Below are 137,822 nucleotides of genomic sequence, written 5' to 3'. Positions count from 1 at the left end.
GTAATTTTTTTTCCTTTTGTAAAGATGAGGTCTCACTCTATTGCCCAGGCTGATCTTGAACTCCTGGGCTCAAGTGACCCTTCTGCCTTGGCCTCCCAAAGTGCTGGAATTACAGGCGTAAACCACCACACCTGGCAAGTTGTTGTATTTTTGAGCCTCCAGACCACTTAGTCTTGAACTAATTAATATAAAAGACAAGTGCTGGGCATATTAAAGATAGAAAAGATACAGTCCTTACCCCCAAGGGATGATAAGCATATTTCAAGTAAGGGAAACCAACTCATATGTGTAGAGACTTCCAATTAAATGTACTGCCTGCTGATATGGCCGCCATGGAAGAACACAGGCCTACCTGAGGGCTTCAGGGAAAACTTCCTTGCAGAGACAGCAGCTTAGCTGGAGTGTGAAGGTTGAAGAGAGGTTGATCAGGTGAGAAAATGGAAAAGGGTATATTATGGGTTAAATTGTGTCCCCCTCCCACAAAAGCCATGTTGAGGTCCTAAATCCCAGTACCTCAAAATGTGACCTTATTTAGAAATAGGATCATTGAAAACTGTGGTGGCTCATGCCTGTAATCCCAGCACTTTGGGAGGCTGAGGCAGGAAGATCACTTGAGCCCAGGGTTTGAGATCAGCTTCAGCAACATAGTGAGACTCCGTCTCCACAAAAAATAAACAAAATTAGCGGGGTGTGGTGGCACACATCTGTGGTCTCAGCTTCTTGGGAGGCTGAGGTGGGAGGATTGCTTGAACCCGGGATGTTGAGGCTGCAGGGAGCTTCAACAGGGCTATAATCCAATACGACTAGTGTCTTTTTTGTTTTTATTTTGGGCTGGAGTGCAGTGGTGTAATCACAGCTCAATGCACAAGTGATCTCCGGGGCACAAGTGATCCTTCTGCCTGTCTCCCGAGTAGTTGAGACTAGAGGTGCACTACTAAAGCCTGGCTAATTTTTGTATTTTTGTGGAGAACAGGGCCTTACTATGCTTCCCAGGCTGGTCTTGAACTCTTGGCCTCGGTCCTCTTGCCTCGGCCTCCCAAAGTGCTAGGATTACATATGTGAGCCACCATGCCTGGCTGGGTGTCTTTTTAAGAAGAAGGAAATTTAGACACAGAGACAGACACGCAGGGATAATGACATGTGAAAACACAGAGAGACACAGACTCAGGGACGATGGCCACATGAAGATGACCACATGAGTTTGGAGCTGTGCTATACAAGGAATGCCTGGGCCTACCAGGAACTGAAAGAGGCAAAGAAGGATCCTCCCCTGGAAGCTCTGAAAGGGACATGATCCTGCCAACCCCTTCATTTCAGACTTCCAGCTTCCAGGACTGTGAGAGGATAAATTTCTGCTGTTTTAAGTCCTGCACTTTGTTACTTCAACCCTAGGAAATGAATACAGGGTGTATCAGGCATCAGCAGAGGCAGAGCTGTGAGAAACAAATAACATGGTGAATTCAAAGAGATTAGAGGCAACTCCATATTTACAGCCATAATGTGCAAGGCAAGGCATGTCCTGCAATGAATCCAGAGAGTGGAAAAAACCCACTCACCGCATGTATGATATGTAACTTTAAAAAGTAGGAATGAGGCTGGGCGCAGTGGCTCACGCCTGTAATCCCAGCACTTTGGGAGGCCAAGGTGGGTGGATCACGAGGTAAAGAGATCAAGACCATCCTGGTCAACATGGTGAAACCCCGTCTCTACTAAAAATACAAAAAATTAGCTGGGCGTGGTGGCACGTGCCTGTAGTCCCAGCTACTCAGGAGGCTGAGGCAGGAGAATTGCCTGAACCCAGGAGGCGGAGGTTGCAGTGAGCCGAGATTCCGCCATTGCACTCCAGCCTGGGTAACAAGAGCGAAACTCCGTCTCAAAAAAAAAAAAAAAAAAAAAAAAAGTAGGAATGAAAAATGCAAAGAAGAATGATCACCAAAATAACACGGTTCTCTCATGGTGATAAAATTTTAGGCAATGTTTGTATTCTTTTTATTCTTTATTAGTTTTTTAAATGATCATGTCTTTTGTTGTTGTTTTCTTTGAGACAGATCTCATTCGGTCACACAGGCTGGAGTGCTGTGGGAGGATCTCCGCTCCCTGCAGCCTTGACCTCCTGTGACTCAAGCTGTCCTCCCACCTCAGTCTCCCCAGTAGCTAGGACAACAGGCACATGCCATCATGTCCGGCTATATTTTAAATTTCTTGTAGAGATGAGATCTCACTGTGTTGCCCAGGCTGGCCTCAAGCAATCCTCCTGCCTCAGCCTCCCAAAGTGCTGGGATTATAAGCATGAGCCACCATACCCAGCCGATCATATACTTTTAATATAATCAGAAAATAATCTATTTCATTCAGAAAAACAAAGGCAGATGGTTGCCAGCAGTCAGGACCGTAGATTAGGGAAGCAGGACTAGAAGCAGAGAGACCAGCTAAGAAACTATTGTAGGCCAGGTGCTGTGGTTCACGCCTGTAATTCCAGCACTTTGGGAGGCTGAGGCAGGCAGATTGCTTGAGGTCAGGAGTTCAAGACCAGCCTGGCCAACATGGCGAAATCCCGTCTCTACTGAAAATACAAAAATTACCTGGGCACTCCAGTTTGAGCAACCCTGTCTCCACTAAAAATACAAAAATTAGCTCGGCATTCCAGCCTGGGCAACAAGCCAAGACACTGTCAAAAAAAGAAGAAAGAAAAGAAAGAAGGAAAGAAAGAAAGAAAAAGGAAGGAAGGAAGGAAGGAACTATTGCAATGTTTCAGATCTGTGAGGAGGGCCTGAGCTCAGAAAACAGAAGTAGCAATGAACAAGGAGATATTTAGAAGGTAGAATTAAAGAGAAATGGTGATTAGCCAGAAGTGCTGGGGTTAGTGATAGAGAGGGAGGAGTCCAGAATGGTTCTCAGATCTCTAGGTGGGGTGACTTGGTAGATGACAGCCCCTTCATGGGGTTAGGAGAAGAAGAGGAGACAGGTTTTCAAGGGAAGATGGTGAAATACCTGCAGAGGTGTCCAAGTAGAAACGTCCTTAGCTGGTAACTCTACATGGTGGGCTGTCCACTGTAGGCTTCCTCTGGTAAATTCTCCTGCCCCTATTCATCTCTGTGATTCTGATATTGGTTTGCCGTGTTCATAGGACTCTACTTTCCCTAGCTACTGCTGATTGGTCAAGGATGGATGCTTCAGCCAAAGTTGGGCTTTGTTTGTTTTTTGAGACAGAATCTCATTCTGTCATTCAGTCTGGAGTGCAGTGCTGCAATCTCGGATCACTGCAACCTCCGCCTCCCAGGTTCAAGTGATTCTCCTGCCTCAGCCTCCTGAGTAGCTGGGACTACAGGTGCTCGCCACCACACCAGCCAATTTTCGTATTTTTTGTAGAGATGGGATTTTGTCATGTTGCCTAGGCTGGTCTCAAACTCCTGATCTCAAGTGATCCGCCCACCTCGGCCTTTCAAAATGCCAGGATCACAGGCATGAGCCACCCCTCCCGACCCTTGTTTTCAAATTTAAAGAACAGTAGAGAAAACAGGACTGGTATCATAAACCTGGGAGTCACCCCCCGAGACAGAATCTACCAAGGGTGAAGGAGAGAGCAGCAGCAGAACTCACAACCAAAATGAAAAGAATGTCAGAGAAACTGGAGGAAACCAGGAGAGAGAAGAGAATATGGCCCCAGTTAGAGTGGAGGAAGCTGGAGCTTGGAGGCGAAGCCAAGCATGTTGATCCTAGACTCAGGTTCGGGCCTTTGCTCTTTGCATGGCACCATTGCCCATGGGTTTTTATTGTACTGCGTCTTTTTTCTTTAATGGACTTCTAGGGAGAGAGTCTGTATAGACAGCTTGTTTTCATTTCCCAGTTTCCCCCTCCAAGCCTATGCCTGCTTTTGAACTGAAGCCTGCCCCTACTCTGCCCTCCCGATGTTGCTGTTCTGTGGATTCATGCATCTGTCTAGGATTTGATATTTTAGGCCTGTGTGCCTGATTAACACCAAGAGCAACAAGGTCCTTAAAAATGCACTGGACAGAAACAAATTGATTATCGAAGCAGAGTGACGGTGGACACAGGACTGGAGGTTGCTGAAGCCGCTAGAGCCACATGGGAGAGCATTCAGAGCCACATGCCCATGACATTGTCTCAGATCCATAGGTTTCATTACATTTGTCATTTCCCCACATCTTATTCTCAATGTCATAAGTCATGAAGATGAGTCATTAAGCTGGTTTACTCAATTTATCTTGTGAACATGCTGATAAAAAGACTGTTATTGAATCCCCATGATTTAGAGGGTTGTAGGAGTTTCAGGAGATCCAATAAAACCCTTTAATTAAACTCAGCAATGGTCATGAGAACTAGTAATTAGTTTAAATTGCCTGGTAATTGCATGATTGGTATGAAAAATGACTCTGTGTTAGAATCTATCTTAGGATGAAGGAGGAGGTATACACATTTATGCATTTCTTCATATTTGTTGTGCATCTATTACGTATCAGGAATTATGTGAGCAACAGATTCAAGACAGATGAGACTCTGGAGCTTGTATTCTTGTGGGCTATTTTTACTTCATACCCCACTGAGGATTTTCTAACAATTAAAAAATGCCGGCCGGGCGCGGTGGCTCACTCCTGTAATCCCAGCACTTTGGGAGGCCGAGGCGGGTGGATCACGAGGTCAACAGATCGAGACCATCCTAGTCAACATGGTGAAACTCCGTCTCTACTAAAAATACAAAAAATTAGCTGGGCATGGTAGCGCGTGCCTGTAATTCCAGCTATTCAGGAGGCTGAGACAGGAGAATTGCCTAAACCCAGGAGGCGGAGATTGCGGTGAGCTGAGATTGCGCCATTGCACTCCAGCCTGGGTAACAAGAGCGAAACTCTGTCTCAAAAAAAAAAAAAAAATGCCTTCCCCTCCTTACCCTGTTAGTAGAAGGGCAAGCACACCCACCAGGATCCAGGCCAAACTGGCAGAAGAGAATAATATAATTTCCACATGTAAATTCTCCCTACAGTCCTGCAAAGTAGGTTAACATGGTAGAAATGGACAGACCTGGGTTCAGAGGCGGTCTCTGCTGCTTTCTGATGCTTGTTCATCTCTTAGGGCCACAATTTCCTCCTGTTAAACCCCGGAGATGACAACACACATAGTATGTGACATATAAATCCTTGGCACGTGGCACCACAGCCATTCCTATTGCCATTAGCTCGTTTTTGAAGATGAGAAACTTGACACAGTGAGGGAAAGTGGCTTGCCTAAGATCACACGGCTGGTAACTGGCAGAGCAGGAACTTGCATTCAAATCTTCCGACTCCGTGCCGTGTCCTCTTTCTGATTTGGCACCACTGTCTGGTATGAGGCTGGGAAGTAATTATCCATGTGTCCAGGGATCTATGCTTCCGGAGGGGTGCGGGCCTGGTGACTTAGGAAAGACCGCATGGGCGTAGTGGTCGGGGCGTGGGAGGAAGATGAGGAGTCTCGGTAGGCTAGAACCCAATTGATGGCCAGGGAAACAGATTCAGCCTCGGCCGCTGCCTGTTCACCTGCGGCCAAACACTGACCCCTGCCGGCCGCCCGAGGGAAGGCGGCGCCCGGCCCAGCTCCGGGAGTGCTGCGGGGCGCCCGCGGCTGGAACCGGCGGGTGGACGCTCATTGCGCAGACGGGAGCTGGGGGGGATCTGGGGGGCACAGAGCGCCCCTCTCCTGGAACCTCGAGACCTGGGTGGCCGAGCGTCGTATCGCCCCCCTCGCTTACTCGGCTTTTGACAAGAAAAGGGACCGAGCTGAGGATTTTCCTTCCCCTGGGCCCCCACCCCGAGCATCTCCGGGTCTCTCCTCGCCGCGCAGCACAACCCCCAAACGTGTTTGGGGGGCTCGGGGCCTGCCCTTGCTGCCCTGTCTAGGGTCCCGGCCACCTGGAGCAGAAGGGGGGCGTGTCTAGGGCTGGATTCAAGCCTCCTGTTGGGCAGATGGACTAACTCTAGACCGAAGGCCACTTGCTGGGGCTGAGGAGACGCTCTGGCAGTGACACCAAATACAGCTGCTTCTTGCCTCTCCTGACTTCTCCCACCCAGACGGGTCCGGAGGGGTTGTCCCTGCAGAAGGAGCTCACTAAGGACTCTTTACCCCTTCCCTCCTTGTTCAGAACTGCTTTAAAGAGAGAGAGGGAGGGAGGCAGGGAGAGAGAGAGAGAGAAACGCAGTATTCTCAGTTTTTTGGCCCCTATGTGGCTTAGCACCCTCCATTGCTCTCTGCAGAATGAAGTCAGCTAAGCATTTCTGACAACCGAAGTAAACAGAACATTTCTTCATATGACCATGTGCATTTCTTAATATAAGATAAACTTGGAGGAGCAGCCTGCTGGAGACCTTGTTTGCAATTGGACAGCCAGAGAACAAACAAGCCGGAAATATGACATATGGCCCTTATAGTAACACAAAGTTGGTAAAGCAAAAGAGAATGAGCCCAATAGCACTGGAGGGGGGTGGGGGGGGGGGAGAGAGAGAGAGAGAGAGAGAGAGAGAGAGAGAGAGAGAGAGTGTGTGTGTGTGTGTGTGTAATGTGGGGAGTTCTCTAGCAACTCATGCAGGCTCAGCATTTTATTCTTTGAGATAAAAACAAGGCAGACAGGCTTGTTTGCAATTCAAATATACTGATTTGGGGGTAAGATTTTTTAAAAATTTCAATAATATTTAGAAAGTTACAACATGCTTTTGAGAGAAAGGATTGATGTCATGTGCTTTATCTTATTCTCCCAAATCAAGAATCTCCATTTGCAGTGGAAGGGATCTGACTCTTAAGTTTCCTGTGAAAAGAGAGGGAGGGAGGGAGGAAGGAAGGAAAAAGGGTAGGGAGGGTGAGTTGGCTGAGCTGCCCACCACTCAGAGTGAGAAGCCTGTAGCCAGTTGCCTGCAGAGTGAAGGTAGTTGAGCCTGACAGGAGTAGGCAATGCTCACAGTTACAATGCATAAAGAACTTTCTAGTGCATTCTTGGGCCATCTGACCCTTTGAGGTGGGCCTTGATGTTAGTGCTATTCTCATTTTCAGATTAGAAAGAGGGAACTTGAGGTTGGGCTCAGTGACTCACACCTATAATCCCAACACTTTGGGAGGCCGAGGCAGGTGGATAACCTGAGACCAGGAGTTCAAGATCAACCTGGTCAACACTGCAAAACCCCGTCTTTAAAAAAAACACAAAAATTAGCAGAGCATGGTGACACACACCTGTGACCCCAGCTACTTGGGAGATTGAGCATAAGAATCACTTGAACACGGGAGGTGGAGGTTGCAGTAAGCTGAGATAACACCACTGCACTCCAGTTTGGGTGACAGAGGAAGACTCTGATGAAGGGAGAAAGGAAGGAAAGAGGGAGGGAGGGAGAGAAGGAGGGAGGGAGGGAGGGAGAGAAGGAGGGAGGGAGGGGAGAACTTGAAACTCTGAAAGGCAAAGAGATTAGCTTGATAGAAAGACGGGATCAGAATGCTGGTTTTTGACCCTTTCTAGACTAGTATATTATTATTTATGCCTTCTTTTTCCTTTTTAAATTTTTGACAGATGGGGTCTCAATTTGTCACCAGGCTGCAGACAGCCTGTCACCAAGGCTGGAGTGCAGTGGCACAAACATAGTTCACTGCAGCCTTGAATCCCCGTGCTCAAGCAATGCTCCCACCTCGGCCTCTCAAAGCGCTGGGATTACAGACGTGAGCCACCGTGCCTGGTCTACACCTTCTTACTAAAATGGGACCTGTGAGCCCAGCGGGGAGATGGCTTTGCTCTCAATTCTGACAAGGGAGAGAACCATCCTTGTCACTGCATTTTAACAAGGACACGAACACACTGTCTCCTCCTCATCAAGTAAGTCTCGAATCACCTGTCCCCTCAGAGAGGGCTTCCCTGACCTCTTAGTATTGTCTCCACCCCAAGCGATACTTTTCCACCTTTATAGCATCACCATCTGAAATTGTCTTGTTGTATTTCTGTGTGGACATGTTGATTGCCTGTGTCCCTGTGACAGTGCAAGTTCTCTAACAGTCGCGGCCTCGTCTTCTTGCTTCTGTGTCCCTAGAACATCCTAGGACATACCAAGCACTCCATGAAAATGTTTGTATGAATGAACAAACTAGAGCAGTGGCTCTCAAAATCTGGTCCACAGCCTTCTGGGGATCTCTAGACTCTTCCTGGGGGGTTGTGGGGTCGAATGCTGAGAAATAATTTGTCTTTTTCACTGCATTGACATTGACGTCATTTGCAATGACAGCCCAAGAGCAATGGTGGGTAACGCTGCTCCAGCACAAACTGTACCGGTAGGCATTGCATTCCTCACCACCATGCAATGACAGTAAACTAGATAAAACCAAAGCCAGTTTCACTGAGCATGTCCTTGATGAAGCAATATAAGTGATTGATTCCATTTAATTTAAATTTACTTTTTTGAGCCATAGTCTCTCGCTGTCACCTAGGCTATGAGATAGTGCTGTCATAGCTCACTGCAGCCTTCAACTCCTGGGCTCCATCGATCCTACACCCCAGCCTCCCCAATAGCTGGGGCTACAGGAGTGTGACACCATGCTCAGCTAATTAAAAAGACATTTCCAACCTGGGCAACATGGCAAAATCCATCTCTACAAAAAATACAAAATTTAGCTGGGTGCAGTGGTGCGCATCTGTAGTCCCAGCTACTCAGGAGGCCGAGGTGGGAGGATTGCTTGAACCTGGGAGGCAGAGGTAGCAGTGAGCCATGATCACGCCACTGCGCTCCAGCCTGGGTGACAGAGTGAGATCTTCTCTCAAAAATAAGTTAATAATTTTTAGAGAGACAGGGTCTCAACTTGCCCAGGCTGGTCTTGAACTCCTGGACTCAAGGCATCTTCCCACTTGACCTCCCAAAGTGCTGGGATTACAGATGTGAGCCGCCATGCCCAGCTCACTAATATCATTGAATTTCAAGCTGGAATACATGAAATAAGGACACATAAAGTACTTCTGCAGCTACCAAAGGACGGAGTTGTCTTGAGGAGAAGCGCTGGGTAATTGTTTCAGTTGTGAGTTGAACTAGCTGCTTTTTTTCAGGGAACACCATTTTTACTTGAAAGAATGAGTGACAGAAAAAAACCTCTGCTAGTTCAGACTTGGGTATTTGGCAAACAGTTTTTGGAAAAACGAACAAAGTGAGCCTTCCATTTCAAAGAGAACAACTGTCAGTATTAACTGCCAACTATAAAATTCAAGTTTTGGAATTTTGGAAAATTTGTATCTTTCACTAAGAGCTTGGCAGGTTATTCAAAACCTAAATGTTGCTCTGACAGGCTTGGTGGTATGATTATTAAATGTGATATTTTGATACTGTAAAATGGTATCAATGTTTAGAGAGGCAGTGAAATAAATATTTTCCAAATAACCAATGAATATGCAATGTTAAAAATTTTTGCATGCAAGAAAGATCCAATCAAAGTATATGATACAGGCTGGATGCAGTGGCTCACACGTGTAATCCCAGCACTTGGGGAGGCCTAGGTGAGCAGATCACTTGAGACCAGGAGTTCAAGACCAGCCTAGGCAACATGGCAAAAACCCAGCTCTACTAAAAATACAAAAAATTAGCTGGGCACGGTGGTGCATCCCTGTAATCCCATCAGGGGCTGAGTGGGGAAGATCTTGAGCCTGGAAGGTTGAGGCCACACTAAGCCCTGATTGTGCCACTGCACTCCAGCCTGGGCAACAGAGTAAGACCCTATCTAAAAAAAAAAAAAAAATACATGAGAAACCAATTGAAAAGTTCGCTGATACGGTTTTAAGTTCCACACCGCAATTCATCTTTAAGAAACTACACTTGTCCAGTTTTAGTGTGTTATCTAAGAAAAATATATATATTTTTATTTGAAAAGGCGATTAAGATAGTCTTCTTTTTTCAACTATATATCTGTGTGAAGACAGACTTTTTTCATATATTTCAACCAAAACAACATATCTCAACACACTGAATGTCAGTAGAAGCAGATACGAAACTGCAACTATCTTCTACTCAGCCAGACATTAAACAGATTGCAAAAATGCAAAACAATGTCACTCTTCTCGCTAATTCTTTTGTTTTGGAAAATACAATTATTTTTCAACTGTTACCTACATTAACATATACAGCATATGGTTTATTAATGCTATTTTAAATGAATTAATACATATTTTAAAAATTTCTCAGTTTTACTTTCTAACATGGTAAATGTCAATGGATATTGAACATAAGCACATAAAAACAAAAACAAATACATAAACAAAAGCTTTCTGGGGCCCTCGGTAACTGTTAAGAGTATAACGGGGTTTGGAGACCAAAATGTGGAGAACCATGGAGCGAGACACGAAGAAAATACCAACTTTTTTCTCTCCTTTTTTATTGACCTATAATTCCTATACTGTAAAATTCACCATTTAAAAATGTATGACTCAGTGTTTTTTAGCAGATTCACAATGTTGTTCAACAATCACTACTATCCAATTCCAGGACCTGTGCCTGTTTGCAGTCATTTTCCATGACTCCCTGCTTCCAGCCCCTGACAACCACAAATCTCCATGAATTTGCCTAAGTGAACATTTAATAAAAGTGGAATCATGGCCGGATGCGGTGGCTCACGCCTCTAATCCCAGCACTTTGGAAGGCCGAGGTGGGCGGATCACAAGGTCAAGAGATCGAGACCATCCTGGCCAACATGGTGAAATTCTGTCTCTACTAAAAAATACAAAAATTAGCTGGGCATGGTGGCTCGTGCCTATAGTTCCAGCTACTTGGGAGGCTGAGGCAGGAGAATCACTTGAACCCAGGAGGCAGAGGTTGCAGTGAGCCAAGATTGTGCCACTACATTCCAACCTGGTGATAAAGCAAGATTCTGTCTCAAAAAAAAAAAAAAAAGGAATCATATATGGCCTTATGGCCGGGCACGATGGCTCACGCCTGTAATCCCAATACTTTAGGAGGCTGAGGCGGGCGGATCACCTGAGGTAGGGAGTTCGAGACCAGCCTGACCAACATGGAGAAACGCCATCTCTACTAAAACACAAAAATTAGCCAGGCATGGTGGCCCATGCTTGTAATCCCAGCTACTCGGGAGACTGAGGCAGGAGAATCATTTGAACCCGGGAGGCAGCAGTTGCAGTGAGCTGAGGTCACACCATTGCACTCCAGCCTGGGAAACAAGAGTGAAACTCTGTCTCAAAGAAAAAAAAAGGGGCCAGGCATGGTGGCTCATGCCTGTAATCCCAGCACTTTGGGAGGCTGAGGCGGGCGGATCACAAGGTCAGGAGATCAAGACCATCCTGACCAATATGGTGAAACCCCGTCTTAATAATAATAATTTTAAAAAATGGCCTTTTGTGACTGGCTTCTTTCACTTAGCATAATGTTTATAAGATTCATCCATGCTGTAGCTGGTATCAGTACTTGATTTCTTTTTATGGTGGAATAATATTCCACTGCATGGACAGACCACATTTTGTTTATCCACTCATCAATTGATAAACACCTGACACGGTTTGCTCTATGTCTCCACCCAAACCTCACCTTGAATTGTAATAATCCCCATAAGTCAAGGGAGGGACCAGGTAGAGGTAAACGGATCATGGGGGTGGCTTCCCCATGCTGTTCTAGTGATACTGAATGAGTCTCAGGAGATCTGATGGTTTTATAAGCATCTGGCATTTCCCCTGCTTGCACTCACTCCCGTCCTGCCGCCCTGTGAAGAAGGTGCCTGTTTCTCTTTTGCCTTCTGCCATGATTATAAGTTTCCTGAGGCCTCCCGAGCAATGTGGAACTGTGAGTCAATTAAAACTCTTTCCTTTATAAATTATCCAGTCTCAGGCAGTTCTTTATAGCAGTGTGACAATGGATGATGCATTCCCACTTTTTGGCCATTATAAATAATGCTGCTATAAACATTCACGTAACTTTTTTTTTTTTTTTTTGAGACAGAGTCTCATTTTGTCACTCAGGCTGGAGTGCAGTGACACAATCTCAGTTCACGGCAACCTCCGCCTCCCAGGTTCAAGTGATTCTCCCATCTCAGCCACCTGACTAGCTGAGATTACAGGTGTGTGCCACTATGCCAGTTAATTTTTATATTTTTAGTAGGAATGGGGTTTCACCATGTTGGCCAGGCTGGTCTCAAACTCCTGATCTCATGTGATCCACCCACCTCAGCCTCCCAAAGTGTTGGGATTACAGGTGTGAGCTACTGCGCCCAGCTACACCTTTTTTTTTTTTTTTTGAGACAGAATCTTGCTGTATTGCCCAGGCTGGAGTGCAATGGCATGATCATAGCTCACTGCATGATCTAGAAAGGATCTTGTATGCAGAAGATAGAAGAGCTGTTTTTCTGTTGTTGTTGAGACAGGGTCTTGCTTTGTCATCCAGCCTAAAGTGCAGTGGCATGATCATAGCTCACTGCAGCCTCCACCTCCTGGGCTCAAGCAAGTCCTACGCTCAACCAGTCCTCCAACCTCAGCCTCCCCAGTAGCTGGGATTATAAGCATGCACCACCACACTCAGCTAATTTTTTATATTTTGTAGAGATAGGATCTCACTATGTTGCTCAGGCTGGCCTCAAATTCCTGGGTTCAAGGGATCCCTCCCACCTTGGCTTCCCTAAGTACTGGGTTTATAGGTGTGAGTCACTGCTCCTGGTCTCATGTACAAGTATGTATAATGTTCTCAATTCTCTCGGGTATATACCTAGCAGTGGAATTGCTAGGTCTTATGGTAACTCTATGCTGAACTCTAGGACCTGCCAAACCATTTTTCACAGAGGCTGCACCTTCTTTATATTCCTACTAGTAATTTATGAGTGTTCAAATTTGTCTACATCGTTGGTAACACTTGTTACTGTCTTTTTTATTATAGCCATGCTAGTGGGTTTGAAACTTTTGATTTTCCCTAATGAGTAATGATGGATGCTGAGTATCTTTTTTTTTTCTTTTTCTTTTTGGAGATGGAGTTTCACTTTTGTTGCCCAGGCTGGAGTGCAGTGGGGCAATCTTGCTTCACTACAACCTCCGCCTCCCAGGTTCAAGCACTTCTCCTGCCTCAGCCTCCTGAGTAGCTGGGATTACAGGTGCATGCCACCATGCCTAGTTTTTTTTTGTACTCTTAGTAGAGACAGGGGTTCACCATATTGGCAAGGCTGGTTTTGAACTCCTGACCTCAGGTGATCCACCTGCTTCGGCCTCCCAAAGTGCTGACATTACAGGCATGAGCCACCGCACCCAGCCAATGCTGAGTATCTTTTCATGTGCTTTTTGGCGTTTGTAAATATTCTTTGGAGAAATGCTTATTCCAGTCATTTGCCCAAAATTAAGTTGGGTTGTCTTTTTATTATTAAATTATAAGAGCTCTTATAGGCTGGACGAGTTGGTTCACTCTACTCCCGACACTTTGGGTGGCAGAGGCAGGAGGATCGCTTAAGCCCAGGAGTTCAAGACTAGCCTGGGCAACATAGTGAAATCTTGTCTATACAATAAAAATATAAAAAGTTATCCAGGCATGGTGGTGCACACCTACAGTTCCAGCTACTCGGGAGACTGAGGTGGGAGGATTGCTTGAACCCAGGAGGTGGAGGCTGCAGTGAGCTATGATCATGCCACTGCACTTTAGGCTGGATGACAGAGCAAGACCCTGTCTCAACAACAACAGAAAAACAGCTCTTCTATCTTCTGCATACAAGATCCTTTCCAGATCTATGATTTGCAAATATTTTCTCCCATTCCGCGGTTTATCTTTTGATAGGGCCTTGACCCTCAAATTTTTAATTTTGATGAAGTCTAATTTATGTATTTTTCTTCAGCTGATTGTGCTTTTGGTGTTGTATGTAAAGAAAAAACCATTGCTTAATCCAAGGTCACAGAGGTTTACACCTGTTTTTTTCTAAGAGTTTTATAGTTTTCGTTCTTATCTTTACGTCTTTGATTCATTTTGAGTTAATTTTTCCAGATGATAAAAGGTAGGAGTCCAAATTCATTCTTTTGCATGTGGACATCCAGGTGTCCCAGCGCTATTTGTGGGGAAAAAAAGTTATTTCTTCATTTATTTGTCTTGATACCTTGACCACAAACATACAGGTTTATTTCTGGACTCTATTCTGTTCCATTGATGTACATGTCGATCCTTATGCCAGTACCACATTTTTCTCATTACCATAGCTTTTGAAATTGGAAAGTGTAAGTTCTCCAACTTTTTTTTGTTTTTGAGACAAAGTCTTGCTCTGTTGCCCTGGCTGGAGTGCAGTGGCACTATCTTAGCTCACTGCAGCTTCAACCTCCCTGGGCTCAGGTGATCCTCTCACCTCAGCCTCCTGAGTGGCTAGGACCACAGGTGAGCACCACCCACCTGGCTAATTTTTGTATTTTTTGTAGAGACAGGGTTTTACCATGTTATCTAGGCTGGTCTTGAATTCCTGAGCTCAAGCAATCAGCATGCCTTGGCCTCCTAAAATGTTGGGAATACAGGCATAAGCCACCGCACTGGGCCAAGTTCTCCAACTTTATTCTTTTTCAAGATTGTTGTGGCTAGATAATATCAGCTTTAACATGAACCCTTTCTTTTTCATTCCAGGTGATGAGTACATGGCTGTTTGTTATATCATTCTCTTCACTTTTCAGTACTAACAACGTACTAATAGAAAAGATGACAGCTAGGTGTATAGCAATTAAATGACTTAAGTGAGCTAATAAATGTAAAACACAGAAAACTATCTGTCCCTCTCCATACTGTTAGTTGCTGTTGTTGTTATTCTTTTTTTTTTTAATATATATTCCAAGAGTTCTTTATTATTGTCTCTAACATTAGTCTGAAGAACATATAAGTATTAAAAACTAACTGGATTGATTAATGTTTATAGGATTTTTATTTTATTTATTTATTTATTTTTAATTTTTTAATTTTTTTTATTTTTTACCTTTTTTTTTTTAAATTGCATTTTAGGTTTTGGGGTACATGTGAAAAACATGCAAAGTTGTTGCATAGGTGCATTCATGGCAGTGTGATTTGCTGCCTCCCTCCCCCTCACCCATATCTGGCATTTCTCCCCATGCTATCCCTCCCCAACTCCCCCCCCGCTGTCCCCCCCACTCCCCCGCAACAGACCCCCGTGTATAGTGCTCCCCTCCCTGTGTCCATGTGTTCTCCTTGTTCAACACCCTCCTATGAGTGAGAACATGTGGTGTTTGGTTTTATGTTCTTGTGTCAGTTTGCTGAGAATGATGGTTTCCAGGTTCATCAATGTCCCTACAAAGGACGCGAACTCCTCATTTTTAATGGCTGCATAATATTCCATGGTGTATATGTGCCACATTTTTCCTGTCCAGTCTATCATTGATGGGCATTTGGGTTGGTTCCAGGTCTTTGCTATTGTAAACTGTGCTGCAATGAACATTCGTGTGCATGTGTCCTTATAGTAGAACGATTTATAATCCTTTGGATATATGCCCAGTAATGGGATTGCTGGGTCAAATGGAATTTCTATTTCTAGGTCCTTGAGGAATCGCCACACTGTTTTCCACAGTGGTTGAACTAATTTACACTCCCACCAACAGTGTAAAAGTGTTCCTATTTCTCCACATCCTCTCCAGCATCTATTTTCTCCAGATTTTTTAATGATCGCCATTCTAACTGGCGTGAGATGGTATCTCAATGTAGTTTTGATTTGCATTTCTCTAATGACCAGTGATGATGAGCATTTTTTCATATGTTTGTTGGCCTCTTGTATGTCTTCTTTTGTAAAGTATCTGTTCATATCCTTCGCCCATTTTTGAATGGGCTTGTTTGTTTTTTTCTTGTAAATCTTTTTTAGCTCGTTGTAAATTCTGGATATCAGCCCTTTGTCAGATGGGTAGGCTGCAAAAATTTTTTCCCATTCTGTTGGTTGCCGATTGACTCTATTGACTGTTTCTTTTGCCGTGTTGTTGTTATTCTTTTAAGTGAAAATTTTTAAAAGTATCTTTCGCAGCTAGACTATCCAGGTTCAAATACTGGTCCTGTCACTTCCTGGTGGTGTGATCTTGGGCCAGTTATCAAACCTTGCCAAGTTCTAATCTGTAGAATGTGGATAATAACCTTAGTCTCAGAGAATTGTTGTGGGGATTAAATGAGATAAAGACACAATTAAATCAGATAATGGAGATCATAGGAGATGCTCAAACCCAGTAGGTGCTAAACTATTATTTGCCTTCCTACAAGTCTGCAGGGAGCGATCAACTTAGTGAAAAGCCTAGAAATCATTCCACAGGAAGGACATGAAAGAAATAGAGCATGAAGCTGTTTTTAAATATCCAAAAGCCAGATGTGGAAGATCTTTTCTGTGTATTCCAGAGAGTGCCAGGGCTCCTGAATTTCAGGAAGCTGTTCCAGCCCATCCTCTCCAGCCCCTGTTCCTCTGGGAGCGCCCTTAATGCTCCATGGTCATCGTGCCAGCGCTTGCCAATTAGTAATTATAATTACTTAGGTCTCAGACACTCCCACCGCCTGGTCCCATTCCATAAATATTTACAAAGCGCTTACTGTCTACCAGACACTATGTGTGTTCGACCCTGGGGTTCATGGATGAGTGAGACGCTGCCTGCATCCTCCAAGTCACAGTCCAGCAGAACGCCAATTGGTCAAAGTTTGAAGGAGCCACATTTCTGCTCCATATGGCCGCTTGCAGTCTCCTCCTACTTCCGTAAAAGGCTTTAGTTTCAGAACCAAGGCAGCAGCTACTTCTCCACAGTAAATTACCAGACCCAAAGAGAAAGTTTCAGGACAGGCAGTCCAAGCGCTTCTTGGCAGAGGTCCTGGGCCTGGAAACACGCGGCTTTCTGAGCGAGGAGCACCCTCTAGTGTCTGTCCAAGGTAAAAGCTTTCAAAGATCCCTATTTATTGTGAAGAATTTCTTTTCCTTAGTTGAGTGCTGCATTTGGCTAAGCTGCTCAGGTCTCCGCTGTAAGACAACAACATTGACAGTTTAAAAAATAATAAATAACATAGTTGCCAACATCTTTTGAGCACTTACTATGTGCCAGTACTATGTGTTAATTCTCTTATATGGCTTACCCAGGAGGCAGGAACTATTATGATGATGATGTCCCACGTATAGACAGAGGCAGGTCATCTTAAGTGGTCAGACTCCATAACCATGCTCTTAATTTTTTGGTTTACTGTTAAAGAGAAGCAACCACCATGGGCAATATCAAGATAGTTCTAGTCAAATTTCTCCTGGTTATTTGGGAGAATTGTAATTTAGCTAAATCCAGCAGATTTATGTCAAAATATCAAGTATGGAATGATGATGAGCCTTTCTCATGTTCATACTGAAGGGAATAGCAAGAAAAAATCTAGACTAGGTTTTTCAAACTGTGTGTTGTAACTCATTGATGAGTTGGGTAAACAATTTAGTGGATATTTACTAGCACTTTAGAAATTGAAATAGCCAGGTGAGGTGGCTCATACCTGCAATCCAAGGACTTTGGGAGGAGGCCAAGGTGGGGAGATTGCTTGAACTCAGAAGTTCAACACCAGCCTGGGCAACATGGTGAAACCCCATCTCTACAAATAAATAAATAAAAATTAGCCGGGCATGGTGGCATATGCCTGTAGTCCCAGCTACTTGGAAGGCAGAGGTGGAAGGACTGCTTGAGCCCAGGAAGTCGAGGCTTCAGTAAGCCATGTTTGCACGACTGCACTGCAGCCTGGGTGACAGAGAAAGATCCTGTCTCAAAAAAAGAGAGAAAAGAAGGAATGAATGAAGGAAGGAAGGTAGGAAGGAAGGAAGGAAAGAAAGGGAGGAGGCAGGGAGGGAGGGAAACACAGTCGTGCCATTTAACAAGAGGGAAATGTTCTGAGAAATGCACTGCTAGGCAACTTCATCATTGCGTTAACATCAGAGTATACTTACACATACCTAGATGGTATAACCCACTACACACCTAAGTTATACGGTGTAGCCTATTGCTCCTAGGTTACAAACTCACACAGCATGTTGTGTACTGTATACTGAATGCTGTAGGCAACTGTAACACAGTGGTATGTGTTTGTGTATCTAAATAGAAATGGTAAAGTAAAAATATGGTATTATAATCTTTTTTTTTTTTTTTGAGATGAAGTTTTGCTCTTGTTGCCCAGGCTGGAGTGCAATGGCAGGGTCTTGGCTCCCTGCAACCTCTGCCTCCCAGGTTCAAGTGATTCTCCTGCCTCAGCCTCCCGAGTAGCTGGGATTACAGGCACATGCCACCCCCTCCAACCCACTAATTTTTGTATTTTTAGTAGAAATGGGGTTTCTCCATATTGGCCAGACTGGTCTCAAACTCCTGACCTCAGGTGAGTGCCACCTACAGGCATGAGCCACTGAGCTCAGCCTGGTATTATCAACTTATAGGATGACTGCCATAAATGTGGTTCATTGCTGACCCAAACGCTGTTGTGTATTACATGACAGATAACAAATCAGGACTATTCCAGCATGCATAACGAAGCAGTACATATTCCCCCGCCCCACCCACCCCTCTCTCTCTCTCCACACACACATGACACATGATACATATTTAAGTCACTTATATCTTCTATCCAGAAACTTTCACAGTTCCACCTACTCCTATCCTGAGGTTACTGATTGCCTTAGGCAGCCCGAGCTGCCATAGCAAAAGTACCCTAGACTGGGCAACTTAAACAACAAACACTTACTCAGAGTTTGAGAGGCTGAAAAGCACGAGATTAAGGCACTGGCAGATTTGGTGTCTGGCGAGGGCCTGCTTCCGGGGTCGTAGTGGTCATCTTCTCAGTATCCTTACATGGCAGATGGGTGAGGGAGCTCTCCGGAGTCTCCTTTATAAAGGGCTCTAATCCCATTCACGCACGCTGGTGACCTAATTACCTCTCAAAGCTCTCACCTCCAAATACCATAACATTGGAGATTCGACTTCAGCATATAAATTTTGGAGACAGATAAACATTCAGCCCACAGCATTGATGAAGCACTACATCAGTTGCATCTTCTCTTTCAGCCAGGGCAAGAGCCAGCCTTCCTGGCCAGCACAGTGCTGTGGATGTGTGGATGCCTTGCTGATTGGATTGGGGGCATCCTGTCCTGTCACTCTCCTCTGCCCCAGCACACAGCAGCTCCCCAGTTGCCCCACTGATCCACCATCGTTTCTCCATAATTCTATATGTGCTAGTTCTCCACACATGTGAGCCTTTACTTATCCTTTAATATCCATGTGACCAGGTGAACTTATCATGATGAATGTAAAATATTCATAAAATGCTGCAAAAAGTGAGCATGTGTGATTATGTGCTTTTGTCTGTGGTGAGGGTCCATAGCTTAGGGAAGATTCTCAAAGCAGTTTGTGAACCCCCAAATATGAGAATTAACCACTACATTTGTCTGGAAGCCCCACAGGGCCAGGATCTATCTCTCTTATTCATCTGTTATTTCTCTGTCCCGTGTTTCTAGCTGACAAATACATAGTAGATACTCGAACACAGCTAGTCCCTAAACACTTCTGCCTACTTCTGCCGTCATCACCTTTACTCAAGCCACTATTCGTCCACCTTGACTACAACAGCAGCTTCCTAAATGGTCTCTGTTTCTGCCTTTACCTCATAGAAGCCATTATTCACACAGCAATTAGATCTTTAAAATCAGATCAGGCCACCCTCTTGCTTAAAACCTTTCAGTGACCTCCCATTACACTTGGAATAAAATCCAGACTTCTCACTCTGGTGTCCCAGGCCCTGCATCATCTGGCTTCTACCTGGCTCTCCAATCCCATCCTACCTGCTCTCCTCTTTTCCTCTGTTCCGGCAGCATCTAGCCTGCTTCCTATTCCTCCAATGTCCCGAGCTCTTTCTTCCCTGGCTTGGTAAAAGTTTATTGGGAAAATCTCCTTCCAGAGACTAGATCACTTTCAAACCAATTAAATATACACTTAAGTAGGTGAAGCCTGTAAATTTTCAATATAAAGCTAGATACATCTAGGTGGGGCACGGTGGCCCACGTCTGTAATCCCAGCACTTTTGGAGGCCAAGACAGGTGGATTACTTCCAGTCAGAAGTTCAAAACCAGCCTGGCCAACATGGTGAAGCCCCATCTCTACTAAAAATACAAAAAAATTTATGGTGGTGTTCGCCTGTAATCCCAGTTACTTGGGAGGCTGAGGCAGGAGAATCGCTTGAACCCAGGAGGCAGAAGTTGCAGTGAGCCGAGATCGCATCACTGCACTCTAGCCTGGGCAACAAGAGCTAGACTATGTGTCAAATAATAATAATAATAACAATAAAGCTAGATACATCTAAAAGTTTGAATTATAGGGCCGTTTCAGCACTTCATTTGAAATGTTAAGTACATGGTTGGATTTTAGCCATGTATTTTATTTTATTTTATTTTATTTATATTTTCTTGAGACAGAGTCTCACTCTGCTGCCCAGGCTAGAGTGCAGTGGCTCAATGCAACCTCCACTGCCTAGGTTCAAGTGATTCTTGTGCCTCAGCTTCCGGAGTAGCTGGGACTACGGTGTGCACCACTGTGCCCGGCTCATTTTTGTATTTTTAGTAGAGACGGGGTTTTACCATGTTGCCCAGACTGGTCTAGAACTCATGGCCTCAAACAGTCCACCCGCCTCAGCCTCCCAAAGTGCTAGGATTACAGGTGTGAGCCACCGCACCTGGCCCAGCCATATATTTTAAAGGGATCACTGTGGGGCTTCCACTTCTGCACACGAAGGATTAACTGTTGTAGAGATGGCTTCCCCCACCACGCACACACACAACTAGTAAACTGAATAAAATTTATGCAACAGCTGTTTTTGCACATTGGACAGCAGGTAATGCAAGACTAATATCTCTGAGAAAAGCAAAATAAGTCCAGCCTCACCAGAGCCCCAGCTGACTGCCCGGAGACAGTGAAGAGAGTGCTACATGGAGCACCCAAACAGAGCCCAAGGGTCTCACTGAGTTTAGGAGACAGGGTTTAGACTCACAACAATGTGAAGGCAGCTAGAATTTGTGGGAGAGAGTGCTGGAGAAGCAAGAGCTGCATGGAGAGAGAGAGAAAGAGAAAAAGCAACAAAGCCTCATAGACCATCAGAGATTTCCTCCAGTCTTTGGGGACTGATCTACACAGGTTGAGGGGTGAAATTCCAGAAGGTTGGAGAAAGGAAAACCAGAAAGCAGAGCGAACAAGTGCTGGAGTCCACACAGGGCTGGGCATAGTTTGTGTTTCCATCAACCAGAGCAAAGAGACCTCATAACACACAGGTGTTGGGTTGAGTCTTCAGAAGGATACTTATTCTAACAAAGCTTAATAGCAAGATTTAAAAGAAGAAAACAAATCACAAGTGACTTAATTATATGCCAGAACGAAGTCCAGCACTCTGTGTGTGTGTGTGTGTGTGTGTGTGTGTGCGTGCGCGTGTGTGTTTTGTTTTGTTTCATTTTAAGACAGAGTCTCACTCTGTCACCCAGGCTGGAGTACAGTGGCATGATCTCGGCTCACTGCAACCTCTGCTTCCCGAGTAGCTGGGACCACAGACATGCGCCACCATGCCCAGCTAATTTTTTTATTTTTCTCCAGCACTCTTTAAAAGAATACAACAGTATCTTGCACCCAACAACCCAAAATACACAATATTCAGCATCCTATAAAAAATTGCCAGGTAGTCAAATAAATAGGAAAAAATTACCCATAACCAGCAGATGAATGAAGCAATAGAAACAGACCCCCAAATTGAGATGTCATAAAATTAGTAGGCAAGGACCTTAAATAGCCATTATAAATCTCATAAAGTATGCCCAAATATATAAAGGAACACATAAATATGATGAAGAGAGAAAAGAAATATATTTTTAAAAGACCCAAAATGGAACTTCAGGAGATGAAAAGTATATGATATAAAAATGAAAGATGCACTAGACGGAATGAACAGCATATTACACACTGCAGAAGCACTGCATTAGAAAAGACTGGTGAACTTGAAAACACAGCAATGAAAACTATTGAAAATAAAACACAAAAAATCCACAAAACTAGCAGAACACCAATGACTTATAAGATCAAGACACATCATGATAAAATTATTAAAAATCTTGGCTGGGCGCATGGCTCATGCCTGTAATCCCAGCACTTTGGCAGGCCAAGGTAGGTGGATCACTTGAGAACAGGAATTTGAGACCAGCCTGGCCAACAGCAAAACCTTGTCTCTACTAAAAATACAAAAATTAGTCGGGCATGGTGGTACATGCCTGTGGTCCCAGCTACTTAGGAGGCTGAAGCAGGAGAATCGCTTGAACCCGGGAGGCAAAGGTTGCAGTGAAGTGAGATTGCACCACTGCACTCCAGTCTGGGCAACAGAGTGAGACTCTATCTAAAAAAAAAGTAAGTAAAAATAAATAAAATAAGCCAGGTGTGGTGGCTCATGCCTGTAATCCCAGCTCTTTGGGAGGCCGAGGCACGCCGATTACTTCAGGTCAGGAGTTTGAGACCAGCCTGGCGAACATGGCAAAACCCCATCTCCATTAAAAATATAAAATTAGGCTGGGTGCAGTGGCTCAGGCCTGTAATCCCAGCACTTTGAGAGGCCAGCTTGGGCGGATCACCTGAGGTTATGAGTTTGAGACCAGCCTGGCCAACATAGTGAAATCCCTTCTCTACTAAAAACACAAAAATTACCCAGGCATGGTGGCACATGCCTGTAATCCCAGCTACTCAGGAGGCTGAGGCTGGAGAACTGCTTGAACCCAGTAGGCAGAGATTGCAGTGAACTGAGATTACATCATTGCACTCCAGCCTGGGCGACAAGAGCAAAACTCTGTTTAAAAAAAACCCAAAAAACAAAAATTTGCCAGGCATAGCGGCACATACCTGCAGTCGTAGCTACTCAGGAGGCTGAGACAGGAAAATTGCTTGAATTCAGGAGATGGAGGTTGCAGTGAGCCGAGATCACACCACTGCACTCCAGCCTGGGCAACAGAGTGAGACTCCATCTCAAAAAAATAAAAATGAAAAATAAACATAAAGAAAATCTTAGCGTATCTAGAGAAAAATGAACACATTACCTAGAAGAGCAAAGAAGACAAATACAGTGGACTTCTTGTCATAAACTATGCATACCAGAACAAAATGGAATAATGTCTTTAAAGTACTAAATTAAAAACTATTAACTTAAAATTATTTCTATCTTTAAACTATGAACATGAGAGACATATTAACAACCTGTATCTCATAATGTCATGAACTGAGAAGGGTACAACATCACTTCTGTGGTTTTCATGCCAAAAGGTATGCTTACATTTGGTTATGAGGGACGTCAAACTCAAATGGAGACAAAATTGACCAGTGTGATAAAGTATTTGATTCCATTTTTGATGTTCAGCTACTCAGTTTTCAAGCCCCCCCACACACTCCTCCTTTCCCTTTTACCCAATACCTGGGCAAGCCAATAATAAAAGCAGAAGCTGGCCATGGTGGCTCAGCCTATAATCCCGGCACTTTGGGAGACCCAGATGAATGGATCACCTGAGGCCAGGAGTTTGAGGCCAGTCTGGTCAACATGGTGAAACCCTATCTTTACTAAAAATATAAAATTAGCTGGGCATGGTGGCGCATGCCTGTAATCCCAGCTACTTGGGAGGCTGAGGCACGAGAATTGCTTGAACTTGGGAGGCGGAGGTTGCAGTGAACCGAGATTACACCACTGCACTTCAGCCTGGGCAACAGAGTGAGACTCTGTCTCCAAAATAATAATACTAATGATAATAATACTAATGATAATAATAATAATGCCAGGGTACTCTCCTCCCTTGCACCAGTAAGGAAATTCAAACCACAAAACCCTGGCCTGTGCATCAGAACACTCACTCCAGCTTTACTCCCTAACAATAAAACCTCAGGCCACTTGCCTCTCTTTGTTCTCAAGGAGAGTTCTTTTCATTTTTAGGCCTGCTTAAGAGCCTACCCTGTTCTGCACAGAAAACTTCATTATATGATTAATAAGCTTTTCCTATACCCCGTGTGTGTGTGTGTGTGTGTGTGTGTGTGTGTGTGTGTGTGTGTCTCATCATCAGTCTTGACATCTAAACCAAATCTGGGGTAGAGATTTGACCCCTTCCCCTGTAGGGCAATCAGAAGACAACTGGCACAGAGAACGGCATGCCATAGATGATAGTCACCCACCATCAGGGGTCTCTCTCCTCTTGCTTTGGCTGGCTATTGATTCTGCTGCCTACTGGCAAGCTTACACTTTGAGCTGTGCTGATTTGTTCCACATTTGCTGAGTACTGCTAAATCTCTGTTATAGATGTAACTGACCTAAATTGAAAGTTTCTATAATAGGCATTTTGAGACAGAAGTATGGAATTGAGGATGTCCTTAAAGTGGCCCTAAAATGTGAGCCCTGTCTGGACCTATCTGTGCATCTCAGATTGAATCGTATGTCTTGATTCTGGCATAAACCGTGGCTGATCCTAGACTCAAGGGCAAGACACTTATTATTTTGTGACTATTGGTTGTGTGTTCCAACCAGGCATTAGCCTATGTTCTATAGGGTATACAGGAAAAAGGCTGATACCCTGTGCAGTACAGTGGTTGCTGTATTGGTGGTTGCTCCTGTGAGGAAGAGCAGTCACCAGTATTAAAGATAAAAACACTCATAGCACTCCATGGCATGAACCCTTATAAAAACTAGGCCAGAATGCTTTATCGTATTTCTCTTAAAGGGTCAGCGCCTGCCAGACAACTATAAAACAGACCCAGAAAGAAGCTGGGTTTGATTAAATGCTTCAGCTTATCAACATATCAAGGGATTCATTCAAATCCAACTCAAGGCTGGATGCCGTGGTTCATGCCTATAATCCTAATGCTTTGGGAGGCTGACATGGGAGAACTGCTTGAGCCTAGGAGTTCAAGATCAGCCTGGGAAACATAGTAAGACCTCGTCTATACAAAATATTTAAAAATTAGCCAGGTATGGTGGCATGTACCTGCAGTCCCAGCTACTTGGGGGCTGAGGTAGAAAGATTGCTTGAGGTCAAGGCTGCAGGGAGCCATGATTGTGCCACTGCACTCCAGCCTGGGTGACAGAGTGAGATGCTGTCTTTTAAAAAATCCAGGGGTTGACCGGGTGCGGTGGCTCAAGCCTGTAATCCCAGCACTTTGGGAGGCCGAGGCGGGCGGATCGAGAGGTCAAGAGATCGAGACCATCCTGGCCAACATGGTGAAACCCGTCTCTACTAAAAATACAAAAATTAACTGGGCGTGGTGGCGTGCGCCTATAGTCCCAGCTACTGGGGAGGCTGAGGAAGAATTACTTGAACCTGGGAGGCAGAGGTTGCAGTGAGCCGAGATTGTGCCACTGCACTCCAGCTTGGCACCTGGCGACAGAGTGAGACTCTGTCTCAAAAAAAAAAAAAAAAAAAAATCTAGGGGTTGGGTGCAATAGCTCACTCCTGCACCTGTAATCCCAGCACTTGGGAGGCCAAGGTGGGCAGATTACTTGAGGTCAGCAGTTCAAGACCAGCCTGGCCAACATGGCAAAACCCCATCTCTACCAAAAATACAAAAATTAGCCAGATGTGGTGGTGCGTCCCTGTAGTCCCAGCTGTACTTGGGAAGCTGAGGCACGAAAATCACTTGAACTCAGGAGGCAGAAGTTGGAATGAGCCAAGATCACGCCTCTGCACTCCAGCCTGGGCAACAGAGTAAGACACTGTCTCAAAAAAATAAAAATAAAAATAAAAATAAAAAATCCACCAGCCTGGGCAGCATGGCAAAACTCCATCTGTACAAAAAATACAAAAACCAGCTGGGTGTGATGTTGGATGCCTATAGTCCCAGACACTCTGGAGGCTGAGATAGAAGGCTCTCTTGAGCTGATGAGGTTGAAGCTGCAGGACACCAACATCATACCATTGTACTCCAACCTGGGAGACAGAGCAAGACCCTGTTTAAAAAAAAAAAATCCAACTTAAGTCCAGGGTCCCTAAATCAAATCAAATAACAATTGCCATGAAAGCGGCCCCTAACCCTGAGGGTACTGATTTGGGACTCTCCAGAAGAATAAACATAAATGTGAGCAAGGAAGAGAGGATCCTTGAAGTACATCCTGTAACTTCCTCCAGCCACACACACATACACACACACACACACACACACTCACACACACTCCTTTTATTCAGGAAGAGGAAGCAAAAACCCTAACAGAGGTTCATGATTTAACCCAATTGCAAATCTAAAATTTACTCTAAAAACCACAATAAAAAGTTCTTTAAAGGGAGAGGGAGGGTCTCGTTGGCTTTTGCACCTGGACAACATAAGTTCTGAATTAACTTTAGGCCAGGCGCAGTGGCTCATGCCTATAATCCCAACAGTTTGGGAAGCCAAGGTGGGTGGATCACCTGAGGTCAGGAGTTTGAGACCAGCCTGGCCAACAGGTTGGAACCCCATTTCTACTAAAAAAAAAAAAAAAAAAAAAAAAAAAAAAAAAATTAGCTGGGCATGGTGGCTCACATCTGTAATCCCAGCTTCTCAGGAAGCTGAGGCAGGGGAATCACTTGAACCCAGGAGACAGACGTTGCAGTGAGCCAAGATTGTGTCACTGCAGTGTAGCCTAGACAATAGAGTGAGACTCCATTTAAAAAAAAAAAGAAAGAAAGAAAAAAGAATTACTGATTTGCCTTGGAGAATTGGTTGGTGTATTATGCCATTTTCATGCTGCTGATAAAGACATACCTGAGACTAGAAAGAAAAAGAAGTTTAACGGATTTACAGTTCCATATGGCTGGGGAGGCCTCACAATCATGGCAGAAGGCAAAAAGGAGCAAGTCACATCTTACATGGATGGCAGCAGGCAAGAGAAAGAGAGCTTCTGCAGGGAGACTCCCATTTTTAAAACCATCAGATCTTGTGAGACTTATTCACTATCATGAGAATAGCATGGAAAAGACCCACCCCCATGATTCAATTACCTCTCACCGGGTTCCTCCCATGACATGTGGGAGTTGTGGGAGTTACAATTCAAGATGAGATCTGAGTGGGGACACAGTCAAACCATATCAGCTGGCATGGGGGGAAAACTGATATATTTAGTGTTGGAAGTGTTGTGAGTAAAAAACAGACCAGCTTCTATATTATTAAAATTACTGCCTCCCTCCAATCAGTAACTGGCAAATACCTTGCTATCATATTTGGGCTAATTTGTTCTGTTAAGTTCCCATTTCAGTCAGTTTGTCTTTACCACTGCATGGACACAATATACTTTTATCCCAGAACACAACCTTTGCAAGCAAAACCTTAACTGCATCCAACTATCTCCAGAAACACAGGTATGATGTTAGATTGATGACATCCTTTTCAGAGGAAATTAATTTTTTAAAAGGACAGGGTCTTACTGTGTTGCCCCAGATGGAGCGCAGTGGCTATTCACAAGCACAGTCATAGCACACTGCAGCCTCAAACCCCTGAACTCAAACCATCCTCCCCCTCAGCCTCCTGAAGCAAGATGTTAGATGGTGTGAGAAGATCAATAAATGAATGATTGATAATTTTTGTCAATGGATGTGTTTTGTGTAGCTGGGTACAATCCTAAATGTACATACCTAACAATAGAGCTTCAAAAATTCTTGATGCACCAAAAATGATAGTATTGAAAGGAGAAATCCACAAATTATAGTTGGATATTTCAACATCCTCACTTGGTAACTGAAGTAAAAAGAAGTAAAAAGAAAATCAGTAAGTATATAGAAGATTTTGAACAACATCAAATACTTTGACCTTATTGAGCTTTACAGATATTCCACTCAGCAACAGCGGAGTACACATTCTTTTCAACTGCACATGGAACATTCACCAAGATAGACCATGATCTGAGCCATAAATTAATTCTCAATAAACTGAAAAGGATCGAAATTACACAGAGTGTGTTCCCTGACCAGAACAGAAGTAAACTGAAAATCAATAATGACAATAGCCAAAACTTCTGGAAATGAAACAATACAATCTTAAATACCCATAGATCAAATAAGAAAGCACGAATAAAATTAGAAAATATTTTGAACTAACAGAAATTGAACAATACCACGTCTCAATGTGTGAATGCAGTTAAGGAAGTGCCTACAGGGACATTATAGCATTAAATACTTACATTAGAAGAGAAGAAAGGTCTAGTAGTGATACTTTAAGCTTGCACCTTAAGAATTTAGAAAAAAATAAAAGAGAAAATTAAACCCAAAGTAAGCAGAGGAAGGAAATAATAGATGAGTGAAAATCACTGAAATATAAAATGTATAAACAATAGAGAAAATGAAACCAGCCAGTTTTAAAGACAGCCAGTTTTTAAAAGGCAGAGTGATCAAGGAAAAAAGAGAAAACACAAAGTACCATTATCAGGAATGGATGAACATCACTACAGATCATAGAGACATTAAAAGGATACTAAGGGAATATTAGAAATCATAGCAACAATAGCCAAAACTTCTGAATAGCAAGTATATTCAACACCATGGAATACATTCACAAATTTATTTTAATTTATTTTATTTTATTTTTGAGATGGAGTTTAGCTCTCGTTGCCCAGGCTGGAGTGCAATGGCATGATCTCAGCTCACCACAACCTCCGCCTCCTGGGTTCAAGTAATTCTCCTGCCTCAGCCTCCCAAGTACCTGGGATTATAGGCATGTGCCAGCATGCCAGGCTAATTTTGTACTTTTAGTAGAGACGGGGTTTCTTCATGTTGGTCAGGCTGGTCTTGAACTCCCAACCTCAGGTGATCCGCCTGCCTTGGCCTCCCAAAGTGCTGGGATTACAGGTGTGAGCCACTGGGCCCAGCCAACAAATTTATTGGAAGATACAAACTACTAAAGCTTTCCCAAGAAGAAATACAATCTGAATAGTCTTACATATGTAAAGAAATTGAATTTGTATCAAAACTCTTCCCACAACTGGGCATGGAGGCTGATGCCTGTAATCCAGTGGTTTTTTAAATGAACTGGGAGTTGTGGCATATGCCTGTAGTCCAGCTACTTGGGAGGCTGAGGTGGGAGGATCACTTGAGCGCAGAAGTTTAAGGTGAGCTATAATTGTGCCACTGTACTCCAGCCCAGGCCACAGAGAGACCCTATCTTTAAAAAAAAAAAAAGGCCAAAGAACAAAAAACTACAGTGAAACATCACCTCACACCCATTAGGATAGCCACTATCAAAAAACAAAACAAAACAAAAACAAAACAAAAATTAATAGATGCTGACAAGGATGTGGAGAAATTTGAACCCTGTGCACTGTTGGTGGGACTGTAAAATGGTGCAGCCATTATGGAAAACAGTATGGAGGTTTCTCAAAAAAATTAAAAATAGGGCCGGGCACGGTGGCTCATGCCTGTAGTCCCAGCACTTTGGGAGGCAGAGGCGGGTGGATGACAAGGTCAAGAGATCAAGACCATCTTGGCCAACATGGTGAAACCCCGTCTCTATTAAAAATACAAAAAATAGCTGGGTGTGGTGGCAGGTGCCTGTAGTCCTAGCTACTCAGGAGGCTGAGGCAAGAAAATTGCTTGAACCCAGGAGGTGAAGGTTGCAGTGAGCTGAGATCACGCCATTGCACTCCAGCCTGGTGACAGAGTGAGACCCCGTATCAAAAAAAAAAAAATTAAAAATAGGTTTACTGGCTAGGTGTGATGGCTCACACCTGTAATTCCAGCTTTTTGGGAGGCCGAGGCAGGTGGATCACCTGAGGTCGGGAGTTGGAGACGAGCCTGGCCAACATGGAAAAACCCCATCTCTAGTAAAAAAAAAAATACAAAAAATTAGCTGAGCATGGTGGTGGATGCCTGTAATCCCAGCTACTCAGGAGGCTGAGACAGGGGAATCACTTGAACCCAGGAGGCAGAGGTTGCGGTGAGCCGAGATGGCACCATTGCACTCCCACCAGGGCATCAAGAGCAAAACTCTGTCTCAAAAAAGAAAAAAAAATAGGATTATCATATGACCCAACAATACTACTTTTTTTTGAGATGGAGTTTTGCTCTTGTTGCCCAGGTTAGAGTGCAATGGTGCAATCTCAGCTCACTGCAACCTCCGTCTCCCAAGTTCAAGCAATTCTCCTACCTCAGCCTTCTGAGTAGCTGGGATTACAGGCACCCACCACCACACTTGGCTAATTTTGTATTTTTAGTAGAGATGGGGTTTCACCATGTTGGCCGGGCTGGTCTCGAACTCTTAACCTCAGGTGATCCACCTCAGCCTCCCAAAATGCTAGGATTACAGGCGTGAGCTACTATGCCTGGTCAATACTACTTCTTAATATACACCCAAAGGAACTAAAAGCAAGAGAGAACTTGAGGAGATACTTGCACATCCATATTCATTGCAGCACTGTTCACAACAGCTAAGAGGTGGAAGCAAGCCAAATGACCATCAGTGGATGAATGGATAAGCCAAATGTGGTATATAAATATAATGGAATATTATTTAGTCTTAAAAAATAAAGAAATCCTGTCACATGCTACAATGTGGATGAAACTTGAAAACATGCAAAGTGAAACAAATCAGTCAGAAAAAGACAAATACAGTATGATTCCACTTACATGGGGTATCTAAAGAGTCAAACTCATAGAAACAAAGTAAAATGATAATTGCCTGGTGCTGGGGGATGGAGGCCAGTTTTTACTCAGTGGATATTGAGCCCCCATTCTGAAAGCTGAAAACATTCTAGAGATCTGTGGCACCACAGTGTGAAGGTGCTTAACGTACTGAACTGTACACTTAAAAAAGGTTAAGATGGTAAAATTTATTATATTTTTTACCATAATTTTTTAAATGTACAAAAAACCCCAAAAAGCAAACAAGCAAAAAACCTCATTGCAAGATTACCATAAACCCACCAGAATGAAAAGATAGACAGTGGCAGCTGTTAGTGAGGATATGCAACGACTGGGTCCTCTCTGTTATTTATTCTTATTTTTTTGTAAAGCTTACTTCTCTATGGATCTCACACATTACTAGTGGGAGTGTAAACTGGGCACTCACTTTGGAAAACTGTCATTATTTAGCAAACATAAGCATATTCCTACTTTGTTATTCAGCATTTCCACTCCTGGGTTTCCAAGTGCAGGCATCCATCAAAAGACACAGATGTAATGTTCATAACAGCTTTTTTATAATAGCTCCAAACTGAAAACAACCCTAAAGTCCGCCAAGAGCCAAACGCGTTAAATACATCGTAATATAGTCATACCATTACTATGACACAATAATAAAATGAATGAACTACTGCCATATACAACACCATGGATGAGTTCCACACAAGTAATATTGAGCAGATGAGGCCAAACAAAAAAATACATACTCATGTTTATATGAAGTTGAAGGATTAGACAAAACTAATCTATGGTGACAGAAAGCAGAATAATTGTTAGGAGGTATGGAGAGACTGACCAGAGGGCTACTGATTGGAAGGAGTTACAAGGGGGCCTTCTGGTAAGCTGGAAACATCTTTATCTAGGTGGTGGTTACACAGACGGGTATCTATGCAAAAATATACTGAGCCAGAGGTTTAATGTTAGTTTCTTTACTGCATGTGTACTATATGCCAATAAAAAGTGAAGAAAAAGTAGAAAAATAGGCCCAAATAGAAAAATTTTGGAAGCAAAATTTAGTTTTGTCATATTTCTATATTCATGTTTAAGTGGATATATAATAAAATTCCCATTTGGATGTATTTTCCTCTTAATAGTTCAAGCTCAACAGAACCTGCAAATGGGAGGAAGCTGCAGAAGTCAGGCATAAGAAGACAAGTCATGGCTGGGAGCCGTGGCTCACGCCTGTAATCCCAGCATTTTAGACGGCCAAGGCAGGTGGATCACCTGAGATCAGGAGTTAGAGACTATCCTGGCCAACATGGTGAAACCTCATCTGTACTAAAAATACAAAAATTAGATGGGTGTGGTGGCACACACCTGTGGTCCCAGCTACTCTGGAGGCTGAGGCAGGAGAGTTGCTTAATCTCAGGAGGCAGAGGGTGCAGTGAGCCAAGATTGCGCCATTGCACTCCAGCCTGGGCAACAGAGCGAGACTCTACCTCAAAAAAAAAAAAAAGACATCCATCCTAAATGTGGTACACCTAATAACAGCTTCAAAAATATGTGAAGCACCAAAAATAATAGAATAGAAAGGAGAACTAGACAAATCCACAATTATAGTTAGATATTTCAACACTTCTCCCGTGGTAAAATAACTTGTAAAATCACACTGCCCATTTTACAGAGGAAAAAAACTGAGACCTAAAAAGGAGAAGGAGTGGGGGTTGAAGTCCCACAAGTCAGTGGTAGAGCCAGGCTTAGGACACAGATCTCAGGCACGCCTCTACCTGCTCCCTGGACAACCACCTGCAGGAAGTGACTGGATTGTGTGGGGGGAGGGGGGCGGGGGAGGGGGTGTCCCCAGTCCCCTGCAGGCTGAGGAGGGTCAGGGTTGAGGTCAGGCAGGGGGGCCACTCCTTAGAGACCAGCCAGCCAGGAGTGCCACTGTTTGTCACAGTTTCACTGATTGTAGGGAGATTGGAACCTCTATTTGGGTGGCAGAAATAAAGAGAAGAGCCTGCAGTTCCGGGATAACACGCTAATGACCCAAAGGGCCAAAACGCAAAGGCGTCCTGAGGGCTAGGACGGAAAGTGAAACTTTCAAGCTCCTTCTCTGACCTTGGCCAAGGTCGTTCCCTCTGGGTTCACAGAATAGGGAGGAACCCCTGTAAGGCCCAGCGAACAGAAGAAAGGAGGCAGGTAGAGGGACAGCCTTCAGCCTAGTGCAGCCATTCCGGTGGGACAACCCCTGGAAGGAGCCGCCAGGTCTCCGAGGACGGCAGGAAGTCGCGGGGCTGCTGCTGGGCCGGAGGTGGGCGGGGGTCCAGCGCTCTCATTCTCGGGATTCGGAGCCCTACACGTGGATCAGTCGCCTCCCGCCCAGGGTGTGAGCGCCCCCTCCCCTTCTCAGCCTCCTTCGGCCTCGCCCCTCCCTCTCACATTTCCAACTCCCAAGGATAACTTGTCGCTCGCTTCAGACGCCCATGGCTTCTTTCAGTCCCTGGGACTGGGCTTTCTCCTCTGTTTCTTTTGTCTATTTCTGCATTTGATGTCTTCTCTGGGTGCGCCCTTGGATCTGCTGCTCTCTTGCCTGTTATTCTCTCTCTCTCTCTCTGCTCTCTTTCTCTCTCTCCTCTTTCTCGATCTCTTCTCTCTCTCTCCCCTCTCTCTGGCCATCTGGGCGCTGCTCCTCCGCGCCTCTAGCCTTTCCGCCGCGCGCCAGGCCCATCCCCGCACCAGCCTCGCTGGGATCCGACGGCGCCGCGGGTGGGGGCAGGTGAGTCGGTCGAGCCCCGCCCGGGCAGACGCGGAGGCAGGAAGCGCTCGCGCCAATCCCTCTCCCGGACCCTGCCCTCGCCCCCCCACTCACCGGCGCCAGGGGGACTCAGGACGCGTGAGCCCCTTCGCGCCCCCAGCGCCGTCGGCGTCGCTGCCCCAGACACAGACACTGCCCCGAGAGGCCTCACAGAGGCGGAGGCTGGGGGCGGCGACCTGGAGCCGCCTCATCCCTTGCCTTGGGCGCCGTCACTTCAGTCCCCAGAAGCCCTGGGCTCCTGCAGTCTACGAAAATGCGGAGGACGGCGTGGTTCCGAGAGGTAGGTGAGGCGGGCGCAGCCCTTCCTCTCGCAGCTGAGGGCCCCCTCTAAGCCAGGCAGTCCCGTGGCCCGAGCTTTCGGGACCGACCGGCCGTGGCAGGCGCGGGTTACTCCGGGCCACCGGCTTAACCTTGATCTCCAGACCGATGCAGCTTCCCAGGTGGGGCCTCCCTGTCCGCTCGCACCCGACCCTACCTCTCCAAGAGAAGGTGTGTGTATGGGGGAAGGGGGTCACCTCCTCTCATTCTACCGGAAACCCTGGCTCCCCAGAGTCGGGTGCGCAGTGCCCCGCCCAGCCTGAGGCCCTCCTGGGCCGCCTGCTCACAACCCCGGATTCCAGGCGGTTGCGGTGAGAGAGGCGAGGACCAGCTGCCGTGAGCGGCCTTGGGGGTGGGGAATCGCTTGGGAAGGAAGAAAGGCCACTTTTCCTGATGGAAATTAGAAATTGGCCTGGAACTCTTGGTCTAGACGGAAGCCCCCAGGTCCCCAAGGTGCAGAATCAGCTCTCCTGCGCGCTCTCTCTAGCTGCCTCCTGGCGTGGAGGGGGCAGAATACTTGGGGGAGTCTCTTGCTTTGGCCTTTGGGGGCCGCATAGGTTTTCTTCACTTCTGGACTGCGAACAGCCTCCTGCCTGGGAGAGCGTGTATCTGAATCTAAGGAATGCCAGGCGCCGCCATCTTATTTGAAACTCACATTCACAAAAACGCGGCATGTGCATTTTTGTGGAGGGGCCTGTTGTTTCTGGGAGTGGGCAGAGGGCATCCAAAGGATTTCAAACTGTATGGACTGACTCATGGGTCAATACAAAAATTATTCGCCTTTGAAAAGGCATGTAGAGAGAAGCAAGCATAAAGGGGTGTGCATCGTGCATCGTGGGTATTGTGGAGTCTGGAAGGAATTAGTAACCCTCAGGAATCGACTAGGAATCTTATATGACAGCAACTGCGCCTCTCGGAGTAGTTAAGCACCGTTTAAAGATTGAGGATTTATACAGACATGCGAAAGAGACATGAAATTATGTGCTCCCAATTGTGTTCAATAGTAAAGGTAGCAGAAGGGAAATTCGTATTTTCACCTATACGCCTCCCCATCCCAAAGTAGAACATTGCATGGTATATTTCACGTATTCCACATACCAGATGCAGAATGTGCAACTGACTGCCCAGCACTGTGCTTTCCAGTACAAATGGAAGCACAAAGATGCCTTAATGCAGAGGACTTGAGTGAAAGTTCTCTTTTGTCAGTGCGCTTCCCTAACCCTTTGAGGAAGCAAGTCCCGGGCCTTTCCTAATATGATCTTCCCTCCAAATCCCCTTTTGGAGCTGCAGCTCATCTCTTTTCCTAAAGTCTGGTGCACTTGGCTCCAAGTCTAGAGAGGCCTCCCCATTTCCCTAGTCCAGAAGGGATGAAGCCTCCTCCACCCCCAAACATATAGCCCTTGGCTCCATGTGAGAATTGCTCACCTTCTGCCATGTTTTAGAACACCACCTTACACAGGCATACACATACACACTGCCCCAGAAGAAATGCAAGGAAAGGCTTTGCTAGCCCAAGCAAGGTGTTGTGGGAGACCCCAGAGACCCTTAGAAGGAGCCTCACTCTCTCACGCTGCAACTTGAAAGACCCAGGACATTCCTCCCACCCCCACAACACACGGGGTTCTCACCACCTCAGAAGGCACTGAGTCCGTGACGACAGGAGGATCTGTTGGGTTGGGAACTTCACATCCCACTCACGATGCCTCCAACTTCCTTTTTGCTGGTGGGATTAAAAGTCAAGCTTAAAGTGCTGTTGGGCTAGAGAGTTCGCCTGTTTTAGTCTGTTGGTTCTTCTTCCTTATTTTCTTCTCCCTCATCTCCCTTTTACTCCCAGGTTTTGCCCTTTTTTTCTCTCTGTCTCTCCAAATCTCCAAACAAGAAATCTGTGACTCTTCTGGGCTTGGAGGGTAGGAATGAGGAGGGAAAGGAAAGAATATTTGACCCACCCAGGCAGCACCCGGAACTGTAATTCACAGCAAGCCATCCTGGTAGACCCTGTCCTCACAGGCTTAGAGGATATTTGATTCCACAATCCCCTACCAGTACCCCAAGATCCAATGATACCTCCTTCCTCAAGAGGGACTAAGAATTTGGGACTTCTGCAGTTTTCAAAAATAGAAGAAGACAAAAGTGCCATCATTGGCCAGGCGCGGTGGCTCACACCTGTAATCCTGGCCCTTTGGGAGGCCAAAGCAGGCGGATCACAAGGTCAGGAGTTCTAGACCAGCCTGGCCAACATGGTGAAACCCTGCCTGTACTAAAAATACAAAAATTAACCAGGCATGGTGGCGGGCACCTGTAATCCCAGCTACTCAGGAGACTGAGGCAGGAGAATCACTTGAATCCAGGAGGCAGAGGTTGCAGTGAGCCGAGACCATGCCATTGCACTCCAACCTGGGTGACAGAGCAAGACTCCATTTAAAAAAAAAAAAAGCCATCATTATTCCAGTGGCCAGATGTGGAGGGAGTCTGCAGTTTGGCAGAGGCCTGGGCTCAGGAAAAGGAGTCCTGAGGGCTGGGGGGTTGGGACAAGGCCTAGAGGGGACTTGGTTCTGACTTTGCCTGCCAGTGGGGAACCCTGGGCTCTTCAACAAGTAAAGGCAAGATCAAAGGACTGGAGGTCCGAGTCCTTCTCTTGCCTGACTGTCCCAAGGGCTCCAGAAACTACTCTGGCCAAAAATCAGGAATAGTTGAAAGAAAGAAAAAAGTACTGAAAACACCCAGATTGATAATCTGCTTAGACAGCAAAACTCATCCTTAAAACAGTAAAGAAAATGTATCTCCTTGATTGTCTTGCAGCTTTCCATTTCAGTTTGGCAATGTGTAGATGGGATCAGCTTGAGTTTCAGAACTTGGGGGTCCAGCACTCAAGGTCTAGAGGGCTGGATCTGGGGCCTCTCACCCCCTTTCCTCACATACCCCCTCTTGCTTCCTTCCCCTGCCAGGGCTTCTCAGAAAGTGACATCCGACTTTCTTGTAGAACTGTGAAATCCCACAATTTCAGAGGATTTCAAATTCCTTGAACCTCAGGTTGAGAACTATTTGGATTAATCAGAGAAGTTTGTATCTGGAAAATGTTGAGACCAAGTGTGGGTCTTTACTTCTGTTTTCTTTAGCTGATCTCGGTGCTTATCAGGTCAACCTTCACCTTTAAAAACACCCTGGTGGCAGTGTTTCTTTCGCACCACTGTAAAGCAAAGGGCAAAAGCGACTCACGGCTTTTAGTTGGGCCCGAAATTCAATGCCTCCTTTCTCAAGAAGATGCCAAAGTGGCCACCCTCAGCTCACTTTCTGTTCTTACTTCCTCCTGCCCTTTCCCCAGCTGCAGTTATAGGAATAGTGGCATTTAACTTGCAGAGATCATTAAGGCCAAAGCCCCCACTCCTACCCCAGCGCCCCTCTTAGGGCCGTCTGAGTCGCTTCCTCCACAGCCCTCCTCTTTTGAAGTACTCCTTAGTACCCTTAAAGGCCGAATTTTGGTTGGAGTGAAGGTGGGGCTTAGTCCAAAATAACTTAGATTTTAAGTAACAGTAATGATTTTTTAAAAGATAACCATGAACTCTCAAGTCTCGACCACCCAGAAAAGTTCCCCCTTAAATTGTTGCCGGCGCTGGGTGCAGACACGCAAAGACTGGCCAGAATGCCGGAAACTTAAGGAGAGAGAAGTCAGTGCCCAAACGCCTCACGCTTTAAAACAATAAAAGAGGAGAGAGTCTAGATTTTTTCTCGTTGAAACCTCCTCTTACCTCTTCCTCAGTCTGTTCACTCCTTGGTCCAGGGACCCGAGCTCCTGGGTTTCGAGGTGAACCAAAGGGAACGTGGCTCCCTGGGGCAACTTTCTCGCTTCCGTACTCCTCCTGGGGGCTGAGTGTCTTGCTATTCCCGCTGCGGCTCCTGGGGGACAGCTCCGTGGAACCAGGTCTCGCGGGGGGTGGAGTGGTCGCCGCGGAAATCGTGACCGGGGTTGGAGACCGCTGAGTCCCTCCGCTGCGGACCTGCCTGGGACTGCGTGGAATGGACCCAAGTCCTCCGTCTGGGATTTCCTAGTACTCGAGGGCGCGCACTCCGCAGTGCTCCGCTGGAGATCTGCACCTGTGTCCCGGGGCAGGGCGCAGAGTGAAGATCTCCGTGCAAGCTGCTGACCGGCTCGGCGACTACTCCCTGCTGTGAGCAGGAGAGTAGAAAGTTTGCCCGACAGGGAGGTGGCCTAGCAGGAGCGGTGGAGTCGGCGTTCCGAGGAGAGTCAGCGGCACCTCGGGATTCCGCGCGCCTTCAACTCCCTCCCGCTGACAGCCCAGCAGCCGGCTTGCGCCGCAGGGAGGAAACCTGGAAGCCTGGGGAGGGCCTAGCTTAGAGTCCCAGCAATCCGGAGGAGGGGCCCAGAGCAGAGGATTAGGAACAAGGCTTTTAATCCAGCCTTGGCGTCCGAAAGCGGCACTTAAGGGGTGAAGGGAGGCCGCAATTACACAGGTGCGCCCTCCGTTGCCTCACCGTTAAGGGCCTGTAGACTCAACCTCCGCCGTCGGATAAGGTTACCCCACCATAGGGAGGCTATGTCCAGCCGCTAGCGCAAGGAGTGGCTCTAAACGCTGACCCAGCGCCTCGTCCCAAGCGGGATCTTGGCGCGAGAATAGACGGAGCCTGGGGCGGGACGCCATGCCGGGCTCCCTTGCCCTTACCGAGTGACCATCTTCTTCCCGATTTCCTGCTCAGAGAGGGAGTGGGTCCTAGTCTGTGGATCTCAGCGCTCCCGACTACCTCACTGCTCCTAACGAACAGTTCATTTGCTCCTTCCTGGCCCCCTGCGCCAGCGCCGCTCACCCCCTTTTCCATCCCCGGGTTTCCTCTCCCCGGATGCCACCTTCCTTCCCACAGTTAGCAAATGATCTAGCGAAACCCCGCCAGGTCCCTAGCAGAGGGGCACCTCCATCCCCCCAACCAACCAATTAATCAGAGCATTAAGGAGCCCGAGGAGTTGTAATTGGGCGGTTTGGGACGAGGGGGCGCTGAGGAGGTCATTAACCTCCGCGTAAAGATAGGGAACGGAGACGCGCCTGGCCGCCTCTGCCGCCCCTCTGGGCTCTTCTTAGCACGCGGGTTTTGGCCACTCCACCTGCCTGCTGAGCTCCAGTTCCGCCTCCTGTCGAGCTATTTCATGTCTCTCCTTGTCATTCTCTGTCTTTTCTCTGGCAGCCGTCCAGGGCCCCTTTCTTTGAGCCTACTTCTGTCTACCTGTCCAGCTGCCTCTTACACACTTTTTGTGGCCCAGCGGCCAAGAGAACTCAAAGGTCATGGCTGTTGGCCCCTGCTGAAGGTCTCTGGGCTCCGCGGTCTCAGACACAGTTCCTCAGGCCTGGCTGGAACGGTGGGAGCTGGAGATTTGCAAATGCTCTTCCCCTAGAGGAGGGCATTTGCAAAAGGGAAGTGATGGGTCGCGCCTGTAATCCCAGCAATTTGGGAGGCCGAAGCAGACGGATCACTTAAGGTCAGGAGTTCGAGACCAGCCTGACCAACATAGAGAAACCCCGTCTCTTTTAAAAAAATAAAAATAAAAAAAGAGAAACTTTCAATTTTCTTTCAGTATGAGATAGCTTAGGACAAGGTGGCAAATGGCAGAAGTTCCAACCCCAGTGGATGAAAGCTCCATATCATTTTGATTAGAGACAAAGAGACCTTGCATACTCCTTGTCTGCACAGGCAAGTACAGAAGATGTAGTGACTGAGTGTTAAGGCCTGCCTGGTCTCAGTCCAAGAGTTCCCAGCACTTGTGAGCTGGTGCCTGGTGTTCCAGGAAGTCCAGATGACGGTATCCATTCAACCTTGTGGAACAAGAACTTGTTTGTCCTTTTGTCTTGTCAGATACCCAAGTCTATTTCAATGCCTTCCTCTGCATTACATTTTTCGTTGGTTGTATAAGAATGGTAGATGACAGCTTCTTAACACTTTTGGGGGGGTCACTCCCTGATATGATCGTTTAAATTTTGATGAATGATATTGATTCCCCTCTGCCCAGGAAAAAAAAAATGCACTTATGTAGTACTCACCAAATCCCACAATTTCAGAGAGTTTCAGACTCTTCAGACCCTGAGTTAGGAACTACAGTTTGGATTGATCAAAGGAACTGGTGTCTGGGAAATGCCAGAGCCAAATATAGCCAGTTTATATAGCTCTTCACCTTTTCTCTTGGCTCACATCTCCATTTTGCCAGGCCAACCTTCACCTTTAAAAACACTCCCATGGCAGTGTCCTCTCCCCACCATTACCTATAGGGTCTGGGCTCCCAGAGGAGTCAGTCTTTCCTTCCCAGCAACTGGGAGCCTGAGAACATGGGAAGAGCTTTGCTGGAGAAAGCAGATCTTGGACTGGCCAGTGATGGGACCAGCAATGGAAGGAAGTCAGGCTTGAGCAGCTCCCCAAGGACTAAAAACCATACCAGATCTCCTGGAAGGGAAGACTATCTGGAAACAGCCTCCTAACTGAAGCTGACTGTGAGCCAAGTGAACGGGGACTGGGCAATAGAATGCTCCTTTGTGTCTTTTATTGACTCACTTATTCCATTTTCTCAGGCACCCCAGCTCTTCTTGGGGCTGATTTAGCCAAGGTTAGAGGCTGTGGAATACCAAATGCTGAACTAAAAGGGGAAGGATTTGCTCCCTAATATTTTAGTAATCTTGTTTGTAAGAACAGCATGTGACCCCTGACTATCCTGGGGGACCTCCTAATTATGCCCAGCCTCATGGGTTGTGGCTTGTTTAGATGCAGAGAGTAAAGAAGGACCTAGCTCTTCTTCTCTAGCCTATTAAGTTTTCTGGCCATCTCCCTACCTGCGTGAATTGACCAAGCTAGATTTCCCAGGAGAAAAATCAGGCTTTCTTGGAGTCTGGGAAGTAAACAAACTTTCTTTTTCTAGGACTGTTAAGAAAAATTAGGAGAACTGGAAATTATCTGGCTAATTGTACCCTGCCTCTCTGCGTATATTTACACTCCAGACCCAAGCCCTCCTGGCTGCTCCTCGATTGTCTACACATTTCAAACAAATGCGACTTGGCACAGGAAAGACTCTGCCTCGTTTCTAGTTGCCTCTGTCTGCACTGCACAACCACCACCTACCTGCCCAGCAGTTCCAGGCTGTGACAAGGAGCCAATGGTTGGCTAATAGTATTCAGACCCCTGCCTGAAAATAAAAAGGAAAAAAAAAATAAACACTTTTCTTCTTGGGACAGCTTAAACTGGATAGTCCTGGCTGTGAAAACCTGACCTAAATGCTTTTAATCAGAGCAGAAGAAATATATGCTCATTTGCTCCCTACTTTACTAATTAAAGAAAGCTAATTGGTGTTCTCAGAAACTTCCGACTGAGGGTCAGGAGCCTCTAGTCATGTTTGCCTGCCCCACCCCTCCTTGCACTGGGGCATTCGCACTGTGGAGTTGGCCTTTTTCTGATAGGCAATTGGAAGGGGGTGCTTCCGACCTTCTGGCTCCGCCCCTGCACTAGGACTTTGGCCCTGAAAAGGCAGTGCTGCTATTGGCCAGAAGTTCTTGCCCAGCAGCCTTGTCCCCCTTCTTGTGTCCCTGGACTTGTTTCTAGGAGCCGTGACCTCTTGCTGGCTGCCACATCAGCACTGCCAACTGGTGGGGTGCAGCCCTGCTGAAGCCCCGAGCTCAGCCCAGTGCTGGGCACACAGTAGGCGCTCAGGAAATGGTTGCTGAATGTGAAATGAAAGTCCCAGCAGGCAAAAGCGTGTGACTTCTTTTAGTGGGGTGGTGGTCCTCTGGGGAGAGTGCACGGAGAACTTCAAGGCCTCCTCCTGGCTGCCCAGGAAATGGGTAAGACCTGGTTTTCCTCAAGCGTTTCTCAGATGTTCTGTTTAATTCCAGCTTTCTGGCCCCCTATTTCTTGTCTAACCATTTTTTAAGGCAGGACCATGCTCACTGCAGCAAAGGGAAAGGACTCCTTGAAAAGTCAAAGAAATACAAGCCACCACCTCCCAGACCTTTCCCCTGTGAGATCCAGATACTTCAGGCTACAGGGAGTTTGAACCTGAAATGAGCCAGATAATTGCCCCAGTTCTCTGTACCTTATTGAAAAGGTAGTTACAGGCCAAGTGGTCCAAGGGGCCTCACTTCTATAGACATTGCTCCTGGTCAAAAGAATACATTATACGTATACGGCTGAGACACACACCCTGTGTCCTAGGCTGGTTCTCTGAGAACAAAGCAGGTTTCCTCTTTACCACTCACCCCCACCCCCCATTCCTGCTTTCCTTCTCTTTTCTCTTCTTCCTTCATCTTGTTATTAATAGTTAATATTTCCTAAATGCTGCCTGTGCACCAGTATTGTGCTAAATGCTAGACACATTTTACAGCATAGTACGTTCGTTCATCCTTACATCGCTTTAAGAGTTAAGACAACAGATTTTGCAGATGCAGAAACTAAGAGTTACTTTTCAAACATGAAACCCGTGTGTGTGTGTGTGTATGTGTGTGTGTGTTGTGTGTGTGTCAGAGAGAGAGACTGGCAGACCTGAGTGCTCAAGTGTTATAAAGATAGAAATAAAGAAAATTGAGAATGAGGAGATCTTAGTTTTGAAAGATGGAATGCTTTAATAGAACACAGATAGTTTCTCCTGCCCTAAAGTGAACAAAGAAGTGAGGCAATTAACTGGCTAATTCCGAGACCCAAATGCTTTCCCTTGAAATGGGCGGATAATGAGGCTGACAGTATGTTCGCAGTTGAATTCGCCTGATGTTGCTCCATTTTTTCCCCTAACTTTAGCAAATCCATTGGGCAATCACAGTGAGATGCACAGACGTCGCCCCGGACGTGCACATATCCACACACACTCTCACACACAGGAATGCTGACACACACAGACCCGACTTTATTCTGCCTCTAGAGTCTTTTATGACTCAGCCTCCGGAATGAAAATAGGGGTTGGAGTGAAACAATGTGTCCGAGGGCGCAGCTGCTCCAGATGTGCACTGGGTAATTAGGCATCCTCAAGAGCTCGAGCCCGGCTGGGAAATGCACCTCTCTTGGGACTGCAGACCCCAGCAGGCGCCCCTGTCTTGGTCTGCCCCATCGTAGGTGCCTGTCCTTTGCTGCCTGGTCCCAGCAGCCCATCCCCCTTCTTCTTCTCTTCTTCCCCCTCAGGTGATTCTCTGGCACCTCTGTTTTAGGAATAACTTTGAAGAGATGCCTCTCAGAGGGCTCTGCAGTATAAAATGGCATCTCTGCCATGGGGGAAGAGAAAGAGGGACCCTGGTTTCTCCTATCCTGCTCTTTCTAGGCCCCTGATGACTCTGAGGGGCTGGTTCCAGAACAAGGCCTCTCTTTTCTTGCCCCACAAGAATGTAACAAAGAGGCCCTATTTGGGCCAAGAAGGAGAGTGGCCTGACTGGCAGCCCTAACCCCCCTCGTCTGGGGGCTGTGGAGCAGTCCTGTGGCCGGTGGCTTCTCTTAGTTGTTGGTTTAGCCTCCTCTCTCACAAACTGTTCACACTTCACAACTTCCCTGTCCAGTAGGTCTTCATCTGGGCCCCTGGGGCCTAAGGCACTTGGCCAGGGTCTCACAGCTAGGGAGATCATAAGTGAGGAGTTGGCATTTCTTGGAAGAGACGGGGCTGGATTTGTCCTCGGAATCCTGGCCCAGCTGCCCCTATATCCACCTCCAGTTTTCTTACGCACCTCCCCAAATTTGAAATCCAAGAAACGCCAAACTTCCAACATAGAAAACATCAAAAACCTGTCTTTCTGGAGATGTATTTTGCTTATAAGAAAGACGTGTTTTGAGGGATGGAGTGTTATGGTAATTTGGGATAAAGAACATTCTGCTTAGAATAAAGGGCTCCTTCTCCAGCCCTGCTTCACCACTTTTAATAGCTACTCTGATCTTGGACTAATCACTTTAATCCTTCGGACCTCAGTGTCTTCTTTTGCAGGCTGGGGGAGGGGGTTTAAGATGCTGGCGCTGTCCTCTAGCCGGCTGCTGGGGAGATCAAAGGAGATTCGGGCTGTGGAAGGCTCCCTAGCGTCGGAGACGGGGTTAGGAGGTAAGGGCCAGGGGGTGGGGGCGGATGGGGACTTGATTAGCTGTGGATTTCTATCCCAGCGCACTCATTTAACCGTGTTTCTCTTGCTTGGCAGAGGGCGCCAAAGGCGACGTACGGGCGGCCAGCTCCAGGCCGAGCCCAGAGCGCCTGCAGGAACCTGCCCCTTCACCCGGCGCGGGACGCAGAGCTGCGCCAGAATCTTGTTCAGCGCGGACTCGACGCCAGGGCGCCGCCTAGAGGTCGGTCTCTGTCTGGGCCTCACCCGCCGGGAGACCACAGAGCTGCTTCCCCAGCCGCCCGCCGCCAGAAATTGGAAAAAAAAAAAAAAAAAAAAGAAAAAATCCAGCTGGGATCTAGGAACTCGGCTTCTGGAACCTCTAACTTCTCCGAGACTGCCTCCTCCCTCCCCGACACATAATGAACCCCGTGAAGGGAGACGGGCCAAGAAGTCCCAGAAATATTTATTCTTGTGACTCACAAAATCGAAGAGGGTCTCAATTCTGGTTTCTTTAAGGATCTTGTGTTTTGCGTCTGTGTCTACGCTGCCTCCTCTTACCATCCAAATTGTCCAGCCCCGCGCCCCACTCCAATTGCGCTAGAACTCTGCTTTATCTTCAATGAAGAAAGAGAGCAGGGAGAAGCCTCTAAACCCTCCAGCTTAGCCATCAATTTTCTGAATAATTTGGAGATCAACATGCTTTTGGAAAAGTGTTTGGAAAACGTTTGGGAGTGAAAAGAAACGTTGCCTAAATGGTCTTTACTCACTGAGTTACCATCATCTCGGCTAGTTAGTGTATGAGCAGCACCAGCACCCCATCCATGGATGCCTGTGCTGAGCCTCTGAAAGTTGACTTCTTTGGGGTGCCCTCGGAAGGACACAGCTGGCATCTAGGGGAACGGCTTTGGGGTGTCCTTTGGCACCATGCGGAGAGTTTTATTTTTTTAACTGGAATCCATGGCCTGGCTTCTTGGGATGGGGTAGGGGAAAGCCACAAAGCCCCTGAAATGTATGCAAAACATATGGGTGTGCAGGTGCACCATCCTAAGGCTATGGCCTCCTCAGTTTTTCCAAAGACTCTAAGACTATAAAAGGTTTCCTTCTCCTTTCCTCATCCAGGGAGCCACAGAGACCCAGGCCATCAATAGTCTAGGAGCCAGCACACTGGCTCCCACCAGGTGCCTGGGAAGCGATGGGTAATAACACTCTTGAATGGTCTGGAAACGCTGGCGCCTCAGTCCTGCCCTCCTCCCGGAGGGAGGTCCTGATAGAAGGAGTGATAGCCAGTAGCTGGCATCTCAGTATCTTGAATAAAAATATAGCATGATAAAGAGCAAATGAGGGAGGCTGGAGGGCCTCCCCATGCAAATCCTGGAATATGAATATTGGCCAGAAATAAGATAATTCCAGCTGTTAAAGAGCTCCCCACTTCCTCCTTCTTGGTGCTAGGAAGGGGCCAGAGAGCACTCCTCACAAAACCATCACCCACCTCTGGAAAGCTGGGGCAGAGCGGGACTGCCTCCAGCAGAGTCAGCCTTTCAGAAAATTCAAGAACAGCACTGCCTAGTATTTTCCCTGCCAGTTTCATTTTTTTAAATCAAATTTTAAAAATCTCCGGCAGCACTTTGGTGCCTTTTCTTGGGGTGGGGGTGTGGAGTTGGCTGGGTTGGGGTTGCACCTGTGTGTATCTACAGGAAGGGGTGTGCCTTCAGTGCACTAAACCCCCTCCTGGGCCCACAGCTGGACCTCACTCATGTACCTGAACACCCTGCCTGAGCCTGAGCTAATCTTAGCCGTCAATTGTGTCTCAGACCTGAACGCCTGGTGTTTTGGGGATGAATAACTGTGAGGCAGGATGGAGAGCCTTTTACTCTCCCACCCAGAAGGGCACCTAACCAGGCCCCTGGAGCAGACAAAAGGAGCAGGAAGTCGATTATTTCGCTCTCAGTTTTCTGAAGCCCAAGATGAAAAGGGATTTTCCTTCGTTTTGGTTCACAGAGACCTAGTAGAGAATTTGGATTCCACGAAGTTTTGAAAAAAGTAAACGATCCAGAGCAGACAAGAATTATGGAAACTTGAGGCCTGGATAGCAGTGGTTTTGTTTGATTTTGAGGCTTTAAAGGAGATGGGGAGACGGTGGTGGAACTTCGACACGCAGCACTAAGCAGTGTGGCTGTCGCTTCCACTCCGAGGAAGACTGGTCCCTAGGGTTGATTTCTCCTCTGGGAGCCCCCAGCCCACTCAACCCCCTTCAGGCCTTGGGAGTCACCCCGAATCTTATCTTCTGTCCCCTTCTAGCAAGTACCTGGTAATAAACGGGCAGGGCTGGGCAAAGGTCTGGCCGCTAGAGACAGAAAAGTAAAGAGAAAAGAAAAATTTAAAATACAAAACAAAAAACCCCTTGGGCTGGGTGCGGTGGCTCATGCCTGTAATCCCATCACTTTGGGAGGCCGAGGCAGGCGGATCACGAGGTCAGGAGTTCAAGACCAGCCCGGCCAACATAGTAAAATCCCATTTCTACTAAAAATACAAAAATTAGCCGGGCATGGTGGCGGGTGCCTGTAGTCCCAGCTACTCGGGAGGCTGAGGCAGGAGAATCGCTTGAACCCGGGAGGTGGAGGTTGGAGCGAGCCGAGATTGCGCCACTGCACTTCAGCCTGGCGACAGAAAAGCGGTACTCTGTCTGAAAAACAAAACAAAAACAAAAAACCCGCTTTCAGCGGAAAGATGCAAAAAATGGAGGCCACCGGGAGTGGTTGGGAGAGCCCGGGCTTTTGCGAGGAAGCTCCAGGGCGCCCAGCTCTGCTTTGGCGAGGAGCGGAGAGCCTCATCCCGAGCCTGGCGGGCCGAGCCGATCGTAGGTTGTGCGCGGGGCTCTGTGGATTTTACGTGTAGGCGGCGGTTTCCAGTCTCTGCCTGGCGCGGGCTGGGTCAGCGCGGACTCTTCCGAGAGAAGAGCGCGCCTGGCGGCCGGTTCCGCGGAGGCCAAGGCCCGGGGGCCGGGGCTGCTTCTCTCCACGCGGACAAAGTGTGCGGGCAAAGAAAGGGGCCGAGGCGGATGCTTCTGCCGCTCGTAAATTTGTTTCCCCTTCCTTTTAATCCGCCCCGGACGTCTTTCTTTTCAGGACAGGAGGGGATGTAAACCGTTTGAAGTTCATCAACACGGTGAAGTTTTATTGTATTTCCGGTCCCCAAGATTTATACCCGGGAGGGGGAGCGGGCGGCCAGGCCGACTCCCTTGCTACCTCGGACTTCTCTGCGGGACACGTGGCCACTCGGACCCTCGCTTAGGGGCGAGGGCGGGAGGGAGCCGGGACTGGGCCGCGGCCGCTGGCTCCGCACCTTCCGACGGCCCCACGGCCGGCACCGCCGCAGCCCAGGTAAGTCCCAGCCACGGTGCTGGGATGGGTGCGGGGGTGAGCGTGAGCACCTGTGAGCAGGCGGGTGTCTGGAGAGGCAGGGGTGAGGAGCGGGCACGTTAGGGGGCGAAGGACCCAGACCAAAGGTCAGGAAGGAGGAAGCAAATTGGTTCTCTGCAACCCAGTCCCAGTCCTTAGCTTCCTGCGCTGCGCGGGTTCGAAATGGATTGTCTTACCTGGGGCAGCTCGGCCTCTGCAGAGGCAGGGCCCTGGGACATTTTGGGCAGGATGCCTTCACAGCAACGATTCAGATCAACCGGCTTTCCCCTCCAAATCCCATTCTCTTCTGTTTGTTCCCTAGAATTCCCGATGCTTTCTGACACTCTGCTTTTACGCCTTTCTCTCTGTCACTTTCTGTCTCAGCACTTTCTCAGCACTCTTTTGCCCCACTCTCCGGTCTGCGCCCCAGTCTCAAAGCTGGAGGGTGATGTAGGACTTGAAGATCTGGCCTCTCAGACTAGAGGCTGGGTGATCTGGAATGCAGGGGCTGGCCGGTTGCTGAGTGTAGATGCACCTTCATATCGATTTGAAGTTGAGAATTCTTTTTATCTGTGGAGACCCCCAGCTGGGCTGAGAGGCAGAGACCGGTGCAGGTATATCAAAGAGGCCCTGCCCACGCCTGTGCCTGTGACTAAGGTCTTCTTCTCTGACCAGGGCTCCTGGAAGGGAGCAAAAGTCTCTGGAATCTGAGCTGTCAGGACCGGCTCCAAAATGGTTTTGCTAGAGTCCTGGGTTCAGTTCTTCCGATGTGTTGTTTAGTAGCAACTGGTTTCTTCCGTTGGGGAAGAGGTGGAGAAAAATTAAGTTAAGCCAATTTTTGGCTCACACAAAAAAAATAAATAAATAAAATGGCAACAGGGTCTGCCCCCAGTGAGCACTTGACCTAGAGCTTGAACTGGAACTGCTGAGTGAATTAGGTAGTTTCATGTTGTTGGGCCTAGGTTTCTGAACACAACAACATCAAACCACCCGATTCACGGCAGTTACTGCTCCTCGCTTAGCTGGAGGAGTCGGGGGAGGGGAGCAGAATCAGGATCAACCTTGCAAAATGGGAAAGAGGTTTGAGGTCCTTCAACCAGGAGCAGCAACAATGTTCCCCAGAGAAGAGATCTTGGAAGTGTCTTCCCACTTCTGAATGGGGCGTGTGTGTGTAGGTGTATGTAGTGTTAGGAGGGAAAGGGGGATGAGGAGCAATCAACTCTCCCAAGCACCTTCCTGGCCCTTGTTGAGCTGTTCAGCCCAACCCAAGGATGGCAGTCAGAGCTCCAAGCTTCCAGTCTTAGGGTCTCCCAGCTCTCACCTACATCCAGAACTTTCCAGAGAAAGTCTCCCCAGCTTCACAAATACTTGATTTCAACAGAAACACAGGGGGTTCTTGAGGTTTTTGTAACTCTTTAGGGGCTGGTGCTTCACTTCAGCAGGAAGCTTCAGGTCCTTGAAGAGGGCTCAGTAGTTCTCACTCTGAAAGGCACACATCGGGATCTCTTGCGGTCTCAGCCCAAAGCTCTCAGGGTCCTGTTGAAGGCCCCCTAATGGGACCGACCTACAGAAGTAGGTCAGAAAAGTCCTTCCTTTCCTGATCCCTCAGTTGACTCTTTCCTCCCCACACACCACAGTGACCAAAGCCTTCCCACTGGCCTTAGGCTGGTCTAGGGGTACACATAGGTCCTGAGTGCCACCCCCTCAGAGAGGGACCTGACTTGCAAGCCAATGGGGAGCCCAGGTTGTTGGACAATTCAACCCCGACTTATGTAGTGACAAGTGATGGAGCCAGGGGTTGGGCAGGGCGAGACTGTGATACCCTCTCTGACCCCAGTCCTCTTAAGGCTGCTGGCTCTGTGCCCAGGAAAGGAATAACTAGAAGTGCTGGTGGAAGAAGGAGGACGTTCCAAAGCATAAGCTAACTTTTGTTCCCAAATATTCCCCCACCCCCTGCCTGCTTGAGGCAGAGGAAATGTACAAAGGGGCCGGGGAAAGAGGCCCGACCGGATGGGGCTTCGGCGCCAGGCTGCCTTGGAGGGCCAGGGGGTCTCTGAACAAGGGGCCTCTGCTAGAGCAGTGGGATGTTAGGGATACCCACCCCTAGCCTAGGGGAAATGCAGCCTTCAACCCACTGTCCTGATAAGCAAAGGCCAACAACTCTGTCCCTTGACAGTTTCTCATCCTCTGGTCTGGGTGGAGATGGCCTGGTGTGTCCCAGCGGCCTTATCTCACTTCTCCCTGGGCCTCTCACAAACCTGCCCGGTCACTTGGAGCCCGCTTGTCTTCGATCCCTGGCATTCCTTAGCCACCCCCTCTCAGCAAAAGTGCTGTAAAAAGAAAAAAGGGGGATGTTAGAGAGAAAGGAGGAAATAAAGTCTTTGGAAAGCAGAGTTTTACAGCCACAGGTTTTATGGAAGCAATTTCGTAATAACCTTCTACCTGCTCGCCTTCTTTCCGCCTGCCTGCCGCCCACCCCGTTTGGCCTCCTGGATGCCCCCTCCCAAGGAGTCAGCCACCCCCACCGCCTTGGATATCCTTGATGGCTGAGAATTGGTAAGGAGCTTCCTGAGGTCGGCTTGGGCCACTGACCTCTCAGTCCTTCCTTTCACCTCTAACATCCTGGGAGGGAGGTTTGGCAGAAGATTTCGTTACTTCACAATTAAGATCCCCACTTGAGGGGTGCGGAAGCACCGAGGTTTGAACCCGCGTGTGCAGATTCGTTGTGATGCCTGTTTGGGAAGCCGTTTTGCATAAATGGTAAGGATTCTGGGATCTTCTGTCTTTTCCCACTGGAGTAAGTGTCCTCATGCCTCACTCTGTCCCAGAGTGGGTCTGGACTCTGATCTCGAGTCAGAAGAAAAACCTCTGGTGCTTGGGGACATAGCTTTGGGGACTTATTTAATTTTGTTGTACACAGCAGTGCTTTTGTTTGACCTCCACAGTCACTTTCACACTCAGCTCATCTCTGTCCACCTCTGCTTCATACTTCTGTGAGACACATGTGCTCATAAGTAACTGTGCCTCCACCCCCGCGCCCATCGCGATCATGAAATAAGCATCACACAATGCACACCGTCCCTGTGGTTTTGGGTAATAAACACAGTAAAGGATTTTAAGAAGTCACAAAATTTCTTAACCTCTTCTGGCCCAATTTGAGGCATTTCTTTTACCTTCCAGAGAAACATTTTGGAAAGAAGTTGTAGAATCAATCTAGTGTTAAGCCATGTGCATTTGAGGATACACTGTACATTTTGCTTGAATATCAAGTCAAGGGACAGATTTTCAAATGAGCCATCTGAATTAGGTAATATTTTATAGCCATAATTCAAGTACATAAATACCCAAGCTTTTGCCTTTTCCATAGGTGTGTGATGGTTATAAAAATGTACACACAAGCTTTTCGGTAACTGATCTTCTTATATGAGCAAAATTGTAAACCTCCATCACTCACAGGGGTTATGCATGCATCCACATGTGCACGATTAGATCTTACATCCACAAATGCCAAAGCACATCAAGTTTCATAGTAGGCACATTTATTTATTACATAGTCTATTCACAGTATAGAGCACAGTGCCTTTGCACACTGGGTTCCCCATACGGAAATATTGATTTGAAATATACATACAGGATACACACATCTATTTACATACAACATGCCTAAATTTCAGCTAAGCTTATTATTAAAAACAAATTATTTTTCCCCATTCTCACTTACTGTTTTTCTTTCTTCACCCATTTCCTTCCCTTCCTCCAGATTTTCTCTCTCTTCTAAAAGTCCAGGACTCGTCTAAAAGTCACCCCCACAGCATGGGCACTCACCGGCTGGCCGGCCTCTGCTCTTCAAACCTCGGCCTCATTGTTGCCTGCTCTGGGCCCCAGTGTGGTCAGGGGCTGCCGCTTTTCCCCGCTTGTCCTTCTCCAAGCTACCAGCTACTGGCCCCAGTTGTGTTCAAGCGAGACTCCAGTGCAGGGAATGGCAAAAGGCTGCAAGAGAAGGCAGGGTGTTTCTTCTTTCTGTTTAGGATTGGGGGTGGGGTGTGGAGCAGTTTCACTCTCTCAGGACAAACTGACCCCCACTGAAGCAACCCCTCTGTTGCTTCAACCCCTCTGTTAAGTGTCTTTGGAAGCTGGAGTCCAGGGGCCACAATCCTGCCTGCTATCCTCCTTGATAGTGGGTGCCATTGTCTGGGGAGAAAACAAGATTTTTTGGGTGGGGGGGGCTACAGGCTCTCAGCTGACCCTTTAATCATTTGCCTGAGCTGGAGTTGAACTCCAGTTTGGGGCAGTAATGCTTTCTAGAAAGCTTGACTAGAGTGAGACTCCTTGCTTGGCACATCCACCTGGAGGGCAAAGAGCTTGGATGCAGACTACAGGCGTTAGGGGCCAGTTCATTCTCTTTCCTCTGGAGTCACTGCTCCCTGAGAAGACCAGGACCTCCAAAACCTGTCATTTTAAAATTGTCTCCACTCTCCAGCTTCTTCGTGAGCAAAGGCTAAGTTCTGGTCTCAGAAAGAGGCCTGAGTCCCCTCCTTACCGAGCACTCAGGAGCCACCAGGGAATAGAGGCAACTCCTCAGGCAGACAGCAACCCACAAACCTGAATCTTGTCTGCCGGGAGAATTCACCCTAGTAGAGCACAAGCCATCAGCCCAAATGTTCTTCTTCCTCTAACTTCTTCCCTTAACTGAGTGGCCCTCTTGACTCCTCTCTTGTTGCATAGAGGCAGCTGCAAAGTCAGGGCAGGCGAAGGAAGGGGAACCAGGAAGATGGCAGTCAGAGCCCAGTGCCTGCTTTGCTTGGGTCTTAAGGACAGCACAGCGCTGTGACTTTTCCATAAATAAAAAAGCCCCAGTCCATAGTACACATGTCCTTTTAGGCCCTAATTTATATACTACAGAAATCATATACTCAGCCCGCCATGCTTCATAACGTCGTTATTTATGGCGGGGGAAGGAATCTTTTTTTCCTGAAGAGTATATTTACGACAGGTAAAGCCGACAGCAGACTTCACAGGGCTGGCAAATTGAGAACAGGTGCTTTGCCTTAACTGTGATTCATTCGCTCAGCGCCCAGCTCTTTCGCTGTTGAGTCCAGGGAGCTCCCTCGACTTTCCCAAGCGTCCAACCGCTACTTGGAAGAATTTGCATCGGATTTTTGTTTCCCCACTTGGGTCCTATGGAAAAAGCAGATCTTCATGCTGTTTGGTTCCGGATCTGCCAGGCTGTCACCCTCGGAGAGTGAGGGTGGGAAAGGAGGGGGCCGGCTGGGCGCTGACATTGATCTTTAAAAAATCATTTTGAAATCGCCATAATGTGAAGAAATATGGCGCTTCACCCTCGTATTTCACATGTAATGACACGAGATGGCTTCATTTGGAAAGAAAAGCGAGTGGGAGTGTGTGTCTGTGTGGGAGGTGATCCGAAGCCTTCCACAAGGCAGAGGGGTAGGTGGCCAAAAAGATACAACCCCAAGTTAGAGTGGCCCCACTTTTGCTAAAAGGACCGCACTGAGGGCAGTCTGCCTTATTAGGACGCAGAATCAGAGAGTTGTGGAGAAATCCACCCCAATCTGCATCTGAGCCCAAACCGAGGAGAACTGGGTCTGCCCAAGGGTCGCACCTCCCCAAGTGCCAGGAGAGGCGACTGCACCTAGGGCTGAAGGTGAGGGGCAAAGGCTGGGAGAGGAGCCAGGAAGCCAGTCGGTGGGCCGGGAAGAGTACCCATGCAGGACCACAGAGTAGATATATTTTAAAAAGGCTACTTGGTAGCTCCAATGAGGGGGTCTGCGGGGAGTAAGGCAGTGAGGGGAAGAGACTGACCCTGGGCTTGCTATTTACACTGGCCTCTATATCGGTGTTTGGAAATCTCCAGAGCAGGAGCCCCGAGTGAGAGGAGCAAGACAGGAGGGCTGAAAACTCAGCCCAGGCTCCTTCCTCTCTGGACAGAAGGGGAGATGACATGGGACCCCTTCACTTGTTGGCTGGGGATCTTTTCCCAGGCCTCTGCTCTGGTGACACCTCAGGGAAGTGCCCTTAACCCTTTCTCTTGTTCAGCTCCCTCATCTGGGCAATTTTAGGGGCCTGGATGATTATTGAGTGGAGAAAAGGAGAAATGGCTGTCCCCCCCCACCTCAAATCCAGCCTTCTGGCCAGAGTCAGAGAAAAGCCCAATAAATGTAAAGGCGCTCTGTTTCCTCGTATTAAACTCTTTCCTAGGCTCTCGTTTCCAGGGCCTGATGGATCCCTTTAACCTCAGGCAGGTTCTAATTTCAGGACAAATAGTGGATTCTTGGACACAGCCATTTTATTCCCCTCCGCCCTCCTCCCTCGGCTACTGAGGGGTCCAGGGAGGTTCCCAGTCTTGTAAATCTCTATAAAGAGTGCACCGAAAGCCCCCTCCAAAGCGGACAACGTCCTAAAATCCCCAACTTCTCCCCTCATCCTTTTACTTCATCTCCTGTGGATTGCTGCTGCTGTTGTTATTTAATAAACATCTTCTGTCAAGGGGACAGAAAAGAGGAAATGAGGGCCTTCGGGGTGGAGGTGGAGGTGTGTGTAGGGGGGGACAGGACCACCTCCTCTTTCAGTATCCTCTCGGGCCTTTCTGGCTGCTCCCTGGGCTGGGCTCTCTCCCTTCCTCCGCCCTTGCTCTCCCTCCCTCCCCTACCCGCCTAGGGAGAGGGCTCTACAGCCTGCGTCCCTCCCGAGGCAGCCCGCCGCTTCCCTCCGCCTCTCCTCCGCCCCCGCCGCCCCACGTCGAGAACTGCCCCCCTTCCTGCAGCGGGAATCGGGGCGGGGGGGGCGGGGACCGGGCGGCCGGCAGCTCCGGCTGAGGTTACGTGGCCGCCGGAGCCCTGACGTGATAGCACATTGCATCAGCATAAAACAATCCATCCTCGATATGGAATGCGGTGCGGACGGATGACAGCGAGAGCGCAGCCCCCTCGCCCGATTGATTTATGTCGGAGCTGACGCTTTATCAGGCAGTCGGAAAAACTTTGACCAATCATTTTGCAAGGAGCGCTGAGCCGGGCTGCTCCACTGTACTTTGTTGGCTGAGAAGTTGAGCAGGGGGTGGGGGTGGGAGGGTGGGGGGCTGGGGGGGTCGCGTCCGAAAGCCCTCACACCGGTCCGGGTGCCACCTCTCCCTGCTTGGGCGCCGCCGCGCGAGCGCTTCCCTTCCCCCTGTGAGCGCCCGGATAATGTCTGAGAATGTCCATTTCTGGGACGCTTAGCAGCTATTATGTCGACTCGATCATAAGTCACGAGAGTGAGGACGCGCCTCCAGCCAAGTTTCCTTCTGGCCAGTACGCGAGCCCGCGGCAGCCGGGCCACGCGGAGCACCTGGAGTTCCCCTCGTGCAGCTTCCAGCCCAAAGCTCCAGTGTTCGGCGCCTCCTGGGCGCCGCTGAGCCCGCACGCGTCCGGGAGCCTGCCGTCCGTCTACCACCCCTACATCCAGCCCCAGGGCGTCCCGCCAGCCGAGAGCAGGTACCTCCGCACCTGGCTGGAGCCGGCGCCGCGCGGGGAAGCGGCCCCGGGGCAGGGCCAGGCGGCGGTGAAGGCGGAGCCGCTGCTGGGCGCGCCTGGGGAGCTGCTCAAACAGGGCACGCCCGAGTACAGTTTGGAAACTTCGGCGGGCAGGGAGGCAGTGCTGTCTAATCAAAGACCCGGCTACGGGGACAATAAAATTTGCGAAGGAAGCGAGGACAAAGAGAGGCCGGATCAAAGTAAGTTATAAAAAGTGAGGAAATACCCAGGCCGAAGGCCAGGAGGGGGGCGGGGAGGGGAAAGGCAATAAACTGCGGACAATGTGAAGGGAAGCTGCGGCGGTGGTCGGAGAACGGGCCGGGAGGAGGGGAGAGTAGGGAAAGACGGAGGGAAGGGGAAAGCTGCGTGCTCTAGAAGGGGAGACTGAGGCCGCCAGAGGAGCATCGCCCCTACTTCTCCAAGTCCTGAGGGGAACAGGGGCTGGGGATCGACTTGCAGCTCTCTTGGCCCCCTTTCCCCCACTCTCCCGGAGGCCCGAAAGAAAGCCCGGCCAGAGACTGGCGACGGCCGGGAGAGGAGCTGGTGGGGCCCGGGGCCGGCGGCCAGCGAGGCCGGGAGCGGGCGATGCCAAGGGCCAGAGCGCACCGGGCTGCCCGGGACCGTGCGGCTGGCAGAGCTCCCCGCGCCACGCGCAGACCGTAAAAGCCGGGCAAGGGGAAGGGGGAGGAGGCTCATTAGGATTTTATTTGCGATGCAACAGCTTGGCGAAGGATTGTTCCTAGCAGATCTCGCGCTGTAGCCGCGCAGAGTCCGCAGCCTGCGCCGGGAGGGGCGGGGGAAGCCCAGGACGCGGTGACTGAGCCCCCTCCCCGATGCGCCGGCCCCTCCCCGGGAGCCTTCCCTGCGGTGGCCCCTCTCCTCCTCGGCGTCCTCATCGGGGCTGCAGCTTCCGTCTCTGCGGTCCCCTCGCTGCTCTCCGCGGGGCTCCGTAGCCCCAGCCCGGGCTGTCAGCCTCTCCAGGAGTCGGGAATCGCTTCTGAATATCGGGGCATCCCGAAGGGACCCCGGGGATAGGAGGGGTGGGGGGAAGAGAGGGTTGCGGAGAGGCGGAGAACTTTACCCTTTGTGGGTAGTTTCCCATCACCTCCCACTCCTCAAAAGCACCCCAGTCGGAAAGCCAAGTCTGGCTGATTTCCAGGAGGTGCTACTAGGTGAGAAGACAGGGTACTCCTATTATTTATTTTTAAAGTTGAGAAGGGCACATCGGTGAGGGAACTCTCAGCCCCAAACAGTGACTGGCAGGCAGGCTGGAGGATCACGTCCTCGTCCCTCACTCTTTTTGAGAAGTAGGGGTTTTTTAGTCTCTCCTTGTCCTGCTAAATTGCCCATTGACCGAGTGGCTCCAGGGCCCTTTAGAGCATCCTTGCCTGCTGGAGAGTAAGGAGCTGCCCCATTCCCTGCAGGGTCCTGTCACTTCCAACCTGCCAGGTGGAATCCTAAGAGCTGGCATTTGGGGAACACATTCTTCCCCAACCCTCCCCACACTCCCAAACAGACACTCCCCCACCCCAAACCCCCAATCTCTTCCTGAAAAGCCCATTATTGCAAGGCAGCCATTTGGCTAGGATCAATTATTAACAGTTTTTCCCTCTTTCATATTTAATGCAGCTGCAGGTCCCATCCCGGGCAATAACATTAAGGAAATAGTGCTGCAAATTGGTAAGACACAGTTACTTAGCGTAGGAGGAACCAAATTTTTTATATAAAAAAATCCACTGTTTTTCATCTGGGGACAAGGAAGCTAGTAGCTGGTGGCTGCTATTTTTAATTGGCGTAGCTTTAGTTGGCAACTTTTTTGAGTTCCAGAGTGGGAGGAGAGAGGGTAAGAAGAGAGGCCTGTATATATTTTTGTTTCCTCTCTTCTACTCAGTTACCATCTTCTCCCCTTTACCCTCTCCCCCACATAGGACCAGTTAAGGCTAGGTCTGCTTCCTGTTACCTCCACATCACCCCTGGCTCCCTACCTTGTGACTGGAGCAATTTTTCTCCCCAATTTCCCTGAACTTGTGTTAACCAAACTGTGAGCTGAGGAGGAGCTGAAAAGGAGAGAGACTATTGCAACCATAAGTTATCTGTGAGCCCCCGGCGCTCCCCTGTCCAAAGGCTGGAGTTGATAAATGGTTGCAATTGCATTGCGTGTGAATTGGAGTGTGCTGGCTGTTTGTGGCTCTAAGTGCAGACCCATATTTGTGGTGTGTGGTGGTGGCAGAGGGGGAGATTTCTACGCAGACACACATGCCTGCTGCCATGTGGTCTAGAGACACAAGCTTGTGATCAAGGCATGGTGTACTGGGACTGAACTGAAGGGCTGAAAGGTCTCTTGGGGTGAAGTGACACCCCGAATGCAGTGATTGGACAGATATCTCACTTCCCCACCCAACTCCTCCTCTTACCTCCTAGAGCCAGGGTCCTTCAGGTCAGCCACCCACCCCTAGCCAGCCTGGGGGTGCTGTTGGTGGGGCCCCAACCGTGCTGAACTCTGACCTGAGTCCTAAGCAGTTTGGACCCAAGTGGAGAAAAATTGAGAGGGAACTTGATGTACGCAGAGCTTTGGAAGTGCTGAGGAAAGCTGGGCACACGTTTAGCTCCATCCTTTCCACACAGCCTCCCATCTAGAGGTGCCTACAGCAATGGTTGGCCCATCTGCATCACCCTCTCCGGGAGCTTGGAGGCCCAGGTGCTTTTTCTCCAATGCAAGATGGGGAGTGGAGACCAGGGGTGTGCTGTCTTGGTCTGGGGCCCTTCACCCTCTTCCTTTCTTTGATTCTATCGCTGCTTCTCTTTCAGCCAACCCCTCTGCCAACTGGCTGCACGCTCGCTCTTCCCGGAAAAAGCGCTGTCCCTACACCAAATACCAGACGCTGGAGCTAGAAAAGGAGTTTCTGTTCAATATGTACCTCACCAGGGACCGTAGGCACGAAGTGGCCAGACTCCTCAATCTGAGTGAGAGACAAGTCAAAATCTGGTTTCAGAACCGGCGGATGAAAATGAAGAAAATGAATAAGGAGCAGGGCAAAGAGTAAAGATCACCCCCACTCCTCCCCGCTCCTCCCCATCTCACTCTTATTTATGTGACGACTGTAAAGCCAGCGCTGTCTGGAATATATTCAAGTGAATGGGGAAGGGAGTCTATCTCCCAAGTCCTTTATCTGCACCTAGAGCCTCTGTTCTTTCCTTTACCCTTACCTGTCTCTCTCTTCTCCCTGGCTGTCAGGAGAAAGTTTTGTTGATTTAGAAGATAGAAATAGTTGGTTCCTAAGAAGGTGATGGGCCACAAGGAAAGAGACCGTAGTCAAGCTCCTAGTATGCCCCGTAATTTTTCTGGGAAGTCCTAGCCTCTCACTTCCAGCTTGCCTGTTTCTTCTCTACACCCATCCACAAGTCACCCAGGGACACTCCAACTCCACACAGCCCAGCAGGCACCCACACACATACTGGAGTCCACAGTGATAATGGGGTGAGCTCACAGCCACCATTCAGTCAAGTGAAGTGGCGCTCCAGATGCAGACCATCGCACACCAAATTTGGCAGAACAGCCCTCAGACCATCAGGCAAGCCCGGGTTCTACCCCTGATGCAGATACACACCGGGGAGGTGTCTAGAGGCAGACTCCTGAATGAGGGGTTGCAGCCCCAAGGTCGCAGCATTGCCAACTATTCCCAGGCCAAGGGCCACGGGGAAGATAGGGTAAACGTAGCCCCCAAGCTGGCGGTTTAGAAAGTACAAGAAAAGGCAGCACGTGGTTTTATGAAGGTATCTTAGGTGGAGCTACTCCCCACCTCCCACCAACATACACATTTTGTTGCAGGAAATGTTTAATTCTGCATGTTTTCCTCTCCTTCCAACAAAAGGAGGTCAAACTGTGGGTCGTAGAGCCTTGACAATGTCGTTCTCTTGTTCATCTGTGCACCGCTTGACAGACTGTAGCTTCTCTTGCTCTCGACTGGCCCTGCATTCTTCCGCATCCTCCCTAGCTCTGAAATCAACTCTCTTCGGTGGAATCCACCTTGCACCCGCGAGTCAAGCCGTTCCTTGTAGAAAAACCCCTCCACCCTCCATCCCCCGCTAGGTCAACCCCACTGTAGACAGGAAAGCCAGGTCAGGAGAGTCCGAATGAGAATTTATTGTGAATCGATTCCCAAGCTCCCTTCCAGGACTAGTGGTCTGAGACGGGGAGGAGCAATCAGCGCGCAAAGCCCTGCGCGTTCCTGCGCATCCCACGGGCTTCTCGACCCACGTGGAGGAGTCCCAGGTTTGGCGACTGCAGCCCCAGCGTCAAAGGAGACCGAGCCCAGCGCCAGGCTTTGCCTACAGCTTCATGAGCCTGGATGCGGATCTGCGCGGCTGGTGCGTGCACGCGCTTCTGGGGAACAGTCCCGCGTGCAAAGGAAAGACGCAAAATCGCACCTAAGCATCAGATGGAAGCTTACTCTCTGCTTCCCCTCCTCCCCCTGCTCTCCGTCCTCTCAGTCCCCTCCAATTCGTGGACTCTTGCTCCTGCTTCTCCTGATCCTGCAAGGGGACATTCCAGTAGAAGTTTTTTGCTTTGTCGGTGGCTGTTGTGAAATTGTGCTTGTGTTTCGTGATTTCTTTGGGGGTGATTGTCTCGCCTGTTCTCAGTTGTCGATTATATGGGAGGGTTTTGGGTGGGAGTGGGGAGGGTGAGGGGCCTAGAGCTCTAATTGTTTGTTTTGGAACAAAAAAAGAAAAGGAACAAAAAATATATATCACTCTAGAAAATAAATCTCTCCTGTGTCTTATTCTGTGTTGGCTCTCTGGGCCCGACCATAGGTAGAGATCCCAGTTGTCAGGAGAAAGGCTTGGGGAAAAAGATGGCTGATCCCAGGAGGTGTCTCCTTAGACCCTGCAGAGCATGGTTCCCTGCAGAGCTCTCTAAAGGTGGGGCTGAAAGCCAGTCTCAGACCCTAGGTCCCAAGACTACTAGTTAAACTGATCAAGAGCCTTCCAACAGGAGAACTGGAAGACTGGAGGAGGGAGGGAAGGAAATATGGGTTGTTTGGAGAGGGGAACAGGTCTGGGGAGCAATGCGGTCCTGGGTCCTCTTCACTGCCTTGAGAATAGGAGGGAAAGCAGGTCTTCTTGCATCTCCTGGGGATAGTTCCCCTCCCTTAGCCACTGAGAATGTCACCTTTCTTTTGCCACTTTAAAATATGATGCAAGGGAGGAACACAGTAATTTCCCTCTGTTCTTCCTGCAGCAGGGTGCCTAGGTATAGACCGAGGCCTCCAGAGGGCTGGAATCTCCTTCCTCCCATCATAGGAAGGGTCAGAGTTCTCGGCCCCCAGTTGGGGTTGGGGGCTCCAGTTTGAGCCACAGGGCAGCAGCCTTGGTCTGAGATGGGCTGGGTTTGGTAGAGGTTGCGCCCTGGGTAAGCAGCTCTGCAAAGGCTGGAGAGGGCATTGAGTGGGAAGCAGAAATGTCTCAGTAGAAAATTTCCCTTCCCAAAAGGACCCCAGAATTAAACTCAGTTTCGAGAAGCACCTTTGTGTCCCTCTCAGACTGAGGGGTTTCACCAGAGGCTCTTGTGAAGACCGCAGTTCTTGGCAGCCTGCGCTTCTCACCCAGGCCTTGGGATTCTGCTTCGGCCGGGACGGCGCTCCCGAGCTGGCCTCCCGCAGGAGCCTCTCCCCAACCCAAGCCGGCAACACCGCGGCCGGCGGAGACCTTGCAGGTTGGGGTAGAGTTGGAAACAAAGCATGGCCTCAGTGAAGGGAGCCTGCAAGTGAAAAGGCCAGGCCTACCCTCGTCCAGCGAAGGAACGAACTGATCCGAGAGACGGTGGGAGGCTGGAAGAAAACGCGGCTCCGCGTCAAGTGGGCCCGGACAGGCCCAAGGGGGGTTTCATTAGGGATACAAAATGAATCTGGCTTTACAGCTGGTGTAGACCAGGCTCCCGCCCCATCCTCGGCTTCCCAGGCCCAGCCGGTGCTGAGAGCAAACAGAAAAGGTCGGTTTCCGCCTAAAGAAAAGCAGAGTGAGGCTCGAACAGAGGGGAGTGCTGCGTGGTAGGGGCGAGGGCGCTCCGAGGGGCCTCCGCCGGCGGCGTCTGGGTCCCCAGTCCGGGGTTGCCTCTTTAAAGACAAACAAAGGCGAAGATGCGGAGGCTCGGAAGCCGGAGATGGGGAAATCGGTTGTCATAAAAGAGAGAGGGATTCAGAGAGGGAGACCGCCAGAGTGCGAGGCAGAGAGAAGCCGGGAGAGGAATTCAATGCCTTGTGCGCAGCAATAAAAGAATATGACCGCTATAAAAGTTTATAGCGTATAAATTTCTGAAGGTTAAGAAACTAAACAGCAGCAAAGCAAACAGCGAGGGGAAACTTTCCGGAGCTGAGAGAGCCGCAGCTAGGCCGAGGCTCCCGGCCTGGCGGGGGTAGTGGGTGGGCCCCGCTCGGGCAGCCCCCCCCCTCACCCGCCCAGAACGCGGGGCTCGGGGCTTGGGGGGGCACCCAGAGGGCAGAGAAGGGAGCAGCCTTGGGGGCGGTGGTGGGTTGGGGGGAAGAACACTTTGTTGTCGCAAATGCTTCAGAGATTGCAATTGGGGCTCTTGTCTTTGTTCTTCACACCCCCTTTAGAATCGGGCATCGGAAACGAGGAGCCTCCTGGACACACACACACACACATACACACACACAAGGCGAGCGCGCGCGCGCGCGCACACACACACACACACGCAGGTTCGGCGGGGCCAGACGTCTGGGCGCGGGCAGCCTCTTAATTCTTTTACAGTGTCATCCCGTCCTCCCAGGCCTCCTCTCCCCCGACAAAAAGCCCAATTGTTTCTCCTCAGAATTTGAAACAGTCTTGTGGAGTTTGAAAAGTGCTCGGTCCCCCTTTTTACGGGCCATAAACGGCGCGCTGCTTGGCGGTCTCCGCTAGAAATTAGGGTCAGGGGTGGGAGGTGTATGTAGAAAGAAAAAAGCTTAGGATTTCTTTTTTTTTCTCCCCCTCCTGTGTTTTTTCTTTTTCTTTTTTTTTCTTTTAGCTTATCTACGCAATTTCATGAGCCGTTTCCTTATTCCGATGCCTTTTTTCATGCCTGCTTACCTATCTCTCCCCTTTTCCTGCTAGTTAGGAAAGTTTCTCTTGCCGCTGCTGCTTTCCCTGAAAACTGGTGGAGCCGGTGGCGGCGGCGCCTTTTCGCAGAGTAGCCGCTAGATGGCACCCTTGCTCCATGTGAAAATCCAGGGAGCGGCGGCTGCGGAGGTCTGCGCCCCGCACCGCGCCTAGGTCGGTCCTGAATCCAGGAACTGAGTGCTACCAAAAGTCATGAATAATTTGCACCTAATAAAAAAAAATAGGGTTCGTGTGGCCTTACCCCCATTTTATAGATTTCAGTTATAGTGGTGTTCCCCCATCTCCTCAAATGGTCAATTTTCTGAATTTTCCCCACGAGGAGGGCTCAGTGCTTCTCACCCAGTTGCCGTATTCCGTGGGGCAACAAATGCGTGAAAACGAAGAAAAATAGTAATAATAGGAATAATGAGTCCAAATCCAAAAGGAGAATTGATTCGAAAAAACGAGATTTTCCGTGAAGGGAGGCGAAAGGAAAGTCCTCGGATTCGGGTGAGCAGGTCAGGTGAGAGGGGCGAGCCGGCAAAAGAAGGTGGGATGGAGAGGAAGCTGCCCCGAGTCGGGCTGCCCACCGGATGGAGAGGAAATCTCGTAAGCCAGCCCGGGACCCCCTAGTCTGGGAGGAAATGAAGCCATAGCTTTTGTGGGGATTCGGAGATACCCAAAGCCGGCGGGGCGGCTTCGCGCCGGCGCAGGCTCTGAAGCCTTTGTATAAGTGTGGCGCTGGGCTGGGCGCGGGCAGGGCGACCTAGGCGCGGGGAAGGGGCTCCCCAGGGCAGCGGGGTGTGGAAGTCTCGGGTGTCGCCTCTGGAGGCTTTGCGCGCCCCCAAACAATACGGGTTTCCCCATGGGCGCGAGGGCGGGCGCGGCGTCAGGACGCAGGAGTTCTGTTTTCCCTGGGTTTCTCGGTTTCCAGGTGAGAGCTGCGGCTCCCCGCGCGCCATGGCCCTGGCGCAGGCAAACCTGGGGGTGCGGGTCCTTTCCTCATTGAGTAGCTGGAGGTCTGGCCTCTGAGCACTTTCTTTCTGAGACCTGCACCCTGGCTGTCCACAGCCCCTTGCATTCCAAATCTCCTATGTCCTCCCTGCCCCGCCAGATTCCTGCCTCCCATCCGACAAACCTGCGCCAGCAATAGATATTCCCACCCCCTCAAAATCACCCCAGCTGCAGCCTCTCCTCTCCCCCACCAGGACCTGGTGCAAGGAGGCAAGCAGAGTTTCTCCTTAACTTGAATTTCTCTAATAAATCTGCGCTCCGCTGGGTGTTTATAAATTGTCTCCTCGCTCTTTTTTTTTTTCTTATAATAGAAACATTTTCCTTCCATCAGGAATTTCTGGCACAACGTAGAGATGATTTAGAACAAGCCATTGAATTTGTACCTCACCGGTGAGTTCTCAAATCATGACCATAAAATCCTCTGCACTTGATAAAAATGTTTGCTTCGGCAACAACTTAACTCTGCCCTCCATTGCCTCACGGTCCCCTCAGCCACGCGTTGAAAATTCAAAGCCCTAGTGCTCTCCCTCGCTCTTTTCATTTCTCTCTCTCCCCCTCGTAGCCTCTCTCTCATTCTCTGGGTTCACTTTTGAAGAACAAAATGACCCCACTGGTAAGGTTCCCTGTGGAAAAGTGATAGTTTCATTTTTACAAATGTTGGAGTGTACGAGGTCCCCGAAAGGTGCCCATCTAAAAACAAACCACTGTCTCCAGAATGAGCAATGGATTGAATGTATTTGTAAAGCCTCCACTTTTGTTGTTCAAAATTTTCTTTCTCTCCTTCCTTTCCCTTACCAATTTACTGCTACAGGAGGCCATTGGTTCTGACCCTAAGACCGACCTTCTAAAGCCTGGCCACCACCATCGTGAGGCCGGGTAGGTAGGGAAGGCAGTGGCCACAGAGTGTGGCACCCAGTCAGCTTGTTCCAGCATTCTGCATGCAGGCGTCTGGTCCCCAGGTCTGCAGGGAGAGCCAAGCCAGGTTTAACTAGAGGCTCCCCAAGGGTAAAGGGGAGAAAATGGGGGACTCAGCAACCTTTCTCTATCTGAATCCCACACCCTGGTCAGTTTGGGTACTGACAGTGGCTCAAAAGGTCTTGGGAACACTGAGGACTAATAGATGCCCCCCAAACACACACTTTGCAGCCACTGCCTAGGGCAGCTGAGAGCATAAGATAGTGGGCACCAAGGCCAGGTGCCAGGGCCTGATACCCTGCCACAGCCTCAATCACCCTTCTTTCCTCTTGATGTGTTGATGGGCCTAGTGGTGCCCTCCCACCCTAGGGCACTGCAGAAGGTGTGGAGATCGGCCTGGAAAGTTTGGGAGCTATTGATAACTGGGCTTGGCTACTTGGTCCTAAGGCCTGGGTGCAGGTGCGCAGCACCCCATTAGGGTTTCACCCCTCTGATGGCATCAGGCCCTCTCTTCTCATGCAAAGTCTGCCCTCAAAAGTGCTGACTGGACTGAAGGAACTTCAGGAGACCCCCTTTTCAGCAAGCAGAGATTGTGTGAACCTGCAGAATGCGCAGTGGCAGGTCGAACTTTGCTCTGTGCTTCAACCTCTGCTCATTAACCAGAAAGTTTCTTCTTCCCTCCCCGTCCCTCCTCAAGATCTCCCAGGCCCCTGCTCCACAGAAAATCTTTGCTTATTTTTTAATGAGAGGAAGTTGTGTGACTGACCAGGGCAGGGCAGAAAGGGGACCTTTTGGGGGCTCCAGAGTAGGGGTGAAGGCAGGTGCTTGCCAGGAAGGAAGGAGGTGAAAATCTCAGAAAAGTCACCGTTTGTGCCGAAAAAAAATCCCCATAATCATTCTCATTTCGGCTTCGTCACCCCCACCGTGCTGCAGTCGGGCGGCGGGGGCGATCGAAGCTGCAGTTTTATAGCTGTAGAGGAAAGAACTCGTAAAATGCTAACAGCTTTTATGCGCTGCGGCATAAACAACAACAGACTCCGGCTTTATTGCGTTTTATAGTTTGTTAAAGAGTTTACAGCCGTTTTTTGGGGGGCCGGTTACCCAGCCAATTCCCTCCACACGATAGTTAAACCTTTATCAATAATAAGGAAATTGATCATTAAAGTTTTAAATATGACTACCTCGTTTGTTTGAAAATATGTTTAGGAGAAGAAGCTGTATGATTTGATAACTTGTATTAAAATACCAATTACATTTATAGGACCTTTTAAAACTCGGCGCAATTAAACCGTGTTCTTTTACATTTTTCCGAAGCGACCCTGACATTTAGAAAGACTCCAATTGCCTCGTTAAAATCGCGAAATTAACAGCGTGCCTACGCCTGGCGTGTTGTGTATGTGTGTGTGCATGTTTTTTTCCGTGACTCCCCCACATCAGTCTTTGGGGGTGGTCTGCGAAGGTATTTGATTTGTTGTGAGGCGAGAGATATCTCATTAATGTAGGTAGTTAAACAGATTTAATCCGTATTCATTCTCTCTCACCCCCTCTCCCTCTCCCCCTCTCTCTCCCCCTCTCCCCCTCTCTCCCTGGGTGTTTTTTTCTTCCCCTCCTTTTTTTTTTTTCGATCTCTCCTCACTCCCTGGCGTTCTCTCGCTCGCTCTCTCTCGCTTTCACCCTCGCTCTGCGTTCTGTCCGGGAGGAGTACGAAGAAGCCAATAGGATGCGGGGTCTCTAATGGATGCAAATGATCATGAAAAGACAGTGCAAAATATGAAACAACTCATTTGCAGGGAAGTAAATCACCGAAAACTGTTTATGAACTGGCATTCCTTCTTCGAAATGTAAAGCGAGGACCTCTTTAAGTGGCGGTATATTTTTGTTTGGGGGGTGGGGGGTGGGGGGAGGGCGAGCGAGACGCGGCTGCCATGCAAGCTTAGACTTTTGGAGGCTTCTCTGTCCTTTTCTATTCCTGGAAATCACAAAAAGTGTGTAGGCTTCGAGATCTTCTTCGCCTTTTCTTTCTTTTCTTTTTTTTCCTCCTCCCTTTCCCTCTCCTTTCCTGGCGAGGGTGACTAGGAGCCGGCGAATCCGCGTTTTTTTTCTCTCTCCCTCCCTTTCCCCCTCCCCACCCCCTCCCCAACAGCCCCCAACTACAGCCTCCGCCGCCGCCGCCGCCTCAAAATTCAATAAAATGAGCTCTTATTTCGTCAACTCACTGTTCTCCAAATACAAAACCGGGGAGTCCCTGCGCCCCAATTATTATGACTGCGGCTTCGCCCAGGACCTGGGCGGCCGACCCACCGTGGTGTACGGTCCCAGCAGCGGCGGCAGCTTCCAGCACCCGTCGCAAATCCAGGAGTTCTACCACGGGCCGTCGTCGCTGTCCACGGCTCCCTACCAGCAGAACCCGTGTGCCGTGGCGTGCCACGGGGACCCCGGCAATTTCTACGGCTACGACCCGCTGCAACGCCAGAGCCTATTCGGTGCGCAGGATCCAGACCTGGTGCAGTACGCAGACTGCAAGCTTGCCGCCGCCAGCGGCCTGGGTGAGGAGGCCGAGGGCTCCGAGCAGAGCCCGTCGCCCACACAGCTCTTCCCCTGGATGCGCCCGCAAGGTGAGCTCGCCTCGGGGCCGGCAAGGCAGGATGGGGCCAGGAGGGCCCAAGGCCGGGCAGGGGGCCGGGCAGGCCGGGACGCATTTCCTCCAGCTTCTGGAAGACTTGCCGGCTCCGTTCCGATCGACTGCCGCTTTTTCCCTTTCTTTCTTTCTTCCTTTCTTTCTCTTTCTTTATTCTTTCTGTCTTTTTTGTTCCCCTTGAAGTGGGTCGCTTAGAAACATTTCCTGAATCTATAAACCCCTCACCCTGCCTTACTTTTCTTCTTCTTCCCCTCCTTTTTTCCCTTTTACTGTTTTATGGGGGGTAGTGAAGAGAGGGTGGTGGGAGTGGGGCGCTCAACTTTTGCACTTCTCAATTGCTTTATAGTTTAATTACCCTGAAGAAACTTTTCTTCTGGGGCAGAGGGTCTGGGGGCTTTTCAAGGTGGGTCCATTCGTCCCCACCCGGCTTTTTTATTCTTATTCCCCCCCCTTCACATCCTTCCTCCCAAAGTTTATGGCACTTTTAATAGATCTGAACCACCTCCTACCCGACTCTGATGCTGGTTACCAGGGGAGCGGGCTCCCCTTTCTGGCTCCCTTAGATTCAGTGGTGTCTGATCCCCCTTGCCCCCCTCCTCCGCTGACCGCGGCCTTCTCGCGCCCCCCGCCCCCGTACGGGGTAGAAGGTCTCCTGCCCTTATTATACTGGTCTCCTAGGCTCGTTCACGAATCTTCCAACCTTCTCCGTCTCTGCCCCCTCCCCCACCCTCCCCTCCCCTCTGTCTCGCCCTTTCCCCCATTCCCAGCAGCCGCCGGACGCAGGCGAGGCCGACAGACCTACAGCCGCTACCAGACCCTGGAGCTGGAGAAGGAGTTCCTATTTAATCCCTATCTGACTCGCAAGCGACGAATCGAGGTATCGCACGCGCTGGGACTGACAGAGAGACAGGTCAAAATCTGGTTCCAGAACCGGAGGATGAAGTGGAAAAAAGAGAACAACAAAGACAAGTTCCCCAGCAGCAAATGCGAGCAGGAGGAGCTGGAGAAACAGAAGCTGGAGCGGGCCCCGGAGGCGGCGGACGAGGGCGACGCACAGAAGGGCGACAAGAAGTAGGCTCCAGCTAGGACTGCCAGGGCCGCGGCCGCCCGCACGTCCGCGGGTCACGTCCGCGGGTCCCGGCCGCGCCGCCGCTGCCTGCCCCCCGCCCGAGAGAGCTCTGGCCCCGCTAGCGGGGCCAGGAGCCGGGCCTCCCACCGCAGCGTCCCCTGCCGCGCCAGTCCCCGCTAGTGGTAGTATCTCGTAATAGCTTCTGTGTGTGAGCTACCGTGGATCTCCTTCCCTTCTTTTGGGGGCCGGGGGGGAAAGAAAAGGATTTGAGCAAGGACTCCCTCGCCCTGTGAGGGTGAGCGACCAAGGCCCGGCTGAGCCCCCCCACGCCCCTCCCCACTCCTTGTAAAAAGCCTCCTTGTGCAATGGTCTTTTTCCTTTGAACGTGCTTCTTTGTAATGACCGAGGTACCGATTTCTGCTAAGTTCTCCCAACAACATGAAACTGCCTATTCACGCCGTAATTCTGTCTCCCTCTCCTCTCTCTCTCTCCTCTCTCTCTCGCTCTCTCTCTGCGTTCTCATTTCCCCTCCCAATCCTCTCTCCCCGCTGCACCCCCCAGCTCGCTGGCTTTCTCTCTGGCTTCTCTCTTTTCTTCCTCCGCCTACCCCCTTTGGTTTGACAATTTTGTCTTAAGTGTTTCTCAAAAGAGATTACTTTAGTTAGCATGCGCGCTGTGGGCAATTGTTAAAAGTGTTCTTAGGTTTACTGTGAAGAGAATGTATCCTGTATCCGTGAATTGCTTTATGGGGGGGAGGGAGGGCTAATTATATATTTTGTTGTTCCTCTATACTTTGTTCTGTTGTCTGCGCCTGAAAAGGGCGAAAGAGTTACAATAAAGTTTACAAGCAAGAACCCGAGTCTGGCCCGGCCAGCGCTCCTCATTTGCTCCCGGGTGCCTTGGAGAGCCGGTGGGGAGCCTGTCACCGGGCTCCTGAGCCTGCTGAGGCTAGGCCGCGGAGAGGAGGGGGCGGGGGCTGGAGGCAGGTGGTGCGAGTCTCTCGGCCCAGGGGCGCAGGGGGTGAGGGAGGCGGCTGCGCCTGATTGGAGGAGAGAGAAACGAGGGAGGGGAGCCAAGAGAAACCCCCTCCCCTTGCGTTCCGAGGCTGCCCGGACTGGGAGACCAGGACGCCCAGGCCAAGCTGGAGACAAGCGCCTGGGCGGGTGGCTGTGTCCCCCGCCACCTCCCTCTTTGTTTTGCTGTGAGTCCTATGAAGAGTGTGTGTGTGTGTGTGTGTGTGTGTGTGTGTGCGCGCGCGCGCGCATAAAGGTGGAGTGCAGGCCTGCTGAGCATACTTTTTTCCCCCAGGGACTCTTGCTGGGATAGCAGAAGGGAGACCGCTCTTCCTTGCCTCTCCCTCTCTGGGACTTGGCCACCTTCGCTCTGGTCTGAGGCCATGGCTCACCACCTTCCTTCCTTCGCTGCCTCTGCTTCTCTGGTAGTCACGCTCCACTGAGGCATCCGCCTCCGGAACCGGGAAAGCAGCGCGCCCGGGCCACCCTCCACCCTTCCTTTCTCTCCCCATCTACCCAACCCCCTTCTTTCTTTTACTTTCAAACCTTTTTTTTTTTTTTTTTTTTTTTTAGCCACCAGAAACTGCAGCGTCCAAGGCCCATTGGCTGGATCCTGTGCCCTAGGAGCACCTAGGAAGCCTCGCTTCATCTCCGCCCGCAAATCTGGGGCACCGAGAGAGAGAGAGACAGAGCCGTGAGCCAGGCTCACCTTATTCCTCGTCTTGGGAGAACCGGAAAACTTCCCTAAAAGGCCTTGCAGTGCAGAATTGGCCCGGATTAATAAAGACCAGACCTGCCCCACGCACCCACCTTCCCAGTTGCATGCATTCAATCCCTGCGTTTTTCTCTAGCTCGGTAACGGGCTGGAGAGGATGGGTAGCGGGGTGACAACACGGATCGCCCTGAGGTTATTTATTTTCCCTTCCTCTCAATCTCTTCCTCCCCAAACCTCGCCTGCAAGCTGCCTCCAGCCCGCGGGAGTCGGCAGCGGCCCTTGAGCCCCCAGCCCCAATCCACAGGGCTCGGCTTTCCCATTCATTATTGATCATATTTTATAAATCCAACGCCGCACAATTTTTTCCACATTACCGGGAGCCGTGGGGAGGCGGCCCAGCCATTGGCAGAGGGGAAGTCACGTGGGCGGGGTCACGTGGTCCGGAGAGGAAAAAGGGGGTCCTTTTTGGTGTAAATCTGGACTCTAATTCTGTAATATATCAAGGAATCTCGTAAAACCGACACTAAAACGTCCCTGCCTACAAATCATCCGGCCAAATTATGAGTTCATTGTATTATGCGAATGCTTTATTTTCTAAATATCCAGCCTCAAGTTCGGTTTTCGCTACCGGAGCCTTCCCCGAACAAACTTCTTGTGCATTTGCTTCCAACCCCCAGCGCCCGGGCTATGGAACGGGTTCGGGCGCTTCCTTCGCCGCCTCGATGCAGGGCTTGTACCCCGGCGGGGGGGGCATGGCGGGCCAGAGCGCCGCCGGCGTCTACGCGGCCGGCTACGGGCTCGAGCCGAGTTCCTTCAACATGCACTGCGCGCCCTTTGAGCAGAACCTCTCCGGGGTGTGTCCCGGCGACTCCGCCAAGGCGGCGGGCGCCAAGGAGCAGAGGGACTCGGACTTGGCGGCCGAGGGTAACTTCCGGATCTACCCCTGGATGCGAAGCTCAGGTAACGCCGCGCACCGAGCTGTCCCAAGCCCCAGGGGCCCGAGCACATTACTCGGAAGGCGCCCCCTTTCCGGCCGGGCGCCCCTTTCCACGTCCAGAGTGCTCCCAGCCGGAGGCCGGCCCTGGAACGCTGCACCCACTGGTCGCGGCCGCCCCCGCCCCTGCCCCCATATTTGCTCTGTGCTCTCAGGCTCGTTCTGCTTCCCGGAGGGTCTCTCTTCGCCGACGCCACGGCGCTGCGAGCACCCAGCCCGCCTCCACCCTTCCTCTCGGCCTTTTAGCTTTAAATATTTATCAGCAGCGCCGGCACGGGGTGGAGACGAGGCCGTTTGTCTCGCGGAGGAAGGCTGGGGTTTGCAGAGAATAGCCATTAGGGTCTCCCCCCTCCCCCTTCTTAGCTAAGGATCTCAGCCCTGGGTGTGTCCCCCTACCCCAGCTCGAATAAGGTATGGGGGAGGGGGCCATAGCGCTAAGCAATTCTCCCCTCCCCCTTCCTTTCCAGCGAACCCCACTCCCACATTATTCCCATCAGCTCAATTAGTGGTGGGCTCTAGAGGCCTGACGGGAAGAGAAGAGGACCCAGCCAGGGACACAGAGCCAGAGAGGCAGGTGGAGGGAGGGGGCTGAGACCAAGAGAGATGAGCCTCCTGACCCCAGTGAACTTGGGTAGGGGAGCGGAACAGAAGAACTAGAAAGGGGCAGAGGCCTTATGGGACTGCAGCTTCCTCAGGTGCTCTTCCTAGGGCTCCTAAGCACCCCTAAAAAACTGGCCAAGTTTGGAGGTATCACTCCAGATAAGTGATTCTCCTCCTCGGGAAGGGGCTAGGACTCTCTGGAGCCAAATTAAAACTTAGAGAGTGTAGTTCACCCAGCCAGCTGCTGCAGGAACCCCAAGAGGCTGAGGTTCTATAGGGTCCCTGCCAAGTCTAGCCCAGACATTCTTTTCTGCACTGTTCCACAGCAGATGAACTTGGGGGCTAGCCCCAAAGTCCAGAAGACCCAAGACTCATGGTCAGAGGCACCCAGCCCAGTGATGGTCAGGGGCCAGAAGAAGCCCAGCTCTCACATCATCAGTATTGGTGGTTATAGACCCCATTACCTGCTCCATAGTTTAACTGCCTTTCCAGTTGATTTATCAAAGCCCCCATTTTTCTGCTCATAGCCATTTCAGCTTGACTTTTATGTGACTTGAAACTAGGGCCCCTAGCCCCTCCTCCTTTGTCTCCTTCCCAGGAGCACCTCTTTCAAGTCTCCTCAGGGTTCTGAGCCTAATGCAGAAGTTCTCCTCTGCCCTTCAGCCCTCACTACCCAGATACTCCATGTTCCAACTTATCCCAGGCTGCTGTCTCTCCTCTTCCCCGTGCCTTCCTGGAGGCCCAAAGATTGCTTTAGGTAGCTGGGCTGTCTAGGCAAGCAGGCAGGCAGGACACCCTGGCCCTGTCTGAAGTTTAGCCACTCACTGGAAAAGAATCATCAGAGGGTCAACTGCTGTCAGACCAACTCTTGGCTCCAAGGAAATCTGCAAATTCTTACCTTCTCATTCCATAACATGCTGGGGGCAAGTTGGAGGGACTGGGCCTTTGAGGCCCCTTTGTCTCCTTTTCTTCTTGGGAAACATTCTCAAGCCAGGCCTGGCACCCCACTCCAGGGTCAGTTGCATGGTTTCTGTTGGCCTCTACTGGAAAGACCATCAGATCAGCATTCAAAAGAGGAGGTTTAGGGTCCTTGATCCTAGAGAATGAAAGGAGGATTAATCTCCCCTCATTCAACTTGCACCCCTTAGGAGCAGAGCCTTCAATAGCCAGCAGGTTACTTTCCTGGGTTCAGAAGCTTCAGGCTGAAAAAGACTTCTCGGATAGAAAACGGGAATGTTTGCCTTGAGAAGCCTGTAGAAAATTCTGCAATTGAAGGGATACTGCAGCTGGAATAAGGGCTGGGGTATGGAAAGCCAGAATTTGGTTTAGTGGGAAAATGGGCTTCTTCACCCATCAACTTCAAATCACAGACAGGGTCTAAGAGGGAGGTGAGCACTCTTTTGGAGTTTTCTGCACTCACTGATTTTCCTCTAAATACTGTGCGCAGGAACCGACCGCAAACGAGGCCGCCAGACCTACACCCGCTACCAGACCCTGGAGCTGGAGAAAGAATTTCACTACAATCGCTACCTGACGCGGCGGCGGCGCATCGAGATCGCGCACGCGCTCTGCCTCACAGAAAGACAGATCAAGATTTGGTTTCAGAACAGGCGCATGAAGTGGAAAAAGGAGAACAAGACCGCGGGCCCCGGGACCACCGGCCAGGACAAGACTGAAGCAGAGGAGGAAGAGGAAGAGTGAGGGATGGAGAAAGGGCAGAGGAAGAGAGATGAGGAGAAGAGGAGAAGCCCAGCTATGGGAACTGAATCAGGAAACTCAAATCAAATAGGGAAGTAAAAACAAACAAACAAAAACTATTTAAATGAAAGACGTTTTAAAATTTTTTTTGAGGAGAGAGAAAGGTGAAATACTGGCTTTTCAACACTGAAAAAAATACTACCTATAGGAAAGTCTGTCAGGTTTTTTTTTTTTTTTTTTTTTTTTTGTACAGGATGAGAAGGACATTATCTACCTGTTCTGTAGCTTTCTGGAATTTACCTATCCTTTTCTATGTTGCTGTTGTAAGGTCTTTGTAAAATCTTGCTGTTTTGTAAGCCCTCTTTGATGCTGTCTTTGTGGACTGTGGGTCTGGACTAGCCCTGTGGTTGCCTGCCCTCCTGAGCCTCTGCCTTCCCAGTAGCAGCACCGAGGGGCCTTAGGGAGCCCCCAAACCCACAACTTGTGTGTTCTCCAAGCGCCTGGCCGTTGCTCCTTGCTCCCTGTCCCTTGGCCCCATGCTCCCTTTTACATTCTATGTGTATCAAAAAGATGGAAAAATAAAACACAATTCAAAATAAACAAATGCCCTATATTCTGTCTAAGGCTGGGAAGGGGTCGGGGTTAGCGATGATCCCGTGGCTCTGACTTCTGATACAGGTTCATTTCTGTGCTGGATTTGTTCTTTTTCTTGGTGCCTCCTGCTCTGGGTGGGGGCTGCCAACTAGTGAACCCCGATATTTCACTCACGCATTCCCTTTACACTCTTTTACACACATTGAGATACATGATGCACACAATCACGTGTTTACAGGCTGACATCACACATATCCACACAGTCATGGTCACAAACACTCATATCCATATGTTAACAAATAAACATACAGGCATTCATATAATCCCAGCTCCATGCCCAGAACATACGCATTCATGTTCACACACACTCACAAGTAAACACACATTCACACTCACTCACAGATACATTGATACCAACGTACATTCACACATTGGCTTATAAACACAGATTCACATTTGCCCCCAAGTAAACGCATTCAGGAGCCCACATGCTTAGTCACACACGCTCACAAAACAACAAAAACCTCACAGTTCCACAAACCCGCTTCCTCATTCAGGTCTGGAAACCAAGCTGCGGGATCTGGATGTGGGCCGCAGCTCAGGCACAGAGACAGAGCTGAAATCCAAGCTGCTAGGTCTCATACGAAGGAAGAGCCGAAGGAAAGGGAAATGAACACCCAAATTCACTCTGGCTTCTTGGGTGGCGTTGGGTAGGCGCCAGGCCAGGGAGTAGAGGCTCTCAGTCCGCGCACAGCAGCCTCCAGCTAGGGCGCTCACGGCTTCCTGCTCGCTCGACAAACATTTTCGGCAAGAGCTAGTCCTTTATTTTATTTCGTTTTATTTTACTTTGCTTTGTCTTAATTTATCTCGTTCTAAACTGACACAAGCGACCCAAATAAAACTTTAAAATGGGGGGTGGAGAAGGGAATGAGTCCGGCAGCAAGAGCCTGAGCGGTGTGGCCGCATCCCGGCGGCTCTCGGAGCCTGGCCGCGCCACGCCCGGGGCTTCCTCCGCTCCTCTCCGCCCGCTCTCCGCGCCGCTGACAACAGCCTGGAACCTTCTCCGCAGCACAGAGAGAGAGAGAGAGAGAGAAGAAAAAAAAAATTGGGCAGGGGAGGTTATTTCGTTTCCTGAATTTGGTCATCGGTAGCTCAACTTGAAATACGGGGATATTTCAGGGGACCTGGGAGACCTGAGCTTAATTTTCATTTTATTTTTTGCTTTCAAATACCCGCTGATTGCAGGATCAAGACCTGGATGGTGGTGTCTATGCAGCTAGAATCGCCGAACTGATTTTTAGCATTTATTCGATTATAAATCCTGGATTATTTAAATTTAAAAAACAGACGTTGGAAAGAAAGAGGAAGGAGGGTTGGTTTTAGGATGATCTGTTGAATTTGAATTTGTCTGTGAAAGGCTTCTAAACCTGCAATTTCCCCCATTATTGACCACGTAACCCCCTGGAGAGTGCGGGGAGCTGTCAATAGGCAATCTGGACTTGCCTGCATTTGGGAGAGGCCAGGATCCGTCTTGACCCTCCCCTAGTTTCTGAGTTGCGGAGGCGAGAATCTGGTTGTCAGACTATCAGCCTTGGCCCCCCCATCCAGGCCACCTTTCCTCCTGGGGCAAAAACTAAGCCCTAGGGGATCCAAGGCCCCCACGCCCGCAATGCTGCAAGCCTCCCAGGTGGGGGTCCTGCCATCTCCAGGGCTAGGAATGAGGGGTCCAGTTCAGCGGGGGAGAGGGAACACCGAAGCTTTCATTTTGCCCACGTGCGGATGGCAATTCTAGACACTAGACACCGGCTTCTGCTCCCGTCTCACCCCAAAATTGCCTCAGAACAGTCCCTCTGCAGAGGATTTGGGGTAGACTTTTATTGAAAGAGGGAGCAGAGCTCCTGTGGAAAATAGGGAGGTTCGGAAAAGAACCCCCTTCCCAGCTGCACCTTTATAGCTTCTCCACTCTGATTCTCTGCCCCCCCAAATCTCACCCCTTCTCAGATTGGGGTTTCCCCAAAAGGAGAGAAGGAGAAGAAAAGAAGATGGCGACTGAGAAAAGGGTTGCTGGTGGAGCAGCCATGAAGAAATGCAATAAATTCCTTGTTGTTTTATGAAAATTTACAACTTTGTGATAGAAGTTTATGAGTGGTTGAATCCAGCGATTGGCCGGCGCCGGTCATGTGGCCGGGCGATCGTGAACATGAACTTTTTATCATTTCCCTGGTGGTTATAATGCAGCATTCTTTTGGACACCACACCTAGGTCGGAGCACTGTCGTCCTTCAGGGCTCCAGCCTCTTGATATTTTTATACTTCAGTATCAGCTCGATAGAGCAAAAGAGAGAGAGGACGAGAGAGGGGGGTGAGGAGAAAAGAGAGAGAGAGCGAGAGAGGGAGAGGGAGAGCAGGAGGGGTGGGAATTACACAAAGAGAGAACAAAAATAATTTTGATCCCTAAGTTAATTTGCTCACTGATCTGGGATTTTAGTCATCATGGAGGGTAAATGGACAATCTGCCTAGGACTGCAGCCTGATACTATTTTTCAAAGCCAGAACTTACTCAATTTTCTATGCAAATGTCAGAAAAATGAAACACCCTCTCTCCCAAGTCAGAGAAGGGGAAGCGACGGCTCTCACGTTGGGACAATATTATCTGGAAGCTGAAGAAGAAACTGAATGCTCCTTCTTTCCTCCCTCCCCATTCCTTTCAATCCAGAGGGAAAAAAATCCCAAGGTCTGCAAAGGTAAGGGAGATTCTACAATTTTCTTCGGGTTCTTTTGCATCGCTTTTGTAGGGGGGTGGGGCTTGGGTTTTTCTCCCTCCTCCCCTACTCCAAGACGGGGCTGAACCCTACCTCTGGGCGCTGCAGGGAGAAGCTTCCCAGGAAATTCGGTGGTGGAGAGAGGGGTGGCTGCTTCCTGGAGGGGGAGCCAAGGCAGGGAATCGGGAAGACGAATCTAAAGGGGGCCAGGAGACAAGCTCTAAGTTGCCTTTTTAAGCTTGGAGGAGAGACTCAAACAAGGGGGCCGCGAAAAAGAGGATAGGGGCATCTGGGCTTCAGTGGCACCCAAAGAAGCCAGTCGTTATGGCCTCCGTGGGTTTGCCCCCTCCCCCTCCTGCCATCCCTCCCTTGTCCCAATCTCTGGCTATTGCCCCCGCGCAGTTCTCTTGCCTGGTGCGGATATCGCCGGGTTCCCGGCAGCATTGGCATGTGGGGCGGTGGCGCTAAGGGACGTCCTGGTCTCTGTAGGGCCTGGAATCTCCGCCAAGGCCGGCGAGGGAGAGGAGGCGGCTAGAGAAACACAGAAAAGACAATTTACATAGAAATGTTCGCTATCTCCCTTCGGAGACGTTTTTGAAATTAAAGGGCTGTGGGTGGAGACACCAAAAATGAGGGAGACCCTCCCCCCCCAGGAAGCTTGCCCGAGAATGCCCAAGTCTCTCGCCACTCACGCAAGAGGGAGCCTTGCTCTGCAGGGAGACAGTTTTGTGGTTTTAATGCGGTAGGTTGCAGCTGCTGGTTTCTGCGCTATATTGATTCTATTATTTGCATTGTATTGGTATGGGATGTGTGGATTTCGGTGGAGTAAAAAATTGCCATGTGTGTGTGTCTGATGTGGTAACATTTCAAACTTTCCTGGGTCCAAAAGTGGTGATTGTGAATAAGCTATTAAGTGCTTTTTTGTTTTAGGCTTGTAAATAAAAACAAAAAAGAAAGAAATAAAAGACGAAAATAAGAAAATCCAGTTATGGGATCTAGTGGTGTGTAAACTGGAAAGCTAACTGGCACTGAGCTCAGGCAGTCCCGTCCCTCGGGTGTCCAATTTATCTCTCAGTCAGGCCTTCTGGGGGTGTGGGGAGGGCGGAGAACCATTGGGCAGGAGACAAGAGATTCCTCAAGTAGCTGGTGGGGTGGAAGTAGGAGCCAGCCTTCAGGCAAGGACTTAAAAATGGGGCGAGGGAGCTTCTAGGGGAAGTTTCCAGCTAAGAGATAAGTGCCTTTGGCTGTGGAGGGCAGGAGAGATTGTGATTTAGTTTGGTTTGCACGACATGTGATTGCTTTTCTCTTTCTTAAGACCAGATGCAGGACGTTCAGCCTCGAGCCTCTGGTCGCTCCGGAGTTACAGGGCCTGGGGTGTGTTGGAAGTGGGGGGTATATTTATTATTTCAGTCCTAAGCTGGGAGAGGGCCACTTGTGGCGCGGAAGAAGGGGCTGGGGTCGGGGTAGACGCTCTAGGCTCAGGCCCGGCCTGGGCGCCGGGAGGGACCGCTCGGTTTCGTAGCGAGAATTCTCCGCCAGCACCCACGGCACTCAGGGCTTATTCTCAAGGGATACATTTCCCAAACCCACCCACACTAAAGGTCTTTTTCTCCTGTAGTCTTGGAGGGTTATAAATCCTCCCTTAGTTCACTGTGACCCAAATTATGCGGTTTGCTGCCATCTACCGTCCGTTCGGAGACACGCGGCTTCGGCGCCGCAAAGCCCGCGACACTGCCCCAGCAGTGCCCGACGCCTGGAGCCCCGGCCGCGCAGGGTCCACGGGATTCGGGGGATTTCGGACCCACACCGACGTTCTCAGCTGGGTCTTGGTTCCCCGGTGTGGGTTAGAGAACAGAATAAGTCTCTCCTCCACCCATCATCCTCAATTCCCCACTCTCCCCGCCCCCTCACCCGTCCCTCCCATCCCAGCCTCAAACCTGGAGGCTGGGAGGGGAAGGGGAAGCGGCTTCCTCTAGGACATATTTAAAAAGGTCTAATTCTGCATCCAGTGGCCAGGGGCCCTGAACCAAAGGGTGGAGGGATCAGAGCCAAGACCCCCACCGCCATCCCCACCCCCACCCTCACCCCCACCCCACCAAGGCGCGGGAGAGAATGGGGCCGCTTGAGAGATCCGAAGCCAAGGCTGTTCAAGGTTTATTTGGTTTTCTTCTCAGCCAAGGGAGGGGGCCGGCAGGGCAGGCGCCGGCCCCGGCAGTTCCACTCGGTTGTCAAAAGACAAACCGGGTCTGTGTTCTCCTGGTTGGCTGGTGGGTCTTGCCAGTTCCTTGGTTGGTGGGTCCATGGTGAAGGAATTGAACTGAGTTTTCTGGAAACTGTTGGTGTCTGCAAGTGAGCGCTGATCCCCTCCCCCATTCTCGATCGTTTCAAGCGAAATCGACGTAAATATGATTTGGGGAAAAAATTGGGAGTGGGACTGGGGCTAAATCATTAAGGAACCACACCGTCGTAATTTCCGTTCCTGTTGGACCCCTCACACTGGCTTAACTCGACCGCCTTCCCAGGAAGGGGTGGCCAGGGCTGGGCTATGCGCCTCCACTGCCGCGTTTGAACGTTTGAATATTGGCCCCTGTCTCACGGGTTACTGATTAGCTCCGGCTTTCAAGCCGTAGGAGGAAGCTCTGGCAGTTTCTTTAAAGGTGCTGTGGTCCTAGTTCCTGGGAGAGGGGTTCCAGGATATTGCCTGTGATGTCAGGCAAGCCAAGGTGTTGCCAGAGTCTTGCCCAGGGCTGACGAGGTCGAGAGGCCTGGTGGTGCTGGGGACAAACACTGCGGCTGCGGTCTCCGCACTTTCCGGCGCCTCTGGAGCAGTTCTTTTCAGCTTTTCCGCAGTGAGAGTGGCTTTCTGGCGGCTATAAGGCCCGACTCAGAAAGGAGCCAGCCTACAAGGTCTTGGGCCCTTCCGAAATTGTTTTGCTTTTGGGCAATCCAAAGGACGGGTAGAGAAGTCGAGCTGGTACAGGGTATTGAAACACTTCAGTACCCTTGGGGTGCTCCTGGGCCTGGGGGTAGGAAACCGGGAAAGTGGGCTCAGCGCTACTGCTCCCTCCCCCTAAAGATCAAAGAGTTTGCTGCTCATTTGCATAATGGAAATGAAGTCTTTGTACCTTGATTTGCAGGGGCCGATTTTGGGGCAATGTGTCTCATCTAAAGAGCCTCCTCCAACCTATGGGAGTAATGACTCAGTACCCCTGGTAACATTTATGTTCCCCAAACCCAGAGAAACAGAGTCCAGGATGAGAACTGGATTGAAATGTTTTCATCGATCACTACCCCAGCCAAAGCTGGGGGTGGTGAGGGAAGGTGCTCACCACCCCGAAGAGCTGAGGGGGAGAGCTTTATAGCTTAGAGGAAATTGGAAGCCTGGACAATGTCTCAGCCCCCTCCACACACACATCACAACACACACACACAGACACACAGACACACACACACAAAGGCAAATATCTCTCCTGAGGTTACCTATCAAGAATTTTACTCCTGAACTAAACACAACTTAGGAAACATTTTCCTGAGAGCTGGAATGTGTTAACTTGCCCACAGGACTGCAGACTCACGGCAGAGAAAATTACAATGATAAATCCTGCCTGTGGGGTATCTGTACAATCCCTCAGTTATGTACTCAAGAATTGGTACACATTTCTATCCATCTCTCTGAACACACACTTCCTCATTGAGGCAGGGAGAGACACCCTAGACTGGCGGAAGTCTGTGTCCGCTGGGTATTTACATATTCCCCCATGGAGACAGACAGACGTCGGTGGACCGAACCACAGACAGATTCGTAGGGATCTGGCTCCAGAAACCAGTCGGTCTCTGGCCAGCCCTGCCCGCCTGCTCTTTTTCCCAAACAAACGGATCAGACGAATAAACGCTCATAAATACCTCTGGGTTTAGATAAGAGCGATGAGGCGCTATTTCCTTTCATGCCCGACTCCAGGCGCCCAGGCCCTGCCCAGAGGGGCTCCATCTCCAGACAAGCAACCTGCAGAGGTGAGGTTAATTTGGGGGCTGTCACTCTAAGGATAAGACAATTATTTTCCTGCTTCTGTCACAGGGAAATGCTCCCTTCCTCACCAGATCTTATTTTGCTCAGACTCTACTGAGAAGACCACATTATTTAGTGCTAGGATGGGGACATTGTGGCCAGGGAGGAGGCAGGGAAGGCTGAGACCCAGGGCTCAGCCTCAGCAGTAGGGAGGAGGTGCATGCAAGCACTCTCTCCCACTTTTTTCCCTCTGTTCAAATGGCCCCTAGTCCACTCTAGAAGTGAGCCAAACCATAGCTAGATTTGGAATATTTATTGTTCTTCATCATCAGGGGGTTTTAATTTATTTTCTTAAATGCTTATCAAAAACTCCCATAGAGTCAGGAAGTGATTGGAGGGACATCCAGGGATGGCCAGTTTGCCATTAAGTTACAGCTTAGAAGTTGCCCTGAGTTCAGAGAGCCTTGGAGACCATGTTGCAACCAAATAAGTTCCCACCCTTGGTCCTCCAAGCTCAGCCCTCTACCACCCTCCCTAGTGTCTTGTATACTATCTTCAGGGGGCAGAGCTCAGCCAGAAAAAAGAGCCCAAAGGAAGGACAAGACAGAGAAGGGTCAGCCTGGCCTGACATCTGACTTTGTTCCATGCCCTGACTTGTCCCCAGGTCTGAGGGTTGTCATCCTTCACTACCTGGCCTGTGTATGCATATTAGAAGGCTGGAAATTTACTGTGGCCCTGTCTCCCAGCCTGGGCTTTCAATGCTCATTTTCCTTGGATGAAAGAGCCAGAGACATACACTCTCTCACACACCCAAGCTTGTAAGGCAGCAAAGCTGATGATACAAATGTGTGGTGTGGGAGGGAATTGTAGCAATGCTGAGGCACAGACAGAAGGGATAGGGGACGCTCGCTGATGGCTGGAAGCTGCCTGCTGAGTCCCCAGGAGAACTCAAACATCCTTCTCTCCCTATCAAACTAGAGCAAAAACCAAGTATTGGGAAAGAATTTTAAAAAGAACTGCCAGCTCCTACAGACACTCGGAAGAGGAGTGAGGGTGTCTTTCTTCCTAGTGGTCTCTGACTGCCTCAACTATCAGGAGGGTCTGAAGACCCACAACTGGAAGAGGAATGATGTCTTCCTCATGCCCAGATTTACTGGTGCATCCCTGATTCCTAAAAATCCTATAGCCCAGGCTATTCTTGAGATTGCAGAGGGCGCTGGAGTGAGGGTTACAGGCAGGACAGGGATCAGACAAATAAAGTCACCTAGGCTGAGGGATACCCCTGGCTCCTTCACTACACATCACCAAGTGAGGAGAGGGCTAGTCCCTTTCCCCAGTGCCCCTTCCCCTGCCAAGAGTGAGCAGCTGCATACCAGAAGCAAGCAGGATGTCTTGGGCAGCTAGCTGTCTGGACACTGCCTACCAAGAAGCTCCCAGCCTAGCCACAGAGCCAGAGGGGGAAGCTTGGGCTCAGACTCTTCTGCCAGCTCCCAGTCTTCTGGGTCTCCTAGGCAGTGGGATCTGGCCTGCCCCCTCAGATCAGAAGGGTTGTGGAGAAGCAAGAACAATAACCTGAGGCTTGGAGGAGAAAGGGCAGATCTGATAAACAGGAAAAACCATGTTCGAAACCTGGGGAGGAGGGTGTTTCTTCTTTCTCGTCTTAGCGGAGAACTCTTCTCACCTTCCTCCAACACAAAACCCTAGAAACAAACCTTCTTTAGCTCTCTCTCTCTCAAGGAGATTCGGAAACATTTACCCACCTCTCCCTGGAAGGAAAGGGCCCAAGCAACGCAGGGGTTAACTTTTCTGAAAACATAATTAACTTTTTCCTATCCTGCGTGGGGTGGGGGAGAGATACATTTATTTAATCACCCAGGAGTGGGGTGGTCTCAATCTAAACGCTCCCTTCTCCCTCAAAGGCACAGAGCCTATTTCACAGATCCTACGTAGGTGGAACGGGACGCGTTGTGTTGTTGGGGAGAGAGAGAGAGAGAAAGGAGAAGGAGAAGGAGGAAAAAAAGGTTGATAGGTTTGTGCGCGGGTCCCTCGTGCGGGCTGCGCTCCTCCTGGGTGCTATTTGACAATTCCTGCCTCTGCCATTGGTCAGTGTTGGATCAGATGGTTGTATTTCCTTCTGGCCCTCACTGGCACCTCGCCATCCCCCCTCAGCTAAAACCCAATCTCGGATATACTACTAATAGGCGCGGCGCTCGGACTATAAAACACAACAAATCATAAACCCGGCGGAGCAGCAGCGGCCGCGCGCGCCTCCCCTCCCAATGAGTTCCTATTTCGTGAACTCCACCTTCCCCGTCACTCTGGCCAGCGGGCAGGAGTCCTTTTTGGGCCAGCTACCGCTCTACTCGTCGGGCTATGCGGATCCGCTGAGGCATTACCCCGCGCCCTACGGGCCAGGGCCGGGCCAGGACAAGGGCTTTGCCACTTCCTCCTATTACCCGCCGGCGGGCGGTGGCTACGGCCGAGCGGCGCCCTGCGACTACGGGCCGGCGCCGGCCTTCTACCGCGAGAAGGAGTCGGCCTGCGCACTCTCCGGCGCCGACGAGCCGCCCCCGTTCCACCCCGAGCCGCGGAAGTCGGACTGCGCGCAGGACAAGAGCGTGTTCGGCGAGACGGAAGAGCAGAAGTGCTCCACTCCGGTCTACCCGTGGATGCAGCGGATGAATTCGTGCAACAGTGAGTGAGACTCCTCGTCGCCGTCGCCCTGGCTCCCGTGGGCCCCCACCCCGGGACACAGAACTAGTGAGCGTTCCCCCCCCATTCTTCCACAGGGTGCTGGGTGGGCATCTCGGTTAGGAGATAAAAGAAGATTGGGCGCCTGCTTGGCGTTTCTCGCCTGTCCCCTGGTAGGCAGGAGTTACAAACTTTGCAAAGTCCCAGCCGCGCTGGGAGCCAGGGGAAGCGAGTGGACTCTCCTGGGGCGCCTGGCCAGAGCCGGGGGTTCCAGGACAAGGAAGGGAGCAGGGGACCACAGTCACTGGCTTGGCTTTACTTGGCGCCCCAGTCCCCTCTCCCAGCCCTGGTAGGGTCCCCCAACCAAAGACGGCTCCATTAAAAACGGAGTGCGTCATGCAAGGGGGTGGGAGGTGACGCTGGAGAGGAAGAGTTGACTGTGTTTCCCGGAGGGTGGGGGGCTTGGGCAAGATGAGGCACCAGGAAAGGGGTGGTAGTTAGAGGCGGGAGGAGGACTAAGGGGAAGGAAGAGAGAGGGAGCAGGCAGAGCGAGAGAGAGGGGGAAACAGGCGCGGGATCTCAGGTTGGATTATTTGCTGGCCTTAAGTCCCAATTGACGTCCATTAGCCGGACTCGAAAGTGAGGAGCCGTTAATGTAGACTATGGATCGATCTACGTCATTACGGATTAAGGGCCTGGATTTATCATTGGGTGGGCGGGGTGGGGGGAGCTGGATGGATGGAAAGGGAGGGAAAGACAAGATGCAACTAGGAAGACACACACCTGGCCGGCCCCTCCCCCCAGGCTCAGGTGGGATTTCAAACTGCTCCTCCCCTCCCCCATCTAGAGTCTAGACTGGCGGCACAGGCCTAGGAGACCAGGAGGGAATCTGGAGGGGGCGCTGGAGGAGTGCGAAAAGGGGAAAAGGAACCAGGAGAGTGGAGGGCATCCCGGTACAGGGTGCAGACTGGAGTCTGTGTTCGAGGGTCGACTAAGGGAGGGGGCCCTGGGCCCGCTAACCCCAGGCCTCAGCATCTCAACTCTGCGTAACAGGTTCCTCCTTTGGGCCCAGCGGCCGGCGAGGCCGCCAGACATATACGCGCTACCAGACGCTGGAGCTGGAGAAGGAGTTTCACTACAATCGCTACCTGACGCGGCGGCGGCGCATCGAGATCGCGCACGCCCTGTGCCTGACTGAGCGGCAGATCAAGATCTGGTTCCAGAACCGACGCATGAAGTGGAAAAAGGAGAGCAAACTGCTCAGCGCTTCTCAGCTCAGTGCCGAGGAGGAGGAAGAAAAACCCGCCGAGTGAAGGTGCTGGAAAGGGAGGGAGGACGAGAGGGGAAAGGCCTGTGGGAGCCGAGGGCGTCGGAGAGCCCCGGGAAGGAAGGCTCTCGGGTGGGGGAGCCAGGAGACTTGCTCTCTGGCACACGACAGGCGGGGCCAGCGCTCTCCTGGACGCCCCCGCCCGCACAGCTCCCGGCGGGTGCTCAGAGGCCTCACTGCTCGAGCCTACCCAGCACCCCTCGCCCTTCTTTCCCGAGAAACCCGCTTCAGCCTGATCAGGCTTCCCAGTGAGAACTGAGGATCGGACTCACTTGATGTTTTCTGGAAGCAGAGCAAAATGCTCTTGTCCCTGTCGCGTCTCATTTCATCCTTGTCCCCGGTGCACGGTTCAAAGGTAGATTCGCTGTCCCCTCAGCGGGGACCTCGAAGACTCCCTGATCCCAGATCTGTCGTGTCTCCCACCCCCTCCCTAAAGCCACTGGAAGGAGCACATACTACCTAGAAGTAAGAAGAGGAGCCTCAGAAGAAAACAAAGTTCTATTTTATTAATTTTCTATGTGTTGTGTTTGTAGTCTTGTCTTAGCTCTGGACGTGAAATACTTCGGTAATAATATTAATATTAATAATAATAATAAAGATGTGAAAACTCGACGCTTGGTCACCTCCGATCTTCCCCTGCCATTTTTTCCTCTCCCCCAATCCCCAGCCTCTCCATCTTCCCTGAGCCAAAAATCTTCAGCAAAGGCGAGAGCCCTGGCCCACCGCAGCGGGCCCTGTTCGACTGGGAAGTTACAGCTGAGATAAAGGCTGGAGCGATCAGTCCTGGCCAGGTCCCAGCGCTGCGTTTCCCTGGTGCTGAGGCTCACAGCCGCCTCTCCCCTAGCAGAGTTGGGGGATGGAGAGGGGCTGTTTCTCTCTCATTCTCTAGCCTTTCCTCCTGTGTCTACAGCACTAAAGGAGCCACTGAGGCCCCCAATGCTCTCTTGTGGAGATGGAGCCATCGAGTCTGGGGGCCTCTACAGCACTTTTCTGTCCTCACCTCTGCAGAGGCCCCTGGCCTTTGGGCTGTCCACATGGCCAGGTCTTCACCAGCCTTGGCCCTCTGCTCCCTGCCTGTGGCTCTGGAGACTGAAAAATGGGGCCACTGGGTATCTCTCGCCCTGCAGCTGAAGGCTCCAGGTGCCCCTTCCCACCTCAAGTAGGAGATCAGCCATAAGTAGGGGAATGTAAAGCCACCAGCCAGGCACAGGCCGAGGGGCACGGCTTTCCCTTGCTCCTTGGAGACCCCAGAGCAGGAGGCCAGGTGATGGGGCATTTAGTGTCATCTTTTCAACCCAGAATGGTCCATTCTCTTTCCGCTCCCACGGGCATCCAGAGGGCAAGCTGTGGACACTGTTTTCCTTTATTCCTCCGCCCTCTCGCTCCCTTTTTAAAGAAAATAGTCACCTCGTAATAGGGGCCCAGCTGCGGTGGTCTCTGGCCGCTCAGCGTGCTCAACAAACCGTGTGGGTCCTTGGAACCCCTTTTCCGGGAAGGCGGCTGCCACCAGGCAAATTCTCAAACTGCCCAGCTGCGAATGAGGGGTCTGGAGTGGGGCCTCCAAATGCAATAGCCGAGGAGGAGGGGAAGGGGTCCTGCTTTACAAACTCGCAGACACATGTTACTACTCAAACCCAAGCCGCCGACACGGTGGCCGCTGCAGTCTTTTCGGCAACTAGGCCGCTTAGCCCCAGCTGTGCTGGGTTTCTGGGGTCCCTGTCCTGCTCTGCCACTCCCTAGGCCTGGGCTGAGGACCACCAAGGAAGTCAGGAAGGGGATTTCGAACTTCCAAGTGGCCCAGGAGAAGTGAACGCTTCTCCTGCTGCTTTTTCAAGCCTCCTGTCCAGCCCCACGCTCGGCCTGGGAGCTGTGGACAGCAATAGCAGTCCCTCCAGGATGCAGGTCGGGCTGAGCTCCGGGGAAAAACCGTTGCAATAATTGTTTTTCACACACAACTTCCAACCCTTCCCCCATTTCCGCCCCCAATTCAGAGACTTGCAAAGCCCAAGAAAGGGAAAAGCAACTTAATCTTTGATCGTCTCATTCAAAGTTAAAATAATAACGACGATGACGATGTAGGGAAAAGGACCCAAGTAGAGAGGCTAACCCCACCCACAAGAAAGTGGGTAAAAAGCTTAACGCCTGCTCTAAAACGCTCAACCCTGTGACTGAGCCTTGGCCGGGTTTCTTTCTCTCCCGGCGGCTGCAGGGAGCCAACAGGGAGGCAGCCGCCGCCGCCATGGCGGTCTCCCGCCCGCGCTCCCGTCGATCGCCGGGAGGTGGCGCGCTCTGCTCAGAGGCCAACGCCAACCTTCTCCCTGTTTCTCCCCCTTCTCCTTTTTTCCCCCTCTCTCGGAGGCTCGCATTGAATCGGCCCTAACGATTCTCGGATCGTCATTATTTGTAACCATAGAGCATGAATTACCTCTTGAGGTCATCAGCGAGAATTTACGACTGGTCAACAAAAGCACGTGATTCCCTAACGCCCCCCCACCCCCCTTCCAACCCCCCCCCCATATTTGGCCGCATACATAGCAAAACGAAGTACAGTGCATCGCTATAATTCATTAATACATCATAAATCGTGAAGCACAGGGTTATAACGACCACGATCCACAAATCAAGCCCTCCAAAATCACCCAAATGAGCTCGTACTTTGTAAACTCCTTCTCGGGGCGTTATCCAAATGGCCCGGACTATCAGTTGCTAAATTATGGCAGTGGCAGCTCTCTGAGCGGCTCTTACAGGGATCCCGCTGCCATGCACACCGGCTCTTACGGCTACAATTACAATGGGATGGACCTCAGCGTCAACCGCTCGTCGGCCTCCTCCAGCCACTTTGGGGCGGTGGGCGAGAGCTCGCGCGCCTTCCCCGCGCCCGCCCAGGAGCCCCGCTTCAGGCAAGCGGCTTCGAGCTGCTCCCTGTCCTCGCCCGAGTCCCTGCCCTGCACCAACGGCGACAGCCACGGCGCCAAGCCCTCTGCTTCGTCCCCCTCCGACCAGGCGACCTCGGCCAGCTCCAGCGCCAATTTCACCGAAATAGACGAGGCCAGCGCGTCCTCGGAGCCTGAGGAAGCGGCGAGCCAGCTAAGCAGCCCCAGCCTAGCTCGGGCGCAACCAGAGCCCATGGCCACCTCCACAGCCGCGCCCGAGGGGCAGACTCCGCAGATATTCCCCTGGATGAGGAAGCTTCACATCAGCCACGGTAATTCTCTCTCTTTTTTGTCTTCTCAGCTTTCCTTGGGGTGGGATGGGGGTACAAGGAGAGCCTGGCTTTCCCCCAAATATGGATTTATTTTTCCAAGGGGGAGAATTCTCTGAGAGGGGCCTCATAGCTCTGTAGACAGATCCAAACAGGGTCTCTCTGTGATGGGGGGTATTTTTAATAATTTGTTCCCAGCTTCGGCTTAGGTTTTTATTAGCTCAGCTATACCAGCATTAGAATAAAGGATGGGTTCTTGTAATGTGGGGAAGAGTCCTGCTTACCCCTGAAATTTTGAGACTACCGCTAGCAAAGAAAGGGTGAGCAGTAAAAGGAGCTTTCCGGGGCAAAAGTGCAACCGCTCTCCTCCCTCCGGGGCCAGCGGCCGCCTGAGCCCAGCCAAGGGTGAGGCACTAGGAGTGAGCAAGAGACAAAGCCGGGCGCATTGACTGCCGGCAGAAGTGGGGGATGCGGGAGAAGGGGGTGCAGAAATCGAGCTTGAATGTGGGCGTCTGGAGTAGAGAGGATTGGAGCTGTGGTGAGCTGGGTGCCGGGACGCCTGGGTCCTGCTCCCCCACCCCCTCCCACCCAGTGCCCCCTCCCTTAACCGGAATAACATTGCCTTGTGGCTTTCCTCTATCTGCTCCAGATATGACTGGGCCGGACGGGAAAAGGGCCCGGACCGCGTATACCCGCTACCAGACCCTGGAGCTGGAAAAGGAGTTCCACTTCAACCGCTACCTGACCCGGCGACGGCGCATCGAGATCGCCCATGCACTCTGCCTGTCGGAGCGCCAGATCAAGATCTGGTTCCAGAACCGGCGCATGAAGTGGAAGAAGGACAACAAACTGAAAAGTATGAGCCTGGCTACAGCCGGCAGCGCCTTCCAGCCCTGAGCCCGCCCAGAGGAGCCCAGTGGCCCAAGAGCCCGTGCCACCCCCAGCCCTGGCCCCTTCAATCCTCCCCGCACTGCCGCAGCCCGCTGGGGACCGGTTCCCACAAGCCTGCCTCGCCCCAGCCTTGTGTTAAGATATTTCGATATTTCGTTTGGTCTTAGGTCTTCCTGTGGCTCCCTCTCTCCTGGACTGGTTATCTTGTTATTATTGTTAATAATAATTATTATTATTATTTTCCCTCCATGCTCCCAACTCCCTTCCGCCTGCCCCAAATCCACCAGTGTTTCTGAATGTTTGTGTCTGTGGTTGCAGTCCTTCCCCCAGGAAAAAAAAGAAAAAGAAATTCGCATGTTTAATGTGAACTCTCCCCTCCCCATCTGTGTTCTAACTTATTTATAAAAGGATGATCACTGTATTTTGAGTTTCAGCTGGAAACTTCTCTAAGGGGCAGCAGTTGAGGTGGGGTAGTACCGCAGTGGGGCCAAGCTGAGCTGGCCTCGGAGATGGAGTCTCTTTTCATTCTCCTCTTCCTCCTTCCCCACTCCCTAGGCCCAAGTCTCCTAGGGGCTTGGTTCTAGGGTGGGAAGAGGCTGGGGAGGACCAAAGGGGTGATATTGAGAAGAGAGAAAGAAGATAGTGAGATTTAAGTTCCTGCTGCCTGGGTAGGCCCCACAAGGCCTGGTCTGGGAGTATACGGAAACAAAAATGATCCTCAGTATAATATGTCTTGTGTATTTCTCTGTGAATCCATAGGTCTGGCTAGAGGGCCCAAAGCTTGTAAATATGGGGATAGTCTGGGTCAGACCCATCTGTTCCTTACCCATTTCGCTTCCAAGACCATTTGTAGTGAGCGAGCGGATGCCGTGCTACGTGTGAAATCTGTCTTTGCGGGGCCTGTCTCAGTGATTCGCTTTTGGTATTTGTTTGTAGCTTTCCTTGAAGTCAAATAAATGTTTCCCCCACTCCATTGCCCTTCCACTTGTCTTTTCTCTGAGGGGTCTGCCTCTCCCATCCCGGGCACATCCTGGACCATTCTCAGTAGATCTGGGGTGCAGGGTAGAAAAAGCAGGCTCTCCCCAATAGCTCTGCTCAGTCTTGTAAGTCCCTCGCTTGGTCAACAGTGCTTGGGCCAGGGAACAGACCTTCATGCCTGGGGGACTTCAAGGCCCAGAAACCCCATGTGGGGCTGGGGCAGGGGAAAGGCTGAGCTAGACTCCATCCTGGTCTTCCACTAGCTGGCCAAGGAAGCCTCTGGAAAACCCTTCTGGGAAAGTAATTTGGGCCTAAGTCCTCAGCAGGAGGCTCCTGGCCTTTTGGGAGTGGTAGAGGCCTGCCCAGCCCCCTGTCTCCTACTCTAAGTCCCAATTCAGTTCTGCCACCAACTAAAGCAAAAAAAAAAAAAAAAAATCAGCTGGATTTCAAATGATTTCTCTCACCCTCAGCCTTCTCTACCCTTATCAAGGGGCCCAACTGATCTTCCCTCTTGATTAGGAGTTGGGGTCCTTGCAGAAAAACCCCTGGTTTCCCCTTCAGCCTGGCCCAGGGCCAGGGCCCAGTCCACCTCCATCCAAGTCAGCCTCCACCCTGAGCGCAAGAGTCAAGTCTGGACACTTACCCGGTCAATCCCTTCCAGCTTGGCCCAACTTCTTACTGGACTTGGGGGGAGGGGGAGCTGGTGAGGAGGCAGCCGTGGGTCGTGGAGGCTCCACTTGGCCCTCCTTTCCCTTCACCCCTTGACTTTGTCCCCCTTTGTCGATAGCAAACTATCCCAAAAGTCGCTATGACATTTAGATGTCAAATGGATAGGGGTTTTATCTCGAAGTTAGATCGTAAAAATCGCCGAGAAGTCAGACAGATACCCCTCACTGGCTCGAGAAAGTCACGTGAGGTCCATAAAGTTAGTTTTATGGTTTTGGGGAGTTGACACCACGCAGTATATTTCACATTCTCCAGAATGTTAAGTGACACTTTAACTGCTCGCTGTGGTGGGGAAGGGGGCAGAGGTAGGTGAGCACTCTCCCAGCCTAGAGCAGCAGGACCAGCCCAGAAGGCAGCAGCAGCCCAGGCCAGCACTCCCGCAGTAAGTCGCTTTCAGCTTTCGATTTTACCCATTGCGATTCTGGGGCTTGGGACTGGGAGAGGAAAACTTGCTTCCAGCTGGGGCTGTGGGGCAGTGTAGGGGATATTTATCCTGTTTTATGCACTCAGTTCTAAGGGACTGGGTGCCTGAAATGAGTGCTCTCAGTTTCATAAGGCCTCAGTGGTCTGGGGTGCCTGGTTTTTACTAGCAAGAGTGCCTGACTCTGTGGAGAAAAGGGTTTGTGTGGGGGATCCATGCTCCCTCAGTGCCAGTGGAAATTTAGGGACCAAGAAGGAGGGGTGTGTATTGATAAAAGAAGGGGCCATTGTCAGGGGGGGCACTTCGCTGCTGGATATCTTGAGACAGCTATCCCCCCACCCTCAGGAAATAAACTTTATGACATTCATTTGTCAGGGGTGTGTGGGGTGCACTGCTGGGCACTTTTATCTGGATACATCTGAGCTGAGAAAAAGCACCCGGTAGGCGGCTGCTGTGGGCTGCTTTGCCCTGGGGTGCTCTCTGGCTTTCAGATCTTTGAAGCCCATAGAAGGGGGTACCTTCGATCATCTTGGGCCTCATCTGGTTTATCTGGGATGGGAAGCACAGCCTCATTGGGCTTATCTGGGATGGGGAGCACAGCGCTGCTTTTGCCACCACCTTCAGCCTGTTGGTCCCAAGCTAATCTTTCTCCTTGGCCTGAAGTAGGATCCTGAAATCAGACTAGGGAGCGGATAGAGGGGGCAATCCCCGCCCCCCACACCAATTCAAAAACCTAATTCCTGATCAGGAGTGGGGGAAGGTAAGAGCTTCTTCTCTTGCCTAGAGGTGTTAGGTGTTTAAGTAGAACTCTGGCAAGCCCTCCATAAATAAATTCAGCTCAAGAACTCAGACCCCTCAACTGTCGGGAGGAAATAGACTCAGGAACTGGAAGAGAAAATAGGAAAGTGCTCTTTTTTCCTCTCTTTTTCTCTCTTCTCTTCTGGGCACACCCTCAAAGACACCTTTGTTTTGCGGCACCATAAACCAGAGAGATTTCGGGATTTGATTCCTAGAGGTTCTGTTATTTTCTAAGGAAAAGTCACCCTTCTAAAAGTCAGAGGCCTCTTCACCAAATTGACCCTCCCTCCAATTTAAGACCCATGGGGCCAACCACCCTGTCACTCCTGCTGTCACCAGCCTCCCATTCCTTGATTCAGCTCACCAACTGCCATAGGTAGTTCCTGGGATTGGACATGTGGCACCGGGAGGGGCTTCCGATCTTTGGGACAAGGATGGGGTCATAAGAATCCCTTTTTCCCATTAAGGGACATTGGAACTCTCTCCTTCTCCTTTTTCTCCTGAAGTCATTCTCTATTACCTGAGCTCTTTATCCCCTGCCCAAGCCTGACTTACAGGAGAACCTTAACAGACTTAAGAGCAGAGTCACCTGGTTTGAAGACACATCATCCCAAGAATGAGGGCATTTGTATCCCTTAGAAAGGAGACACAGGTCATCTCCCAGAGGATCCCCAGCATCATTGGAAATATAAAGAAGTGCTGGAGGCACAGCTTCCACGGTCTTCCACTCTACAAGGCAACAGAGTTGACAGACATGCAGAGAAAGAGCTCCACAAGGGAGAGTCTGACCTGGGTCTCCAGGGGAACCCTATTCCTATTGTGCCTCTGGCCTCACTCTAATACACTTCCCTTTCTTAAAGCTCTCTTGGAAGCTCAAACCCCAGATAGCAAGTCCTGCCCCTGAAGAATTTTTTCTTTGCCCCCTCTCATGTCAGTTCTGCAGGCTCTGATAAAGAGTGCTTGGGCTGGTGGCCCAGGGACATCTACTAGGCATATCTGGTCAGATTTTCCAGGATGGCAAAGAGCAACACGGGGTGCCCACTTCCACCTCAGTGACCAAACCCTTGAAGGGAGACGCCTGGAGAAGATGCCTAGGCTGGGCTTTCCTCTTTCCCACTTCAGGCTCCCTGAGCCGAACACCAGTCCTGCCTAAACCCCAACCAGGACAAGTTGGGGGGAGGCAATAAGAGGTGTGTAGGGATTTCTGGTGCCAAGAACTCTCTCCTCCGGACTTCCCCCAGTGATCTCTCTCTAAGAGAGCTGCTTTACTCTCTCCAGGGCTTTGCTCTCACTCTTCTCCCACCCGCTTCCTCTCCCTGCCAGTCCAGGCCTCAACCTCTTGAGCTACAAGCCAAGCCGGCACCCTCTTGCCAAATCCTCAACCTGGGGGCAGGCCCCAGGAGGTGAAAGCCGGAGATTACGGCTGCAGTTTCTCTTTTCCCTCTGAGGCCAGCCTGGCTACCACTCAGTGGACAATTCAATTTTGATTTTTTTGTTTTGTTTTATTTGGTTATTTGTTTTGTTTTGTTTCTCTGAGGCCAACGGGTGAGAGGAAGTATAAAGAAGTGTAAACAGGAAAGCCAGCCGGGCCTGGAGTTCCAAGTGCCCATATTTCATTGGCTTCCTCTCCATAACTGTGGCAGGGACACTTAACCCTTCCCTGTCTGTGAGAAGTTATTCTCTGAGGGCTGGTGGGTAGAATGGGAAGATCTGAGAGGAAGCTCCTTTCCCCTCCTAGTTCCTTTATCCCTGGGATCTGCATGCCAAGGATTCAGAGCAATGGAGAAGACAGAGGGCTCAGCACAACCGTCCAAACTCAGTCCCTTCCCGGGACTACTCTCCCCAGCACAGACTTTTCAGCTTGGGGAACCAACCTGGCTAATCCTGAAAGACAGGGCTAGCAAGAATGAGCTCCCCTCTTTTAAGGGAGAGGGCACTGGTAACCTTCCCCATTTTTGGAGTTTCTCAGAGTAATCGGATTTTGAGGCTGGGATCTGCCCACAGCGAGATTTATCGATTGCTGCAGCACTGTTACACATCCATATTAATTAACCCAGACACCGCCTGGAAATCGAGCTGTTTGGGGAGGGGAAGGGAGAAATGGGGGCCCCTTACGGAGAATGGATATTTCTCCCTAAGTGACTCTGAGGTTGAGATTGGAGGGCCCTCTGCACATGAATCCTGTGACCCTCCCCAGGCTTGAAGCCCCTGGAGTTCTCAGCAAGGGTAAGAGTGACTTAGTCTCCACAGTCAGCTCCACACACAAGGCTCATGGTGGTAGTGGTGGGAGATTAAATACCTTGCAGGTTGTTCCGCAGGCCCTACCCCACTCTTCCTTGTCTCTGGCGGGTTTCCCCAGCCCTGTAATGCTCTGTCTCCAGCAAAGGTGAGCAAGCATCCTTCCTAGAGGGGTTAACCTCCTCACCTCACCTTCTTTTCAACTTCTCAAAGGTAGAAGCTTATGACGGTTTTCGAGTTTAGTTTGTTTTATTTTGTTTTAGAGTCCTGTTTGTTGGTGGTAGTGATAGTCTTGTGGCCTTCTGCTTTCTCCTCCCTCCCTCCAAAAAGTGATTAAAATCTGTTAAAGGATTTAATTAAGAGAGTTAAATGAAAAGGAAGGACGCACAAATGAGTTGGGGGAAAAAACCCACACCAAAGCTATTCTCAACGATTAAATCGCCATTTTAACAATATAATGGAGTTTGCATCCTGAAAGGGGAAATCAACGCTCATATCTCATCAATAATTCATAGAGTCCGGGATCATGCAGAGGTCAGCAGACGGGGGCCGCATCGCCGGCCTACGTGGGGCTCCGAGCCGCTGCAGCATACAATACACGCCGCCGGCCACACTGCCGCCGCCACCTCCGCCACTGCAGACTAGTGGTGGGGGCACGCTTGCAGGTTTAGGCGGAACTTTCGTTATTTCTCTTGGCGAATTTACTGACTGCAGGCTCCAAGAGGAGAAGGGGAATTTGGGAGCCTGGAGACGATTGGACTTCGGGCAATTCGGGAACCTGTCGGACCTCAAAAAGCACCTTTTCCCAAGTTTTAATCTTTCTCTTCCCTCTCTTCTTTTTCCTTTTCTCTGTGATTTAGGCGTCTCCTCTCTTATCTCTTCTCTCCCTAAAGTTCCTCTTGGAGAGAAAAATGCACTCTCTGCAGCATCCTCTAGCTTCTCCTCCCTGAAAACGGTTCCCAGGCTGCCAAGCCGCCCTCTGGCCTGCCTGTCCCCGAGTGGATTCGGGCTGAGCCTCGCGGCTTCGCAGCACAGCGGCTGGTTTTGGTCGCAGCGATCTCTGACCTCGGAGCCCCGGTGGGATAGGGAAGAATGCATCTAGGGAGGAAATGTATCTCGCAGGCCCCAAACCGTCTTGCCGAACCAAAAGACGACCCAGGCTAGATGCAAAGGTGGGAAGTCAGCATGGAGAGACGCACTAAGGGGAGAAGTGGAGGGAAAGTGTCAGCCTGTGTGGGGCATCTCCTCTTGGATTTGGAGGCACGATGGAGGATACCTTATTTCGGTGCTTCTGTAGGCTTGTCCTTAGGTGCGTAGATCTAATTAGTTTTTTTCCCCCATGTTTTCTGAATCCCAAGGGATCCCAGGGAAGGAGAAAGGAAATCCTTCCTAGTCAGAGGTGGGGGTCTGGAAGGAGATATTTGGGCAGAAAGGAAACCGAAAGCGCGCGGGTTGTCCGCACCGCTGCTGCGCTGGACGAGAGGCAGAGGCTGTAACATCCCGGAGCTGCCAGTAGAGTCCGCCTTAGACCAAGTTCACAGCCAGGCTGGGGCCTCCGAGGCGCCAGCGAGCGGCCGCGCAAGGTGGCCCCGGGTCCCGCATTGTTGGGACACTGAACTCTCCCTCCACCCCTGTGAGCACAGCAGTCCCCTCTGCTCCCGAGGAGTCCCTGCTCCAAGCTCTCCCCACCCTTCACCCCGAAATACCCCTTCTCCAGGTCAGCACATTCTACTGCTCCCCATAGGTCTCCTTGTTCAGCAACTTCCGCCCCACTCTGTGGGTCAAAAATGAAGAAGGGCGGCTCGTCAAAAGCCCTTCCAGGCATCCCAAAAGAAGAGACCGTTGAAATTGCGTGAAGTAGGTTCCGGGTCTTTTTCCTAAGAGTTATTTAATCGTCAAAAAAAAAAAAAAAAAAGTCCTCTTCCCCGGTCTAAGGCTCTGGAGTGGGGACATTGGCGAAGAGGGGAGGGGTAAGGAAAGCGTTTTGCCCTGAGGTTTCTGTGGCCGGTGTAGTAGAATGAGACCCCGGGTGGTGAGGCCAGTGTTATTGGCGGAGGGGGTCGCAAAGTTGGAGGGTCAAAAGTTTACAGAATGCGTGAGCAGGCGTGGCGGAGGCGACTAGCGGCGGGGGCGGGGTGGGACGGTGGGGGAGGAGGCTGTGTGTGTGAAGACAGAAAAGAGAGCCAAGGATGCTGGAGGTAAGGAAGACTTGTGGGTTGCAGAAGTGAGGGAGCAGAATTGGGCAGGGAAGAGGCAGATGTCTGGGAAAGGGAAACTGAGGAAGGAAAAAACCCTTCTCCAAAAAGGGCAAGACTGATGGTGGTGGTGAGTTGTACAAAAGACAGCGCTTAGGGTGTGGTGAACCCGCTAAGCAATTTTCTCTTCCAAAGATAATCTTTGATTCACCATATTAAATTTAATTAAAACCTTCCTGGCCCCACACATTTTAGAAATTCAATTAAATTACCCCCACATCTTTGTAGGACGTCTGGCAGGGCCAAAGAATGCTTCCAATGTGAAGGTTTCATTTTCACTAACATCAACCCACCCTGATTGCCCTAAAGGGGCCAAACTATTGGCTCTTCCAACCTCCCACCCTGGGAGAGGCAGGCCTGTTTTCAAGAATCCTTAACCCCCAGGCTGTGTCAGGAAGCTGGGGTCCATGAGCATGGGCCAACACTGGAGCCTTTCCAAACATCCATTCCTCTCTTCAAATCGCTCCAGTTTAAAAACTTGCCTATTGAAAGATTCACTTGTTAGTTATCTCACTCTCTCCCAACCCTCCATTTGTGTGTTCGTCTTGACTCCTTCTCTTCCTATTTGGATGAGGGAGGAGAATGCAAAGGAAAAATACCAAATGGCCTCACGAAGATATTTTAAACTGGAGTTGAAACAGGCGACCTGAAATGAACTTTGAGTCCATGCATTAAGCTTAGCTCATAAGTAAATGCCTAGAGAGACTCAGTAATTATAACACTGGGGCATATGTCTATTTTGGGTCTTTAAATGACTGTTGTATTATGAGATGTCATCATATTCTCTTCCAAGCATTTAATATAGGATGTACACTGTGGGTGTTTTTCCTGCCAGGATGGGGATAACCTGAGGGTTTCTGTAAATATGCCTTTTTAAAGGTTTAATATCAAATTTCAAATAGATGTAACCGGGGGTTTTGACTAAACCAATTGGGTGCAGGTCCATATTTCTGCTTAGTCGTTAGGTGAGTTTCTCTGCAGTGTGAGGCCAGGAAGGAATTCCTGGAGTCCTGAAGAGACAAATGTCAAAGGCTGAGCTGAAGAATCCATCTCCTTCTATTCCAGGACAGAACATTAGCTAATTTAGGTATAGACTGGAGCAACCCAAGGTCCTGGGCTAGAAGGACCCAGGATGAGGAGTGAGTGGCTTCTGCTATTCAAGACCAAGCTGGGTGCCTTGGGGAGTTCCTTCCTGAGGAACTTCCTGAGGTATCCCCCTCTCCGTACTAGGGGGATACCACTCTACCAGCTAGGCTGGAGCCCTGTCTCAGTCTGTAGACTTGAATTGGGAGGAAGGGGAGTCACCTGACCTACCTCTGCAGGTCCCTAGGAGGCTGGAGAAAGGGAGAAGTGTGTTGTAGGCAATCCACCAGATTCTAATCCTGGAGAGACAAACCCAAGAAAATCTCACTATTTTAAATGCTTTCTTGATTTGCTCCTGAACCTCCTTGTGTGGGTCATGGGGGTAGGCAAAAGTGTTAACGTATTGATGAGAACGATTCTTTGGCACAGGGGAAAGCTAGTTTTGTATTAAAGAACGATTAAAGCTCTGAAAGTTGTCTCCAGCTTTGACCAGCCCAGTACAGCAGATACAGCCTCTCTCAGGGTTCTGCCTTTCCCAAACCTGCTGGGTTGTGTGAACCAAAATCTTGGCCCCAAGAAGTGGAGTGCTCATTTCTAAGCCCTGGAGCTTCCAAAGTTCTTGCACAAATCAGGGTATCTCTGACACCTGGGGGGAGCAAATAAAGCAGACGGAGTGTGCAGTGGAGTTGGGATCTGGGCCCTGGCCATGCAGGCATTTAGGGGTAAGGGTCAGGGAAGGGGCCTCTTGCTCAGGCCTGTTCTCTGGGGCCCAGGTGCCCAAAGCCATGCTTTCAATTTTCCCCGTGCCAGCCTCATTCTCAGGCCTCAAAAGGATCCCACATGAAATCCCACCCTCTCCCTGGAACCAGAGCTGACAAAAATATGGGAATGATGGAAAATCAAAGCAAAGCAGGGGCATGGCTGGCTGACTCCTATCCGAATGGGTCTTTTTTGGGGTGGGGGTTGGGTGAAGAGAAGAGAAGGTTCTGGCGAAAAGTCGAGCTGGAGAGGATGAGCTGAATCAAATTTCTGCTCTGTCATTTTTCTCCCAAGTAATGACCTACGCAAAATTCAATATGACCCAGAGAACTGCGCGAGCGTATTATAGTAACTGCCTGCTCGTGGGGGAGGCCCGGAGAGAGGTGAACCGCGGGTCACGGCGTCTAAAAATTATTAAAATGTTTGAGAGCCTCGTGACGCGCCTAGCTGTTTAACAAAGACTGCCAAAGTATGAGATTAATACGAAAACTTGCGCTTCCAAAACAAAAACATACAAAAAAAGTCATGTTCCGGCCTCTGAGGGAGCCCGTGGCTCTGCCCGCCGCCGCGGTCCGGTTTTCCGGACACACAATAGTGGACAGGAGCGAACTCAGCTGTTGCCCAGCGCGTCCGCGGGCGGGTCGGTGGCCGGCGGGGCTGGGGAGCCTCCCGGTGAGTACCCTCGTCCGCGCCCCCTCTGGGCCTTTTTCTCCTCCGCGCCGCCGCCGCCGCCGGCTGGGGACTCGCCTCCGCTCGGGCCTTCGGTTTCCCTCCCTCGTTGAGTCCCTTCTCCCTGCCGACAAAAGGTGATGATTCCTCGTGGACTGGGCACACTCGGACTGCGGAGGGGGACTGGGTGGCGCGAAGTCACGCTAGCAACCTGTGGCTGCTAGGAGAAGGCGGCTGGCAAGCCGCAGAAAGAAAGCCGGGAGCGCAGGAGAGGTGGCTCCGATCCGCGCATGGCCCCTGCTCTTATTTTATTATTATGCGAGTGGCTGTTGGTATCCTTCTGGGCGGTGGAGGGGAGAGGCAGCCTCCTGCTCCGGAGAAACCCGTCCTGGGAGTCGCCCATAAACCCTGTCCTCCAACTCGGACGGCTGGAGGGGTGAGGGGGGTGCGGCGCCTCGGTGGGATTGGCAGGTGGAGGCTCCCAGCGCGCAGAGGAAAGAAATCTCTGCTCTTGGGCTCCAGGATCAAGGATACCAAAACCCGCGGTGGCTGTAGCCCCTGTTCCTCTCTCTTGGGGTGCTGGGGGGGCACCTGGGCCGCATGGAAGTGTAGAGCAGCAGAGAGGCTCGGCAGCCGGCCCAGCGGCCCTCCCAAACTTCCGAAATGCCGACGAGTTGGACGGGTTTCCGAGAGTTGGCGAGTTAAGAAGGACAGGAGGTATGGGGTGGGGGAGGGGCCTGGCCGGTTGGAGTGGGTCCTGGAGACCCTAAGTGACCTTTGACAAGACATGGAAAGGTCCCTGCTTGACGCTAGGGAGCTACTGGGGATCCTAGCAGCGCATTTTGTCTGTGGGCCCAGGGCCAGACTCTAGTCTCCCTGCCCAGATGGGGGTCTGAGATTACCTATTGGACCCTCTCTTGGCAAAGACAACCACAGTGTAATAGTTTGCTTTTTTCTCCCAAAGATGTGTTAGTTCAGCCTGTCTGGGAGAATGTTGATGTTAGAAGTCAGGCCCAGAGGCTAACATTGGTAATTCCTAGATTTAAAATTAAAAGAAAATCAGAGTCTCTGGACCTAGTTGTGGGCAGGTGGGAACTCTACTCCTACCCACCTGCAAGGTCCCAGGACTGGGGATAGGCAGAGACTCTGGAGTGTTGTACTTAGAGGATTGTTTTTGTGTTGTTCCTGTATTTGTTAATGAAATTGATATTATTTTGACTTTCTCACTAGAGATGCGAGTATTTCTCAGACCTAGGGAGTTGAGTAGGGAGTCTGGGTGGGGTGGAAGCTTTTTCTATGCACATTTTCCCTTACTCTGTCACAGCTTTCACAGTCTCAGTTCCCTCCCGCCCAATCCCCAGACTCTCGGCTTAGTAAATTCACGGCTTTAGGGAGCCTCAGGAAGTAGGTTGGGAAACCCCAGATGCCCATTTTGGGTCTACCACCAGCAACCCAAGCAGGTGGCTAGGCGAGTTCCTGTGTGTTTAGAAGGAAAGGACCCGCCTGGGGCTAGGAAGGTGGGGAAATGGGGTTCCTCCCCACAACTCCCCGGGATAGTCCCCCTCTCCTGGCTCCCGGGAGGTGTGAGAGGCTGGGAGGGGTCCTATATCATCTGGCTGCATCTTTTATGGTTCCTCATTGCCCTTCATTCGGAAATGAAACGCCTTTGATCTTTTCTCAGGTTGTAAACGGAATTGCCCGTCATTAAATATCCGGGGCCCCATCTGCTTGGTCTCCCAGCATTTTTCTTTACAGCTGTTTCTCTCTCTTTTTACCATTGATTTTTTCCAAAAGGACTTTTATTACACCTCCTTCACACCAAGCCGCCTCTTCCTCCTCCCTTCGCTGAGAGGCGCTTTGGAAAATATCTAGATATTCGTTTGATCACAAACTAAAGGCTTGCAGGGGCACAAGGAGCCGATTGGGGTTTTGTTTTTGCTAAAAAAAAAAAAAAAAAAAAAGTCCTGGGGAGAGGGGAGGGGCGCGAGGGCACCCAGAAAGGCCTGAATCTGAGTTCGCGGCAGCCTCAGAATGACCCTTCCTCCTTTTGTGCTTAGCTAATGTTTACATCTCATAATTCATGCGCCACCGAGAGTTGCGCGGCGGCGCGGCGGCAAGGTTCGCGTCCCTTTGCGAACTGGCTGCTTGTAATTCTAATAGAATTGAAAACCTTGTAATCCCAAGAACGGAGTCGCAATGCCTTTTTCTGTTCCCAGGGCTCAAAACTAGAACAAAACGAAATAAAACTAAAGCACTCAAACCACACCCCAAACGAAGAACACGCGGAAAGTAGGAGAACTGGAAAATTTCTGGGCCAAGAAGATCTGTCTGTCTTCTGTATATACCCTGTAGATCCGAATTTGTGTAAGGAATTTTGTGGTCACAAATTCGTATCTAGGGGAATATGTAGTTGACATAAACACTCCGCTCATATTTTTCCAGAAGAAAAAAATATATATACGTATTATTTTTCTGAATGAGGAAAATCCGATGACTGGCCACACGAAGACGCCTTTCTCTTTCTTCCTCTTTCTTTTCCTCCTTCAACTGGTTAGAGATGGAGAAATCATCTACCTGAACTCTCCCCACGCCTGCGCCTGGGAGCCTTGGTCCTTTTTCACTTCTTTTTAAGAGATTTATGTTACTGTTGTTGAAGTATTAAATTTATCTTCTCGTCCAAAACGCTCCCATTTTCTATTCTGGGCTCAGGGAGGCTTTATTGGAAATTTCGAAAAAAATGATTTGTCTTCAGTGTTCCAAGAAGGCAAAGGAAATTTGCTTAACAAACGGATGTTGAGGCGGCCTTTCCGTTTCATTTCAGAACAAGATGCCCTGGAAATACTCGATTACCAAGGGATGTTATTGTCTGTGGGGTCACCTCTGGGGCTGTATCCTCAGCATCACAGGGATGTGAGATTTCCATTCGCCGCGGAGGCAGCGGCATTAGCGACTATTAGAACGTCTCGGCGCCATGGGTAGTATTGCTCGGGTGGTTCTGGAATTAGCAAATTACTAATCAATTTTGCTCTCAAAAGTTGCAGGCTTTTTCTTTTCTTTTCTTTTTTTCTCCGCCCCCCCCCCCCCCCCCCCCAGCGCTCTATCTATAGTGTGGGAAACCAAGTCGTTTCTCCGGGCTTGGGCCGTGTGGGTTAAAAGGAGGCGTGGATAGGAGAAGGGGGACAGACGGACTGACTGACACAGTCTAGCTAATCGCGCAGCTAAATGCGGTTTGGAAGGCAAGGTCTCCCCGAATTAGTGCATGAATTTCCTATCGATCCGCCCGCGGTTCCATTCATCTCTGACAAGTCCCTCTAGCTGGGGACGCCTCCTCTCTCACCCCTACCCTTCCCCATCTGGCTGCAGAGAAAGCCCCAAGCTCTGTGTTCTGGCCCCCGTACGGGTTCCCCTTTCGAGACGTAGCCCCCAGCCCGCCAATGACTTAACTCCCCATACAGACTCAGGGTGCAAGGGCTCCCTCCCGCCGTGGGGAGGAGATAGGAGCCTGTAAAAGGTAGAGAATGCTGGGCAGAGGTGAGGCAGAACAGGAGGGGTTACACTGGGTGCCCCAACTTCTTAAGGGATCTAGGGTTTGCGCTCTGCCTAGCGCCCCAACAGGCCCTCCAGTCGCAACCTGCGCGCGCTCTCTCTCTCAATTTCTCTGATCCCGGAGAGAGCGAGGCAAGGAGGGGGTCGCCCCGCAGGAGCCCTATGTAAATCCTGCTGTTGGGTGGGTGGGTGGGGAGGGGGAAGAGAAGGGGAAATAAACCTCTTTGGCTGGAGTAGGGTCCGGGTGAGCAGATTTCCTTATCCGGGAATCGCAGGCGGGGCGGCCATTGGCTCGGAGGATCACGTGGGCGCCTAACTTTGTTCACTTGACAGTAAGTAGGAGGGCTTTCGGAAACAGGAAAACGAGTCAGGGGTCGGAATAAATTTTAGTATATTTTGTGGGCAATTCCCAGAAATTAATGGCTATGAGTTCTTTTTTGATCAACTCAAACTATGTCGACCCCAAGTTCCCTCCGTGCGAGGAATATTCACAGAACGATTACCTACCCAGCGACCACTCGCCCGGGTACTACGCCGGCGGCCAGAGGCGAGAGAGCAGCTTCCAGCCGGAGGCGGGCTTCGGGAGGCGCGCGGCGTGCACGGTGCAGCGCTACGCGGCCTGCCGGGACCCTGGGCCCCCGCCGCCTCCGCCACCACCCCCGCCGCCCCCGCCACCGCCCGGGCTGTCCCCTCGGGCTCCTGCGCCGCCACCCGCCGGGGCCCTCCTCCCGGAGCCCGGCCAGCGCTGCGAGGCGGTCAGCAGCAGCCCCCCGCCGCCTCCCTGCGCCCAGAACCCCCTGCACCCCAGCCCGTCCCACTCCGCGTGCAAAGAGCCCGTCGTCTATCCCTGGATGCGCAAAGTTCACGTGAGCACGGGTGAGTGCATGGGCACCCCTTCCCCCTCCCACCCCTGGAGCTTTACACCGAAGGGACCTCGGAGGCATGGGGGGGTGAGCTGGGGAAGCCAATTGTCCCCGCTATAAACTCGCCATTGCCAGAGATTTACGGTCGCCTGTTTTCAGAGCCACATAATTACATCCCCCATAAATTTTTATGGCCTGGTGGGCCCTGCGCCTTTGAAGTAGGTTCCCCATCCTCTTCACCATTCTCACCAGCGACTTTTTCGCCAGGGAGATAGTCTCAGTGAAGTTGGAAGTTGGGGAGGGGTATAGGAGGTGGAGGAGGAGAAGGAGGAGGTAATCTGTATTTAAGCAGAGAGTTGAGTCAACTCCCAGTATTTATTTTTTCCTTTCTTCTAGTCTGACTCCTTGGCTGGAGAAGTGGGCAAAAGTTTTTAGTAGGGGCAGGCACTGCTTGGAATCTGAGCAGCAGGGGTGGGAACTAAACAGAGCAAAGGTTTAGAGAAACCTCCCCTCCCTCTTCCACATCCTCATTCTCCCATTCTGGGGGCCCCAAGCTGAGGGAGAGAGAGGAGCAATTAAAACCTTGGGGGATTCCTCACACACACACACCCCCACCACCAGCACCAGACACCCAAACAACAAGGACACAGCACAACTCTCCCAAAACTTGGAGGTCTCTTTCTCATTCTTGGGTCTTGCATTCTTCCCTTTTCGTTTTTCCCCCCTTCCTCTGAACGAACTAGAGGTGGCAGGAGAGGGAGGGAGGGAAACACTGTGTTCGCTGGAAGAAAGGGCTCTTCCTTTCTGGGGCAATAAAACTTTCTCTTTCTCCCTCTCTCTGTGTGTGTCCAGTAAACCCCAATTACGCAGGCGGGGAGCCCAAGCGCTCTCGGACCGCCTATACTCGCCAGCAGGTCTTGGAGCTGGAGAAGGAATTTCACTACAACCGCTACCTGACGCGGCGCCGGAGGGTGGAGATCGCCCACGCGCTCTGCCTCTCCGAGCGCCAGATCAAGATCTGGTTCCAGAACCGGCGCATGAAGTGGAAAAAAGACCACAAGTTGCCCAACACCAAGATCCGCTCGGGTGGCGCGGCAAGCTCAGCCGGAGGGCCCCCTGGCCGGCCCAATTGAGGCCCCCCACCCCCGCGCTCTAGTGCCCCTCCCACGCAGGAGCCACGAACCTCGGGATGGGGGTGGGCTGCGAGCGCGGGGGATGGGGTGGGGGGATGGGAGGGGGCCCCGGGGCCTGGGCCCCGGAAAAACCTATCTGCCCTCCCCCCACCTTTATATGCGAATAACGCAGAAGAGGGGGAGGGGAAGCTTTATTTATAGAAATGACAATAGAGGGCCATAGGGAGCCCCCCCAAGCAAGATTCAAATCTCTTGCTTTCTTCCTTAAAAAAAAAAAAAAGAAAGAAAGAAAAAAGAAAATGCAAGAAGGAAGAAAGAAAAAGACAGAAAGAGAAATAGGAGGAGGCCGCAGCTCCTCGTTTTCAGCTTTGGCGAAGATGGATCCACGTTTCATCTTTAATCACGCCAGGCCCAGGCCCATCTGTCTTGTTTACTCTGCCGAGGAGAGGACGGGCCTCGGTGTCGACCATTACCTCGACACCCGCTAACAAATGAGGCCCGGCCCGGCCCGGCCGCCTCCGCCTCTGCTGCTGCCGCTGCTGGAAGACAGCCTGGATTTCCTTTCTTTGTCCCCCACTCCCGATACCCAGCGAAAGCACCCCTGACTGCCAGATAGTGCACTGTTTTGGCCACGGTAACAAACACACACACACTCCCTCATCCTCTGTGCCTGTTCACGGAGGGGCAAAATGACTGCTCACCCACTTCCACCGTGGGGTTGGGGGTGGGGAACAGAGGAAGGGAACAAGTAGGGGAGGGGGTGGCCTTGACAACTCAGGAGTGAGCAGGAAAATTGAGTCCAAGGAAAAAAGAGACTCGCAGACCTGGGAGGTCCTTCCTCTGGAAGGCCAAGCCAAGCCATACCTGGCAGGGTGAGGGGCCTGTTGAGTTCTGGGAGCTGGACCTGACTCTGCCAGTCCAGAGTTGTACAGCAGAGGCCTCTCTCCTAGACTGAGAAGGAATGTGAAACTAGGAAATAAAATGTGCCCCTCCCAGTCTGGGAGGAGGATGTTGCAGAGCCCTCTCCCATAGTTTATCATGTTGCATCGTTTATTATTATTATTGATAATAATATTATTACTATTTTTTGTGTCATGTTCGTCCTCTCTCCTCTTCTCTTTCTGACATTCCAAAACCAGGCCCCTTCCTACCTCTGGGGCTGCTTGAGTCTAGAACCCTTCGTATGTGTGAATATCTGTGTGCTGTACAGAGTGACAATAGAAATAAATGTTTGGTTTCTTGTGACCAGCACAGCGTGTTTTTGTTGAAACATTGGTGTAAAGATATGGACAGATGCCACCCAGTGTATATTTTAAGCACCCTAGTGGGTTCAGCCTCACATTGTATGTGGTTGAAGATTTTTTTTCAAAGAGTCTGATGGGAATTTTTATCTCAGAGGACTCCAAATTGTGGTAGCTCATTTGTTATCCTTTTAGGGTGGGTGTGTTTTGTTTTGGGGCTTTTAATTTTTTCCCTTCAGTCCAAAAATGGATTGAAAGGGCTGGGAGGGCTGATTCCAGTCTCTAATGGGGGAAAATGTTTCATTGTAGGACACAAGAGGCTTAAGTATGGCAAAGCCTTTCATATCGTGATTTATTTGTCATAAGCAAATAAAATGCGGTTAAGCTGTCTCCTTCTAGACAGACGGCTCTTTGGTTATTAAAGTTCCGAGAGAGGATTCCATGAGGCCGGCCTCTTTCCTCACAGCATAAGAAGGTATTGCTTTCCTCTGAGGTGTTTAAGGCTTTAATGAGTCTAATTTTTTGCACAGATGTTTCTGGGTGTTTGCAGGTTTTCAGAGTATTTTTATATTACAAAGGAGCTAGCCGGTGCCATAGCTCAAACTCTGACAAGCAAATAGATAATCAAGAAGACAAATGGTCTCTTTTGTGAAGCCTTGCTCCTGTATTAATTTTCATTTTCTTTCTCATAGAAAGTATCGAAAGTATGACTGGGGACCAAATAGCTTTCTGTCTCTGAGGTCCCAGTCACCCCTAGAATGGAGTGGGGGTAGGGGAAAGGGGTACAGGTGACCCTCAGAAGCTCTGTCAGGCTCGGATTTGCTTTTGTGCAGCACTGCTTAGAAGTTCTAAGGTCTGGGGGCTCCAGCCTCAGGGTCTCTGGTCCATTGGTCGTCCAGGGTGCAGCCACCCCATCTCCAAAAAGCTCGGGGCTCAGGAGAGTGTATGCAGTTAAAAGTCGTTTTTTCAGTCCCATCTCCTTTCAGAAAATAAAAAGAACCAATCCCACCCGCACGTTTTGTTGTTATTTATTTTGCATTCTTCCAGTTTGCAGCTCTGGTAGTTGGAGGCTGGGTAGGGCAGGGGGAACCGACAGGTCGTTGTCCCCAGCCGAGAAAGGGCTGCTGAACTGTCCATTTCAATGCTGCTGGGAGAATCGTGAAAAATCGCCGTGGACCTGAAGGATGAAAGGGGAGAGCTTTATTTGGTCGGATCGCGGCGTGATGTTTTAGCTGCCAGGGGATGCCTCGGCCCTGAGTTAAGGGGGAAAATAGTTCTTAAAAAGCATATGCCCCCTAAGGAATGTCTCTTAAGAGCCAAATCAAAGCTGCTCCTTGGAAGGTATGAATAGAATTAAAAAAAAAAAGAAAGAAAAAAGATTTCTATGGAGCTTAAAGTTCACAGCCATTCTGTGTAGACAAGAGCTAAGAAAAATGTGAGAATTATACAGAAAACCATTAATCACTTCTTTTCTTTAAATACGTATCCTCTCTCCTTTGTTATTATTCAACAGCAAATCTCCTCAGACCGGCTGTTGGGGGAAAAAAGTATTAGCCGTCTCTCCCGGATCTGCGAGGGGGAAAAAATTTGGAACCATAAAGTTGAAAACTTTTTTCTCTCAGTTTGGAAGAAGCTCTTCGTCATGAATGGGATCAGCGGAGTTCGGGCGAGAGGAGGCGAGAGGCGCAAAGGTAACAAAGCCCCGGCCTGGGCTGGCGTTTTTTGATCGTTTTATGAGCTCTTTTCACAAGTAAAAGAAGAAATACTCTCTCGCCTCCTCCTTTTTCTTTTTTAACTCTCTTGGCTGGGTTTTTATGGTGGATGCTTCGGCAGGTTTGCTCCCTTTTATGATGACGGATGCTTGGGTCAGAGGGAGAGAGAGGGGCCTCGACACCTGGAGAGTGTTTGAACTGGTTGAGACTGAGGTGTCAGGGCCCATGAAAAACCTCAGAGAAGAGGGTTGTTTTGTGAGGCAGTTCAGAGATACTTTTCTGGTTTTGGAAAATGCATGCAGGCACAGCGAGCCCCAGCCTGTGTGCATGGGTGAGTCTAGTGAGGTGCACATGTGGTCAGGGTGTTCCTGTGACTCTGCTTGTCTACACTGGGGACTGGTGTCCCCTATGCCTGTTTACCGGTGAGACGTTGTCACTGCTGCCTCCTGGAAAAATCGAATCCAGCGCTTGGATGGAATGTTCCAGCTTTGGAGCGGGTATAAGTAGATATTTTTGTTTTCTTCTTTGTCTAGCTTGGGATTCTAGACAAATACGTGCTACTCTCTGGAGCAGGAAACTGCTCAGTTCGCAGGCGAGGTGTATTGATGCAGAAATACGTCTCTTCTGCTCTGTCCCCTCAGCCTTCTTCCTGGAGAAGCGATGTTGGTTCGGTTTGGTTTCCCTTTGCTCTCCTAATTTGGAGTCTCTGTTCTCTCACCTCTGCAGCCCTGTTTCTTAGGCTGAAGGAGTCACTGGGCTCTGCAGCCGACCTGAATGTGCTGGCCCTTTTTCCCTGAGGCCTCACTCAGGATTTGGAGGCGGGAGGGCTGGCAGGAGAGAGAGTTCATGGAGAGGCCACGTTTTCTAGGCGATTAGCTCAGTTTTAGAACCACAAAATGACCTCGGAAGCCCCTTGACCTCGCTGAGACTGGACATTGTGTTAGTTCTTGCCTCCTGCCTAGGAGAGAGAGTCACACCTCTGCAGGGAGGGGTCCTTGGCCTGTCATGTGTCCCATTTAATCCATCCCCCTCTAGGCCCTAAGCCCATCTTTGTGATTTTGGGACTTTTAGATTATTTTTCTATTACTGTCCACTGGGGGAAAAGGCATAAAGGTTTTTAGCCCAAGGGTGCAGTCAGGGGAGGGAAGTAGGGTGCTAATCTGTCTCTCTGTACAGAGCATCTTCAGTAGTCCAGGCTCCAGCCATCCTCCCCCCACCACTCCCAGGTCCAGTTCATCTCTTTACTGTTTCACTTCAAGGGAACTGAGGGAAGAAAGACAAAAGGAGAAGATATGAGAGGTTGGAGGGGCTCAATCCACAAGGCTTCAGAGGGCCAGACAAATAAACTCCAGAGCTGCGAGGAGAGAAAGGGCTTCCGCCTTGAACATTGCTTTGGGGGCTGTCATCTCTCTGAGGGCTGACATCCAAATCCACAGCCTCTTAACCCATTTTCTGAAGTTCCTTTGTTTGGGAAGATATTTCTATAATTGCCTTTACCTCTTTTCCCCAATTCCTAAACTCCTCAATAACCAAAAGAGCCCTTGGAGTGCCTCACCCACCAGAGGAGCAAGGGAAATGGGAAGAGGATCAGTGCAGACTGTTCTAAGCACTTTCCAGGGCCTGCTCTCCCAAGTTAGCCAAAGTTTTCAGAAACTTTTAAGAAATAGTTGAAGGATTGACCAGTATATAGAGCCTTTCCAAAACTGTATTCTGTTTGCTGTATCTTAAAAATCCACACGAGCAGCCACCCTCTTAGGGAGAGACAGAGACAAAATGAAAGAGAGACAGGCACAGATAGACGCTGGCTGGGAGAATGAAATGTTCCCTTCAGTTGAGACTAGGACAGAACCTTGCTGGGCTATGTGGGTTGTTGGTTTGCATTTTATTAATTGTTTCTTGAAATTTGGGGACTCTATCTCAGGCAAGAAATAACTGGAGTGGTTGATATTTTCTCCTTTGTCCCTGGGTGGCATAAGTGGAGGGGCTGGAGGCCTCAGGAAGGAAAGAGGATGAGCAGAAAGCAAGCTAGGCTGCTCCTGGACTAAAAATATTTGGGGCTCAGGGAGATGTACATTCATTACCTATAAGGGCAGATAGCCAGTTGTGAGCCCTCTACACGCCCAAGTGACAAAGACCTAGTTGCCTGGGACTTTACAAACTGCTCTCTGCAATGTAAGGATGAGGACCCACCAAAGGGAAAAGGAGAGGGACCATAGTCAGGGAAGGCTGGGGTTCACTAAGGAGTTTCAGCCTCACAGGCTAAAACTGCCAGATCTCCCATTTCCCTCACTCCAGACAATTCTAGTGCCACTCCAGTCCTCCCAGTCTTTTGACTTCTTTCCCTCTTTTCTTCCCAGTTCCCTCAGCCCTCCCCATTCTCCCTCCTACTTCCACCGGCCTGTCCTGGGCAGAGGGGGTTGCCCAGTCCTGCCAGAGCCTTCGGAGGCAGCCGCAACGCTGGCGGTGGGTCTCCCTGGGAAGCGGCGGCTGGGAAGGGGGTCTGGTTGGAAAACGGAGTTGGGAAGTTTCCCAGCGTGAGTTGAGCGCTGACGGATTTGTGATCAGCCATAAAACTGGCGCGTTCAGATTCGTAAATCAATCTCGCCTTTCTCACAGTCTAAACGTTCGCTTCATCGGCAGCACGAAAGTGCTCAGCTAGCGCTCAGGCGCTTGTTTATTTGAACGTGGACATTCCCAGGATCCAAAAAGAGTGTGGTCATTTTAACAGAACCTGCTGGCATGCCTTTGTGTCATTTTGCTGTTCTTTTTCTTGTCCTTAAAAATTATTTCTCCGTTTTAGAGATTGCTGTCTTCCCATGTCCAGCATTTCTCTCTCCCCTCTCTCTCTCTGTCTCCTATTTTTATTTTAGACTTCAGCAGAGTGTTTTTCTTTAGAGGACCATTTTTTTAATGGGTTTGTGGCCAGAACCTTTCAGGGAGTTGCCCTCGCTGGAGCCGGGAGCAGGGGCCCACATCAGGACTGGCTGGATTCAATACCAGCCTGTGTTTTGTATCTGGACAATCAAAGCTGACCACCTCCCCTACAGAGCCTGGGCCCGGCCGGCGCCCCGACCCCATGAGGCCAGAGCAGATTCCAGTGCGTTTGGCTGGGGCAGAGGCCGTGCAGCCGCCACTGTAGCTGGAACCTCCGAGGCCGACATTACTGTGACTGTTTCTTTAGGGTTTATTAAGAAAACTGGGTCCTCAGTCTTTTCTCTATTGAGTTGCTTTTGGTTTAGACCCCTCCAAACAAGCCGGTGGAGGTTCCTGAGTCCCCTGCTCCCCTACCCGAAAGCTAATTCTTCCCGGATTCCCTGCCTGCCCCGGAGGCTGTGGTCCCAGCTGCCTCAAGAGCTGCCGAGGACAGATAAGGCTGGGGCTTCTTTAGGAATGTCTTTTCTGCTTCCCTTTGCATCCCCACCCCCACTCCATGCCCCGGCCGAGAACTCGGATTCTAGTTGCATGTAACTGGTCAAGTTTGGCAGGGGTTGTTTTGTTTTATTTTGTTTATATTTGAGGTGAAGAGGTCTGTGTGTGTCTCTCTCTTTAGGCCTAGGGGATAGATATTCCCTAGTATTTAACCCTTTAACAGGCACAGCCACCCCCCATCTTTTTCCCATTGATCAGCCTCCATTGTTTGTTGATTGGAAGCTTGGGGTGCTAACACCTGGGAAATAGGGATCCTGGGGCTGCCAGGCTGACTTCAAAGCTTTTCTTCTTCCCTCCTCTCCTGTTCAAACCTCCAGCTGTCTTCACTGGTGTGTTTGGGAAGTGGGGGAAATGAGACAGGGGGTGACATAGGTGGAGAGAGCCTGACGGTCCGATTCTTTTGTGTAGAAACCTTAGTCCCGGTCTTTGTCTCTAGAATCTATTTTCAAACGGTCAGTTGCATTTGGTTTCCTATAGTAGTGACAACACAACGGGGAAAAAAGTCCCCCTTGCGATTATTCTCAACTCTGGAAGCTCCAGAGTAATCTCTTCATCCTGTCCCTTTTTTGCCCCTTCAGAGGACACCAGAAAAGATCAAAACGAGAATAAAGCCAGAAGTCCCACTCTTTATCCACTTATACCATGGACTTATGAAGTGTTTCTTTTCAAACTGGCTCCTTCAGAAATTTTGTCCATTATTTAGGAAGAGAGGCAGTGGGTCCCACTCAAATAAATACTCCCGGGAATGAGGAGAAAATGGAGTTGGGGAGGGAATCTTAATCCTAAAGGATGCAGAGAGAAGAGCTGGAAGCTGAGAAATCCAGGGGCTTGGAGAAGGGCTCTGCGCCCACCCCACCCCCACCCCCCAGACGCCCCTGCAGACTATTTCTGCACCTCCACGAACTAAGCAGAAGCAGGAGGAGAAGGGAGAGAGGAGAGGTGGGCTGTGGGTAAGTGTGTGTCCAGGGGGTTTAGGGAGCTGCAGATGTAGTAGGTATGAATGTGAGTGTGGGAGACAGAAGGAGACTTCACTACTGTTCCATTGGTGGGTTGCGGGGGGAACTTATTTTGCAGGATATTTTCTCCTCCTGAAGGGGAAGGTCATAGTGGTCCTTTGAGCCTGAAATCGAAAGACCCCCTTCCCCCTCCTGGTCACGTGATTCATTAAATAATTAATGCCGAGGTTGCAGAATAGATATGTATTCGTCAGGAAAATCGCAGGCTCGGTCTCCCTGTTTCTGACGTGCAATTCAACTGTCCTTTGAAAAACAAGCCTGTACCCCGAGAAAAAAAAAAGAGAGGGGGAGAGAGAGAGAGGGAGAGAGAGAGAGAAAAAGAAAGGGAGGCAGCAATAAAACAGCCCCGCAGCCGGAGCCACACCGCGGGCTGGGGTATTGTAAGTAGAAGGGATTTCTCACTACCTACCGCGTCTTATATGTCCATGTAAATTTATTGTTTGTTATTAATGTTATTGTCGTAAAATGTGACAAATAGCCATCTTCATTTCCTGCCATTTCTCTTCACATGGTGTTCTGTGTGTTTATACCCATTGAGGCATTGCATAGAGATTTTAGGAATATTCTTCTTCTCTCTCTCTCTCCCTCTCTCTCTCACCCTCTCTCTCTCCTCCAACCTTTTCTTGATTTATAGCAATATGGGTGTCAGCTTCTCGACCGGCATGCCAGCCATTGTGTGTGTGTGTGTGTGTGTGAGCGCGCACGCGTGTGTGCGCACGTTTGCGTGTGTTTGTGAGCGAGTTGTGTTGTTTATGGCCATGTCTTCGATAAATCATTTCTCACTGAAAATGATGTGGAAGCTGGGCTGTTTCTGCGGCCGGCTGGGAGAGAGTCGCTCTCGGAGGTACTTCCTCCCTCTCTGCTCTGCTCCCAGGAGTTGGTTATTTCAGACGATTTACAGTAATATATCAGCAGTTAATATGAAAGCTCTATAGCTGGAGGTCTTAAATTACAGCATCTGTGATTATCAATTAAAGCAAGATTTGTATAAATTTGGTAAACCAGAAATGCCTCATTGGCATATAAACCCAGTCAAAGACCACTGCCTAATATAAAAATTATATTTGTGAGCCTGATAGAGCCAACATTCCTGCAGCAGCAGACAGAGCTTCATTTTTTAGCAGTTCCCCTCCAGGAGTTTGGCTTCTCCAACTCCAGCCCTGGGTGAACAAACCCAACTCTGAAGGCAGAAGGAGCCTTAGAGTAAGAAAGGTAGAAGTGGAGGAAGAAATTACTGGAGTTGAAGGCAAAGATTTTTGTAATCAATGGAGACCAAATCGAAGTTCTGTGCAACTGGAAAGGGATGTGAGGGGTTCTGTTATATTATTAAAGCTTAATTTATAGGACTGATGTGTCTAGGGGGTGATTGAAGGTGGAAAAGGAGTTACCCAAATTGGGGGAGACAACGGAGGCAAGCAGAGGGTGAAGGGCAGGGAGAGAAGCTGAAAGCTTTGGCTCCCCACCCTCCTGGCTAACAAAACAAGGAAATGAATTCACACCCCAGGAGCCTTCCTTCGACCTCCTGAAACAAAGAAAAGTTTCCTCAACAGTGAGGGACTCTGTCTTTAGGGCTTAGGGGAGAAGTTCTCCTAAGTTTTTCTAGAAAAGAAATGTTCTAGAAAGCAGGTGGTCTTAGAAAGTTAGACAGTGTTAGAGGACATCAGGTGTTTTCCTTTACCTAAGTCCTCAACCAAAAGGGAGCAAACGGGGTACAGATTGGAGAGGGAGGGGAAGAGCTGGTAACTTTCCCCTATAGTTTCATGTGGAGGTTCCTTCCCACTAGGGAAGAGGCTGCTGGTCAAGAGCAAAGCTAGAGGTGGCTTCGGGGGGTGTTTCTGCACTGTGCCCCAAAGTTGTGATGAATGAGGTGCAGAGGGCCAGAGCCTTCGCAAACTCCAGTCCGGGCTGCTGGCCGGCTGCTCATTCCCTGACTGGAGCCAGGCCAATTGACTTTATAGCCACTATTATCTGTGATATTTAACTCTGCCTGCTAGTGTAAACCTTTGAACAGGGAAGTTAGAGCAATGCCGCGCCCAGGTGTTAATTATTCATGGCATCCGCTACATGGAGTGGCAGCTTAGGCCCCAGTCCTTGCAGCATCCAGGAACTCGCTCCCACGCTCTGCTCCAAGTGGACACCTAGTCTCATCTAAGTTGAGAAGGAATTGATTCTCAGTGGGTAGTGGGTGAAGTCTCCCAATTCGAGAGTCTCGGTTGAAAAGGGTTTGGGGAGAAAGAGAAGGAGAAGGCCAAGACCTAAGCCTGGGATGGGTATGAGCACTGCCTGACCTGGATAAAAGGAACTGGGGAAAGTCTGGATTCAGGGGCAGCTCTGACAGCACTGGATATTGTGAGGATGTGAGAAGGTCTGACAGAGGCAGCAAAGAGACCTGGGGCATAGGGGTTCCAAACCTTTCAGTCCCATTCCCCACCCATTCTTTGAGTGTTGGAGAATCCCACATACACTCAGTGTGGGAGGTAAGCATTTCTACTTCTCCCTCATCTGGAAAGTGTGGGGTGGTGTAACTGTGAAGAGGGTGAGTTCTCCCCCAGACTGGTGCTCCAGAATTAGGCCAAAGTCTTGGAGTCTTTGAGAGAGCAGGGAAGGATCACCTTTTCCATGGGGAGGAGGAGGGACATGAAAGAGAAGGAAGAGGATAGAATCATTTGTATTAGCTTCTGAATTCAGCATGCTTTGCAAGATGGGGAAGAGAAGGATCTGCTCTTTGGGCCAGCTCATAACTAGTATGGAGAGCCTTTCCCACAGGCCCCTAGCCCCCTGCATTTACAACTCTTCCTCCCCAACCCTTTTCCATCTCCCCTCCTGCTGCTACTTTTGCCTGTGACGGTCTGACCGACCCCCCCACCCCCACCCCAACCACCACCACCACCAGCTTTTCCTCTTTATTCTTTCAGCCCCCTTCAGGTCTTTGTCTCCTCTGGCCCAGAGGAGGGGAGGTGACACTGATACCCTCTCCCCCTCCCTTTCCCCAACACGCACAGACTCTTCCCCAGGAGACAAAGCAAGGGGACCATCCCTTGCCACCATTATCTGGTAAATCCCCTATGTGATGCCTGATGCCTTCCATCCAGGCATTTTAGACCTACCCCAAATCGGCAAGTTTGAAAGGACTTTGTTGTTGTTTATATATACATTTGGTTCATTTAGCTATGAAGCACCCTATCTTACCAGTCCTGCACCCTCCACTGATTTGCTTTTGTGTTGTTCAGGAGTTGAGGTAGAATGCATGTGGTGGCAGAGCTCCAGAAAAGCTGCTGACTCTGTCTTCTCCCCTAATTCTCTGCTGGTATCCTCTCTGTATAATTTCAGTGTTTATCTCTGTGCCTTAAAGAAGCCAGGCTGCTAACGCTTTAGTGACCAGACGAATTAGATAAAAAGATGAAGAGTGAGAATAAGAAGAGAGGGACCCAGAGAGAGAACAAGGGGTAGGATCCCTTTCTGGGGTGGAGAGTCAAGGCTGAGCCCAAGGAGGGGATGACTGGGAGAGTGGAAACAAAGGCTAGTCAGAGGGGAAGGGAGGCTGTCCTGGAGGAAGGAGCCCCACAACTCACAAAGAGAGGCACACACAGAGTTAAGTCAGAAGACGGGAAGTGGGAAGGAAACCACCCCCATTCCCCCCTTCTCTCTAGAAGAGAGTTTCTCTGGACAGAGGGTGGTTCCCCCTCAGAGGAAAGGGAAGGAGAAACGCAGCCTAATGAGTGACCCCAGAAGTGATTTCTGGAGACGCTCCTAAGTCCTTTGCAAGGCTCAATTCAAATTCACTGAAGACCCTGAGTGAGAGGGGCAGCATGTGAAAAAGACAAAGGGGCTGCGAGAAAGGAACCGAGACAACAGAGATGGTCAGAAAAGACAGAGAGACCCAAACACAGAAAAACAGCCCAAATCCCTTGGGGAGCAGGCACAGAGGGAAACTCCTCCAGGCTCCCTGCTCCCTAGTAGCCTTCTTTACAGGAAGCTGCCCAAAGCCCAGGCCATCTCAGAAGCAACTGCCTCTAGAGTAGGCCCTTGGGGGTGCTAAATCAGGTGTGAGACATCTGTGGCAGGAGCTGAAGTGCCAGGGAATGGCCAAGATGTCCAGGACACTTCAGCATCCACCACCATCACCAGCATCAGTATTTTAACCATTGGGACCTCCCAAACAGAATGTCATCATGGGGGTGGGAGGAATTAGGACCAGTCTTTCACACTTGGACCCTGGAATCCTTTCTTGGCTTTTCTTCCCCCTTTGGGTTTGGTCTCTTCTTTCTCTGGGGACCTGGGGAAGTTGTTGATCTTGCCGCTTAAGAACTTTCACCTCCAATCCACATCTCCTCCCTCAAACTCCCAGCCTTAACAAGTGGATGCTTCCCCCTACTAATCTCCTTCCTCCCCATCTTACAGGAAAGAACAAGAAAAGGAAAAAGGGAAAGAAAGCTCCTACCAGCCTAGGCAGCTTTAGAAAACTTGAGGGAAAAGAGGAGCTGCAAACCTTCCTGGCCCCTCTGATCTTTTCCATTGCCCCCTCGCCATTGCTCTGCTGCCTCCATTGCCCCCCTCCCTGTCCCAGCGCTCCCGTCCTGCCCAGAACTCTCCCTTCCCCTCCCTTCTCCGCTGGGTCGGACATATGGAACCCATTTCGCTGGTGACATTGAAGAGCCGCTGGTGTGCCCGCCTTCCGCCATGGCGCCCCCAGCGCTCCCCGCGCCTCGCCGTGCCCCTGTCAGTCGCTGCTCCTCTCGCCTGGCAACTTGGCCTGTTCTCAAAGCCCGAGCCCAGTTCGGTGCCAGACGAGCCCGGGCTTCCCACAGCTTTGAGCCCGGGCTTCCCACAGCTTTGCGCGGCTAAGGAGGTAGTGGGAGCTTCTCAGGAAAGGGGCGCCGGCCACGCCGGAGTGCCAGATCCGCGCGCTCCTGGGGCCCCGGAGGCCGAACAAAGCCGGGGGCGGGGGCGGGGGCGTGGGCGGGGTGGGGGTGAGCGCATCCGGGCTTCTCCCCCAGGGGCCTGCTGGGGGTTGAGTGACCAGGATGCGGCCGGCCGCAGCGGAGCCCCAGCCGGGGCCGAGGGTCCGGGGCCTGGCAGTCGGCCCCCGTGCGCACTCCGCGACCGGTCGCCTGCAGCTGCCTGCGCCCTAGCGGAAGACCGCACAGGTAAGTGGGGTGCGGAGGCAGGGCACTTGGGGCCTGGCGGAGGTGTAGAGGTGGGTGGCTGAGACCCTCGCCCCCAGGCCTCTCTCCCGGGACAGGCAGGGATCCGAATGGAAGACAAAGATAAGAGCAACTTTGAGAGGTGGGGTGGGGCCTTTGAGTGGGTAGAGGGACCTGGGGTGGAGGACGAGTGTGGAGGAATGTGGAGCTGTTTAGGTGGGCATGTGGACAGGATCGGGTTAGGGGACGTGAGAGCTCTCTGCTCAGGAAGGGTGTTGAGGCTGTGGAGGGTTTTCCAGGGCAGTTGGGAGCTGTGGGTATTGAGGGAAATGTGAGGGGCATCTGCTAGGGGCAGTGGAGTTAAGGGGTGTTGGCTGAGTCAGCTTCCACAACCCAGCTGCCACCATGGCCCAGCCCTTTAGCACCTAGCGGGTTATTTGAAGCCAAAACTACAAGGGATTGCACTGAGGCTGAGTGTTAAGCCCAGAAGGTAGGAAAGGGGGTGATTTATGGCTTCAGAGAAGTTGTGTTTACTCCTGCCTGCTCTGGAAACCAAAAACCAAACAGAGCAGAGGCCAGAGAAGCTCCTATCCTTGGAGCGGGAGGCAATGCCAACCGGATGCACTGGGATTTATTTTCCCAGACGAGGGAGGATAGTGGGAACTGGCCCTTTGCAGGCGCGTGGTGTGGTGGGTGTGTGCAAAGGGAGCGTGTAAGCGGGCACATGTGTAGGTATGTTTGTGTATTGTGTGAGTGCATCTGCACATTGGGAGCTGCATGTACTCCAGCTGGAGCTTTTTGGATGGGTTTGCAGAACCACTTTGTGAGCTGGGAGATTGGGAGCCAGGAGAGAGACCCCATGTTCTCTGGTTCTGGAACTCTGGGATGGGGTAGCTCTAGGCACACTGCCCCTGGTCCTGTCCATGAAGTAGTGCTCTTTCCTGCTTTTTCCTTCCCACTGCCACATGCAGCAGAGCCCACTTGGCCTGGCCTCCTGGCCCCTGCCCCTCTGCCCTTTCCCGTGTGCCTCCTGTGCCTTCTGCCCACCCAGCCTCATCTTCACTTTGAATTTTTAACTTTGTGATAGAAAGCCAAGGAATTAGTGAGCGTGGTTGGGTGAGGAGGGGAGGGCAAAAGGAGGAAAGGCTTAGGAGGAAAGGGACTATCGGGAAGATCCCGTGGTTTGAGGCTGGGCCTTGGCAGCCTTGTGTCCCACCATTACTGCTCAAATTCCCCCCAAATCTCTGCTTGGGAGTGGGGAGCAAGTGAATACAAAGACAAATAGAGTAAGGGAGCCATGCAGGATGATGGGGGTGGGGAGAAAAACATTTTGACCCTAGATAGTAATTTCCGCAGGCCAACTAGTAGCTCTTGCATTTCTGTCCAGACGCCCAGCTTTGCCTGGAAATTGTTTTGCATTAAATTTTCTCAGCCGCAGAATTATCTTTCCTCGCCTCCAGCTAAACTTGCATTTTTCCACCAGACACTTGGGCCCCACACCAATGAAATCTGAGAGGAAGCGGCTGGGCCCTAAGTGGCCGTAATTTAATTGATTTTATCATAAATCATCAACTTGATGAAGAACCCGAGGTTTCAGTGAAGTAAATTGATATTAATGGGAGTTTCTTGAAATGCAAACTCGCTGCATTGTTGGGGCATCTTGAGCTAGGGAGGGAGATTACATGTTTCCCAAGAGCAGAGAGCAGAGACCTGGAGCCCAGCACAGCTTCGGGGGTAGGGAAAGCAAGCTTGAGGTGCAGCTGCTGGCAGACCTACTTCTATGGGGAAGCAGAGCAAAGCATGGAACTTTTTCGTGAGGGACACAGTCTGGCCCTGTGGACCCTGCTGGCCATCTGGGGAATGCTGGTCTCCAACTGAGGGGGAGGCAACTGGGGAGGCTGGTAGGTGTGTGGGCAGGGGGTGGGGGTCGGGTGAGAAGGCTCGGCTGGTACAATGGGTGCATTGATGCCTGGTTAAAAATTGCCAGGTTGAAAGCTTCCTCCTTCAATTATACAAATTAATTATTTACTGCTCAAGTTGCAGTGTCTAAAAATAGCACTTTGGGTTTGGTGATGAGGATAGAAAACAACCCACCCCACATACAGAAGAGCAGTAAAACCCAGTGCATGAGCCTCTATAGGGCAAAGGAGGGCTAGGCACTGGGTTGGTGCTCAGTGGTGGTAAGCATTTAAACCCCAAGAAGAAATACTCCAAATCTGGTCACGATGGTGCCCTTTATTATCAGAACTCAGTTTATTACTTCTTATTGTCACTCACTTTTGTATCAGCACATGGAGAATCACTAACATTTAGTCCAAAAAGAGACTTTAAAGATCATTTAACTAAACCCCTTCCCTCCATACACATGCCCGGGCTTTACAGAAGGGGACACTGAGGCCCAAGGAGTGATCTGCTTCATGTCACACAGCCAAGCTGGCACATCTAAAATTCAAGCCTTCTGACTCCCAAGCCTATCCCAAGTATGGCTCTAGCCAAATCACCTCCTTGCTCTGGGCCTCAGTTTCCTTATCTGTAACAAGTTGGACTAGACAATCCCTGATTTCTCCCCAGTTCTAAAATTGGGCACCTCTATGTGTAGCCATCCTCTGCAGGACAGTGCGTGGGAGGCACTCCCTTGTGGTCCTGGTGCTCTGCGGGCATCTGGGTATAGATGTTGCTGCATGTTTATTTGCAATATTCAGAGTTTACATATACCTAGAGCAGGGGATGCTTACTCAGTCTGGCTCTAGGAAATCCACTGGAATCTGGACTATTCCTGCTTCTGAAGGTGCCCTTATTCTTGCTGAGCAGTAGCCCTGAGGAGAGCACTGGAACTAGAAGGCAGTGAGAGGGGCTAGCTAGCTGGGTTGGGTTGAGATTGGCATTTGCAGAGGGGCTAAGGAAATAAGGGCTAGGCCTCACTGAGCAACAAGACCCTTTCCCTGCCAGGCACTGGGCTAAGGGTATCGTTGTTCAAAGTGCTTTTTTTTTTTTTTTTGAGACGAAGTTTCGTTCTTGTTGCCCAGACTGGAGTACAATGGCACGATTTTGGCTCACTACAACCCGCAACCTCCGCCTCCTGGGTTCAAGCGATTCTCCTGCTTCAGCCTCCCCAGTAGCTGGGATTACAGGCGTGTGCCACCACACCCAGCTAATTTTGTATTTTTAGTAGAGACAGGGTTTCCCCATGTTTGTCAGGCTGGTCTCCAACTCCCGACCTTAGATGATCCGACCACCTCGGCCTCCCAACAGAGTGTGGTTTTTAAGGTGCCCCCTACCCCAGCCCAGGGACTGAGCAGTGGTTTCAGAATTTGGATTCTGTGACAGCAGGTGCCCCCCTTCTCAGCCTCACCCCAACCTTGGGCCTTTGGGCCCTCACTTCTTGGGAGGAGGCACACACAGGAGGCACAGCGCTCTGCCAGATCTCCTCTGGGGCAGCCAGGACAGAAGTTCTGCGAGGGGGAAGACCCCCACTCTATATTTGCTTTTATTTTCCAGTTCTTCTCCCAATTCCAAAGGAGTGGTGGTTTCTCAGTTGCATGGTTGTAAGCAAGGAAATTTCTTGTAGGGTCAGGGATGTGAGGAGGCTAGCAGGGGAGGGGAGGTTTCCAGTCTACCTTGGAAAGTGTGGCTTAGAATATGAATTCTGGGGGAGGAGAGAAGTAGGAGATGGGATGGGAAATCTCAGACTCTGTGCAGATAATCCACTTCCTAAAGCCTAGCCCCAAATCCTATTTTGAGGAGAAAAAACAAAAGGGCTGGCAGGCCCAGACTCTGGTCCTGTCCCATTCTGACTTTGGAGTTTTATATTTGGAGACAATTCGGAAGACCTTTCGCTGATTGGTCATTAATCCAGTGAGTTATTGTCTGCTAAACAGAGGTCACTGGGCAAGAAACATCCAATCTGTCAGGAGAGGCCCTCTCAGCCTCGGGGACTGGGCCCATTCCTCTTTTACTGTTTCTCCCTCCCTTCCCCAGCACCCCCTGCAGCCCCTAAGCTGCCCAGGATTCGCAGCCTCCCTTCCTCTGCCTTCTCTGCTCTGCCCACCTTTGTCTCAACACTTGCTGGAGGTAGGGTTTGCCAGGCTAAGGCTGATCTGCTAGATGAGGCAGGAGCCCTGATTCAGATAGGGATCTATCACCACCAAAGAGCCCACCTGCCTGAGGCTCTCAACATCGCTGGTAGCACCACCATCCCCTCATTAGCGTGTTAAGGCGGCCTCCATGTCATCGCGTGGACTTTGCACACCCTTGTGGTTGCCCTTTTTGTCCTGCCACCCCTTCACGGGCTCTGCTAGGGAGAGGGCAGCGCCCCCACACATGGGATGGGGAAAAAGTACCGCTTGGATTTTTCTTCTTCCACTGCAGCGACCTTTTTCTTCTTTCGATCCCACTATTGTTGAGCAGGGTCTAAGCGGGCCTTCTCTTCTCCCTTCCCGGTGCCTCTTTGTTCCCTCCCTCTCTGGCTTATTGGAGAACTGGGAATGGGGATCCGAATGCCAAGAGCCTTCTTCATTAGCAATTCCCACTTTACAACCCCCAGCTTTGAAATCTTTGTTAATACTTAAGGGAAGATGGAGATTCAGGTGAGTGTGTGAACTTAACGCCACTCTGCCAGGGCTACAAAGTTGGGCAGTAAAGCTGGAAAACAGTGTGGGACCGGGAACCCAGACAGGGCCAGGAAGAAGCACATCGCCAAACACCTTGCTTCAGGCTTCCAGATCCCAGCTCCCCAGCTAGCCGGTGGACCAGGCGAATTTTGTGTTGATTGAGCCAGGGGCAGGATCTTTGACTGCCCCAAGTCTAAGATCAGAAATCGGTTTTAAAAGAGCCAGCCAGTTTGCTCTTATTGAGAGATTTTTTGTTTGCTAGTTGATGCATTTTTGGAGGAGAGAAACAGGCGCGATCCCATGGAATCTAGACGGGTGGGCAGCCCTTGGTTGCTCAAGGGGGTTTAAAGTGCTCCCGTCCCCTGATACTGGGTACCCAGTGGGGTGGGGAAGAGAGGTGCCAGGGCAAGTGCTCTGGATCTGAAGAAACAGAATGGAAGAGGAAAGGATGTCTGTGAAGAGGGGCATTCTCTCTAATCTCTATCCTTATTACTATTTTTTGACTTTATTAGTTTATGTTAGTATCTCTGTCTCTTCCTCAATTTTCCTCTTTTTCAATTTTTCTTTCTCCTCCTTTCTCTCTCTCTTACACACACACACACCCCACACATGTGGGCACACACACAAAGTTTCCCAGGTTTACCTCCCGAATCCAAGAAGAAATTGTTCCTTCTTCTGTATCTCCAGTTTGCTCCTAAATCACGACTTCACTGTCAGGGATGATAAGCCCTTCTCCCGCTTCTCTTTTCCCAGACCCCAAAGTCTTCCCTCAGACTGCTCTGGTGTCCCCCACTCCAAGTTCCCTGCCGAAACTCCTCACTACCAGCCTTTGTTCCCTGAAGTTTGAAAAGCCCCAGCCAGCAGCAACACCTCAGTCAAACCTGGGCCCCTCAGGGGTGCCTGTCATACCCTCCATCTTCCAGCCTTCCAGCCCTAATCAGGGGACAGCTTGCTTGCTTGCCAGAGACCTCCGAAAGAGGAAGAAAAAAAGGCAAGAAAGAAACCAAACTGGGATCTAATTGCCTCCCAAGCATTCCAAATGGGCTCTGTACTCCAGAATTAAGAAGCCCCCACTCCATCTCCTACCGCATTTGGGGGTGCATATCCTCTGAGATTTTCTCCAGGTTCGTTTTCTTGCTTCTTGGTCCTCCTTTTCACTCCCACCCCATTATGCCCCACTGCCTTCTGTAGCCAGAGGGACCACAAAGGGTTGAGGAGGCTTGGGGAGGGGAGGGGTCTGCTGTTGTCTCTGGAACACTCCTCCACCTCCAGCTCAGCTCCACGTCCGCTTCTCCTGCAGCCGGCCCGAGGCTTGCTGGGTGCCTTCTGGGCTCTTGTATTATTCCTAGAGGCAAAGCTGTGCAGTCCCAAAAGCGATCAGGTTCTCCTCTTCTCTCAGTTTTACAGTGACCTTCTCTAACCCAATGATATTAACAGCTAGGACAGCAAAGGATGTGAGGTACATTCTTGGCTTTTATTTTATTTTGGGGAGTGAGAGAAAAAATCCCAAAGGTGCTGGTTCCTTTAAAGCCTCTGGAAGCCTCCCTGGCCCCAGTCCCCGACTCACCAGGCTCAAAGTTACTTGGGTCTGGCCCTGTAGGTCTCTAACCAGAGTGTAGAGATCTCAGGACAGACTTTTTGCAGTTACATACTCAGGCAGCCCTAACAGGTCTCTTTGGAGGTCCGGGCTGGCTTGAGCCCCAAGTCTAGGTCTGGCTTGGACATTTTCTTTTCTTGATACTACTAATAAACACAGAAAAATAGCTTCCACCCTCCATCCTCACCTCCCACCTCCCCCAACCCGTGCTTCCCCCAGCCACCAACTTTCTAGGCAGGAGGTGGGGTCCTCAGGACATTACATTCTGAGGCTCTGCATGTGGCTCCTGTTGCTGGAGGACAAGAAGGCCACAGGTACCCCCAGTTTATCAGAGCCTCCAGAAACCGGCTGCTCCAACTCACCTGGCCTGACTTAGCCTTGCCTGGAAGAAGTGGGGGCCGGAGGCCAGGGGCTACTCCCTTTCTCATCCCAAAGTAGAGCCTGTGAGTGGGGAGTGAGAGGAATGAGGGAAGCTTTGCCTGACACCGCCATTCTATCCTGGAGGGGACACAATAGCTGGAAATCATCTCTCACCTTTGATTTCCCCAGTCCCATTCCCTCTCCTGGTGCATCCAGATGGGAGAAGGCAAAAGCCAAGTATTCTAACCAGGAAATCACAGGGTAGTGCCTTACACAAAGTTCAGAGAACCAGTTTTCCAAGCTGCTTTTAGAGACAAGAGTCTGCTTTCTATTTCATCCCCTAGCTCCGAGTCAGCAGTTAGGCAGAGTTGCAAACTCTCCTGCTTTGGGAAATGTCCCGGTGCTCTTTTTGTCTTTTCCTTCCTCCCGGAGTGACTATTCCCCACCCCCTGTCCCAAATCTGCAGACACCTACATTTTTGGCTCCTGTCTTCCTCCTACAGGCCTCCTCCTTGCCTTTTCCTGCCCTGCTCAAACACACCCTAAGAAAACTTTAGCTTTTGTGGCCTTCCTCACTTGTGCCAAGAGTCATAAATCTTGCAGGGCAGAGAGAAACAAACAGGGTTGTTCTGAATCATAATAATAACCATCTTCCATCTCTTCTGCCAGGGCATTTAAAATTAAGCCACCCTGCTAGTGCTTCCCTTCTTAGAAGTACAAATGTCCTTATCACCTCTTAGCCCCTTCTGCCTATCCAGAGGTGAGAATCATAAGAGAAGCTTCTCCATGAAGTTCTTTCAGCCCCTCTACTGCCAGCCAGTCTGGAGCTCAAGCTAAAACACAGGGTCCTCCTTTTGTCACCCTTTCCTCAACCCTCCTCCCCCTGCAAGATGTTCTGGGTTTTAAAAATCACTCACCGCTTGTTGTCTGTTCTCAAAAAGAACAGGGGGGAGGGGTGTTTTTTAAAAAAGATCTGGTCTTTCCCTCTCCCTTGGTTTGAGACTGGGCCTGGAGATTAGGGGGAGATCTGGGGAGGAACAGAGAGGGTGTAGTGGAGGGAAGAAGCTGGGGCTGGAGACTCAGAAGGAGAGAGTCAGAGTGCGAGTGTTGGAGATCCAGCCACCAGTCCCTGAGGAGCTAAACTACTTTCTAAAAAAGTCCTGGCGTTCCAATTGCGAATGAGCACAGAGGGGCACCCGGCACCCCCACCCCCTCAGCCCCGGGCCAGGCCTGCCTCGGACTCAGCCTCCAAATGCTACTTCTCAAATTAGCATAATGGTTTACTAGTGGGGTATGGGGGGAGCTGTGAACTTCACCGCCCTTCCTTGCCTTTGCTCACCTCTTCTTCCCTGTCCCCCCAGTCTAGATTTAAATTTTTACCTGTGTTTTAAAAAAGAAACTCTTCCTTCTTTCCTTCTCACTCTTCTTTTGGGGAGGGGGGTATTTTTAAATTTCCCCCCTTCCCCATCACTACCATCACCTTCCCTCCTTATCAGGCATCTAAGCTTGCTAAAGGGGGAGAGGTGGGGGGGTGTGTGAGCTTGTGTGTGAGTGAGTGAGTGTGTGTGTGTGTCTGTGTGGTTTTTTTTTCCCTGTGCAAAAGCAGAGGCCATTGTTACGGAGAGTAGGGCGTACCAGTCTTATAGGGCAACCACACTGTGGCGGCTTAGCCCTGCTGGAGCCCGGAGCTGGATTCGGGCGAGCTGAGCCTCCGGCACCTTTCGGTCTTCTATTTTTTTTCCCGCTCCCCCACCCCCTTCCTCCTGCACACCCCTGCTCCTAAGCCGAGTGAATTGAAGCGGACGCCGCGCAGCTCCTCTGGCCGGTCTGCCCCTCCGGCTCCCCAGCCGGGGTGGCTTTGGGGGGGGGCGACGCAGCTTTAAACAGTGGTCTTTTTTTCCTTTGCCTTCAAGGAGGGGAGATTTCTCGCCTGCCGCTCGCGCTGGGGCTCGATGTGAATATATATTATGTCTGCCTGTTCTCCCCTCGTCGGTGGCTAAGGTAAGCTGGACTGAAATAGGCTATCAGTTTGTGAATGGCGGAGAGTATGTCTCAATGATTTATGGCCCATATGACTCCAATCTCGGTTCAAGAAGAGTTCACAAGCTTTAAGCTTCCTTCCACGCAGCGACTCTCTCTCTCCCTCCCTCCCTCCCTCCCTCTCTCTCTCTCTCTCTCCCTCTCTCTCTCTCCCTCTCTCTCCCTGTCTCCCTCTCCCTGCTTCTCTCCTCTTTTCTCCTCTCTTTTCTTTCAGCAGCCAGATCCAGGGATGAATTTTCTCCCCGGTTGCTAAGAAAGTCTCAACCTTCACTCTCTTTCTTTCTTGTTCTTTTATTTTTCTTCCTTCCATTAATTTTTTTAAGTCCTGGAAGATGGCCTATCCTCTCTCTCTCGGGGCTTCCCCAGCTATTGTTACTCTCCTGGCTCTCCCTGGGGTGTGCCTGGCAAGATGGGGTTCTTGGGGGGGCTCACCTCCCTTCTCCACCGAGACCCTGGGGGGAAGCCGGCAGCCACCGTCTCCCTCCCTCCCTCCCAAGGAGCCATATGGAACCTGAATTTTTCCAACATGGAGGCAAGGGAAATAGATCTGTTTGGCTTGGTAGAGCTGTTCCCCACCCCCTCTTGTTCTGGATCCCTGATCTTGAAAACCCCCGGCACCTTTCCCTCTTCCCACTGTCCCGTCCGCCAGGCCTTGGCGCCCTCGAGCTCGGGCCCTGCTGAGCAAAGTCCCGAAGCGGAGTTTCTAAGGCGCCTTTTAATTCGGTTACTTCCAGCGCCCAAACTTGCTGCCGCCTGCGGTAGCCTCGGTCGGCTGGTGTGCTGGGAACCTGCTGCCGATAACCGATTTGGTGTCCTGATCGCTTGCTCTTTGCGTAGGGGGCTGGTAGTTCGTCGCTAGCCGCCGAGGCAGCCTGGCCGCAGCAGCCAGGGACTACCCGGGTTCACAAACCTTCCTGGCCCTGTCTGCACAACCAGCAGAGTCTCCATTCTTTCCTATCGTGTCTCTGGCTCCTTCGCTTTGAACACTCGCCTGGCCTCCGTCCTGCGATGGTTTGGGGTTTATTGCAAGGGGAGCGACAGGAATTTTGGCCCCAGGTGGCTAGTCAAATTATTGTTTTATTATTATTACTACCATCATCGTCATCATTATTATTGCTGTAACAATCATTGAGACTAAATAAAGCCAGGGCCCAGCCAGCCAACCCCCTCCAACGTTTTTATTTCATTCTCTATCTATTAATAACAACCCCAACTAATGCCTGTTAATTAATTCCCCCTTCAGCCAGGGCTGCTCAGAAGCTAATTTTGGTTAAATCAGCAGAGGCTAATGGTAATAATAATAAAGGGATTGGGTCAGCCTGGTCAATTGAACTCTGGTTCTCCCTGGAAGGGACCTGCTGCTTTGCAGACCCATGTGTATTTCCAGAAACCAATCGGAACTCAGGGTTACACCGATTCCCTTTTGAGTATAAATCTGTGCCATGAAAAAGGAGATTTATGTGAGGAAGGGACTTTCTTCACCTGCACTCCTTTTATTTTATTTTATTTTATTTTCCTATATTTAGTTTTCTTTGGAGTTGACCAGCTGGGCTGAATAAGATTTAAGTTTTCCAAACACACATGGCAGTATGAAGGTTTTATGAAAAGTGATGGTGAAGAGTTGAGAGAGACAGAGGGGGAAAAAATGCAGTCAGAAGTTTCAGAACAAATACACAAAATCCTGTTAGTTTGAATCTTTATTTTTCTGGCACACTTTTAAAAGGCTGTATTAAAATAGTGATTTTTATCCCCCCTCAGGGAACCTCAGTCAACAGGGATATCTCTGTTTCTAACCCAGAGAATAATATTGTTCAAATTGCTTTGTTGATTTTTCTTCCTCAGGAATAATTTTCTCTTTTGGAAAGCACTTTCCCCATCTCAGTAGAAAAGTGCAGCAGTTGTAACTTCTTGTTTCTTCTTTTCTTTTGGAGAAATCAAAGAAAACAGACTGCGAAGGAAAGGGTGGGAAATATTAAGTCTCATGGAAAAAAAAGAGAGAGAGAGAGGTTTGGGGAGAGACCTGGGCCAAATGGTCACAGCACCAACTGGACCGACCCTGGAAATTGAAACAGTCCTCTCCATTTGGGGGCCCCAAGGGGCCACTGGCTGCCCGGTCCCAGGCTTGGCTGAGCAAAGCCAGGGACTGGAGGTGGCAGTACCTGCCACAGAGCCATGGACGGATGAGTCTCAGTTCAGCTGGCTCTGGAGGCTAAAAATCATCAGGAAGTTTCTGGGTCAGGCTGTTGTCTTCCTGGTAGGGTAGTAGTGGGAAGAGGAAAGGACACCTCGCCAGAGAAGCTTCTCTGCTGAACTTGCTTCTCCTGCCTGTCTTTTTAGGAGATCCTTTGGTTTTCCTCAGGCTAGACTTGGAAGGAGGCAAAGGCTGGAAGCATAGAAGCCTCTGGGCTCAGAGGAGGGTGCTGATGATGCTTTTATTTTGGAGTCTCCAACTGTCTCCTCCCTTGAGCCACCCTATCCCAGAGTTGGGGAGGAGAGATGGGGAGAGAGGGAGCAGGGGAGGTCAGGGGCTAGTGCACAGGCAGGAGAGAAGCAATGGCCTTTGCCGTACATTGTACCTCTAGGCAGTCCTGAAAGGCATATAGTCCTCATTTATTTTTCTTTTAGTGAAAATGAAAACTAGTGGGCTTTTTTTTTTCTTTAAAATTAAAGAGTTAAAATAAGACAAATCCATTTCAGGTTGGGGACAAGGCCTCAGCATCTGCTTTGGAGATGTCGGGGAGGGGAGAAGAAAAATCCCTATTGCTGTCAGTTCCCTTTTCAGTTCCTAAGATGGATTCGAGCCCCAGTCCTCTTTTCCCCCTTGTGTCTCTTCTCTCGCCCCGCAGGTCAGCGGTTCGGAACAGACCCCGGAGGAGGGGGGCACAGAGGGGAGGGGGGGGGGTCCGGCGTGTCACGTGACCCCCAGGGTTGCCAATGTCCGGTACTGAGGGTATCAGGCCTTTGCAAGTTGCCACCCACTGCCCGGGCCTCACCCAGCGATGCAGAAAGCCACTTACTACGACAACACCGCGGCTGCTCTCTTCGGAGGCTACTCCTCGTACCCTGGCAGCAATGGCTTCGGCTACGACGGCCCCCCCCAACCCCCATTTCAGGCCGCCACACACCTGGAGGGCGACTACCAGCGCTCAGCGTGCTCACTGCAGTCCCTGGGCAACGCTGCCCCACATGCCAAGAGCAAGGAGCTCAACGGCAGCTGCATGAGGCCCGGCCTGGCCCCCGAGCCCCTGCCCGCCCCGCCCGGCTCACCCCCGCCCAGCGCCGCACCTACCAGTGCCACTAGCAACAGCAATAACGGGGGTGGGCCCAGCAAAAGTGGTCCCCCCAAGTGCGGTCCCGGCACCAACTCCACCCTCACCAAACAGATATTCCCTTGGATGAAAGAGTCGAGGCAAACGTCCAAGCTGAAAAACAGCTCCCCCGGCACAGGTACCAGTTCTTTGCCTTCCTTGTCATCAGCTTTTGTCCGAGCCAGGAATGTCACTGTTATTCTAGCACCCAGCCCCTAGGCGCCCACGAGACTGACTGGGAACAATATTAGGTGGCTGTCGGGTACATTTTTGATACACCTACCCCCTAATGACCCCTGACCCCGCCAACACCCTCCTCCCTCTAGCCGCCCTCCACCGGAGCTTCTGAAAGCTCCAAGAAGGCCCGGTGCGTGGCCTCAAAGCCCTTCCCAAGGCCACAGAGCCAAGAGGAGGCGCTGCCTGGAGGATGCAGAGTCGTCAAAGATTGATTATTATTAAGTATGATTACAGTGGGTATTAATCACAATCGCTCGGACGGCCTGGGGTCCCGGCCTCCAGGCGCAGCAGCCTCTTCGTGCCACACTTCGGGGTCCTGCCCACGAGGGTTCCCCTCAATCTCCCATCCTGTCCTCAGGACCGGGTGGGCGAGGAGGGGAAATGTTTTCCCGGACCTGGATTTGGGGATGGGGGAGAAAGCACGCACGCGAAAATCCAGCCCTAAATAAATGGCTATGCGGCTCTGTCTGCGTGACATGATCAAATTTTCATAAGCTGGGGCAGCGAAAGGAGAACAGGTCTCTTAATAAATGCCACTATTATAGAGTGTCCGCTAATGCGACGGGAGGTGGGGTGGGGGAGTGAGGAGGAGGCGGGGACGCGAAGGGGAGGCGGCGGGGGCTCCCAGTCCAGGCCTGGATTTATTAAGAAACGATGCATTCAATTTCGGTGTGTTCAGTAATTATCTTTTATTTCATTTTCTCCCCTTCCCACCCCTCCCCCTCGGATCCAGCAGAGGGCTGTGGTGGCGGCGGCGGCGGTGGCGGCGGCGGAGGCGGTGGTGGCGGCAGCGGCGGCGCGGGAGGGGACAAGAGCCCCCCGGGGTCTGCGGCATCCAAGAGGGCGCGAACGGCGTACACGAGCGCACAGCTGGTGGAGCTGGAGAAGGAGTTCCATTTCAACCGCTACCTGTGCCGGCCTCGCCGTGTGGAGATGGCCAACCTGCTGAACCTCAGCGAGCGGCAGATCAAGATCTGGTTCCAGAACCGGCGCATGAAATACAAGAAGGACCAGAAGGCCAAGGGGCTGGCCTCGTCGTCAGGGGGCCCCTCTCCCGCCGGCAGCCCCCCTCAGGCCATGCAGTCCACGGCCGGCTTCATGAACGCCTTACACTCCATGACCCCCAGCTACGAGAGTCCGTCCCCGCCCGCCTTCGGCAAAGCCCACCAGAATGCCTACGCGCTGCCCTCCAACTACCAGCCCCCTCTCAAAGGCTGTGGCGCCCCGCAGAAGTATCCCCCGACCCCGGCGCCCGAGTACGAGCCGCACGTCCTCCAAGCCAACGGGGGCGCCTACGGGACGCCCACCATGCAGGGCAGTCCGGTGTACGTGAGCGGGGGTGGCTACGCAGATCCGCTGCCGCCCCCTGCCGGCCCCTCCCTCTATGGCCTCAACCACCTTTCCCATCACCCTTCCGGGAACCTGGACTACAACGGGGCTCCCCCTATGGCGCCCAGCCAGCACCACGGACCCTGCGACCCCCACCCCACCTACACAGACCTCTCCTCTCACCATGCGCCTCCTCCTCAGGGTAGAATCCAAGAAGCGCCCAAATTAACACACCTGTGATGGGAGAGGGCAGACGAGGGTTAGGGGATGGGGAGGAAGAGGGAGACTGTGGAGCTCTGTGGGGGCAGCCTGGACGTCTGAAAGAGGGGCCAGGGAGGTGGTAGCTAGGCTTCCTGGGCAGAGCCAGTCTGAAGCTCCTTCCCCTCCCCCTGGCCTGAGAGGTTGCTTTTAAGTCCTCCACCCCTTGTTCCATCTGCCTGCCAACCCATCGGAAAGGAATCCACAGCAGATTGGAGATGACCCCATCAACCCCAGGGCTCCAGCACTACCAAGTTGGAATTCCACGCCTAGGAGTGAGGTAGAGGAAGATGAGATAGGATGAGGCAGAGAAGCACATTTTAAAAACCAGACAAGATGGCTAGGCCATCACCACCCAACGGACTTACCTTACATCTTTGTAGGTAATTCCCCCCAAATCTTGATTTTTTTTCCTCAATTCTCCTTTAAAAAAATAAGAAAACACATTTCAAACCCAAAGGGCACAAAGCACGTTCCCTTTCAACTTTCCCCAATCCTCAAATTTGTTCCTATTTATTTGAGGTTTATTGAGGTACCTACCCCCTCCATTTCCAGCCCCAGGTTTTTCTGCTCTAAGACATTCACATCTATACATCCCACCCTCATCAATTACAGCTTTTAGAGGGCTCAGGGATGGTGAGAGATCCTGAAAGAGCTGCTTATATTATAAATTATATATATATACATATATTTTTAAGGAAAAGTGTGGAGGCTAGGGCAGGCAGGTTGTTAGGACTGAAGGCTTGCCCATTCTGCTGCCTCCATCTCAGCTCCAGCTCCATCCCCCTCTCTCCACAGAAGGCAGTTGGTGACACAGGTTCTACACTTTTCTTTTCTTCTGTTGCTCTCTTGACTTAACGTGAAAACAGGGTATATTTGAACAAACTGACTGTCCCAGGCAGCGGCTGCTGCAGGGCCTGTATGCCTTGCTCAGCCTCCTGACAGGACGCTTTTGTTGCACTTAGAGTTTACATTTTAATGGATATAAAAACAACTGTGAGAGATGTCTGGGCCTGCAGAAGTCCGCATCGCTCAAAAAAGCGTGTGTTCTAGTGAACATTTTCATATATATTTATTGGTTATAGCCTGTTAAAATATTTTCTTTTTTGTATTATTTATCCCCCTACATTATGTATTTATATGAGGGAAAAAAATGAAAAAATTGTACTTTTTTAGTATTTACTTGTTATAAAGGACATTGTGTTTCCTGTCATGTAAAACCAGCTATTTTAGTTATTATTGTACTCTAGAAAAGAGCTGTAGATTTATGTTAAACTTGTACTTATGAACAATTGTAATTAGTTCTAAAAGGCATGAACTCAGCTCCTAATTGTCGCTGTATAGTCCTGAATTTGTAGAACTAGAGTTAATTCCCTCTTGGAACTTTCTTTGTTCTTCAATAGTTACTTTTTTCCTTACCTAAAAGAGTTGTCTGTCAAACAATTCTTGAATAAACTTTGTGTTATCAATTTTATCTTGTCCTGCTGGTCCAATTTAGATAGCAGAGCAAGGCTGCTGACTGCCAAATTTCCCCCAAGGGAAGAAGGACAAGGACACTGAAGACCATTCCCTGGCCTTTTTGTCCACTGCCTAGGTTTCTGTCTCCCCCTTGATATGTATCAGGTTTAAATACCACTTTCTCACTCACAAGAGCCTGGAACATTTTGCCAAATTCTTTAGCTGTGGTTTAAGTAACAAGTTGGGAGGTAAGGGGTGACTCTTGGGTGCTCTCTGTAGGGTTTTCTGTTTGGCCTCTGTGCCTCTCGGTTTTTCATTCATTGACATTCCGTCTGTTAGCTCCTTTGGCCACAACCTCCATACACCCCTCACCCCTTCCCACTACCAACGAGAAAATCTGGCCGATTACGGTTTCTTCCACGAAACCTAAACTTCACAGTCCTCTTCCGGAGCTACAAAGAAGTTGTCACGTGACCCGAAGCCCAACCACCATTGGGTCTAAAACGAAAACAAAGAAAAATGATTAATCTAAAAAAAAAAAAAAAGACTTCTCAGGTCAAACTTTAAAACTAAGTAAAATTAAATCACAAAATAAAACTCAAGGCGGAGGGAGAGGAGGCACGTTTGATTTCCCCTGCCAGAGAAAGGGGAGAGGCGGGTGGGAGAAGCTGTTGAATCCAAGCGTAAATAAAATGGTCCCCAGGCTAATGTGCGGCTCTGTTTCCACCATCCTTGGGAAAACTTCATTTCTTAGTCGTGGTTCTATAAAAGTTTTATCACATTGGAGTGAGAATAGAGAGGGTCTGTCAAAGATGAAATGTCACCGCCGAGTCGCTGGAGCCGATAAGAGCGAGAAGACAGGGCGGCTGAAATATGGAGCTAATTCGTTGAAAGAGAAGCGATGGCTGCTTGCTGAAGAGTTGCATAATTCTAATTGTAAGCGATGTGCCCGCATTGCTTAATTAGGAGCATATATTTGGTGGTAGTGATGGGGGTGGGGAATGAGAATCGTTTCAGGCCCTGCCTTAAAGCGAGGGCTGATTTTCATTTTTATGTTGCATCCTGGCAGTCCAAGGTTAGTAATTATAGTCTTTATGCAACAATAAATAACAATAAAAAAAGCAACCTGAATTCTACACCCTCCCCCTTCACCACCACCAAGTAGGATTTTAACTGGACTCGGCTCATCCAAGCAGTAAGCAATTTAGCATTGGGTCAGGCTATAATTTAAAGGCATAAGAGCGTGCAAAGTTTGATTGGGATCAAATAACGCTCAAGGGTTTTTCTTTCTTTCTCTCTTCTTCCCTGAATAACATGTTCTGAATGATATAACTAGATGAAGCGCTATGTTTGGCTCTGGGGTTGGGTTGGGTTGCTTATTTATCTAGCAGGAAAGAGACAGGCCAAGAGAGAGAATTTAGCTTAAGTTTGAAAAACAGAGCTTTGGCTCAAAGCTGGAATTGAAAACAAGAAAAATAAGAACCAACTTGGCTTGGTGTTCCCTATCCTTCTCTTTGGGAGATTCCAGGCACTCAGCGAAAGCAGCCAAAGACTTGGGTAAAATATCCGTGCTGTAAAATTCACAGCAGGACAGAGGGGCGGAGGAGGGATGTCTCTGAGAAGGAGGGTTCTCTTGGCCCCTTTAACACCCAAGTTTTCCGCTGTTCGCTAATCTGGCCATAAAATCTGTCAGTAAGGGTTAGAGAGAGCTGTATTTCCTGCAGGGACAGTCTCTGCCCGAGTTGCCCAAGATAAGCTCTCGATCCTTCAGCCAGCTGGAGAAGTTGTTGCTAAACTCGCAGAGGTGTTCAAGGGGGTGGCCAGAGGGAGAACCCTCTCTCAGGCCTCCCTGAATGACTTCCAGACAGCTACTATTTGGATTCTTCCATGCCCACCCCCATCCACACCTCCAAATGGCAAAAATTGTTTTCTTTGGAGCCGAGTTGCGCACTATTGTTGCTGACCACTTTGCCCGGGTTGCAGCAGCTCTCTCAGTTCAGAGCCCTCCTGCTCCTGCCTCCTGCTGTCCCTGCAGCCCCCACCTCCAATTCCCCTTTCTTTATCCTCCTGTCCCCCACCCTCATCCTTCTACTCAAAATTCTCTGCCCGTCTTTTTAAAATACTCACCACCACCCACGCAGATACAACATTGACAGAAAGTTTCTAGTTCCAGCTCCGGGCTCGGTTGCCATTTCTTTGCTAACCAGTCTTCTCCTCCTGGCTGGGCAGCAGAGAGACAGGAGGGGGAGGGGAGGCCAGAGCCGTGAGAGTTCTCCAGGCAAACTTTCCACCCAACTTAGCGCCTTCCCTCTGTCCCCATTTCCCATCTGTTTCCCAGCTCTCCCAGAATCACCTATCTCTTTTGCACCCCACCCCCACTCCTAGGCCTTTTTAAGGGATGTGAAATTTTGGCTGTTCCCTCTGCTTTCTCAAAGAGCCAAATTCTTTGATGCAATCGGAGGGAGCTGTCAGAGGGCTAAGATTGATCGCCTCATCTCCTCTCTGTCCCTCTGACCCACGTATTTAAAAATCTTCCCCCAGATTGACTTTTCGTTTTCTGTTTTTGAGGCCTAGTTTCTTGTGCCCTCTCCCTATAGTAAATTACAACATTCTGAACTTTAGACTATCTTGGTTTTCTCAAAATAAAATTTAAAAACATTTTCCCCTAGGAGCCAGAAATGACGTATCATCTCAGTGGTCATTATTTCCACTCCCACCGTCTTCAGGGAGTTCTTCCTTGTCAGGGATATTTTTTTTTTTTTTTTTTTTTTTTAACTAGCACAATGGCAAAAATGGGAGGGAAAGTCTCTTTGTCCTAGGGGAAAAGCTCCCCACCACACCAGGCACACACATATGCTGACCTGAACTTTGAGAGTGCTCTAAGTTAAATCAGTGGCTACCTCAGTTCTTGTTCTTGCCCCTGGATATGGATACAGATACAAGCTTGAGGCTGGAGTGGGTACAAGCACATCTTAGACTCTGCCTGTTTTGGGGGGAGGGGGGTGTCACAAAGAAGCATGGATGCCTAAAAATGAGGAAAGCAGGGGGACATAAGAGGCAGAGGCAGTGCTGCAAACACTGGGCAGAGAAGAGAAGAACCCAGACCACACAGCTATGGAGGCTAGAGACCCAAAAATGCCCCTCATGCTCCATCTCACTTCTATGTGTCAACCTGGGAGTTCCTGTCCATTTTCTAAGATTTAACTGTTGCTTTTGGAGGGTGACATGGGGATAGTGGTGCTGATGATTGTAAATCTCTTTGTTATTTGCACCTTAACACTGACCTTTTTCAGAGTGGAAGCCTCTTTCAACTCCCTCCTCCTCCAACGGGGAGATCCTCACTCATCTTTTCTTGGGGAAGGAGAGAAGAGAAAAGGATGCTGCTGGCCATGTAGAGAAAGCCTTAATTTATTCTATGAAAATACTTGGAAAAGAGGAAGATTTCTCCCTTAGATTTTCTTCCTTTCCAGGCTTCCGAAACCTCCTAACCTCTGGAGGGATTGAGGAAGAGGTTCCCTTAGCTTTTCTGGAGAAAGGGAGGCACTGGGGAGAGAGCGTGTGAGGCACCGGTGGAGGAATGGGGCTCATGGTGTCCAGGTCGTGGTCCTCTGGAGTTTTTGAATCAATTAAAGCAAATAATGCTCTCTTGTTTTCCACCAGGCCCAGACGAGCGATTGGCGGAGGCCAGTCCCGTGACCACGAATTCCCTGTAATTTCGCCGGAGTCCTGGGTTTAATAGATAGAGTCCCCATACGCTTGTATTTATCAGCAATATACAATTATAAAGGCCCAAAATTTAAAAAAAGAGAGACCCAAATCTCCCCCTCCCAAAATCGCTCCATTACATAAATCTGGGGGGGGCAGGAGGGGGGGTCCCTTCCGATCCTCCCTCCTGACGCCCCCCCCAGCAGCCCCCTCCCCCACCATTGAAAGCCATGAATTTTGAATTTGAGAGGGAGATTGGGTTTATAAACAGCCAGCCATCGCTCGCCGAGTGTCTGACTTCCTTCCCCGCTGTCTTGGAGACATTTCAAACTTCATCAATCAAGGAGTCGACATTAATTCCTCCTCCTCCTCCTTTCGAGCAAACCTTCCCCAGCCTCCAGCCCTGCGCCTCCACCCTTCAGAGACCCAGGAGCCAAAAGCGAGCCGAAGATGGGCCTGCTCTGCCGCCGCCACCGCTGCCGCTCCCCACTGCCCCCCTGGCTCCCGAGTTCCCTTGGATGAAAGAGAAGAAATCCGCCAAAAAACCCAGCCAATTCGCCACGTCTCCTTCCCCGGCTGCCTCCGCGGTCCCGGCCTCCGGGGTCGGATCGCCTGCAGGTCAGTAAGCGTGGTGGGGGTGGGGTGAGGGGCAGCTAGAAGAGGGGGAGAAAAAGCAGTGGGAGGAGGTTAAAAAAAAAAGGTGGCGAACCTGCTGGGGTTCCTTGCCCCGTCCATTACTGCTGGGATGGGGAGGCGGAAAATCTTCGCTGGGGTTCAGGCCCGGCCGCTGCCAGCGTCTTTTTTCTCTTCCTGCCACTGATTTTGGAAGCTGGTTGGGGAAACGCCTTTTCTCTGCTAAAAGAAAATGATTCTATTGAGGTTTTCACCCGTATCTATGTAGGGGAATGAGTGTGTTGCTGGGATTGCCTTTAAAAGCAGGAAAAGATTCGGTCCTTTCTGCCCCAACACTAGGAGAAGAGGAAGAATTCAGAGCTAGGGAGGAAGAGGGGTGAAGAACAATCTTTATGACCCTCGCTCTGGTTGAGTTGCAAAGTTCCGAATTGAGGGGTCCACTGGGAGGGCTTGGGAGGGGGAATCTGAGGTTCCGGCGCAAAAGGGAGCCGCTCTCCACCCCCTACGTGGCCCGTGGGCGGCTCTGAATGCTTTGCCCTGACCCGGGCCGGGGCTGTTGACTAGGGAGGGAGAGAAGGGAACCCAAAAGCAGTGAAAGCGAGCCGCTTTGGGGTGGGCGACGGGGGTGGGGTGGCGAGGAAAGAGAGAGGTGATATTGGTTTTGGCGGATGGGGTAGTCCTTATCCGAGGTTGGGCTGAGTACACGGCCCGCTATGACGCCCAGCCTGTTTTTTCTGCAGATGGCCTGGGACTGCCAGAGGCTGGTGGCGGCGGGGCGCGCAGGCTGCGCACGGCTTACACCAACACTCAGCTGCTGGAACTGGAGAAGGAATTCCACTTTAATAAGTACCTGTGCCGGCCACGCCGCGTCGAGATCGCGGCCTTGCTGGACCTCACCGAAAGGCAGGTTAAAGTCTGGTTCCAGAACCGGCGCATGAAGCACAAGCGGCAGACGCAGCACCGAGAGCCGCCCGATGGGGAGCCTGCCTGTCCGAGCGCCCTAGAGGACACCGGCGACTCTGCTGAGGAGCCCGCGATCAGCCCGGGCGTCCCCTCCGCCTCGCGGGCGGCTCGGGAAGCCTGTTCTTACCCGCTGGAGGTGGTGCCGGGGACCCTGAGCGCCGCGGACCCCCGGCCTTTAGCCGCTAGCTTAGAGGGCGCGGGCGCACCGAGCCCCGGCTGCGTGGTGCGCGGGTCGGGCGGCCAGGAGCCGGGGCCATTGCCAGAAGACGTCTTCCCAGAGCGCCAGGATTCGCCTTTCCTTCCCGACCTCAACTTCTTTGCGGCCGACTCCTGTCTCCAGCTGTCCGGAGGCCTCTCCCCTAGCCTACAAGGTTCTCTCGACAGCCCAGTCCCCTTTTCCGAGGAAGATCTGGACTTCTTCACCAGCACGCTCTGTGCCATCGACTTGCAGTTTCCCTAACCGGTTTCCTCCTCCCGGCCCTTTCGACCCCCGTGCTCCTTGGCCGTCTGGAAAAATTGAGCCTCTCCCACCCCCAGTTGCATAGACTTATGTGTTTTGCTAAAATTCAGGTATTACTGAATTAGCGTTTAATCCACTCCCCTTCTTCTAAAATATTGGGCACTCGGGCATCTTTTAAAATTGAAACAAAAATTCCATTTGGTAGACTCCTTCCAATGAAATCTCAGGAATAATTAAACTCTAGGGGGATTTTCTTAAAAATAACTAGAGGGACTTATTTTCCTCTTTTTTATGTTTTAGACTGTAGATTATTTATTAAAATTCTTTATTAGGAAAAGGGGAAAGTATTTATTGTACATTATTTTCATAGATTAAATAAATGTCTTTATAATACGAAAATGAGTGTCTGTGTTGGGACCTAACCCCTTTCCCCCCGGCCCCAAGGCCGGTCCTCACCCCTCCAGGACCTGTGAGAAGCTGATTAGGTTCAGCGGCCTATGTGGCAGCAAAGCCTCCTGGACCGGCGAAGTCTGGGTGGTACAAAGGTGACCCGATGGATGCCCACTTCGCCCACAGCTCCGTCCAGAGTCGGGAGTTTGCAGGAAGCTCAGTCACCTCCGTGCACCTCAACAGAGTGCCTTTGGTCCCAAGCGGGTGGTCCTGGGGCCTCTGCCAAGAAATAAAAATGGGCGGGTATACAGCGAACAGAAGACCGTGCAAGGAGAGGAGGCCTGTGGACAGGCTTCGGGGTCCTGGCGGGGGCGCAGAAGTTTCTTGGAATTGGGAAGGATCCCAGGGGCTTCATTGCTTCTTAGGACCAAAGTCGCTGTAGGGCCTTTTACTGAACTCAAGAAGCCTAGGGACGCGAAGCCTGGGGCTTGAGCCCGGCCTCTTTGGGAGCTGTAGGTGGCTCTCCAAGGAGTGGAGTGGGGTCGGGGATTTTCTTGGGAAGCAGGGCCCC

At 50.5% G+C, this 137,822-nt stretch overlaps 7 protein-coding genes and 2 long non-coding RNA genes across 17 annotated transcripts; 7 read left to right on the top strand and 2 right to left on the bottom strand.

Annotated features, from left to right (window-relative positions):
• Positions 1 to 15,721: 15,721 nt before the first annotated feature.
• LOC105716968 (uncharacterized) lies at positions 15,722 to 27,654 on the bottom strand. The gene is made up of 4 exons (XR_001107405.2): positions 27,583 to 27,654; positions 17,448 to 17,543; positions 17,052 to 17,155; positions 15,722 to 16,938 (listed from the first exon to the last, which is right to left on the bottom strand). It is a non-coding gene; the product is annotated as an uncharacterized LOC105716968 (long non-coding RNA).
• Positions 27,655 to 54,264: 26,610 nt separating this feature from the next.
• Positions 54,265 to 59,458, top strand: HOXB9 (homeobox B9). Its single transcript, XM_012451840.3, has 2 exons — positions 54,265 to 54,870; positions 57,479 to 59,458. The coding sequence occupies exons 1-2, from the start codon at positions 54,354 to 54,356 to the stop codon at positions 57,712 to 57,714; spliced, it is 753 nt and encodes a 250-aa protein (XP_012307263.1). The 5' UTR covers positions 54,265 to 54,353; the 3' UTR covers positions 57,715 to 59,458.
• A 5,653-nt stretch (positions 59,459 to 65,111) lies between these two features.
• On the top strand, positions 65,112 to 68,260 carry HOXB8 (homeobox B8). Its single transcript, XM_012451842.2, has 2 exons — positions 65,112 to 66,309; positions 67,100 to 68,260. Exons 1-2 carry the CDS (start codon positions 65,886 to 65,888, stop codon positions 67,405 to 67,407), a joined length of 732 nt encoding a protein of 243 aa, XP_012307265.1. The 5' UTR covers positions 65,112 to 65,885; the 3' UTR covers positions 67,408 to 68,260.
• Positions 68,261 to 69,584: 1,324 nt separating this feature from the next.
• HOXB7 (homeobox B7) lies at positions 69,585 to 73,012 on the top strand. Its single transcript, XM_012451845.3, has 2 exons — positions 69,585 to 70,089; positions 72,171 to 73,012. Exons 1-2 carry the CDS (start codon positions 69,690 to 69,692, stop codon positions 72,422 to 72,424), a joined length of 654 nt encoding a protein of 217 aa, XP_012307268.2. The 5' UTR covers positions 69,585 to 69,689; the 3' UTR covers positions 72,425 to 73,012.
• Positions 73,013 to 75,668: 2,656 nt separating this feature from the next.
• Positions 75,669 to 84,412, top strand: HOXB6 (homeobox B6). Of its 3 annotated transcripts, none has more exons than XM_064367501.1 (3): positions 75,669 to 75,758; positions 78,914 to 82,476; positions 83,527 to 84,412. In XM_064367501.1, the coding sequence occupies exons 2-3, from the start codon at positions 82,062 to 82,064 to the stop codon at positions 83,784 to 83,786; spliced, it is 675 nt and encodes a 224-aa protein (XP_064223571.1). In that variant the 5' UTR covers positions 75,669 to 75,758; positions 78,914 to 82,061; the 3' UTR covers positions 83,787 to 84,412. The 3 variants fall into 3 exon arrangements, with proteins under 3 accessions (XP_064223571.1, XP_012307267.1, XP_012307266.1); XM_012451844.3 differs by lacking the exon at positions 75,669 to 75,758 and having other exon boundaries at positions 77,914 to 82,476; positions 83,527 to 83,788; positions 84,019 to 84,412; XM_012451843.3 differs by lacking the exon at positions 75,669 to 75,758 and having other exon boundaries at positions 77,914 to 82,476.
• Positions 84,413 to 86,346: 1,934 nt separating this feature from the next.
• On the top strand, positions 86,347 to 88,866 carry HOXB5 (homeobox B5). Its single transcript, XM_012451839.2, has 2 exons — positions 86,347 to 87,005; positions 87,652 to 88,866. The coding sequence occupies exons 1-2, from the start codon at positions 86,444 to 86,446 to the stop codon at positions 87,897 to 87,899; spliced, it is 810 nt and encodes a 269-aa protein (XP_012307262.1). The 5' UTR covers positions 86,347 to 86,443; the 3' UTR covers positions 87,900 to 88,866.
• A 996-nt stretch (positions 88,867 to 89,862) lies between these two features.
• Positions 89,863 to 131,116, top strand: HOXB3 (homeobox B3). Of its 5 annotated transcripts, none has more exons than XM_012451837.3 (5): positions 89,863 to 89,979; positions 106,117 to 106,294; positions 124,384 to 124,471; positions 127,357 to 127,957; positions 128,789 to 131,116. In XM_012451837.3, the coding sequence occupies exons 4-5, from the start codon at positions 127,510 to 127,512 to the stop codon at positions 129,622 to 129,624; spliced, it is 1,284 nt and encodes a 427-aa protein (XP_012307260.2). In that variant the 5' UTR covers positions 89,863 to 89,979; positions 106,117 to 106,294; positions 124,384 to 124,471; positions 127,357 to 127,509; the 3' UTR covers positions 129,625 to 131,116. The 5 variants fall into 5 exon arrangements, with proteins under 5 accessions (XP_012307260.2, XP_021526249.2, XP_064223568.1 ...); XM_021670574.2 differs by lacking the exon at positions 89,863 to 89,979 and adding an exon at positions 103,455 to 105,078 and having other exon boundaries at positions 127,894 to 127,957; XM_064367498.1 differs by lacking the exon at positions 89,863 to 89,979 and adding an exon at positions 103,455 to 105,078.
• Positions 128,840 to 135,847, bottom strand: LOC105716967 (uncharacterized). Of its 3 annotated transcripts, XR_001107403.3 has the most exons (7): positions 135,515 to 135,847; positions 134,385 to 134,451; positions 133,228 to 133,321; positions 131,490 to 131,598; positions 130,011 to 130,065; positions 129,568 to 129,618; positions 128,840 to 129,029 (listed from the first exon to the last, which is right to left on the bottom strand). It is a non-coding gene; the product is annotated as an uncharacterized LOC105716967 (long non-coding RNA). The 3 variants fall into 3 exon arrangements; XR_001107404.3 differs by lacking the exon at positions 135,515 to 135,847 and having other exon boundaries at positions 133,228 to 133,317; positions 134,385 to 134,598; XR_001107402.3 differs by lacking the exons at positions 134,385 to 134,451; positions 135,515 to 135,847 and having other exon boundaries at positions 133,228 to 133,847.
• HOXB2 (homeobox B2) lies at positions 134,838 to 137,251 on the top strand. The gene is made up of 2 exons (XM_012451846.2): positions 134,838 to 135,423; positions 136,179 to 137,251. Exons 1-2 carry the CDS (start codon positions 135,036 to 135,038, stop codon positions 136,859 to 136,861), a joined length of 1,071 nt encoding a protein of 356 aa, XP_012307269.1. The 5' UTR covers positions 134,838 to 135,035; the 3' UTR covers positions 136,862 to 137,251.
• The last annotated feature ends 571 nt before the right edge of the window (positions 137,252 to 137,822 follow it).

The sequence above is a fragment of the Aotus nancymaae genome, unplaced genomic scaffold (genome assembly GCF_030222135.1).
Source record: "Aotus nancymaae isolate 86718 unplaced genomic scaffold, 86718_ANA_hifiasm-v0.15.2.pri h1tg000072l, whole genome shotgun sequence".
Lineage (NCBI taxonomy): Eukaryota > Metazoa > Chordata > Mammalia > Primates > Aotidae > Aotus > Aotus nancymaae.
This window is presented reverse-complemented; position numbering and strand designations above follow the sequence as displayed.

Excerpts from the sequence above, each read along its gene's own strand:
- HOXB9 (XM_012451840.3), top strand. The coding sequence starts at position 54,354 with ATGTCCATTTCTGGGACGCTTAGCAGCTATTATGTCGACTCGATCATA. Across the intron at positions 54,871-57,478 it reads CAAAGAGAGGCCGGATCAAA|CCAACCCCTCTGCCAACTGG; the intron begins GTAAGTTATAAA and ends CTTCTCTTTCAG.
- HOXB8 (XM_012451842.2), top strand. The coding sequence starts at position 65,886 with ATGAGCTCTTATTTCGTCAACTCACTGTTCTCCAAATACAAAACCGGG. Across the intron at positions 66,310-67,099 it reads CCCCTGGATGCGCCCGCAAG|CAGCCGCCGGACGCAGGCGA; the intron begins GTGAGCTCGCCT and ends CCCCATTCCCAG.
- HOXB7 (XM_012451845.3), top strand. The coding sequence starts at position 69,690 with ATGAGTTCATTGTATTATGCGAATGCTTTATTTTCTAAATATCCAGCC. Across the intron at positions 70,090-72,170 it reads CCCCTGGATGCGAAGCTCAG|GAACCGACCGCAAACGAGGC; the intron begins GTAACGCCGCGC and ends TACTGTGCGCAG.
- HOXB6 (XM_064367501.1), top strand. The coding sequence starts at position 82,062 with ATGAGTTCCTATTTCGTGAACTCCACCTTCCCCGTCACTCTGGCCAGC. Across the intron at positions 82,477-83,526 it reads GCGGATGAATTCGTGCAACA|GTTCCTCCTTTGGGCCCAGC; the intron begins GTGAGTGAGACT and ends TCTGCGTAACAG.
- HOXB5 (XM_012451839.2), top strand. The coding sequence starts at position 86,444 with ATGAGCTCGTACTTTGTAAACTCCTTCTCGGGGCGTTATCCAAATGGC. Across the intron at positions 87,006-87,651 it reads GAAGCTTCACATCAGCCACG|ATATGACTGGGCCGGACGGG; the intron begins GTAATTCTCTCT and ends TATCTGCTCCAG.
- HOXB3 (XM_012451837.3), top strand. The coding sequence starts at position 127,510 with ATGCAGAAAGCCACTTACTACGACAACACCGCGGCTGCTCTCTTCGGA. Across the intron at positions 127,958-128,788 it reads AAACAGCTCCCCCGGCACAG|CAGAGGGCTGTGGTGGCGGC; the intron begins GTACCAGTTCTT and ends CCTCGGATCCAG.
- HOXB2 (XM_012451846.2), top strand. The coding sequence starts at position 135,036 with ATGAATTTTGAATTTGAGAGGGAGATTGGGTTTATAAACAGCCAGCCA. Across the intron at positions 135,424-136,178 it reads CGGGGTCGGATCGCCTGCAG|ATGGCCTGGGACTGCCAGAG; the intron begins GTCAGTAAGCGT and ends TTTTTTCTGCAG.